Raw genomic sequence first — 144179 nt, 5'->3', positions numbered from 1 at the left:
TTGAAGGGCATCTAGGTTGTTTCCAGGTTTTGGCTATTACAAACAATGCTGCAATGAACATAGTTGAACAGATACTTTTGTCATTTGATGTGGCATCTCTTGGGTATATTCCCAATAGTGGTATTACTGGATCTTGGGGTAGGTTGATCCCAAATTTCCTGAGAAATCGCCATACTGATTTCCAAAGTGGTTGCACAAGTTTGCATTCCCACCAGCAATGAATGAGTGTGCCTCTTTCTCCACAACCTCTCCAGCAAAGGCTATCATTGGTGTTCTTGATTTTAGCCATTCTGACAGGTGTAAGATGGTATCTCAAAGTTGTTTTAATTTGCATTTCCCTTATCGCTAAGGAGGTTGAGCATGACCTTAGGTGTCTTTTGGCCATTTGAATTTCTTCTGTTGAGAATTCTCTGTTCAGATCAGTGCCCCATTTTTTTATTGGGTTCATTAGCATTTTAAAGTTTAGTTTCTTGAGTTCTTTATATATTTTGGTGATCAGACCTTTGTCTGTTGCAGGGTTGGTGAAGATCTTCTCCCAGTCAGTGGGTTGCCTTTTTGTCTTAGTGACAGTGTCCTTTGCTTTACAGAAGCTACTCAGTTTCAGGAGGTCCCATTTATTCAATGTTGCCCTTAATGTCTGTGCTGCTGGGGATATACGTAGGAAGTGATCTCCTGTACCCATATGTTGTAGAGTACTTCCAACTTTTTCTTCTATCAGGTTCAGTGTGTTCAGACTAATATTGAGGTCTTTAATCCATTTGGACTTGAGTTTTGTGCATGGTGATAGATATGGATCTATTTTCATTCTTCTACACGTTGACAACCAGTTCTGCCAGCACCATTTGTTGAAGATGCTCTCTTTTTTCCATTGAATACTTTTAGCTCCTTTATCAAAAATTAGGTGTTCATAAGTTTGTGGGTTAAAATCAGGGTCTTCTACTCGGTTCCATTGGTCGACTTCTCTGTTTTTATGCCAATACCAAACTGTTTTCAATACTGAGGCTCTGTAATAGAGTTTGAGGTCAGGGATGGTAATGCCTCCAGACGATCCTTTATTATATAAGATTGTTTTGGCTATCCTGGGTTTTTTGTTTCTCCATATAAAGTTGATTATTGTCCTCTCAAGATCTGTGAAGAATTTTGATGGGATTTTGATGGGGATTGCATTGAATCTATAAATTGCCCTTGGTAGAATTGCCATTTTTACTATGTTGATCCTCCCTATCCAAGAGCAAGGGAGATCCTTCCATTTTCTGGTATCCTCCTCAATTTCTTTCTTCATTGACTTAAAGTTCTTGTCAAATAGATCCTTTACTTCCTTGGTTAGGGTTACCCCAAGATATTTTATGCTATTTGTGGCTATCGTGAAGGGTGATGCTTCTCTGATTTCCATCTCTGCTTCCTTATCCTTTGTGTATAGGAGGGCAACTGATTTTTTGGAATTGATCTTGTATCCTGCAACGCTACTAAAGGTGTTTATCAGCTGAAGGAGTTCTTTGCTGGAGTTTTTGGGGTCGCTTATGTACACTATCATATCGTCTGCAAATAATGAAAGTTTAACTTCTTCCTTTCCGATTTGAATCCCTTTGATCCCCTTATGTTGTCTTATTGCTATTGCTAGAATTTCAAGCACTATATTAAAGAGGTATGGAGAGAGTGGACAACCTTGTCGTGTTCCTGATTTTAGTGGAATAGCTTTGAGTTTCTCTCCATTTAATTTGATGTTAGCTGACGGCTTGCTATAAATAGCTTTTATTATAGTTAGGAACGACCCTTGTATTCCTAATCTCTCTAAGACCTTTATCATAAAGGGATGTTGAATTTTGTCAAATGCTTTTTCAGCATCTAATGAAATGATCATATGGTTTTTTTCTTTCAGTTTATTTATATGATGGATTACATTGATAGATTTTCGTATGTTGAACCAGCCCTGCATCTCTGGGATGAAGCCTACTTGATCATAATGGATAATTTTTCTGATGTGTTCTTGGATTCGGTTTGCCAGTATTTTATTGAGTATTTTTGCGTCGATGTTCATGAGTGAGATTGGCCTGTAGTTCTCTTTCTTGGTTGTGTCTTTGTGTGGTTTTGGTTTCAGAGTAACTTCAGCTTCATAAAAGGAATTTGGCAATGACTTCTCTGTTTCAATATTGTGAAATACATTAAGGAGTATAGGTATTAGGTCTTCTTGGAAGTTCTGGTAGAATTCTGCATTGAAGCCATCTGGACCTGGGCTTTTTTTGTTGGGGAGGTTTTTTATAACAACTTCTAATTCTTCGCGACTAACAGGTCTATTTAGATTGTTCACCTGGTCCTGGTTTAACTTTGGTATATGGTACTTATCTAAAAAAGTGTCCATTTCTATAACATTTTCCAATTTTGTGGCATACAGATTTTTGTAGTAAGATCTAATGATTCTCTGAATTTCCTCTGAGTCTGTGGTTATGTCTCCCTTTTCGTTTCTGATTTTGTTAATTTGCGTATTCTCTCTCCGCCGTTTGATTAGTTTGGATAGGGGTTTATCAATCTTATTGATTTTCTCCATGAACCAGCTTTTTGTTTCATTGATTCTTTGGATTGTTTTCTGTGTTTCTATTTTGTTGATTTCAGCCCTCAATTTGATTATTTCCAGTCTTCTACTTCTCCTAGGTGAGTCTGCTTCTTTTTTTTCTAAAGCTTTCAGGTGGGCTATTAAGTCTCCAATGTGTGCTTTCTCCATTTTCTTTAAGTGGGCACTTAATGCTATGAATTTTCCTCTTAGCACTGCTTTCATAGTGTCCCATAGGTTTGAGTATGTTGAGTCTTCGTTTTCATTGAATTCAAGAAAGACTTTAATTTCTTTCTTTATTTCTTCCTTGATCCAGGTGAGGTTCAGTAGTTGACTGTCCAGTTTCCATGAGTTCATAGGCTTTCTGGGGATAGCATTGTTGTTGAATTCTAACTTTAATCCATGGTGATCTGATAAGACACAGGTGGTTACCGATATTTTTTTGTAACTGTGTAAGTTTGCTTTGTTACCGAGTATGTGGTCTATTTTCGAGAAGGTTCCATGAGCTGCAGAGAAGAAGGTATATTCTTTCCTATTTGGGTGGAATGTTCTATAGATGTCTGTTAAGTCCATTTGATTCATTACCTCCCTTAATCCTCTTATTTCTCTGTTAGGTTTCTGTTTGATTGACCTGTCCATTGGTGAGAGAGGAGTGTTGAAATCTCCTACTATTAGTGTGTGTGGTTTGATGACTGCCTTGAGTTTTAGTAACGTTTCTTTTACATAAGTGGGTGCTTTTATATTAGGGGCATATATATTCAGGATTGAGATTTCATCCTGGTGAATTGTTCCTGTTATGAGTAAAAAATGTCCATCTCCATCTCTTTTGATTGATTTTAGTTTGAAGTCAACTTTCTTAGAAATTAGTATGGCCACACCTGCTTGTTTCTTAGGTCCGTTTGCTTGATAAACCTTTTCCCAGTCCTTTACTCTGAGTAGATGTCTGTCTTTGTGGTTGAGGTGTGTTTCTTGTAAGCAGCAGAATGTTGGATCCTGTTTTCGTATCCAATCTCTTAGCCTGTGCCTCTTTATAGGTGAGTTGAGTCCATTGATATTAAGTGATATTAATGACCAGTGGTTGTTAACTCCGGTCATTTTTCCTTTCTTTCTTTCTTTCTTTTCTTTGGTAGTAGAGTTTGTGTGTTTCCCTTCTTCAAGTTGTGCTGGTGAAGGGTCTTTAGATGTCTGAGTTATTGTGGGCATTGTTGGACTCCTTGTTTTGTGATTTTCCTTCAATTACTTTCTGAAGGGCTGGATTTGTGGCTACGTATTGTTTAAATTTGTTTTTATCCTGGAAAACTTTGTTTTCTCCATTTATAGTGAACGAAAGCTTGGCTGGGTATAGTAGTCTGGGCTTGCATCCATGGTCTTGTAGTTTCTGCAGTATATCTATCCAGGACCTTCTGGCTTTCATGGTTTCCATAGAGAAATCAGGTGTAAGTCTGATAGGTTTACCTTTATAGGTAACTTGACCTTTTTCCTTTGCAGCTCTTAATATTCTTTCTTTATTCTGTATGTTTTGTGTTTTGATTATTATATGACGAGGAGATTTTTTTTTTGATCCAGTCGATTTGGTGTTCTGTATGCTTCTTGGACCTTCAAAGGAATATCTTTCTTAAGGTTGGGAAAGTTTTCTTCTATAATTTTATTAAATATATTTTCTGGACCATTGAGCTGTACTTCTTCTCCTTCTTCTATCCCTATTATTCTTAGGTTTGGTCTTTTTATTGTGTCCCAGATTTCCTGAATGTTTTGTGATGAGAATTTGTTGGTTATGCTGTTTTCTTTGATGAGAGTGTTTATTTTCTCTATGGTATCTTCAGTGTCTGAGATTCTTTCTTCTATCTCTTGTAATCTGTTGGTGGTACTTGTCTCTGTAGTTCCTGTTCGTTTATTCAAATTTTCCATCTCCATCCTTCCCTCGGTTTGTGTTTTCTTTATTACTTCCACTTCGTTCTTCAAGTCTTGAACCGTTTCCCTTACCTGTTTGATTACTTTTTCTTGTTTCTCTTGGTTTTCTTGGGTATCTTTGAGATATTTATTCATTTCCTCTACCTTTTTGTTTGTAATCTCTAATTGGTTGTGGCAGTTTTTCACTTCCTGTTTAAGGTCCTCTATTATTTTCATAAAATTCACTTTTGAGTCGAATTCTTCTAATTCTTCTGTATTAGGGTTTAGACTTCTCATTTCGGGATTCCTGGATCCTGGTGATGTCACGTTGCCTTTCAAGTTGTTGGGGGAATTCTTGCATTGGCGCCTGCCCATCTTTTCCTTCAAATGGAGCCAGGAGAGGCCTGATGTCTTGGACCAGTCTTTGCTGTGACTAACTCTCTAGGTGTATCTCCTCAGTGTAGGGGCAGGAACCGTTCCCTTCCAGGTGAACTCCTCAACACCAAAACATGGATGCGTGGTATTCCAATGACCCGCGTAAAGAAGGCCGAATGCAAGGGGTCGGGCGGGGTCCAGTCGAACACAGGCGACACTGCAGTACAAGCTGGAGGTGCCTGCGCTCCCTTTCGGGGGTTGCTGAGGCCTGCCCGCTGCTCTGGTTGGGTAGCCTTAGTGTAGGGGCGTTTGTGCTCTCTACCGGGACCGTCCGCCCCAGGATAGTACACACTCACCCGTCCCGATGAAACTTCTTGGCACCTACACAGGAACTCCTGGATGCCCCAATGAGTCAGGGACTAAGGGAAGTAGGGCGCAGGCAGAGCAGGTCCAGCAGATCACAGCAGAGACTGCAGCCCCAGCAGCAGGGGCCCGCTTTCCCTGGCGGGGACCTTGAGGCCTGCCCTCTGGTCAGGGACTCACTGCTCTGGGTTGGTAGCCTTAGTGAAATGGCAGGAAACTGTTCCAGAGCTAAGGACCTTGCAGACAAGGCAGGTTTGGGGGTGGGGGTGGGGGCGGGTGTGTAGGAGAGCAAGCCCTGCAGCAGGAGCTGGGGGAGGGGTGTTTGTGCTCTCTACCGGGACAGTCCGCCCCAGGATAGCACACACTCACCCGTCCCGATGAAACTTCTCGGCACCTACACAGGAACTCCTGGATGCCCCAATGAGCCAGGGACTAAGGGAAGTAGGGCGCAGGCAGAGCAGGTCCAGCAGATCACAGCAGAGACTGCAGCCCCAGCAGCAGGGGCCCGCTTTCCCTGGCGGGGACCTTGAGGCCTGCCCTCTGGTCAGGGACTCACTGCTCTGGGTTGGTAGCCTTAGTCTCACTTGGCATTCTTGGATGCCACTTGTGGCTTCTGGGGGTTTGCACTAAAATCCCAGTGGTCATTTGGGCCTGCTCCCTTTGAGGTCACTTGCTTGGGACTGGCTCCCACTGAGGTCATTGGCTTGGGCCTGCTATTGTGGAGGTTGCTGGTTTGGGCCTGTTCCTATGGAGGTCACTGCTCAGGCCTTTTGCTGTGGATGTTCCTGGCTTGGGCCTGCTCCTGCTGGTGTTCCTGACTTGAGTTTAGTGCCACAGAGGTGTCTGGCTCTGGCCTGCTCCCTTGGTGTTCACTCCCTTGTACTTGCTCCAGCAGAAGTCACTGGCTTGGACTTGTTACCATAGAGGTCTCTGGCTAGGGTCTGTCCCCACAGATGTCCCTGGCTAGGGGGCCTGTTACTGTTGAGGTCCCTGGATTAGGCCTTCTCCCTCTGCCCTCACTAATTTTTGACTAGCTGTCAATCTACCAATACTCAAACCAAATGGGCAATCCTGTCCTGAGACTGCATCTTCAGACTGCATCTGTTTCCACTAAACCTCAGAGTGCAACTTTCTCCACCAAATCTCAGACTCCCTGTGGAGTCAATTTAATGGTGGAAGAAGAGGCCTGAGGCTATAATCCTTCCTGGAGAAGTAACTCGGTGGCTATTGAGAAGCTGGACTGGCTTCAAACATGGGAATTCTCCAGCCTCAGCCTCATATGAGCTGAAATAACAGGCATGGGCTACATGCATTAACTGCTACTATCTGTGATGTCTTCCTGTGTTTCTTCCTGCTGAGGATACTCTTCTTGAAATGTGGTCTTATAGATCCATGCAGGTCTCAAACTTGCTATGTATTTGCATGGTCTTTAGCTGTCAATTATTCTGCCTTCAATCCCATGGGCTGAGCATAAAGAGCTATCAAAATATCTGCTTCTTTTCTCAAAAATATCATGGATATGTATTTGTGTACATTTCAACATGCCACTCAGTTATGCTCATTGATTAATCACTTCCCATGATGATTGTTTGATAACTTTCCTATGTTTCTTTGGGACCCAAAGATATATATTAGCAGTTACAAATATGTGCTGTAGATCATAGGGACTCAGAAGGATCTCTAGTAGCAACAAGGAAATATTCTTTTATCTTATTTTAAAGTGTTGGTATTTTGCTCCATGAAAGTCTATGCAAGCCATAATTGCAGCTCCTATAGAGGAGAGATGATGGCATCATATCCCAAAGAACTCCAATTTCACATGAATATGAGGTGCCATGTGGGTGTGGAAACTGAAAAGCAGGTTCCCCCAAAAGAGCAATTTGTGCTCATAAGTCCTGAGCCATGTCTCCAGGGTCAGAAACCACTTTGGAAAAATCCTATATAGAGTTTAAGACTGGGATTATAAGACATGGCTGATAAACACTGGATTCTTTCAAGATCTAACACCACTCAGTGAAACAAGAGCACAGAAAATTGAAACTATAGATTATTTTTCCAGCTTCGAAGTGAATTTTTCCCTGTACGTACTGGATAGCACAGAATAATGACTGCTCATCATCAGGATGGGAGAATTGGGAGAATCTATATTTGCCTGTTCTACCATCCTCCTTGGTAGCAGGAGCTTTTGTGGATTCATATTCAGGTGAGATTTAGGACTCACTATTGAGGCTGGAATGGGTTAAGCCTTTGAGACTTCTGAGATGGAACAGGCATAGTCACTCATAGAACTAATACTTTACCACATTTCATCTGTTGTAATCAGATAGATTAGGGGTAAGAATAAGTATAGAGGTATAAATTCATTGTTTCAAAGTTTCTTAAAAGGCAGAGAAGAGAGCTTTACATGAAAAAATTACATAGAGATTCCCAAAGTATTCTTGATGGAAACCAATAAGAGGCCTCCAAGAATGGCTTTGAAGTGTTTCTAGAAAGCCGTTCTTCTATTTAGTCAGTTTGGCTACTCATTCCTCAGCTACAAGCCTTCTTACTTATCTTCCCTTGTGTTCCCAACCTTATTGTGTATAGACATTCTTAAGTCAGCAACACTGAGGGTAAGTATTATGAAAATGGCCTGAGCTCTAATGAACTTTATTAAAAACCTCATGGCATCTTCATGCTGTTTTTCACCGTGAGAGGAAACAAGAAAACTGCCTATATAAGGGATATATTTATACTCAGATAGTACTTGTACCATTTTGGTTTTTCAGACATATGTAGTTATTCAAATTTTTGCTTTTTAATTTATGTGTATTGTTCATTTTTATGCATATATATCTATGTATCATGTGCATACAATATCCACGGAAGCTGGAAAAAGGTTTCAGATCCTTTGAAACAGGACATAGAGATGGCTGTAAGCTGCTGCTATTTGAGTGTTCAGAAGAGAAATCTGATGCTCCAGGAGAACAGCCCATTCTCCTAACAACTGAATCATCTCTAAGACACCTATTTAATGTGCATTTTTTGTGTGTAAGAGAGAGTATATGTGACATGTATGCAATTATCTAGGAGTCCCAAAGAGGATTATTTCCCCCTGGAGCTATACATATAGGCAGGTGTGAACTTCCAAAGCTTGGTGCTAGGAACTAAACTCAGTTCCTCTGCAGGAGTCATAAGTTCTCTTACCTACTAAGCTACATCCTCAGCATGTGTTTATACAGTTTTTGATGAATATTGTGAAATAGTTATTCTAAAAATATATGTTCTCAATTATCATTTCTCAAAGGCTCATCTGTTGAAGTAGTAGTCTCAAATACTTAAGAATCACAGAAGGAAGTCAGGACCACTAAGGTTTGATCCACCCACTGAGACAGTGTGCCTAAACTAATGGGAGCTCACCAAAGCCAGCTGGAATGGGACTGAATGAACATGGGATCAAACTGAACCCTTTGAATGTGGCTGACAATTGGGGCAGACTGAGACGCCAACGATAATGCCACTGGGATTTGTCTCTATGGCATGTTCTGACTTTTTGGGATCCTAGTCTATTTGGATGCATACCTTTCTAAGCCTGGTTGGAGGGGGGAGGGCCTTTGACTTTCCACAGGGCAGGGTACCCTGCCCTCTCTTAGGACTGGAGGGGGAGGGAGGAGGGTGAAAATTTTGATTCCTAGTATTAATAAAGTAATAATAATAATAATAAAGAATTTGATCCTATTCGAAGACATCTGTGTACTTTTTATTTTTGTTTATTTTATGATATTTTAATATTGAACCCAAGCCTGTGAATACTTGGTATAAAAGTTACCATTGAGATGTGCTCCAGTCCCTCACTGGGGCTTTATAGGTATATTTTCTGCATTAAACCTCAATCCTAAATACTGAATGCTTTGTTCAACGTAAATGTTGTGTTGCTGAATAATATAATCCATCTGTCACCATTCTTAGAGACATCTTTGAAACAACAGAGTTAAATGAAATGAATACAGGGAACAGTAATCCAATGCAACTAATGTCCTTACGATGGAAATTATTGATGGAGACACAGGGAAGTCGAGGTGAATATAAGGTTAGAAGACAACCATGTAGAAGCCAAGAAGACAAGTCTGATACAGTACTGTTGCTGAGATTCTCCGTAGGGATATATCCCACCAAATACCAGATCTTAGACTTCTAGTCGCTGGAATTTTCAGGGAGTAAATATCTATTCCTTTTAATATCACTAAGAAAATGATACCTTTTTCTGCCAATGGACATACAAACATGAAGAAAAATTTGAAAATCAAGAAAATTAAAAAAAAATAAATAGAAAATAAATAGCAATAGAGTACCTCAAACAACATATTTTAGAAATGGATGAGAAGTATAACAAAAAGTTTCAAGAAATGAGGACCAGCTGCATAGGGAAAATCTAGGTCAACAAGCAGAGACTACAGAAACAAACATAATCAATAGACTACAAGAGATAAAAAAAGAATCTCAAATTCTGAGTACACCGTAGAGAAAATAAACACACTGATCAAAGAAAACAGCAAAGCCAACAAATTCTCATCACAAAGCATTCAGGAAATATGGGACACAATAAAAAGACCAAACCTAAGAATAATAAGGATAGAAGAAGGAGAAGACTCACAGCTCAAAGGCCCAGAAAATATGTTTAACAAGATTATAGAAGAAAACTTTCCCAACATAAAGAAAGATGTTCCTTGGAATATTCAAGAAGCATACAGAACACCAAATAGACTGGATCAAAAAGAGACATCCCCTTGCCATTTACAAGAAACTCATCTCAACCACAAAGACAGGCATCTACTCAGAGTAAAGGGTTTGGAAAAGGCTTGTCAAGCAAATGGGCCTAAGAAACAAGCAGGTGTGGCCATACTAATTTCTAACAAAACTGACTTTAAACTAAAATCAATCAGAAGAGATCGAGATGGACATTTATTCTCATAACAGGAACAATTCATCAGGATGAAGTCTCAATTCTGAATATCTATGCCCCTAATAGAAAAGCACCCACCATTGTAAAAGAAATATTACCAGAACTCAAGGCAGACATCAAACCACACACACTAGTAGTAGAAGACTTCAACGCACCTCTCTCACCAATGGACAGGTCAATCAGACAGAAACCTAATAGAGAACTAAGAGAATTGTTGGAGGTAATGAATAAATGGACTTAACAGACATCTATAGAATACTCCACCCAAATAGGAAAGAATATACCTTCTTCTCTGCAGCTCATGGAAGATTCTCAAAAATTGACCACATACTTGGTAACAAAGTAAACCTCCACAGACACAAAAAAATATCAGTGTCCACCTGTGTCTTATCAGATCACCATGGATTAAAGTTAGAAGGCAACAACAATGCTACACTCAGAAAACTGACAAACTCATGGAAACGTAGCAGTCAACTACTGAACCAAACCTGGGTCAAGGAAGAAATTAAGAAAGAAATTACAGTCTTCCTTGAATTTAATGAAAATAAAGAGACAACATACTCAAACCTATGGAACACGATGAAAGCAGTGCTAAGAGGAAAGTTCATAGCACTAAGTGCCCACTTAAAGAAAACGGAGAAAGCATACAATGGGAACTTAACAGCATACCTGAAAGCTCTAGATAAAAAGAAGCAGACGCGCCCAAGAGGAGCAGAAGACTGGAAAAAAAATCAAACTGAGGGCGGAAATTAACAAAATAGAAACACAGAAAACAGTCCAAAGAATCAATGAAACAAAAAGTTGGTTCTTGGAGTAAATCAACAAGATCGACAAACCCCTATCCAAACTAATTAACGAACAGAGAGAGAACACACAAATAAATAAGATCAGAAATGAAAAGGGGGACATAACCACAGACACAGAGGAAATTCAGAGAATCATTAGATCTTACTACAAAAGTCTGTATGCCAAAAAAGTGGAAAATGCAAAAGAAATGGACATTTTTTTAGATAAGTACCATATACCAAAGTTAAACAAAGACCAGGTGAATAATCTAAATAGACCTGTTAGTTGTTAAGAATTAGAAGCTGTTATCAAAAATCTCCCTTCCAAAAAAAGCCCAAGAACAGATGGTTTCAATGCAGAATTCTTCCAGAACTTCCAAGAAGAGCTAATACCTCTAGTCCTTAAGGTATTCCACAATATAGAAACAGAAGAGTCATTGCCAAATTCCTTTTATGAAGCTACAGTCACCCTGACACCAAAACTTCACAAAGACTTACACAAAAAAGAGAATTACAGGCCAATCTCACTCATGAACATCGACACAAAAATTCTCAATAAAATACTAGCAAACCGAATCCAAGAACACATTAGAAAATTTTTTTATTAATTAATTTATTTAATTATTAAAGATTTCTGCCTCTTCCCCGCCACCACCTCCCATTCCCTCCCCCTCCCCCAATCAAGTCTTCCTTCCTCCTCAGCCCAAAGAGCAAGCAGGTTTCTCTGCCCTGTGGGCAGTCCAAGGACCACCCACCTCCATCCAGGTCTATTAAGGTGAGCATCCAAACTACCTGGGCTCCCACAAAGCCATTACGTGCAATAGGATCAAGAACCCATTGCCATTGTTCTTCAGTTCTCAGTAGTCCTCATGATCAAGTAGGCTTCAACCCAAAGATGCAGGGCTGGTTCAACATACGCAAATCTATCAATGTAATCCATCATATAAATAAACTGAAAGGAAAAAAAACCATATGATCATTTCATTAGATGCTGAAAAAGCATTCGACAAAATTCAACACCCCTTTATGATAAAGATCTTGGAGAGATTAGGGATACAATGGTTTTACCTAAATATAATAAAAGCTATTTACAGCAAACTGACAGCCAACATTAAATTAAATGGAGAAAAACTCAAAGCAATCCCACTAAAATCAGGAACACGACATGGCTGTCCACTATCTCCATACCTCTTCAATATGATGCTTGAAGTTCTAGAGATAGCAATAAGACAACATAAGGGGATCAAGGGGATTCGAATTGAAAAGAAAGAAGTTAAACTTTCGTTATTTGCAGATGATATGATAGTATACATCAGCTACCCCAAAAACTCTACCAAAGAACTCCTACAGCTGATAAACACCTTTGGTAATGTGGCAGGTTACAAAATCAACTCCAAAAAATCAGTTGCCTTCCTATACACTAAGGAAAAGGAAGCAGAGAGGGAAATCAGAGAAGCATCACATTTCATGATAGCCACAAATAGCATAAAATATCTTGGGGTAACTTTGACCAAGGAAGTGAAAGATCTATTTGACAAGAACTTTATGTCTTTGAAAAAAGAAATTGAAGAGGACACCAGAAAATGGAAGGATCTCCCTTGCTCATGGATTGGGAGGATCAACATGGTAAAAATGGCAATTCTACCAAAAGCAATCTATAGATTCAATGCAATCCCCATCAAAAGCCCATCAAAATTCTTCACAGATCTGGAGAAGACAATAATCAACTTTATATGGAAAAACAAAAAACCCAGGAAAACCAAAGCAATCTTATACAATAAAGGATCGTCCGGAGGCATTACCATCCCTGACTTCAAACTTTATTACAGAGCGAAGTATTGAAAACAGCTTGGTACTGTCATAAAAACAGAGAAGTCAACCAATGGAATCAAATAGATGACCTGGACTTTAATTCACAAACCTATGAACACCTGATTTTCGGTAAAGGAGCTAAAAGTATACAAGGGAAAAAAGAGAGCATCTTCAACAAATTGTGCTGGCAAAACTGGATGTCAATCTGTAGAAGAATGAAAATAGATCCGTATCTATCACCATGCACAAAACTAAGTCCAAATGGACTAAAGACCTCAATATCAGTCTGAACACACTGACACTGATAGAAGAGAAAGTAGGAAGTACTCTGCAACACATGGGCACAGGAGAACAATTCCTACGTATAACCCCAGCAGCACAGACATTAAGGGTATCATTGAATAAATGGGACCTCCTGAGACTGAGAAACTTCTGTAAAGCAAAGGACACTGTCACTAAGACAAAAAGGTAACCCACTGACTGGGAGGAGATCTTCACCAACCCTGCAACTGACAAAGGTCTGATCTCCAAAATATATAAAGAACTCAAGAAACTAGACTGTAAAAGGCTAATCAACCCAATTATAAAATGGGGTGCTGAGCTGAACAGAGAATTTTCAACAGAAGAAGTTCAAATGGCCAAAAGACACTTAAGGTCATGCTCAACTTCCTTAGAGATCAGGAAAATGCAAATCAAGACAACTTTAAGATACCATCTTACGCCTGTCAGACTGGCTAAAATCACAAAAACCAATGATGGCCTTTGCTGGAAAGGTTGTGTAGTAAGGGGTACACTCATCCATTGCTGGTGGGAATAAAAACTTTTGCAACCTCTTTGGAAAGCAGTGTGGCGGTTTCTCAGGAAACACGGGATCAATCTACCCCTGGACAAAGCAATACCACCCTTGGTAATATAACCAAGAGATGCCCTATCATACAACAAAAGTATATGCTCAACTATGTTCATAGCAGCATTGTTTGTAATAGCCAGAACCTGGAAACAACCTAGATGTCCTTCAATGGAAGAATGGATGAAGAAAGTATGGAATATATACATATTAGAGTACTACTCAGCAGTAAAAAACAATGACTTCTTGAATTTTGCATGCAAATGGACGGAAATAGAAAACACTATCCTGAGTGACGTAAGCCAGGCCCCAAAAGAGGAACATCGGATGTACTCACTCATATTTGTTTCTATCCATAAATAAAGGACATTGAGCCTATAATTCGTCATCCTAGAGAAACTAAATAAGAAGGTGAACCCAAAGAAAAACATATAGTCATCCTCCTGTATATTAACCTTCATCAGGCGATGAAAGGAGACAGAGACAGAGTCCAACATTGGAGCACCGGTCTCAAACCCCAAGGTCCAAATCAGGAGCAGAAGGAGAGAGAGCACGAGCAAGGAACTCAGGACCGTGAGGGGTGTACGCATACACTGAGACAATGTGGATATTCTATCGAGAACTCACCAAGGACAGCTGGCCTGGGTCTGAAAAAGCATGGAATAAAACCGGACTCACTGAACATAGCAGACAACGAGGAGTGCTGAGACGTCAAGAACAATGGCACTGGGTTTTGATCCTACTGCATGTACTGGCTTTGTGGGAGCCTAGGGTGTTTGGATGTGCACCTTACTAGACCTGGAAGTTAGTGGGAGGTCCTTGGACTTCCCACAGGGCAGGGAATCCTGACTGCTCTTTGGGCTGACAAGAGATGGGGAGTTGATTGGGGGAGGGGGAGCTATGATGGAGGAGTTACTTTCATTTAATAAAAAAACTGCCTTGGCCCATTTATAGGCCAGCCCTTAGGTGGGTGGAGTAAACAGACAGAATGCTGGGAGAAAGAAGCCGAGTCAAGGAGTCGCCATGATTCTCCCACTCCAGACAGATGCAGGTTAAGATCTATCCTTGTAAGCCAGCTCGTGGTACTACACAGAATATTAGAAATGGGTTAGATCAATATGTAAGAGCTAGCCAATAAGAGGCTGGAACTAATGGGCCAGGCAGTGATTAAAAGAATACAGTTTCCGTGTAATTATTTCGGGGCATAAGCTAGCCATGCGGGCGGCTGGGTGCTGGGGATGCAGCCCCGCCGCTCCTATTACAACAGAGCTAAAAGGGAGGGGGTGGGGGGAGACAGAAATCTTTAATAAATAAATAAATAAATAAATAATAATAATAATAATAAAGAAAATACGAGCATTTGTATTTGTACAATGTTTAAAGTTTTGTGTTTATGCATTGAGATTGTTAGGCATCTACATACCAGTATTGGCACAGGTGATAGGCTGATGAGATAGTTTGAATGTAAACGGCCTTCATAATATCATAGGAAGTATCAATATTATGAGACATGGCCTTGTTGGAGTAGGTGTGGTCTTTTTGGAGGAACTGTGTCACTGTGGGAGCTGTATTTGAGGTCTTTTTATTTCCACTTTTGCCCAGTATGATAGTTCTTTCCTTCTTGTAAAGATATAACCAGCACCATATCTGTACACATGCCACTATGCTCTCTGATATGATGGTAATGGATTGAACTTCTGAAACTATAAGTGAACTCCCCCAATTAAGTATTTTTCTTAGAAGAGATGCTGCAGTTATGGTGTCTCTTGGTAGCAATAGGAACCCTAACTAAGATAGCTAGTACTTCAGAACTATCAGAAGGTCTGTCCTAACCTTCTCCTCCTCCACGTGTTTCAGGGATCACTGGGGAATGGAAGAATCACTTCACAGTAGCCAGGCTAAAACCTTCAATAAACTGCTCTAGGAGAATATGGCAGATTTTCTTAAAGAGTTGTTCCTGTTGAAATAATATATAAAACTTTCCAGAACTTACAGGGATATTCCCTAGGTTTTGTTTTCTTTGTACTTTTGAGTGACTTAGGATTGTGGCATAAAACTTACTGTTTTATCTCAAATCTTTCAGTATCAAAGTAATTGCAGTCCACTTTCTAGGACTGCAGAGATTAACTGAGTCCAATTTTGAGGTGTTGCTTTGCTACTGAAAGCCCACATTTTGACCATTTCCCTAACAAAGGACAGATTAGTCCATAAACTACAATTGCTTGTTTAATCCCCTTTAGTTCATTCATATATGTGCGCCCATGTACATTTTTAACAACCTTAGGGTACTTGGGGCCAGATACTTTTCCTGATGTTATTACTGGAAAGGCAGGCAGAACTCTGGGGAAGCTATCCTGGAGATTTTTACATACCAATGAGGTTAAATTTTCCTGTTTACCTTTGTTCCTGGCCATCAAATTTGATAATTTCCTCAATCTTTTCAAATCTGTTTACCACTGACTTTTTAAATGTCTGTATCTCCTGCCCAGTGTTCTGCTCTCATGCCCTTATTGAGAATTCCAAGGTATGAAGTCTGTCCAGTAGAGATAATGTCCCATCCTTAGACATCATCTTTATAGCATACATATTACCTTCCTGGAGAGACATTCTATCATTCAATCTGTCATACTCATTTGACAGATTCCAATTAATACATTCAACAGTGTGAATTCTCTCAAATAATGTTTCAGCACCCACAGTTATTGATTGGGTTTTATGTGCCAAATCGGCTGTTATCTTCTCCAGAGTATTGAATCTTCCTTTAGATAAATTACGATCAGTCTGTACCATTTCCAAAAGTACCTTGGTTGACTGAGTTTTGTTAGTTAAATTGTTTGTATCCTTTTTCAGATATCCTACCTGTTTTTCAAGTTTGGTACCAGTCTGTATCATTTCTAAAAGTACCTCAGTTGACTGAGTTTTGTTAGTTAAATTGTTCATGTTCTTTTTCAGATATCCGACCTCTTTTGTTCATATCCTTTTTCAGATATTCAAACTCTTTGTCAAGTTTGATACCAGTCTATACCATTTCTACCCTTTCTAAAAGTACTTCAGTTGATTGGCTGAGTTTTGTTAAAGTGATTGTATTCAGATTTCTAACCTCTTTCTTGAGAAACGTGGTATCAGTCTGTTAAGACTGTGCCATTTCTAAAAATGCCTCATTCTTAGCTCTATTGTCCAACCATATTTTTAAGAAAAAATAATGAGATTCTGCAGGGGCTATGCTCCCCGGCTCCTGCCTCCCTCTTCCTATACCATCCCAGCTTGCACCCAGGAAATTCCCCTTCTTCCCCCCTTCTTCAGAGTCATAAGATTCCCCCAATTCAACCAGATTCGGCATTGGGACGGGTAGTGAGTGCAACCGGGCCAGAGTTCCTTTGTTTCAACAGCCTGCCTGCAGCAAGGTAGGCCTTTTGTCTGTGAGGTCCCTGGCCAGCAAGTGGACCTGATCCTGTACCAGAAGATCCATTGGGGAGCATTCGGAGGAAGAGATGAACACACGCCAATGCAAGAATTTCCCCAACAGCCGGGCGGTGGTGGTGCACGCCTTTAATCCCAGCACTCGGGAGGCAGAGGCAGGTGGATCGCTGTGAGTTCGAGGCCAGCCTGGTCTACAAGAGCTAGTTCCAGGACAGGCACCAAAGCTACAGAGAAACCCTGTCTCGAAAAACAAAACAAAACAAAACAAAAAAAGAATTTCCCCAACAATCTGAACAACATGAAAACTCCAGAACCCAGAGAACTTACTGTTATTCTTAAAACGTTCCCCGAGGTGGGCTGGCCGAGCCCGCCATGGGACAAGCGGCTACAATTTCCCACCAGCAGGAGGGCATGCGCCGCATGGCTGGTTGGTGGTGGGTAACAGACACATAAACACAAAAGATAGGCATAAAGCATTTTATTGAGGGAGAGAGGGAGAGAGAGAGAGAGAGAGAGAGATAAAGAGAAGAGATAGAGAGAGAAGAGAGAGAGACAGAGAGAACACGTGCGCATGCCAAGAAAGCAGAACAGGGAAGGGGCAAGATGGCAGCAGGCAGGTCAGAGGTAATGGGAGTGGGCGTGACTTGTCCCTTAAAGGGACAGGAAAGCACAACATTCCCAGGTCTTCCTTATAATAAAAAGCAAGAGACGAGACACCACAGCCCAAAGGAACTGGGGCGGCGAACTCTCAAGACTGCTTCTGACTGATTGTGGGTGTCGTCTTTGGGGGGTGGGCACGAGAGAAGGCTGGGTGCTGGTCGCATCCTGGCATGGCTGGTCTCTTTGCTTTTGACCGGTGTCTATGGCATGGAGATGTTTGGTATCTCTTATTCTGTTTAAGGTATTGGCAGAACAAAGAACATGGACTCTCATTAAGCCCTCTGTCCCGGCCACCTCCCGCAAGGGCCGAATGGTGGGGGGTCTGGCTTGACCAGAATCAGACTCCGCAGCACGCTAGTGCGTGAGCGGAGGGGTGAAAGAAGGTGCGAGGAGGCGGGTGGAGGAAGAGCCCGAAGGGGCTTTGGAGGATCGAGGGGGAGGAATAGGGTGGGAGGGTGATGGAGAAACTGAGTCGGAGGGACCTGCAGCGGGAAAAGCGAGGAGAAACTGAGTCGGAGGGACTCAGTGAGGCCCTTGTAGATCTGGAATGGGAGTTTCTTGGGGACCTAGAAAGAGAACGGTTAGGTGACCTGGAAGAAGGTTCACGCGGGGCTCCTGGAGACCTAGAAATGGAATGTTTAGAGACATTATGGGAAGATGTAGGTGAGTCCTTTCTGTGCCTAAAAGAAACTTTGGAGGAAAGAGCGATAGGTGAGGTGTCGCTCGACTGGGGAGAGTGGGAGGGGCTGGCCCCTCGAGGCCGGGGGGGGGGGTTGGAGGTTCATCCGCGAGGTCCATGGCAGGAGCAGAAGGTTCCTGAAGGGACGGCATTGCTCTGTCCCAGGGGGGAAGACGGGAACTGTTTTTGATGGCTTAGCACCCATGACTAGAACCATGAAAATATCCGCAGAAGGCACCCGAAGATGCCACGAACACAGCGGCTCTGGACACAGGCATCCGAGTGACCAGAGGGCAGTGTTATAGGCTAACTGACCCGATCCAAGCCTCTGATGGGAAATGGGGTCCCGGGTAGGAGGGGACAGTTAAGCCTGAAGGCTGCCTGTTGCAGCCGAGGCGCTCACACGGTAGCAAGCGCGTATGTAGAGAGGACAGAAAAAGATCAGAAAGAAGGGGGGAGAGCTGGAGGCTCTGAACCTCCAGGCACGGATAAAAGCAGGTCTAGCTGAGGGTGGAAGGCCGGGTGGGGTTAGCAACCGTACCCAGGACACGCTAGAGGAAGCTGGGAGCTCGACTGGCCTCCGGGTGAGAGGAGATGGTACACCAACCCAGGTAAACTCACGAATCAGCCGCTCATGGTTGGAGAGGGCAGCGTTGAGATAAGTGGAACACGTGGAATGGTTGCAGTTTGTCAGTTTTGACCTTGTCCCGGAGAGGCCCTGAGCTCCGGGAGGCACCAAAAATACCAGAGCCAAGGCTTCAGGTAAGGGTACTGGGATGAACAGGTCCCCGTGCAGGCAGCACCAAAATGTTGTTCTTTCTGTGGGGTTGGAAAGGAAACATGAGACACGCGGGGTCCCACGTGGGTAAACTTTAATGGGGGAGCATGACGACAGGTGAGGGATGGGGGTGAAGAGACAAAAGGGGGAAAAGGGGGCGGGTTAAGGCATCCCCCGTTTTTAAGGAGGGCTCCAGGTGCGTCTGGGAAAAAATGTCCTGCGCATGCATGGCTTTCCGTCGAGCTGGGGTTTGTAGTCCATTGGGAGGTGTATTCTCTGTGCATGTGTGGCCTTGTCTCCAAAAGGAACAACACTTACAACAGGAGTACCTGAACCTAAACACCCTAATCAAGAAGAAGCAGAAAAAATTGATTTTATGAAAGTGATAGAGTCCCTTAAACAGGAGATGAAAAACTCCCTTAAAGGAATGGATGAGAAGAATAACAAAAAGTTTGAAGAAATGAATAAATCCACAAATGATATCTTAGGAAACCAAGAAAATACAATCAAACAGATATTGGAAACAGTTCAAGACTTGAAAACTGAAATGGAGGCAATGAAGAAAACACAAACTGAAAGCTGACTGGATATGAAAAATCTAGGTAAATGGACAGAGACTACAGAAACAAGCATAATCAATAATATACAAGAGATAGAAGAAAGAATCTCAGATTCTGAAGACACCATAAAGAAAATAAACGCACTGATCAAAGAAAACAGCAAATCCAACAAATTCTCATCATAAAACATTCAGGAAATCTGGGAAACAATAAAAAGACCAAATCTAAGAATTATAGATGTCGATGAAGGAGAAGAATTACAGTTCAAAGGCCCAGAAAATATATTCAACAAAATTATAGAAGAAAACTTAACCAACCTAAAGAAAGATATTCCTATGAAGGTTCAAAAAGCATACAGAACACTGAATAGACTGGATCAAAAAAAGTATCCCCTCGCCATATAATAATCAAAACACAAAACATACAGAATAAACAAAGAATAATAAGAGTTGAAAAGGAAAAAAAAAGGTCAAGTAACTTATAAAGGTAAACTGATCAGACTTACACCTAATTTCTCTATGGAAACCATGAAAGCCAGAAGATCCTGGATAGAGGTTCTGCAGAAACTAAGAGACCATGGATGCAAGCCCAAACTACTATACCCAGCCAAGCTTTTGTTCACTATCAATGGAGAAAACAAAATATTCCAGGATTAAAACAAATTTAAACAATACATAGCCACAAATCCAGCCTTACAGAAAGTAATAAAAGGAAAATCACTATCCAAGGAGTCCAACAGTGCCCACAATCACTCAGACATCTAGCGACCCTTCACCAGCACAGCTCAAAGAAGGGAAACACACAAACTCTACTACCAAAAAAAAAATGGAGTTAACAACCACTGGTCATTAATATCACTTAATATCAATGATCTCAATTCACCTATAAAAAGGCACAGGCTAAGAGATTGGATATAAAAAACAGGTTCCAACATTCTGCTGTTTACAAGAAACACACCTCAACCACAAAGACAGACATCTACTCAAAGTAAAGGGTTGCGAAAAGGCTTATCAAGCAAATGGACCTAACAAACAAGCAGGTGTGGCCATACTAATTTCTAACAAAGTTGACTTCAAACTAAAATCAATCAGAAGAGATGGAGAGGGACATTTTCTACTCATAACAGGAACAATTCATCAGGATAAAGTCTCAGTCCTGAATATCTATGCCCCTAATTTAAAGCACCCACTTATGTAAAAGAAACATTACTAGAACTCAAGGCAGCCATCAAACCACACACACTAATAGTAGGAGACTTCAACATTCTTCTCTCACCAATGGACAGGTCAATCAGACAGAAACCTAACAGAGAAATAAAAGAATTAATAGAGGTAATGGATCAAATGAAATTAACAGACATCTTTAGAACATTCCACCCAAATAGGAAAGAATATACCTTCTTCTCTGCAGCTCATGGAAATTTCTCAAAAACTGACCACATACTTGGTAACAAAGCAAACTTACACAGTTACAAAAAAATATTAGTAACCACCTGTGTCTTATCGGATCACCATGGAATAAAGTTAGAATTTAACAATAATTCTACCCCCTAAAAGCCTCCAAACTCTTGGAAACTGAACAATCAACTACTGAACCACCACACCCCTGTGTCAGGGAAGAAATAAAGAAAGAAATTAAAGTCTTCCTTAAATTCAACGAAAATAAAGACACAACATACCCAAACCTATGGGACACTATGAAAGCAGTGTTAAGAGGAAAGTTCGTAGTTCTAAGTGCCCACATAAAGAAAACAGAGAAAGCCCACATTAGAGACTTAACAGCATGGCTGAAAGTTCTAGAAAAAAAGAAGCAGACTCACCCAGGAGGCTAGAAGATTGGAAATAAACTGTGGTCTGAAATCAACAAAATAGAAACACAGAAAACAATCCAAAGAATCAATGAAACAAAGAGCTGGTTCTTTGAGAAAGTAAACAAGATTGACAAACATTTATCCAAATTATTCTAAAGGCAGAGAGAGAACATGCAAATTAACAAGATCAGAAATGAAAAGGGGGACATAACAACAGACTGAGCAAATTCAGAAAATCATTAGGTCTTACTACAAAAGGTTATATGCCACAAAGTTGGTAATTGTAAAAGAAATGGACTTGTTTTTAGATAAGTACCATTTACCAAAATTAAATCAAGACCAGGTGAACAATTTATATAGATCTATAAGTTGTGAGGAAATAGAAGCTGTCATAAAAAACCTCCCAACCTAAAAAAGTCCAGGACCTGATGGTTTTAATGCAGAATTTTATCAGAACTTCCAAGAAGAGCTGAAACCTATGCTCCTTAATGTGTTTCACATGATAGAAACAGAAGAGTCATTGTCAAACTCTTTTTATGAAGCTATAGTCATCCTGATTCCAAAACCACACAAAGACCCAACCAAGAAAGAGAATTACAGACCAATCTCTCTCATGAACATCGATGCAAAATTTCTCAATAAAATTCTGGCAAACAGAATCCAAGAACACATTACAAATATTATCCATTCATGCTGTAGAAACAAGTCCCAGTGCCTTTATCAATAGCTTCTTAGTCAGCCCCCATTGTCAGCCACATTCAGAGAGTCCAGTTTGATCACATACTCATTCAGTCCCTTTAGAACAGGCACACTGTCTCAGTAGGTGGACCAACCTCTCGCGGTCCAGACTTTCTTGCTCATCTTCTCCCTCCTTCTGCTCTTCAACTGGACTTTGTGGAACCCTAGTCTATTTGGATGCAAAGCTTCCTAGTCCTGTATGTAAGGGGTGGGGAGGGCCTTGGCCTTCCCACAGGGCAGGGTTCCCTGCCCTCTCTTCAAGAGGGAGGAGGAGGAAGGAGGGTGAGTGGGGGAGCGGGAGGGGAACGGGAAGAGGGAAGGAAGTGTAAATTTTTGAATGGAAAAAAATAAAAAAAGGAAAAAAAAAGTACAAATATTATCCATTATGATCAAGTAGGCTTTATCCCAGAGATACAGGGTTGGTTCAACATACAAAAATTTATCAATGTAATCCATCATATAAATAAACTGAACAAAAACCCCATATGATCATTTCATTAGATGCAGAAAAATCATTTGACAAAATTCCACATCCTTTCATGATAAAGGTTTTGGAGAGGTTAGGGATACAAGATCATACATAAATATAATAAAAGCAATATATAGCAAGCCAACAGCTAATATCAAATTAAATGGAGAGAAACTCAAATTCAGGAACAAGACAAAGCTGTCCACTCTCACCATATTTCTTCAACATAGTTCTTGAAGTTCTAGAAAAAGCAATAAGACAACATCAGGAGATCAAGGGGATTCGAATCAGAAAGGAAGGAGTCAAACATTCATTATTTGCAGATGAGAAGATAGTGTACATTAGTGACCCCCCAAACCTCTACCAAAGAACTCCTAAAGCTGATAAATAACTTCAGTGAAGTGGTAGGCTACAAGATCAACTCAAAAAAAAATCAGTAGCCCTCCTATACACAAAGAATAGAGAAGCAGAGAAGGAATTCAGAGAAACTTCACCTTTTATGATAGCCACTAATAGCATAAAGTGTCTTGGGGGTAACTCTAACCAAGGAAGCAAAAGATCTATTTGACAAGAACTTTAAGGCATTGAAGAAAGAAATTGAAGAGAACACCAGAAAATGGAAAGACCTCTCGTACTCTTGGATGGGTGGGATCAACATAGTAAAAATGGCAATTCTACCAAAGGCAATCTATAAATTCAATGCAATCCCCATTAAAATCCCTATAAAATTCTTCAGAGACCTTGAGAGAACAATGAGCAACTTTATTTGCAAAAACATAAAACCCAGGATAACCAAAAAACAATCTTACACAATAAAGGAACTTCTGGAGGCATTACCATTCCTAACTTCAAATTCTATTACAAAGCTATAGTAATGAAAACAGCTTGTTACTGGCATAAAAACAGAGAAGTCGACCAATGGAATCGAATAGAAGACCCAGATTTTAACCCAAAAACCTATGAACACCTGATTTTTGACAAAGGAGCTAAAAGTATAAAATGAAAGAAAGAAAGTATCTTCAACAAATGGTGCTGGCAGAACTGGATGTCAACCTATAGAAGAATGACAGTAGATCCATATGTGTCACCATGCACAAAACTCGTCCAAACATATTAAAGATCTCAATATCAATCTGAACATACTGAACCTGATATAAGAGAAAGTGGGAAATAGTCTAAAACACATGGGCACAGGAGACCACTTCCTACGTATAACCCCAGTAGCACAGACAATAAGGGCAACATTAAGTAAATGGGACCTCCTGAAACTGAGAAGCTTCACAAATCAAAAGACACTGTCACTAAGACAAAAAAGCAGCCTACTGACTGGGATAAGATCTTCACTAACTCTGCAACAGACAAAGGTCTGATCTCCAAAATATATAAAGAACTCAAGAAACTAGACTTTAAAATGCTAATTAACCCAATTAAAAAATGGGGTACTGATCTGAAGAAAGAATTCTCACCTGAAGAAGTTCAAATGGCCAAAAGACACTTAAGGTCATGCTCAACCTCCTTAGCAATCAGGGAAATGTAAATCAAAACAACTTTGAGATACCGTCTTACACCTGTTAGAATGGCTAAAATCAAAAACACCAATGATAGCCTCTGCTGGAGAGGATGTGGAGTAATGGATGAGGGGAACACTCATCCATTGCTGGTGGGAATGCAGACTTGTACAACCACTTTGGAAACCAGTGTGGCGGTTTCTCAGGAAATTCGAGATCAACCTACCCCAGGATCCAGCAATACCACTCTTGGGAATATACCCAAGAGATGCCCTATCATTCTACAAAAGCATTTGTTCAACTATGTTCATAGCAGCATTATTTGTAATAGCCAGAACCTGGAAACAACTTAAATGCCTCTCAATGGAAGAATGGATAAAGAAAGTGTGGAATATATATGCATTAGAGTACTACTCAGCATTAAAAAACAATGATATCTTAAATTTTGCATGCAAATGGATGGAAATAGAGAACACTATCCTGAACAAGGTAACCCAGACCCAAAAAGATGAATATGGTATGTACTCACTCATAAGTGGATTCTAGTCATAAACAAAGGACATTGAGTCTATAGTTGATGATTCTAGAGAAGGTAATTAAAAAGGTGAACCCAAAGGGGAAAAATATGTAGTTATTCTCCTGGATATTGGAAGTATACAAGATTTCCAGGCAAAAATTGAGAGCTTGTGGGTGGGGGTGGGACGGGGATATGGGGATATGAGGAGAGAGAAGTGAGAAGTGGAGGATGGGGAGAGCTTGGGCGAATAGGATGGTTGGGATGTAGGAGGAGTGGATATGGGAGCAGGGAAGTATATATCTTAATTAAGGGAGCCATCTTAGGGTTGGCAAGAGACCTGACTCTAGAGGGGCTCCCAGGTGTCCAGGAAGATGTTCCCAGCTATTTCCTTGGGCTGCTAAGAGAGGGAACCTGAAATGGCCCTATCCTATAGCCATACTGATGAATATCTTGCATATCACCATAGAATCTTCATCTGGCAATGGATGGGGATAGAGACAGAGACCCACATTGGAGCACCGGACTGAGCTCCCAAGGCCCAAATGAGGAACAGAAGGACAGAGAACATGAGCAAGGAAGTCAGGACTGTGACGGTGGAGCTGATCTAATGGGAACTCACCAAGGCCAGCTGGATTGCGACTGATAGAGCATGTGATCAAACTGGACTCTCTGAACATGGCTGACAATGAGTGCTGACTGAGAAGCCAAGGACAATGGCACTGAGTTTTGATTCTATTCCATGAACTGGCTTTGTGGGAACCTCGTCTATTTGGATCCTCACCTTTCTAGACCTGAATGGAGGGAGGGTAGGTCCTTGGACTTCCCACAGAGCAGGGAACCCTGACTGCTCTTTGGACTGGAGAGGGAGGTGGAGGGGAAATGGGGGAAGAGGGATGGAAATGGGAGGAGGGGAGGAGGTGAAAATTTGTAATAATAATAATAAAAGAAAAGAAAAACAAATAATGAGGACAAGACTAATCGCCAGAATCAAAAATAGTGATATAGAAGGGACATCATATAAGTCTTGTAAACCTTGCACATGATGCAAGAGGCTACTGAAACTTTTGACTGTTAGGTTGTCTAACATATTGCCCTTTTAAATTAGCATATTAATCTATATTTAGGATATTAAATCTTACCTATGGTTTAATTAGCTGGGTTAGGTGCAATAACCATTTCCTGCCAGTAGGTGTCACATGCCACCTACAAAACTAACCCAGCTGGGCCTAGTGACACACCTGGGTCACGTGCCTGGTATAAATCTGATTTTAGTGTGAAATGCTGAAAGATACGCTTAAACCAAAAATATAATTATTATTAGAAATCACAGTGTGTGTACCACAGTGGGCCCTGATTGGTCGGCAGCCATAGGAGCACAGGGATAACAAGATAATAGCAGGTACCCAGGGAAGCCCATATCCCATCTGAATTTCCAAGCAATGTGTATGTGGTGGGACACAGACACTGGAGTTAGCATGTGGGAACTGGAAGCTGCTCTGAGGCAAGTAATCAGATGATATAAAGAACCGCAGCAGATCTGCAGCAATATAAGCTGCCACTTCATGAGAATTCTATATTCAAATGAACTGATGACTCCATGCATAGGCCATGGCCAGCTGAGGGAGGGCTCACACCTAGTCAGGCACACTTCAAGCTGGTAGTGGGCAGCAGAGCCTTGTGGGGGGGGGCTCTAAAACCAAATGTTCAGGTGCCAAATGATGGCATAAGTCACAAAACAATCCCACACCAGTTCAGAATTATGAATAATAAAAGGGTTATTTATTTACTGGGAAAACCTCAGATCACTGTCTTAGGCAACAGTCCTCTGCGCAAGCAGGAACAGAGTTTAGTAGCCAGAACTGGGAGCTGGAAACAAGAGAGCGGGCACACGGTTACTGCTGCTTTTAGTATAAGAGACCATGCCCAAATGGGCTGGTATCTTAAAGGCTATTGGCTAAAGGAGCAGAATATGCTCCCACAGCATGGGTATTTTTGTATTTGGTGCATAGGTATTCAGGATTGAACCTCATCATGATTGATTAGTCCTGTTGTGAGTATAAAGTGTCCTTCCCTGTCTCTTTTGAATGATTTTAGTTTGAAGTCTAATTTGTTAGATATTAGGATAGCTACGCCTGCTTGTTTTTTAGGTCCTTTTGATTGAAAAATCTTTTCCCAACCCTTTACTCTGAGGTAATATCTGGCTTTGAGGTTGAGGTGTGTTTCTTGTGTACAACAGAAGACTGAATCCTGCTTTCATATTCACTCTCTTAGCCTGTGTCTCCTTTTTTAGGTGAATTGAGTCCATTGATAGTAAGAGATATGAATGACCAGTGATTGAAAATTTCTGTTGTTTTTCAGCAGTTGTGTATGAGTTTCCCTTCTTAGTGTTTTATTGCTGTGAAGTTATCTGTTTCCTTGTTCTTGTGTGTGCAGTTAGCTTCCTTGGGTTGAAGTTTTCCTTCTAGTACTTTCTGTAGATCAGGATTTATGGTTGGGTATTATTTAAATCTAATTTTGTCTTGGAATATCTTGTTTCTTCTTTTCATGGTGATTGAAAGATTTGCTGGGTATAGTAGTCTGGGCTTGCATCTGTGACCTCTTAGTATCTGCACCACATCTGCCCAGGCTTTAATGTTTTCCATTGAGAAGACAGATATAATTCTGATAGGTCTACTTTGATTTACTTGACCATTTTCCTTGGAAGCTCTTAATATTCATTCTTTATTCTGCATGTACTGCATTTTAATTATTATATGGTGATAAGGCTTTTTGATCTAGTCTATTTGGTGCAATGTAAGCTTCTTGTACCTTCATAAGGATATTGTTCTTTTATCTTGGGAAAGTTTTATTTTATGATTTTTTGAATATATTTTCTGTGCCTTTGAGCTGTAGTTTAGAAAGATAGGGAGTTATTGCTTTCTAGGAAAAGTGGCATGGTGGTTAAATTTTAGGTTTCAAAAGACCTGTGTGGCATTCAGTTTTCTCTCTCTCTCTGCCAGTGGTTATGAACCAAGCTGTGAGTTCTCAGCTCTAATTACTGTATGCCACCAGAGACACAACATCTCTGAATATGTAGATCATATTAAATGTTTTCTTTGTAAGCCATTTTGTACTTGTTTTTTTAGCTCAGAAGTAGAAAAGTAACAGAGACAATAACCTATTTATAAAATCAGGTTAAGATACATAACAGACAATTAGTAAATTAATATTTGATATATTCATCTATCTGTCTTTTTGATTATTTACCTATCATCTATCTCTATCATCCACCTATCATCTATCTATCTATCTATCTATCATCTATCTATCATCTATCTATCTATCTATCTATCTATCTATCTATCTATCTATCATCTATCTAACCACTATCTCTCTGTGTCTTAATTAGAATTTTATTTCTGTGAAGTGACACCATGACCATAGTAACTCTTAACCACATTTAATTAGGACCAGCTTGCTTTTCAGAGGGTTAGTCCATTATGTTTGTGCTGGGAATCATGGTGGCATGCAAGCAGACATGGTGTTGGCAAGGTAGCTTTATTCCACATATGGAATGACAGATAGTAGGAAGAGAAATTGTTACAAGAATCTTGTCACTATGCCTCTATGCACAACCCCAGTGAAACACTTTCTCCAAAGAAGCAGCCCCAATAGTGCACTCCTTATGAACCAATGTGTGTTATTTTTATTCAAACCACCACATTACACTCCCTCACTTGCCCCCGTAAGCTTGTAGCCATAAAATAATGCAAAAGTCATTCAGTCCATTTTTTGAAAATTCCCATAATCTGTCAGTCTCAAGTCTGTTTAAAAGTCCAAAATCCAAAATCTCTTCTGAGACTCATGGCAATCTTTCTAATCCCCTGTAAAATCAAAACAAAAAAAAATATACCACATACTTAAAACATATAATAGCACATGAAGTATACTACCCTTCCAAAAGGTAAGAAAGGGAATATAGTGAGAAAATACAGGATTGAAATAAGACTGAAAACAAGCTTGGAAAGCTGTAAACACTGTATCTCCACGTCTGAGGTGAAAGAGATCTTCAAATGCTCTTTTAATACTGCAACATGTTTTTCTGTCTTTTGGACTGGTTGAACTTCTGTGACTCCAGCTTTGTTATCATCTTGGGATGGCCAAGACATTCCAGGATTTTCCTTCATAGCTTCACATATGTTTGCTATGGTTTTCAATTCAGGGTCATCCCTGACACATATCTTGTCTCTGAAACTTATCCCTGGTCTTAGAGGAAGATTTCATAAACCCATTCTTGCATCCTTAACCCTAAAGTCAAAACCCACACGTGGCCAAGCTGCCAAGTTCTGCTACCTATTTCAGTTGAAATATGACACTTTTGTTCAATTACATGTGCATCAGTCTTCTGTTTTCAACTGTTTCCTTCACTACCTAGGTTTGATTTTCCTGGAACTTTCTCTGTGAACCAGATTGACCTTGAATTCATAGATCCACCTGTCTCTGCCTCCCAGGTCCTGGGATTAAACATTGTACCACCATGCCTGGCCCTTTACTTTTCTTTAATACCTTTTACAAGTTTGAAGCTTGTCTGGGTGGGGTGTTTCTCTGAGGTCATGACTCCAATTATTCCAACTAGCATTAGACATTTTCCCAAGTGGTTTAACATACTTGGTGCCTGTTTTAATTAACACAATGTACAATTTACATTTTTACTGGCTCATCTCACTCCTTTTTATTCCTATCATCATTTGAATAAGACTGGCCACTAATAACCACACAATACAGTCAACACTGTTTTGAAATCTCCTCTGTTAAAGTTGTTAATTATCTTCAAGTTAGCCCCTTTAATTCTTCAATTTCGTCTCAGATAAATGTTTGGGCAGAAAACAGCTAAATTCTCTGCCAAAATATCACAAGAATGATTTCTAGGCAACATACAAATATACTTCTCTTAAACTTCCTGAGACAGAACCCCACAGTTCGTTTTACCTTCAGAAACAGTCTTCCCTGTGTCTACTGGTATCTCCCATTAATCCAGACTTAAACTATTCAAGTCTTTTTCTAGTTCAAAGTCCCATTGTCCACATTCCTACAAATGAAAAGATTGTCACTTAAATCAGTCTCTGGAACAAACTTCTGTATTAGTTAGGGTTTCAATACTGTGAAGAAATACCATGACAGCTTTTATGAACAGAATAATTTTATGAGTACTGCCTTACAGTTTCAGAGGTTTAGTCTATTATAATCAAGGCATGAAGCATTGTGACAGGTAAGCAGACATGGTACTGAAGAGGCAACCAAGAGTTCTACATAAGAATCATCAGGCAGTAGTAGGAGACAGTGCCATAGACATAAATTAGGCTTTGGAAACCCAAGAGTCTCATTCTAAGTAACATACTACCTTCTACAAAGCTGAATATAGTCCAACAAGAACACTTCTTGATCTTGGATTGGATCCACACTTTCCAATTCTGTCATGACCTATGAGCTTATGGGTGCAATTTTCATTCAAACCACCACACTATCTAACTACCCATTTTCTCATACATCCATCAATCTATCTCACACTCAGGAAACTGAAACAGGAAACACTACCTGTTTCACACTTCCTGCCTAATTAGTTCAACATCAAGGTATACCTGGCCTCACTCAAACATGTATCTAAGAAAGTTGTCATTAACCCAGAGTGGGTCACCACCTAGAATTATTGCTCTTTAAGGAAGTTAGCCTTGAGTAATGACATGTATCATTTTCCAAATCAAAAGGACTAGTATTCTATGATAAAATTTAAAGCTATAGTTTGACTTATTTAAAATATTTTAGAATTTAATATTTCTTACTGTTGTAAGTCTCTCCTGCATAAAATTTGTATTTAGATCACTTTAGCTCTCCCTCATTTCTCACCACTCTTACTACTCCTGTGTCACCCACCTCCTCCCAAATTCAGGATTCCCTGTTCTTAATTATTGTTACATGCGTATGATATAAGTATAAATATTAAATATTTATATGTTATACATATTATGTATATTATATATCAAACATACTGAATCTATTTAAAGTTGCTCACATATGCATAAATTTAGCAGTGACCACTTGGGATTAAATAACTTAAATGAATTATATCCTAATGTGGCACAAATAATATAAACCCACAGATATTGGGGTTTGGGAAAGCAAAGCAGCCAGCCACTGGCTCTTACCTCTACTTCAGACTGAAGTGGTGATCCTGCCTTCAGTTTCCTCTGAATGAGACCGAGCTGATGCTCCTTTCTCATTAGTGTTAAAAAAATTCAAGCTTAATAAAGCATTATGCAATCTGTTTCTGGGGGGTATTTTTCCATCTGTTTCTGTTTGGTCAGCATTTTATTTTGTAGTATGATTTGAACTTTTTATAACTGCCTGATCTGTAGAATTATTGGGTATACCTGTAATGTGCTTTATATAATAATAAGCAAAATTACACTTCATTTTCTTAGATACATATGCCAGACCATTATCTGTCTTTATTTGTGCAGGAATGCCCATGATGGCCATAACTTCCCAATAAATGTGTGATTATTCAATCAGCCTTTTCTGAGCTCAAGGCAGTTGCCCATTGAAACCCTGAATATGTGTCTATGTTGTGGTACACATTTTCATTTAGCAAATTCTGAAAAATGGAACACACCCATCTACAAGACTTCATTACTTACATTTACTCCCTGCAGGCAACAGTGTTTGGTTATAGAAAGAGCAAGTAGGACACCACTTTATAATCTCCTTAGCTTGTTGCCATGTAATAGGAAACTCTTTCTTCAAACTTTTGTTATTGACATGATTTTTTTGTGAAATTCAGAGGTCTGAAACACACTTCCAATCAATAATTGATCAATTTCTGCATTACCTTGTGCTAGAGGACCTGGCAAAGTTGTATGAGATCAGATACGTGTTATGTATATAGGACAAAGCCTATTACTGATTATGTCTTGCACCTGGATAAATACTGAAGTCAATTCCATATCATGTGGTATAAATTCAGTGGTTTCAGTATGCAAGACAACTCTTTCTGCATATTGTGAATGAGTAACTATATTGAGATATTCTTTAAAATCCTTCAGTACCATAAGAATAGCATATAATTCTGCCTTCTAAACAGAATTATAAAAGCTTTGTTCCACCTCACTTAATTCTTCTAATTTGTAACCTGCCTTCCCTGATTTATTTTTATCAACATAAAATGCATGGGGTCCAGTTATTGGTACATCATCTACAATTTGGTGAATAATCCACAAAGTTCTCTTTATAAGGTCAAGTCTATCATTTTTTGGGATAATTACTAGTAATTTCTCCCCAAAATAGCACAAGTTCTTTGCCAGGTTTCATTGTCTTCCCATAACTTTTTTTGTATTTCATCAGTAGAGAAAGGCACTGTGACCCGCAGCAACAGCCCGGGACAGGGAACTCAGAAGTTCCTCATCACCCCCATCCTTCCAGGGCTCCCTACAGGGACTCTACTCCCCCACATACTGCCTCTCTCTTCCTATCCCACCAAGTTTGTATCCAGAACCCTCCTCCCTTTTTCTCCCTTCCCTCTTTGGGCACATAATACCACCCAGCTCAGCCTGTCTGGGTGCTAGGGGCGAATCCTCAGGGCAAGCAGGCGGGCAGGAGTTCCTTGGTTACTCTGGCCTGCCTGCACCAAGCAAGGTAGGCGCTTTGTTTACAAACTACCCAACCAGCACGGAGAGCTAATCTTGGCACCAGGAGAGCCATCAGTGGGCACGGAGATCTGATATTGGTACCAGGAGAGACATCACTAGAGCACCAGGAGAACCATCACTGGGGAGTACCATCACTGGGAAGGTACAACAGTAGGCAAGGAGACCTGATCCTGTAAAAGAAGATCCATAGGAGAGCATTCTGAGGAAGAGATGGGCAGGCACCAATGCAAGAATTCACCCAACAATCTGAAAAATAATATGAAACCACCAGAACCCAGCAACCTCACAAGAGGAGGACATGAACACCTTAATCATGAAGAAGTAGAAAAAATTGACTTTATGAAAGTCAATACGCCCTTAAACAGTATGTAAAAAATGCTCTTATAGAAATGGATGAGAAGTATAACAGAAAGTTTAAAGAATTGAGTAAATCAGTGAATGATACCCTAGGAAACCAAGGAAAAACAATCAAACAGATAATGGAAACAGTTCAAGACTTGAAAACTAAAATGGAGGCAAAGAAGAAAACATAAACAGAAGGCTGGCTGGACATGGAAAATCTAGGTAAATGAATAGAGTCTACAGAAACAAGCATAACCAACAGAATACAAGAGATACAAGAAAGAATCTCAGATTCTGAAGATACCATAGAGAAAATAAACACGCTGATCAAAGAAAACAGCAAGGCCAACAAACTCTCATCACAAAACATTCAAGAAATATGGTACACAATAAAAAGACCAAACCAAAGAATAATAGGAGTAGAAGAAGGAGAAGAAGCACAGCTCAATGGTCCAGAAAATATATTTAATAAAATTATAGAAGAAAACTTTCCCAACCTAAAGAAAGATATACCTATGAAGGTTCAAGAAGCATACAGAACACCGAGTAGGCTGGATAAAAAAAAAAATCCCCTTGCCATATAATAATCAAAACACAAAGCATACAGAACAAAGACAGAATATTAAGAGCTGCAAAGGAAAAAGGCCAAGTTACTTATAAAGGTAAACCTATCAGACTTACACCTGACTTCTCTATGGAAACCATGAAAGCCAGAAGGTCCTGGATAAATGTACTGCAGAAACTAAGAGACTGTGGATGCAAGCCCAGACTACTATACCCAGCCAAGCTTTCGTTCACTATAAATGGAAAAAACAAAATTTTCCAGGATAAAAACAAATTTAAACAATACGTAGCCACAAAACCAGCCTTACAGAAAGTAATAGAAGGAAAATCACTAACCAAAGAGTCCAACAATGACCACAATAAATCAGACATCTAGAGATCCTTCACCAGCGCAACTCAAAGAAGGGAAACACACAAAATCTACTACTAAAAAAGTGACCGGAGTTAACAACCACTGGTCATTAATATCACTTAATGTCAATGGACTCAACTCACCTATAAAAAGGCACAGGCAAAGAGATTGGATATGAAAACAGGATCCAAAATTCTGCTGTTTACAAGAAACACACCTCAACCACAAAGACAGGCACCTACTCAGAGTAAAGGGTTGGGATAAGGCTTATCAAGTAAATGGACCTAAGAAACAAGCAGGTGTGGCCATACTAATTTCTAACAAAGTTGACTTCAAACTAAAATCAATCAGAAGAGATGGAGAGGGACATTTTCTACTCATAACAAGAACAATTCATCAGGATGAAGTCTCAATCCTGAATATCTATGCCCCTAATATAAAAGCTACCACGTACGTAAAAGAAACATTGCTAAAACTCAAGGCAGCAATCAAACCGCACACATTAATAGTAGGAGACTTTAACACTCCTCTCTTCCAATGGACAGGTCAATTAGACAGAAACCTAACAGAGAAATAACAGAATTAATGGAGGTAATGAATCAAATGGACTTAACAGACATCTATAGAATATTCCACCCAAATAGGAAAGAATAGACCTTCTTCTCTGCAGCTCATGGAACCTTCTCGAAATTGACCCCATACTCGGTAACAAAGCAAACATCCACAGTTACAAAAATATATTAGTAACCACCTGTATCTTATCAAATCACCATGGATTAAAGCTAGAATTCAACAACAATGCTACCCCCAGAAAGCCTACAAACTCATGGAAACTGAACAGTCAACTACTGAAACATACCTGGATTAAGGAAGAAATAAAGAAAGAAATTAAACTCTTCCTTGAATTCAATGAAAATAAAGAAACAACATACTCAAACTTATGGGACACTATGAAAGTAGTCCTGAGAGGAAAGTTCATAGCACTAAGTGCCCACTTAAAGAAAACAGAGAAAGCACACATTGGAGACTTAACAGCCCACCTGAAAGCTCTAGAAAAAAAAGAAGCAGACTCACCTAGAAGGAGTAGAAGACTGGAAATAATCAAACTGAGGGCTGAAATCAACAAAATAGAAACACAGAAAACAATCCCAAGAATCAATGAAACAAAAAGCTGGTTCCTGGAGAAAATCAACAAGATTGATAAACCCCTATCCAAACTAATCAAACGGAAGAGAAAGAATTTGCAAATTAATAAAATCAGAAATGAAAAGGAGGACATAACCGCAGACACAGAGGAAATTCAGAGAATCATTAGATCTTACTACAAAATCCTGTATGCCACAAAACTGGAAAATGTAAAAGAAATGGACACTTTTTAGATGAATACCATATACCAAAGTTAAACCAGGACCAGGTAAACAGCCTAAATAGACCTGTTAGTCACGAAGAATTAGAAGCTGTTATCAAAAACCTCCCTTCCAAAAAAAGTCCAGGACCAGATGGTTTCAATGCAAAATTCTACAGAACTTCCAAGAAGACCTAATACCTATACTCCTTAATGTATTTCACAATATAGAAACAGAAGAGTCATTGCCAAATTCCATTTATGAAGCTACAGTAACTCTGATACCAAAACCACACAAAGACTCAAGCAAGAAAGAGAATTACAGGCCAATCTCACTCATGAACATCGAAGCAAAAATCCTCAACAAAATACTGGCAAACCGAATCCAAGAAGACATTACAAAAATTATCCATTATGATCAAGTAGGCTTCATCCCAGAGATGCAGGGCTGGTTTAACATACACAAATCTATCAATGTAATCCATCATATAAATAAACTGAAAGAAAAAAACCATATGATCGTTTCATTAAATGCTGAAAAAGCATTTGACAAAATTCAACATCACTTTATGATCAAAGTCTTGGAGAGATTAGGGATACAAGGGTCATACCTAAATATAATTAAAGCTATTTAGAGAAAGCCAATAGCTAACACCAAATTTAACAGAAACTTAAAGCCATCCCACTAAAATCAGGAACACACCAAGGATGTCCACTCTCTCCATACCTCTTCAATATAGTTCTTGAAGTTTTAGCAATAGCAATAAGACAACATAAGGGGATAAATGGGATTCGAATTGGAAAGGAAGAAGTTAAATTTGCGTTATTTGCAGATGATATGATAGTATACATAAGCGACCCCAAAAACTCCACCAAAGAACTCCTACTGCTGATAAACACCTTTAGTAATGTGGCAGGATACAAGATCAACTCCAAAAAATCAGTCGCCCACTTATACACAAAGGATATGGAAGCAGAGAGGTAAATAAGAGAATCATCACCTTTCACGATAGCCACAAACAGCATAAAATATCTTGGGGTAACTCTAACCAAGGAAGTGAAAGATCTATTTGGCAAGAACTTTAAGGCATTGAAGAGAGAAATTGAAGAGGATACCAGAAAATAGAAGGATCTCCCTTGCTCTTGGATTGGAAGGATCAACATAGAAAAATGGCAATTCTACCAAAGGCAATCTATAGACTCAATGCAATCCCCATCAAGGTCCCATCAAAATTCTTCACAAATCTTGAGAGAACAATAATCAACTTTATATGGAAAACAAAAAACCCAGGATAGCCAAAACAATCTTATACAATAAAGGAACTTCTGGAGGCATTACCATCCCTGACTTCAAACTCTATTACAGAGCTACAGTAATGAAAACAGCGTGGTACTGGCATAAAAACAGAGAAGTCAACCAATGGAATCGTATAGAAGACCCAGATTTTAACCCACAAACCTATGAACACCTCATTTTCAATAAAGAAGCTAAAAGTATACAATGGAAGAAAGAAAGCATCTTCAACAAATGGTGCTGGTACAACTGGATGTCAACCTGAAGAAGAATGAAAATAGACCCATATCTATCACCATGCACAAACTCAAGTCCAAATGGACCAAAGACCTCAATATCAATCTGAAAACACTGAACCTGATAGAAGAGAAAATGGGAAGTTCCCTACAACATATGGGCACAGGAGATCGCTTCCTATGTATAACCCCAGCAGCACAGACATTAAGGGCAACATTGAATAAATGGGACCTCCTGAAACGGAGAAGCTTCTGTAAAGCGTAGGACATTGTCACTAAGACAAAATGGCAGCCTACTGACTGGGAGAAGATCTTCACCAACCCCGCAACAGACGAAGGCCTGATCTCCAAAATATATAAAGAACTCAAGAAACTAGACGTTAAAATGATAATTAACCCAATTAAAAAATGGGGCACTGAACTGAACAGAGAATTCTCAACAGAAGAAGTTCAAATGGCCAAAAGATTCTTAAGGTCATGCTCAACCTCCTTTGCGATCAGACAAATGCAAATCAAAACAACTTTGAGATATCATCTTACACCTGTCAGAATGGCTAAAATCAAAAACACCAAGGATAGCCTTTGCTGGAGAGGTTGTGGAGAAAGGGGTACCCTCATCCATTGCTGATGGGACTGCAAACTTTTGCAACCACTTTGGAAATCAGTGTGGTGGTTTCTCAGAAAAATTGGGATCAACCTACCCCAGGACCCAGCAATACCACTCTTGGGAATATACCCAAGAAATGCCCTATCATATGACAAAAGCATTTGTTCAATTATGTTCATAGTAGCATTATTTGTAATAGCCAGAACCTGGAAGCATCCTAGGTGTCCTTCAATGGAAGAATGGATGAAGAAAGTTTGGAATATATACACATTAGAGTACTACTCTGCGGTAAAAAACAATGACTTTTTGAATTTTGCATGCAAATGGATGGAAATAGAAAATACTATCCTGAGTGAGGTAACCCAGACCCAAAAAGAAGATCATGGGATGTTCTCACTCATAATTTGTTTCTAGCCATGGATAGGGGGCCACTGAGTCTATAATTTGTGATCCTAAAGAAGCTAAACAAGAGGGTAAACCCAAGGAAAAACATATAGTTATCCTCCTGGCTATGAGAAATAGACAAGATTGCCGGGCCAAATATTGGAATCTTGGGGGTAGGGTGGGATGGGGGTAAGGGGAGATGGAGAAAGAAAAGTGTGAAGGAGAGGATGAGGGGAACTGGGGGAAACGGGTTGATTAGGGATATAGGAAGGTTGGATAGGGGAGCAGGGAAACTCATATCTTAGTTAAGGGAGCCACCTAAGGGTTGGCAAGAGACTTGAACTTGGAGTGGCTACCAGATGCCCAGGGCAAAGTCCCCAGTTAGTTCTTTGGGCACCTGAGGATAGGGAACCTGAAATGAACCTATCCTATAGCCATACTGATGAATATCTTGCATACCACCATAGAACCTTCATCTAGCAATGGATGGAGATAGAGACAGAGACCCACACTGGAGCACCGGACTGAGCTCCCAAGGTCCTAATGAGGAGCAGAAGGAGAGAGAATATGAACAAGGAAGTCAGGACCATGAGGGGTGCACCCACCCACTGAGACAGTGTGGCCGATCTATTGGGAGCTCACCAAGGCCAGCTGGACTGTGACTGAAAAGCATGGTATAAAACTGGACTCTCTGAACATGGTGAACAATGAGAGCTGACGAGAGGCCAAGGACAATGGCACGGGGTTTTGATCCTACTTCATGTTCTGGCTTTGTGGGAGCCTAGACAGTTTGGAATTTTACCTTCCTAGACCTGGATGGAGGGGGGAGGACCTTGGACTTTCCACAGGGCAAGGAACCCTGACTGCCCCTGGGACTGGAGAGGGAGGAGAAGAGGAGTGGGGGGAGGGGGAGAGGGGCAGGAGGAGGGGGAGGGAAATGGGAGGTGGGGAGGAGGCGGAAATTTATTTCTTCAATAAAATCGAAAAAAAAAGAAAGTAAGATAGTATCATCGCTTTGCATTAAAATTTCTGCAGGAGAAATTGTGAAAGGCAATATGACTAGAATACAATTAATATTTGGATTCTCCCTATCCACGTGTGCCTTCTGTAATTTCTCCTCAACAATCATCAATTCCTTTTCTGCTTCAGCTGTTAATTCTCTGGGACTATTTAAGTCATTATCACCATCTAAAATTTTATTGAAACGAACTATTATGTTAGGTGTTATTCCAATAGTCGGTCATAGATTGGAGACGTTTCCCAACAATCTTTGAAATTCATTAATAGTCCACAACCGGTCTCTCCTAACTTGTGAGTGTTGTGTTGTAATCTTCTGCAAACCTATTTTGTAACCTAGGAAGTAAACATATTCTCCTTTTTAAATCTTTTCAGGAGAAATTTTTAATCCCTCTTTAGGCAAAACTTTCTTTACTTTTTCAAATATTTTTTTCTAAAGTATCTGTATTTGAATCGTATAATAAAATGTCATCCATGTACTGGTAGATTATAGACATAGGAAATTGGTTATGGATTATTACCAATGGCTGTCTGACAAAGTAGTGGCACAGGGTGGGACTATTGAGCATTTCCTGTGGGAGGATAGTCCAATGATATCTCCTAGTAGGCTGAGAATTATTATTAAGCAGGCACTGTGAAGGCAAACTTTTCTCTATCCTTTTCTTTTAAGTGTATAGTAAAGAAACAAGCCTTTAAATCAATAACTATGAGAAGCCATCCCTTTAGTAACAAAGAAGGCAGAGGAATTCCAGATTGTAGAGGGCCCATAGGTTGAATAACCTTGTTGATAGCTCTAAGATCTGTTACCATTCTTCATTTTTCAGATTTCTTTTTAACAACAAATGAAGAATTTCAATATGTCAAGCATCTACTTGCTCTTATACCAGCTGTTCTAAAGCCTGCAGCTTTCCCTTAGCTACAGGGCACTGTTTAACCCAGCCTGCAGATTTTCCTCGGCTAGAGGGCACTGTTTATCCTTATTGGTGTCTCAATTAACCATTTTAAAGGCAGGGCCATTAGTGCCTCTGAGGGTTTACCAGTTGTTTGTGTTCTAATACAGCCTGAATGGCTGGTGACCGTCATCTATAATTTCTTCTAATATTTCTTCAGAAACATAAGTTTCTGTGGCTGCAGGAATGTTAATCTGGGTATTCTATTGCTGCAATAGGTCAAGGCCCCAGAAATTTACTGCAATATTAGCTACACCTCTGTCTTCCTTTCTGTCCTTCTGGTTCTAAGCATTCAACCCATCTTGTACTTTGTTTTTCCTGAGATAGGGTTCTAATTCCTAGGAGCTGAACATCTGCCTCTTGAAGAGGCAAATTCAGATGCCATGTTTCTGGAGTAATGATACTTACATCCACACCTGTGTCTAGTAAGCCTTCAATAAAAATGTCATTTATACACATGCTTATCTTTAGTCTTTTGTCATTTATAGAAGTCTACCAGAATATACATTTCTTATGTCCTGCTAAAGTTTTTTATTCATCCTCCTCATTTATTCCATCATTCAGATCAGTATTGCTTTTTACAATAGACATTGAATTTTTGATTTTCCTAGTTTGACATGTTCTCCACAGTAACTGGAGATGATTAGACCACGTTTATAATGGGGTTCTGAAAGAGGCTCCTCATGGCATTTCCTGATTGTATCAGCTTGCCTTGTTTATCTTTCATTGACCTTCATTCATTGGTCCAATATTGGCTTTTGCCACACCTCCTACACATATGTGAAGGTTAATTCCCTGCCATTCCCAGAGGAGATATTATTCCTAGGAATCCCTTGTCTACAATCCATTCTCAAATGACACATTCTACCACAATTAAAACATTTGGTATTTTGAAGTCTTCTCTTTCCATTGGAAATTGCTTCTCCTACCCAAGCTTCAGTACCATAGTCAAGTGCCTTGACATTCATTATATGCAAGACCCATTCATCTATAGATGCTGATATGATCTTTAAAGGCCCAAGGATCCTTTTGTATTCTAAGTTGGCATTCTCATAAGCCAAAGATTCAATTATTATACATCTTGCTTCTGGGTCAGTTACCCCTATTTGTACAGCCCTAGTTAGTTTTCTAAAAGTCACTAAAAGGTTCTCTCTTACCCTGTTTAATCCTAGGAGATGATTCAAATAGATTTCCTAATTCCCGGATCCTGTCTCAAGGCTTTAAATTTGCTGTGCTACATAGGAAAAGGGTGTGTTATTTGTAAAGAGCTCAATCCTGAGGATCAGAGTAAAGTGTATTTGCCTAGAATTTGATCTAGACAAATCTCAAGTCCTTTTGCTTTTTCTTTTTGCTTCTAATTTTTACTTTCTTTCTTAAAATAGCACCTCCAAAACAATTGTAGTCCATTTTCTAGGACTGTTGAAATTAACTGAGTCCAGTCTTGTGGCATTGCTTTGTTACTGGAAGCCCACATTTTGACCATTTTCCTAACAAAGGATGAATGTAGTCTGAAAACTACAATTGCTTGTTTAATTTTCTTTAGATCAGTCATACTGATGGGTGTCCATTAATATTCTTTGACAATCATAGGGTATTTGGGGCCAGATATTTTTTCTGATGTTATCATCAGAAAGGCAGGCAGAGCTCTGGGGAAACTATCCCAGAGGTTTTTATGTACTGGTGAGGCTAAATTTTGTCTTTGTATCTTTTTTCCCTTGATATCAAATTCAATAAGATCCTCAATCTTTTCAATCTATTTACTACTGCCTTTTGTAAAGTCTGGATGTACTTTCCAGCATTCTGTTTAAAATTCTCATTGAGGATTTCTAGGTATAAATCTGTCCATTAGTGATAATGTCTCATCCTTGAACATAATCTTCATAGCATGCATATTCCCTTCCTGGTAAGACATTCTATCAGTCAGTCTGTCATACCTCTTTGACAGAGTCCAATTAATACATTCAACAGTATGAATACTCTCAAATAATGTTTCTATCACTGTCATTGATTGGATGGGATTATTTAACATTCCCTGTGGGAGAATCTTCTATTGATGTCTTTTAGCAGGCTGAGAATTATTATATGTAGGTACTATGAAAGCATTTTTCTGTCTTTTTCCTTTAATGGTATAGTGAGGAAACAATCCTTTAAATCAATAACTATAAAAGACCTTACTTTAGACAACAGAGAAGGCAAAGGAATGGCAGACTTTTGAGATCTCATTGGCTGAATCATCTCATTAACAGCTCTTAAATCTGTTACCATTTTCCATTTACTAGATTTATTTTCAACAACAAATACAGGAGAATTCTAAGAGCTGGTTGATTCTTTGATATATTGAGTATCTATTTGTTCCTATATTAGGTATTCTAAATCTTGCAGTTTCTATTTTGTGAAAGGCCATTCCGTAACCCATTCAGGTTTTTCTGTTATCCATTTTAAAAATAGAGCTGTTGGTGCCTTTGACATATCAGTAGCTTTTGTGGCATATTTGTGTACAACCTGAATGGTTGGTGACTGTTCTTTATACAACTTCTAATATTTTTTCCCAGAAACCTACATTAATCTATGGTTTGTTTCTAAGATTGGAGGGATGTTAATCTGAGTTTTTCTTTAACTAAAAGAAATCATGCTCCAACAAATTCATTGTTAATTTATCCACATTTAGTTTAAATATTTTTCTTTGTTCATCTGGTCCTATACATTTGACCCATTCCATGCTCTGCTTTACCTGAGAGGAAGTTCAAATACCTAAAAATTAAACATTTACATCCCAAAGAGGTCAATTTTGATATCAAATTTCTGATGAAATCATTGTTACATCTGCATGTGTGTCTACCAGACCTTCAATTACAACATTATTTATTCAGATTTTCAATTTTGGTCTTTGTTCATTTATAGAAGTTTGCCCAAATGCTCAATTTATGACTTTGCCTGAATTTTTTATTCACCCTTCTATAATTGTTCTTTTATCCAGAGCAGTATAGTTTCTTACAATAGGCATTAGGTTCTTTAAGTGCTCCTCTATTATTGCAGGAAATGATTGGATTAAATCTGGCATTGGGTCTTGTAAGAGGTTCTCACAGAGTTTTCCAATGCCAAAAAATTACCATGAATATTCCTCATTGACCCAATTTATTAGTCCCATCCCTGCCTTTCCCACACCTTCTGCATAATCCAGAAGGAAGGAGTATTTTTAATGAATTATTCTTAGAAAAAAAAATTTATAGGAATGCCATATCTATAATCCATTTTGATGTGATCTTGTGTGTTACAATAATAACTTTTGACATTTTGATTTTTCCTCAAACCTTTGGATATCACCTCTTCTATCCATGTATCATCATGCTCACAGGATTCTATGTTAATTTTATCTTGAATCTATTTTTCCAAAAGTGCTGACCTTGCCTTTAATGGTTTAATTACCATTTTTCATAGAGGGTTGACATTATCAAAAACCAGAATATCAATCATTTTTTGTCTAGCTTCTGAATTGTTATTTTTTTTTAACTGTTGAAGTGAATCTTTATAAGAAATCCATGATGGCTTCCTTTGGCCCTTGCATAACTTTAGTAAATAACTCAAATTTCTTTTCTAATTCTCCAATATTTTCTAAACATTCAAAGATGGTGCATGGCATAAATACAGAGTATGGCAATTATATACAGCCTGACTTTCTATAGTAACATAGTCTCCTTCTCCAAGAGCTTGATCTTGGAAGATTTCTCTACCTCTAGCTTTAGTCCATTGTTCAAGGATCTTAGCCTTTTCTTTGAACAAGGTACTCCTTTGTAATTGTGTATCAGTCTCTAAAACTCCACTAACTGAATCTTTCTAGTCATTAGGGATAATTCTATTTCAAATTAACCACGATTTTAACATTTGTTTCACAAAATAAATGCATATTTTCATTGTCATATGATACTATTTCTTCCTTGAATCTCTTTAAATCTAAAAATTGCACAGGATTGCAGTTAGCTGTAATAGAACCTTGCCATTTGGCAATTCCTACAAGTTTGCTGGATATATTAAGGTTGGATGTATGAAAACCTTACACTGTTTCCCTCTATTCTTATAATGCAATGCTGAAATTGGTTCTCCATTAAATTCTTCTGTGTGGGTTTGCATCTCTCTGTAATCTGTTTTATTAGATTTTTACAAGGCTTGTATCTTGGCAGTCAGGTTAATCAACTATTTTAGTGATAAGACAAAAATCATAATGCTGACAATGTTTAAATTGATATTACATAAATCTCATCCAAATTAGATATCCTCTCATTTAATCATTCCATTTTCATGCTTTACAGCATATAATTATAGAGACCTGAAGTTCTCCATTATAATGTTTTTCCCAGTATTTAATGTGGGAAAAACTATTTTAAACTAATCTTTGTCTTTAAGAATTTCCAATTGTTTTGTCAAATCTACTGACAATGTTAATAAAGATGTTAATTGCTGCTGCATGGAATAGTAAAAGCCTGACTGGATTCAATGGCAGCTACCTAGTTTACTAGCAGTATGAGAAGGGGGTTTAGTGAGAACCTGCAACCTACAAGACAGAGAGAAAGAGAAAAGAATAGAAAGCCTATCTGGGTGGGGCTGGGGATCCCCACATGTAGCCCTAACCTGTGTTGGTGACTGAAAAGTCTCATGAAAACTGCTTTTTCATGAATTTGTACCCAAATGATGGCTGTCAAATGTAGCATGAATAATATAAACCCAGAGCAAAAGTTGGGGTTCAACCTATAAACCAGAAATGCAAGGCAACCATGTTGCTAGAGAAGTTGCTCAAGGATGGGAGACCATAAACTAATTAAACTAAACCTCTCCTCCTAGCATTTTACATTGCCTCTAGTGCTGGGATTAAAGGTTGACTCCTTAGTACTGGGATTAAAAAAAAGTGAGGCACCACCACCTGGAATTGTTTTTGCATTTATCTTTTGTAGCCCATGATGGCCTTGAACTCATAGAGGTTCATCTGTCTCTGTCTCCCAAATCCTCGGATTAATAGTGTGTGTCACCATTACCTGACCTCTAGTGGCTTCAGCTTTGCCTCTGACCTTCAGGCAGAATTAATTTATTAAAATACAAATAATATACCACTATACCCTTCTTTTTATCCCAACCTTATCCTTGGAGCTGAAATCTTACAGTTTCCTTAGGCCAACAGGATTATTATGCCCTCTCCTGCCTTTTTTCCCTTTTTCCCATTTGAACTGCCTAAAATTCCTCATCTCCTCTTGATATTTGTGAGTTCTGTGGATCTATTCTTCAGTTCTTTTCCATAGATGATACCTCATCTCTGAACTTGTTCTTTTTTTTTTTTCTACAGAATCCTTTTGGGCCACTGCAAAAGTCCTGATACTAGGTGACTAGTCTCCCCATGGGGTTAGTAACCCCGACTTCAGCTGACTTTGTTGATGCCCCACTGATAGGTTTTGTCCTCATTCAGTCCTCTCTGAGTCTCAGAGATACCAAGAAATAAAGGCTGCTATGAGAGTTTTTAAAATTCTTTTCCTCAAACCATGTAAAAGTGTCTTCCACACTCTCTCATTCCCCCTTGAGATGCCTTTTAGAAAGCCTACAGCCTGGAATCTGACCTGAAAGGCCCTAAACTTGTTCAGAGTTGTCATCAAATTTCTTGCAGAGTGGCAACCAGGAGTTGGATGTTGCTTGGAGGGTAGAAAGCAAAGTGCTATGGGACAATGGTCTTGTATTCTGTAAAGTTTTCTCACTTGTACTCATTTATTAAAATTCTGACTGGCCAGTAGACAGGCAGGAAGTATAGGTGGGGTGATGAGAACAGGAGAATTCTGGGAAGAGGAAAGGCAAATTCTGCAGTCATTACCCAGACTAAGAGGAAGCAAGATGAGAATGCCTCACTAATAAAAGATACCAGGCCATGTGGCTAACATAGACAATAATAATGGGTTAATAATGATTAGTTAATAAGATAGCCCAAACTAATAGACCAACAGTTTATAATTAATGTAGGTCTCTGTGTGTTTCTTTGGTTCTGAATGACTGCAGGACTGGGCAAGACAGAAATCTGTCAACAAATGGTACCAATATGGACAACTACATCCACATAAAATCTGAGAGAGCTTGGGAAGTAATTCTAGACACAAAAGATCATAGTTTAGGACAGCTTCTTGGTAGCAACATTTTCTTGAATAGGCGAGTGTGTCTCATTTAAGAGAGGCTTTCTGACTCATATTTAGCCACAAAAACCTTGCAACCCATTTAAGAAGCCCTGCCAAAAAACACTTAAATGGTGTTTATGAATAGCCAACAACATGATTCTTGGTGGTGGCAGCACCACCAAGTTATGGCAATAAGCATGACTCCCACCATTAAATTTGCCATGAAGCTAGACTCTCAGAAAGCTAAGGGATGGAGTGCATTCATCCATCAAAGCCATGTCTTTAATCTGACCCATATTGGTTAGCAAATTAAAGACTCATGTGGTAAGAAAAGAGAGATATACAGTAAAGATAGATTTAGAAAAAAATCTAAACAGTTTACAGTGTGTTTTAAAATATATGTAGTCTTGGGAGAGAAAAGAAAAAGAATAAAGTCCTGAAAGAAAAGAAGAAAAAAGAAAGAAACAGAATAATTGTGATGGCACACACCTTTAATCCCAGCACTTGGGAGGCAGGGATTGGTGGATCTCTGTGAGTTACAGCACAGCCAAAGATAAACAGAGAAACCTTCTCTCAAAAAAACAAAAATTAAAAGTAAAATAAAAGAAATAGAGTTTAAAATAAAACCATGTAAAGATGGAAAATACACAGAGAATTTGGATATTGTAAGTTATATGATCATCTTTGAATTGTTGGACTGCTAAGGAAGGTGCAACAGCTGTCAAAAGACATACTATATAATTATAACTGCTGTTGGATTAATCCAACATATATATTTTGAAAATGCTTTGACTTCAAAATTTAAGTCAAAAGAAATGTTACTTTGGAGAAGAGGTTTTGTTTTTGTATTCACAGGAAATGAGAGGTTGTAGGTTCATTCAGGGTTAAGAAAAATCAGGTTGTTGAGGTAAGACTCCCTGAGAAATATCCAATAGGAGCAGATGGCCCAGATGATCCAATATTTCAGAGGATCTCTGTTGGAGTTTCCTTTGAATCTACATGCAGAGCATCCTCAAGACTGCTGATTGAGATAATCAGCCCTCACAGAATATTCTAGTCAAGGCTTGACTATAGTCCTAAACAAGATTATCAGTGGCCCAAATCAGCAGGAAGTAGCCTAGAATACTATGCCCACATTCCCCCAAAATGCATTATGGATGTTTATATTTAGATGTTTTATGTTTAGAATGTTGGCTACAAGTTGTCATGCATAATGGTCAGGAAAAAAGCTAAACAAAGAAGATTAGATTCAAAGTTTTTTTTTTTTTGAAAAGAGAAAAAGGGGAGTGCTGTGGGACAATGGTCTTGTACTGTGTAAAGTTTTCTTACTTGTACTGATTTAATAAAATGCTGATTGTCCAGTAACCAGGCAGGAAATATAGGCAGATGAAAAGAACAGGAGAATTCTGGGAAGAGGAAAGGCTCAGTATACAGTCATCACCCAGACCAAGAAGAAGCAAGATGAGAATGCCTCACTGATAAAAGGTACCAATCCACATGACTAACAGACAAGAATAATGGGTTAGTGTACAATGTAAGACTTAGTTCATAATAAAGCCTGAGCTAATAGGCTAATCAGTTTATAATTAATGTAGGCCTCTGAGTGTTTCTTTGGGACTGAATGGCTGTGGGACCAGGATGAACAAAAACCTATCAATAGCAAAGGAGTAGTAGCCCAGCAGAATGGAATATGTACACACTTAACTGTTGTCTATTTGTCACTGAGCTTCATCCTACAGCTTCATCTTTTCATAGTCATTGCTCAGAAATTTCATCTCTCTAAACCCTTTTTGCCTTCAGTTTACTAGATTCAGTTTTATAGGGTTTTAATTATAATGGCATTTGTAGTGGATTTCAATAAAGTATTCCCACATGACCTCCAAATGGAATATAATAAAGAATTCTTTATTTTGGAATAGACTCACAGATCAACAGACCTCTGAATGTGTGGGGAACAGGAACTTAATCCAGCAGCCAAGAAGGAGAAAGACTGTGCATATTTTTACATATGTAATAAGGCCATGCCCAAAGCAGTCCAACATCTCAAAAGGAATTGGCTGAAGGAATTCCCACAGTACCTCCCTTTTTTGTCTAAATAAGAGAGTTCCAAACCCAATGCAAAACTAAATACAAAAAGAACAGATATCAAGTATACAAATTAGAATTACAACTATCATAAACAATGTTAAACAAGAAATATATGCTAAATGTTTCAATAATTAATCTATGCTAAAATGTCTAGGCCTTGTATTAAGAATGGCATAGCTAATTCATGAGAGAAAAGAAACTACAACTATCTAGTCTTCAACCATCGAAGACCTGAGAAGGGAAACAATATTACTTGATAAACAGGAAGTCCAATCAAGCAATTTCCAATATGTGCAATAGATGGCAGATACAACTGGCTACCCAGACAATCACCCATGCATAGTATAAGCAAAAATGTTATAAAATCCTTGGGTGGTGACATTGTCGGCATTATTCAATGTTAAAATTTATTTATTTATTAATCAAATGAACTTACCTCTGTTATAAGAGTTCAGTAAATTGTTCTAGTTGTAATAATCTTTATTGGCCAGCAATTGTCACGGTTGTGGGTGCACATGGCACAGAGACACGACAGTCCTGCTCAGTTTTCATGGCAGTGCTCCATTCCACATTGTTGGCAACTTTAAATACTAAATTACGCTTAACAGATTGAGAGTGGTTAATTTGACTCCATGCATGGAGAGTGGTTTTGGTGGTCAGACCATCAGGGAACTCAGAGTTCATGACTAGCAAACACAAAGCATGGGTGGGTGGGCCTCAGCATTTGCTGGAGAGATTGCAGCCAGTAGGATGGACACAACAGGGATTGAGGTGGGAGAAAAGCATGCATAGGCTGGCAGGCAGAGGGAAGTCACCAAGTTGCTATCCAAAATATTTGCACCTACGTGTCAAAGATGTAACTCAGCTGTGGAGATTTTTCAAGTCATGGGTACCTGCTCGACCCCATGCGGTTGCTGCTCCACCCTGCTCCACAGAACAAAAGTCCTGGAACATGAATCAAATCCAGCAGCCAAGACAAAGAGACTGTTTTTATAGTACCCAAGGCCATGACCAAAGCAGTCCAGCATTTCAAAGGCCATTGGCTAAAGGAGTTCCCACAGCAGGCACTACACAGTTATTTTAAGCTACCACACTTCAATTAAAATATGTCTCTGTAGTTGGGTTATGGATTCCTCTCATCTAGACCCAACTATGCTTTTCTAAATATTTTCTTCAAAAACTCTGTCCCATATATATTTGACTATATGACAGAAAAAGGAGAGCAAAATAACGTAAGAGGGACAGACTATTTCTAAAAGGGACTATTACTAGTCATCTCATAATCTTTTTGTTTTGGTTTAACTAAAACTTTTGTTAAAGTATAAATCTCATCTCAAGATTTTTAAGACTATTGGGTAAAACTTGTGTACCTCAAGATTTTTAAGCATATTGGATGGGATTAAAAGTCTGTAATGTCTGTAACAAAATGGTTAACTTAAAATGTGGAACACCAAAGTTGGTAGTTAAAACTTTATACATGGGTAATCTCAAAGGAAGCATGTGATGGCTGCTTGTGACCTTCTTAGCTGCTGTGTCCCATCAACGGATCCAGCCATGTGTCTAATAGTCATCCTTGCTACAGCAAGAAAGATTTTGTCATATGAATTCACTCCCGTGTGGTTTAAAGCGGACCACGTACCATCAGCAAAACAAGGAAAAAGGAAAAAAAACACTACTTTTAAAAATGTATTGCATGTATCAACAGGCTGTATGACCTCTATAACTTTTCTGAAAATTTGAAACCATCCCAAAAGCTAAATTGTATTAGAAGATATTTTAAATTATGACACATTTTTATGTCCTAACACTTGTTGTTGAGTTCCTGGTATTGGGCCATGAACCAAGGCTCACAAATGATGCAGAATAATCTTTGAATAAGTTCACTATTGCTTAACACAACAACCTTTGACTGCTACATCATCTATTTTTCATGTCAGTAGCCATTTGACAATGGATTTTGTTGTTAATTATTTCTTTTCCCTGCACGTTAAATATACCTCCCAAGATTTGCTACAAACTGAACAGGAGGATAAAGCTGGAATTCTAACAGCATCCACAAAGAGTTCTTTGCCATGTCTGACTACCTTTGGTTTGAAGGAATACCTTTTCCTTCTTTAGGATATAAAAGAGAAATACTTGAAAATTGTGATAAGATTGTGATAAGAGATGAAGACACAGTCATACTGACTTACCCCAAATCAGGTAAGGACCACCGGTCAGAATGATAGTGAACTGTATGAGACAGCTTAGGACTTTGATCAACATTCATTTGGGTGATGAGTGGATTGCTCTATAATATCTGATATTTAAAATAGTTTGTGAGAATGGAGAGCTGTGTGAGAGTGCATTTTCACTCAAAGAAAGACCTCTAAACTGATTTGTATGGATAGAGGATCAGTTAAGCCATGAGGGCCACATCAGGGGATCCTAAAGCAAATCTGACATTGTTCTGTCTCTGTGTGGAAAAAAATCATAGAAGAAAGAGAAAGATGAAAGTAAATAAAAGGTATAGTATCAAGAGAAAAAAGGCTAGAACTTTGGGGACTTTGAAGCATGATTAATAAAAATCTCAGGGAGAGAAATTAGTGTTCAACCTGAAGACATAGGAAGCAAAACAGTCAACTCTTACCTTGACCCCAGTCCAAAAATGGCAATCCTGCCTCCAGTAATCTCAGAATGAGCTGTTTCCTCCATCTTATATTCCTCTCTAGGGCTGGGATTAAAGGCATTAACCACTGGGATTAAAGGCATGAACTGCCCAGTTTCTATGTCAAATTATTGTAGCTACTGGGATTAAAGGTGTATGTCACCACTACCTGGTCTGTAAGACTGACCATTATGGATGTTTTACTCTCTGATCTTCAGGCAAGCTTTATAAATAAAATATATTTATTAAAATATAAAATATAGAACAATGACCTCAAAATTGTGACAATATATAAAATTATCCTTTTTATTATACAGTCATTTAATTTTCATATATTTAATATACAATTCAGAGTACTTGCTACTTCTCACTGTTTTATTATTTATCGTTACCATTCTGCTTATATTATCTGATAAGACTTTTAAAAACTTGACTCTGAATGATTTATGTCTAATTATAATTTAATAGCAGTTTATTATACACCTAATCTAATTTTCCATCCTAAATAAAACATCTATATGAAAATCTAAATAGGCCCTTTATATATTCATTAACACAATATATAAAATCAAGGTGGTGTCTAGAATTCTGTATGCAGTGGCCTACTTTGTTGAGGCAGAGTTTATCAATTAACATCCAGTTCTCTTAAATTTTTTAAAGTATCCATATCCATTAGCTGGAATTAAAATGACATATTTATAAGATTAAATAGTTTTGCATATCATCCCGTAGCATCTATATTTTATCATGCTCCTGTTTGAAAATGCTTTCTTTTCTTTATTTTTTTGGTATTTTTTTTATTAAAAATTTCCACCTCCTCCCCTCTCCCCACTTACCTCACCTCCTCCCACTACACCTCCACCTCCCTCTCTAGTCCAAAGAGCAGTTAGGGTTCCCTGCCCTTTGGGAAGTCCAAGATCCTCCCGCTCCATCCAGGTCTAGGAAGGTGAGCATACAAACAGACTAGGCTCCCACAAAGCCAGTACATGCAGTAGAATCAAAACCCAGTGCCCTTGTCCTTGGCTTCTCAGTCAGCCTCCATGGTCAGCCACATTCAGAGTCCAGTTTGATCACATGCTCCATCAGTTCCGGTAAAACTGGCCTTGGTGAGCTTCCATTAGATCAGTCTTATTGTCTCAGTGGGTGGGCGCACCTTTTGAGGTCCTCATAACATAACAATATACACTGAGGAAATTCGGAGAATTATTAGGTCTTACTACAAAAGCCTATTTTCCACAAAGTTCGAAAATTTAAAAGAAATGGACTTTTTTTTAAAAAGATAAGTACTATATACCAAAATTAAATTAACCAGGTAAACAATTTAAATAGACCTATTAGTCGTGAGGAAACAGAAGCTGTCATAAAAAACCTCCCAATCAAAAAAAGCCCAGGACCAGATGGTTTTAATGCAGAATTTTATCAGAACTTCCAAGAAGAGCTGATACCTATACTCCTTAATGTGTTTCACATAATAGAATCAGAAGAGTCGTTGTCAAACTCTTTTTATAAAGCTACAGTCACCCTGATTCCAAAACCACACAAAGACCTAACCAAAAAAGAGAATTAGACCAATCTTACTCATGAACATTGATGCAAAAATTCTCAATAAAATTCTGGCAAACAGAATCCAAGGACACATTAAAAAATTATCCATTACAATCAAGTAGGCTTCATCCCAGAGGGGTAGGGCTGGTTCAATATATGAAAATTTATCAATTTAATCCATCATATAAATAAACTGAAAAAAAAACATATGATCATTTCATTAGATGCTGAAAAAGCATTTGACAAAATTCAACATCCTTTCATGATAAAGGTTTTGGAGAGGTTAGGGATACAAGGATCATACCTAAATATAATAAAAACAACATATAGCAAACCAACAGCTAATATCAAATTAAATGGAGAGAAACTCAAAGCCATTCCACTAAAATCAGGAACAAGACAAGGCTGTCCACTCTCTCCATATCTCCTCAACATAGTTCTTGAAGTTCTAGCAATACCAATAAGACAACATTTTCAATTTTTTAATAACAAATACAGGAGAATTTCAAGGGTTGATTGATGTTGAGCATTTAACTGCTGCTGTACCAGCTGTTCTAAGACCTTTAGTTTCTCTGTTGTTAAAGGACATCACTGAATCCAAGGAGGTTTGTCAGTTGACTGTTATAGAGATATGGTTTTTGGTACCTCTGAGAGATCAACAGATGTTATAACCTGTTTTTGTACAGCCTGACTGGTTGGTGATTGTGTTTTCTATTAATATTTTTGCCAGAAACATGAGTTGGTTTATAGTCTGTTTCTGAGATTGGAGAAATGTTAATCTGGGTATTCCATTGTTACAACAAATCATGACCCCATATGGCATCCATCTTCCTCTGTGTCCTTCTAGCTGTATATATTTAAGTTTTTTTTTTTTCGAGACAGGGTTTCTCTGTAGCTTTTTGGTTCCTGTCCTGGAACTAGCTCTTCTAGACCAGGCTGGCCTAGAACTCACAGAGATCTGCCTGCCTCTGCCTCCCGAGTGCTGGGATTAAAGACGTACGCCACCATCGCCTGGCTCTAGCTGTATATATTTAACCCATCTAAATGCTTTGTTTTATATGAGATAAGGTTTCAGTCCTTAAAAACTGAGCATCTACATCCTGAGAAGGCAAATTTGGATGCCATGATTCTGGTGTAATCATTGTCACATTTGCCCCTGTACCCAAAAGACATCATATACAGTTTCCTCATGCCATTTATTCATATCCTTAACTTTGATATTTGATCATTTATAGAAGTCTATCAAAATATTGGCTTTTTGGTTTCTCCTAGAATTTTGATTCGTCTTCCAAAGCTGTTCTATAATCCAGAGCAGTATTTTCTTTTAACAATAAGCACTGGAATCTATAATTTCTCTGTGGAGGAGCTTCTCCCACAGTGACTGGGAATGGCAGTACCATATTCAATTTTGGGACCTGTGAGAGATCCCCAGGGATTTCTTGATGGTAAAAGTTTGCCTTGTTTATCTCTTGTTGAGCTGCATTCATTGTTCCAGTGTTGACCTTTGCTATACATTCTGCATACTTCAGAAGCAAGGGGCTTCTTTTTGGATTAGAAGAAAGATTCTTTGTAGGAATTCCCTGTCTACAATCACTTTTTAAGTATCTCTGTTTGCCATAATTAAAACATTCAACATTTTGGTTTCTCTTTAAGCCTTTGGAAATCAACCCTCCTACCCAAACTTCATCAAAGTCAAGAGACTCAATATTGACTTTGTGTTTAATGCATTCCTTCATAAGTGCTGATCTAATCTTTAATACCCCAATTATATTTTTTTTGCATTGCGAATTTTCATTTTCAAAAACCAAAGCCTGATGATGGTGGCACATTCTTTTAATCCGAGCACTCAGGAGGCAGAGGTCAGTAGAGCTCTGTGAGTTCAAGGCCAGCCTGGACTGCAGAGCAATTTCCAGGACAGGCTCCAAATGTACAGAGAAACCTTATCTCAAAATCAAAAGTACAAATGTCAAAGATCAAATTATTTCCTGTCTGATTTCTCAGTCTGGTATCATTCTGTTTATGGTTTTAGTCAATCTTTGCAAATAATCAATAAAAGGTTCTTTTGAGCCTTGTATAGCTTTAGTATATGACTTAATTCTCTATTCTAATTCTTGAATCTTGTCCCATGCATTTAAGGCTGCTGTACAGCATGGGAACAAAGTGTGTTCATCAAATGTAACTTGACTATATCAGCATAATGGCCCTTGCAAAGTATTTGATCTTGGGGAATCTCAAAACCTTTAGTACTATTTTGCCATTCAAGGGTCTTAGCATCTTGCCTCAACCAGCTTTTCCATTCTAACTGGGAACCATATTCTAATACTGCTGTGAATTATTAATTCCAGTCACTTGGAATAATTTAGTTCTGAGAGGACTATGTATTCAATATCTGTCTCACAAACACTGAATACACACAGGAAACTATAACTTCCTTAATATTTTTTTAAATCCATCATATGTATACGTTTCCATTTACATTCTCCATAATCTTTGGGATAATTGTCATTTGCTGGCCTTTCATAAATGGTAACAGAACAAATTGTGTTTGGTGCGCAAACAACCTTATGCCGCTTGTCTCTAATCCCGTAAGTTAATGATAAGGCAACTTTTAACCACTCATCTCCAGTTCCATCAGTTGATGCTAACATAGTTCACCTCTTAATTCTTTCATCTGTGTTGGAGCTCTCTTAACAGTACTAATAAGTTTTTCTAAGGCTTGGAATTTACTACTAGTTGCCTTAAAGAGGGGTTAAATTTTAAACAGTGAGTTGTTCTAAAGCCTTCATAAGATCAGTCAGTTTCTAATTTTCTCCATTTGTAAATACCTCTAAAGTTTTTATCTTATCTGTCAAGTCTGTCTTATCTTCCTCAGTGACTATCTGTGCATATTATCTTCCAAAATCAGTGTCCTTTCTCCCAATTGCTCATAACCATTCTCCATGGTCTGGATTTGTTCATCCAATTTCTCATTACCATATTGCAAAGTACATATTATTTTAGTCAGTTTCTCATCAAACAATTTTTAATTATAATTTCCAGATTAATAACAATTGTAGATAAAAATATATTCGTCCTAGCAAGGTTATTTATCTCTTCTAGCATCACAGTGATAGTACAAATGAACATATTCCTAATTGCCTCTATAATGACATTTTCAGCTGGTGACAGTGCAAAGCTTTAAAATTTATAAACCTTTTATTTTCTTATTTTTTAATTTATTTATTATTCTATTGTCTAAATTTGTCAAGTAATTTAAAATTTTGGAGAACTGCCATAGTGTAATAATCTTGATTGACCAGCAGATATTGCTGATGTTCAGATTGCTAGTTCCTGTGAAGATTTTAGGATGTATTAATGATGTTTGGCCATCAGTTGCTGCAGTTGAGGCACCAGAGTACTTCAGGGGACATCCTATATAGTGCTTTGATTCAGGCTTTAGGACCTGACTGTTCTTTGGATGAAATTTCCACCCAGGCCACCCCTCAACCTGGTACCTGTGATTACTAGGCAGAATTTCAGGGATCCCAGAAGGGGGATGGGAAAAACCTACTTACATACATGTCCCACAGCAGTTGATTTAAACCAAACAAATTTGGTTAGAGACAGAAGCTTTACACCATAGTAGTTGTCCATTAGCATTTGATTGCATTGGATTTGGAGAATTATCAGCACAAAGAAAATATCCTAAGCAGCAGGACCAAAATCTATCCAGTGTCTGTATAAGCTGAGCAGTACTGATTTGGGAGGACACCCAACAACTACAAAGGCCTAGACCACACAAGTACTATGCGGCAATGTGTTCATGATAGCCTAGCACGGCACTTCCTTCAGAATGCAGCATGGAGACTGAGGTGAGGGAGGAGGACTTTGGTGGAGTAAGTGCTGCAGATGTCTCTGGGACCTAGCATGAACAATAATTGGGATTCTATAGCAACCGCTAACAATATTGCCCAACCTGCCAAGTGTGTGAGCCTCTGGCTTGGTGGAGGGCAATTTTGAGTGAGTCTGCCCTTCCACTAGCCAAGTAGGAATTTTAAAAAGTGGGTGTGGACACAGTTAAAACAAGTACAATCAGCCAGCTCCGATGGGGGGAAGGTACCATGGAACAGTACCTGGATGGCAGTTCAGTCACAGGCAGGGTTTGCCAAAACTGACGGGCAGTGGTGGAGTTGGGGGGAAAGCTTGTGGGGCAGTGCGACCCTTCAGGGGTGTTTAGGGTACAACCACATGGGAGCCAGGTATAACAGAAACTTTGGGGACGTTTTTACCATTTATTAAGTCAAACCCAAGGACTATGATTGCAGGACAAAAGGAGAACTTCAAGTCACATCTCCAGCCACTGTGCTATACTGCCAGGGAACCAACTCTCTACTGCTGCACTGTGACCCCTTTCCAAAGGGCCAAAGGGAACTCCAAACAGTAGCTCTGTTCGTTCACTCACCATCCCAAAGAGAGAGAACATGAACCTCACCCTCATTATTATCTGGCCACATACCCAGAAAAAATCATGCCCTCAGGGCTTCATGCCCCTGTTTCATTAGCTTATCAGACCAAATTCCCACAACACTAGACAATGTCAAGCAGAAGAATTACCATGAACCTTGGTCCAGATAGTGAAAAGGGTTTTAAAACCCAAGTAATGAAAAAGAGGAATCATGGGTTTTGTGGGAAGGGTGTTTGTTGGGTGGCAGAAGCATGGAACATTGCCTAATTATTAGGTTGCTGACATCAACAATACAGTAACATGGAAAAGTCAAGGGCAGTGAAATGCAGGATAAAGAAGAAAGCTAGAGAAATATCCATCGACAAATAAGCATTTAAAAATAATACAAGGGTGTGTGGTAAGTAGACACAAGGGGTCTTCTCTGCCTTAAAGAGAAGTAGCATTTATATACACACTGGAGAATGAATGCATCTAAACAGCATTATATTAAATGAAAGGAACCAGATTCAAGTACAGATTCCATGACTACATCCCTGTGAAATATCTGATAGTCAAGTTCATTGCACTAGAATGTAGAATGATGATAGCCTAGTACTGGAGAAGATGTTCAGTAGGCAGGCAGAGTTTACTGAGTATTGTCTCAGTTTTTCCAAGTCAAGCATTGGGATTGTGCTGGATGAGTATACTTTGCAATATGGGCATTGTGAAAACTTCAGGTCTATGTTCTTTGAAACAGTTGCACTGTACATTGTATGGTTGTATATTGTACTTGAGGCTTTTTCAAAAGTATTGTTGAAATGAGTGACCATCACTTTTCATTCTTGTTCAGGAACAAATTGGATGATTGAAATTGTTTGCTTGATTCAGACCAAAGGGAATCCCAAATGGATTCAATCTGTTCCCATTTGGGAACGCTCACCCTGGATAGAAAGTCAACATGGATATGAATTATCAATCAATAGGGAAGGACCACGCCTCATCAGCTCCCACCTTCCCATCCATCTTTTCCCCAAGTCTTTTTTCAGTTCCAAGGCCAAGGTCAGTGTTAAGTGTTTGAGAAAACTTTTACTGAATGCTCATTGAATGTATTTTACCAAGACAGGCCTTGGAGCTCTTGCTGAAATATACTCTGATTGTGTAAGTTGGGGGAGGGAAGCTGGGATTCTCATGCACTAAGTGATGTTGATGTCTCCCTTCCTCAGATTACATCAGAGTACCAGGACATCAATTACTGCATAGTGATCCTGTGAAGGTATATGAGAGAAAGTGGAAAATAAGCTAGCACATTCAGAAACTACATATGTAGGTCAAGCAGAGTTCAAACTCTAGTGTACAGTGGATATTACTCTTTTGTTGTCATCACAGTCACTAAGCTAATCCTGATTCTACACATAGCCCATGCTCTTTGGTGAATCACTCAAGGCAGACTCACAAGACCAATGGTCTCTTCAAGGAGTTTATTTAACAGTCTATATCTCATCTCATGCCTTGCCATTTTTATTTTTTTATATTTTTTATTGAAAAAATTTCCGCCTCCTCCCCGCCTCCGATTCCCCTCCCTCTCCCCCACTCCTCTCTTCCTCCTCCCACTTCTCTTGACCTTCCTCTCCAGTCCAAAGAGCAGTCAGGGTTTCCTGTCCTGTGGGAAGTCCAAGATTCTCCCCCCTCCATCCAGGTCTAGGAAGGCGAGCATCCAAACAGGCTAGGCTCCCACAAAGCCAGTACATGCAGTAGGATCAAAACCCAGTGCCATTGTCCTTGGCTTCTCATCAGCCCTCATTGTCTGCCATGTTCAGAGAGTCCAGTTTTATCCCATGCTTTTTCAGTTCCAATCAAGCTTGCCTTGGTGAACTCCCAATAGATCAGCCCCACTGTCTCAGTGGGTGGGTGCAACAATCACGGTCCTGACTTCCTTGCTCATGTTCTCCTTCCTTCTGCTCCTCATTTGGACCTTGGGAGCTCAGTCCAGTGCTCCAATGTGGGTTTCTATCCCCACCCATCACCAGATGAAGGTTCTATGGTAATATGCAAGATATTCATCAGTATGGCTATAGGATAGGGCCATTTCAGGTTCCCTTTCCTTAGCTGCCCAAGGAACTAGCTGGGAGCATCTTCCTGGACACCTGGGAGCCCCTCTAGAGTCAGGTCTCTTGCCAACCCTAAGATGGCTCCCTTAATTAAGAAATATACTTCCCTACTCCCATATCCACCCTTCCATTATCCCAACCATCCCAAGCTCTCCCCATCCTCCCCTTCTCACTTTTCTCTCCCCATTTCCCATTACCCCCATCCCACCCCACCCCCAAGTTCCCAATTTTTGTGCCTTGTCATTTTTAGATGCCCATTGAGATCAGTAGACACAGCTATTGACTGTGCAACTGATTGATGATCTCCAGAAGGGATCAGAGATATCTAGGTTCTAACTTATTACAGCTCCTTGTAAGTAAGAAAGGTTTTTAGAAGTTGCTCTATCATTGAACCTTAAAATATTTTATGCTTGAGCTACAAAGACAAACATAGAAAAACAAACTCTCTTGAAAATATCACAATGAATTGGGACCCTTTACCTATGTGCATGTGTCTTATATGAATTTAGCAAACTCTTGGCTGAAGAAATTAAAGCTTATAGAGATGAATTCTAGAATAATGTCACAAAGAGCAATGAGACAATTATACATTTCATCTTATTAAAATTATTTATTTTAATTAATTAATTTTATTTCGAGATTATAATGTAATTACATACATTATTTCCCCTTCCTCTTCCTCCCTCCAACATGACCCATATACCCTTTCTTTCTATCTTTCAAATTTATGGTCTTTTTTCATTAATTGTTGTTACATTTGTGTAAGTATATATATCTTCATATTACTAAATACTTAATTGCTACCTGCTCATTCTTACCATATTACTAGTATCTTTTCATAGCTGAGAATTTGGATAACCAATTTTTAAGCTTTTATAAATGGAAGTCTATTTCTCCCATTCTCAGCATTTCTTAGTTGACTCCAGGTCTTTGTGCAATGGCACACTGGCTTTGGATCATGATTACTTTGAAAGTTATATTTTGTAGTTATAGTTGCAGAAACCAAGTAGTTTGTCATTTTGCAGATAGATTTATCACAGTACTCATCAGTCTGTGTGCATAAAATGTTCTAACTGAATGGGTCGATAGTCTTTCATGACATTAACTTATTGATCTTTACAACAATTGCATCAGTCTTGGTTTGATGTGGTTGTTTTTGTTGGTTTTTTTAAAGCAATATTAGTGACCTCAGTCATTTAGCTGTTACATTTTTTAAATCCAATAGAATTATAAAAATCATTCAGACTATAGATATTTAAAATATTAAAATGTAGACTCATTTTTATATTTTGTCCAAATAAAAATAATAAATGTTTTAAAATTCTCATGAATATATTATTGATATTTCATATGTGTCAGTTAAAAGGTTTGAAATGACTATATTGACCTTCATTTATGTTTTTTCATTTAAGGTGATCTTTGTCATCAGAAATCCTAGAGATGTTCTTGTGTCTGGTTATTTTTTCTTGCATAAAACTAACTTTGTTAAGAATCCACAGTCATTTGGAGCTTATTTTGAATGGTTCCTCAAAGGAAATGGTGAGTGTTACGTTAAATATGGAAGCTGGGAGAGGCTTAGAGATATTTTATAAGACAAGGTAAGATATAGCTTAGTCAGGGCTTCAACTCTTTGCATAGTCAGGGATGATCTTGAAGCTCTGTTCCTCCTGCACCCACCTTGAGTTCTAGGCATACATGCACCTATTAACATGTTCTGTTTATATAATGCTGGTGCTCAAACCCACAAAACATCTATGTTATATAACTTGGCTACATCCATAGACATTAGTACATTCTATAGTCTTCTCTTGGTTCTACTATATCCCTCTACATACGACTAATGTATGGCTTCAAGACTCTTTACTATTTTGAACCTAATTGTCTTTCTGCTATCACATGCCACTGCAAACATGGCACAATAGTAGTTTCCCCCATGTCACACCATCCTGGAAACATTTGGTGTATATAGTTTTTCTAGGAGTTATCTAGATATGATCATTTGTGGTGGTTTGAATGAGAAATGTCCCACACAGATAATAGCATTTGAACACTTGTTTCCCAGTTGATGGCATTGTTTCAAAAGATTTATAAGGCACAGAGTTGCTAGCAGAAGTATAACATTGAGTGTGGACTTTGGAAGATTAAATTCTTTTTTCAGTTAAATTTATTCATTTATTTTAATCTTAACTGCAGTTCCCCTTCCTCTTCTTCTCCCACTCTTTCCCCAGCATCTCTGCCCATGTCATCCCCTAATCTACTCCTCTTCTGTTTCTGCTGAGAAAGGGTAAGGCCTCATCATGTATGTCAACAAAGCATGACATGTCAAGTTGAGATAAGACTAAGCTATTCCCCTTGTATTAAGGCTGAGCAAGTTAACACAGTATTGGGAATAAGGGACTGAAAGACACCCAAAGCATTAGGGACAGGTTCTGTTATCACCAGTTGGAGTCCCACAAGTACATCAAGATATACAATTGTCACGCATATGTAGAGGGCATAGGTTAGACCCCTTCAGGCTTCCTAGCTGTTATTTCATGTCAGTTCACAGCCTTTGAGGTCCTATTAGCCAAGGATAGTTTTTTCTTTAGGTTTCCTTATCATGACCTTGAACCACTGACTTAAACTATTCATCCTCCCTCTCTTCAAGAGGATTCCCTAAACTCTTCCCAGGGCTTTCCTGTGAATCTCAGTGTCTGTTTCCATCAGTCACTGGAGAAAGACTCCCTGTTGACAATTGGAACAGAAACCAATCTGATTACAGGATATGACCAGTTCAGGCTGCTTATCTATTATTGCTATGAGTCTTACCTTGGATCATCCTTGTAGATTCACGGGATTTTCCCTTGCGCCAGGTATCTACCTGATCCCAAACATGCTACCCATTAATACCTCTGTTTCATTGCTCTCCCCTCCATCCATGCACCCAACATAATTCCTCATGTTCTCATTCCCCAGTGTTCCTCAATCTACCTAGGAGATCTTCTATGTCCCCATGCCAGGGCCATCCATACATTCCAGTAGTCCTTTTTGGGTTCTCCCTGTGATGTAACCTTTCTTGGACTGTGGATTGCAGCTTGAGTACTCTTTATTTTGCAGCTAATATCCTCTTAGGAGTGAGTACATACAATGTTTTTTTTTTTCCCTGTGTCTGGGTTACCTCACTCAGTATCATATTTTTTCTAGTTTTGGCCTTCAAATTTTTTGATGTCATTTTTTACACAGCTGAATAATACTCCATTCTGTAAATGTACATTTTCTTTATTCATTATTTGATTGAGGGGCCTCTAGGTTGTTTCCATGCTCTGGTTATTGTGAAAAACACTGTAATGATCATAGTTGAGGAAGTGTCTTTGTGGAATGTTTGAGCTTCCTTAGGGTATATACCCAAGAGTGGTACAGATCCAGATCTTGAAGTAAATTGAATACCAATTTTCTGAGAAACTTCCATATTGATTTCCAAAGTGGCTGTACAAGCTTGTACTACTACCAGTAGTGGAGGAGTATTTTGTTTCACATAAAATGTTTAAATTCTTAAGTCACTTATATTGTCTTTCTATGGTTCCTGTTTGTAGTTGAGGAGATAACCTTGCCTGTCATATGCTGCCATTGCTTCCTTTCTACCATCACTTATTCTTAATCATCGAGAATCATAAACCAAAACTAAGTTTTCTCTGTCTTGTATAAGTTGTCTTTGTTCATGATGTTTTATCACAGCAACAAAACATAACAAGTGTGCTTGTCTTCCTATCATGATTCTGATTTGTGGATTTTCTTAGTCTTTTTCTCAGTGGCTTCCCAAACAATAACCTGACTTTCACCATTTTTTTAAAAGCCATCTTTCCAAATATTGTAAATCCTATTTTTTATTTGTCTCAAAATATTATCATAGGCAGAGATTCTTTACACTTTGCATTACTTTTATTGATATATAATAATTAGATATAATAAATGGATTCATTATGACATTTCAATAGATGCACACAGGTATTTCAGTCACATTAATAGCCCACTAAACTCTTCTGTCCCTTTCCCTCACTTGCTGCTCCTTATTCTCTTCCCAACTAGCTCTGCTTTCTACTTCAATGTCCCCTATTTTCATATGTAATTTTATGACCCTAGGTATTCTATTGGGTTTGCTCATTGGAGAATAGGGAAGAAGAAGTACCTTACCAGTAACTAGTTTACTGAAAATGTATCTCTGTTTTAACCAACAATAAATAGTTGCCAATAGTTCCTGTAAGAAGTGGTATCATACTCTATGCCCCCTAACTACTCTTTTTTAAACATCTTTTTTTCTTTATTTTATTCTTTTTTAATTAAAATTTCCACCTCCTCCCCGTTTCCCATTTCCTTCCCCCTCCTCCCACACATTGCCCCCTCCCCTATTCCCCTCCCCGTTTATAAAGCTTTGGGTAAGGGGTGGTGTCTTATAGCATTTACTCTCTCCTTGCTATAACATTGAAAGGTCCAGTTTTGTGTAGTCCTTGTGTAGTAATCACAGAAATTATAAATTAAAGAGTATTGTAAACATATCATGCCTAGGAAAAAATATTCCACATCATTTGCCCCATCTTTTGGCTTTTGCATCATTTCCATATTCTTCCTTCATGTTTCTTAAGCCTATATGGGGGTTTATATGTCTCATTTAGGGTGATCATTGAAAAGGCACATATTCTCAGCATTGTGACCACTTTTGACACTCCAAAACACTGCTCATTACCAGAAGAATCTTTTTGATAAAACTGACAAAAGTGATTTGTAAGTACAAGTGTAGCTATTTAGAAGACAGTTTGATACCCACATCATATCTGCTTAAGAGAAAAAAGTAATAGCTTCAACAGTACAAACTATTTCCTCCCCAGCATCAGAAATTGACCATGTTGACTGCACCAGATATGATCTCTTGTCGATCAGAAAATGATTAGTTATCCCAATACCACAATTGCCATTATTGCTCTAGTGAGCATATCTTGTAAGCATGGTTGAAGTATATATCACAGTGTCCACAGCTCAGTAACAATGTTGATGACAATATCCCACTATCAGACTGCATAATACTTTTTGGTACTATGAAAGATATTCATCAAAAGGTATATTCCCTACTTGCTTTCTTTATGTACTGTGGGAAGAATATGAGAAATTGGGTCTTACCAACTAGTTATTGGGGACAACTGACAACAGTGACAATTGCCTTTATAGTTTGGATCCTCAATTTCTAGGCAACAGCTCCTAGTGAAGTGTCCCAACACCAGCAATAAAGTTTTTATTTAATATCCTATGAACCCTCAGAGCTGTATTGTCTATCTATACAAGTACCATGACATAAACTTGTTAATATTCTTAATGAGCTTACAAACTACTGAGTTTCCGTATGTCATTTTCATCCATTCTTGTTTTGGCTAATTTTATACCTCATCTTCCCACTCTATCTTTGCATCAACCTATTCAATCTCATACTTTCTCCCTTCATAACCATACCATTGGTGTTCTGGAATTTCTCTTTACTCAAGGTCTCTTTTTTATTATGTCCCTTTTAATTGTCTAACTTTCAGCCTCCTTTCCTTTTTGTGCAGTTCAAGTTAAGCACACTAACAATTTGTCTATAATCCCAAAATGAGAGAGAATGTGAAGTGGTTTTCTATCTGTGCCTGAGTTACTACATTAAGTATATTTTCCAGTACCTTCTATTTTACTGAGAGTTTCCTAATTTCATCTTTATACCTGAATGAAATTTAACTGTGTACGCTTATCACAATTTTATTGTCTATTTATCAGTTGATGATCATCTAATCTGAACCTATTTCCTGACTATTGTGAATAGAGCTTCAGCAAGCACAGATGTTTGCATATTTTTACAGTCACATATACCCAATATTTGGTAGCATATATCTAACTAGTTTGAGTATTTGCCTAAGATTTGATATCTGGGTCATATGGAAGTTCTATTTTTAGCTTTACATTCTGCAGTGACTTCAATTATGGTTGTGTCATTTTCCACTCACCCCAGTGTTTGTCGTTCCACACATTTTCTACTTAGTGTTTAAAAAAACTAAACTTTATGAAGAAACTTGGAAATAAATCAAAACAATATCCACTGAAATTAAGACTTAGAGTCTACATAAGTTTATATACAGTTAGAATTTATATTTAAAAGGGAAACTGTGAAGCTTCACATTAAATGATCCACTTTTAATATTGCTTATATTTCACTCAGTTATATACCGCAAAACCAAAAATCTTCATGACAAATTAAAAACTATATAAACAGTAGCCTTATAGTCTCTTTCAATTTTTTAATGATTAACTGTACGTCTACCATTCTTATCCCTTTTTGTTTGGATTTACTTCTATTTGATCTGCACTTCAAACACTTGTTGTCATTTGATTTCTTTCTTTCATTCATTTTTTTCTTTTTTGGTTTATAAGACAAAAACTATGTAATTTGTTTTATTGGCAATGGTCATTTTGATAGGGAACAGATGAAATATCTATGTAGATTTATTTGTATTTCCCTGATGGCTAATGGATTGAATTCTTTTAAAATGCACAGGAGACATTTTCTTTTTAGTATAACTGTTGGATTTCACAGCGCAAGTTTTGTTCCATCTTTGTTTTAGTTTTCCTTAATGTTGAGGGGTTGCTTGTTTGTTTGTTTTTCTTCATAGATCATAGATACACAGTGCCCAGGAGCATTTAGCTTGCAAAGATTTTCTTCCATTTTGTAGGCTGATTCTTCACATGATTAATGATTTCCTTTGGTAATTAGAATCCGTTTGACTTCATGGTGTCCCTCTTGTTGATTATTTGGCTTATTTTCTTTTATTTATTTATTTATTTTTATTCTTTTTAATTAAAATTTCCACCTGCTCCCCGTTTCCCATTTCCCTCCCCCTCCTCCCACATATTGCCCCTCCCCCATCTCCACTCCTCTTCTCCTCCCCCCACTCCATTCCCCCTCCCTCTCGATACTGAAGAGCAGTCCAAATTCGCTGCACTGCAGGAAGACCAAGGTCCTCCTACTTCTAATACTATTTAGAAAGTCCTTAGCTGTGATTCCTCCTCAAAATGGAATTCCTACTTTTTCCTCTAACATTTTCAGAGTATCGGTTCTTATGTTGTAGTTCTTGATCCACTTGGGATTGGTGTGAATGTGTGTGTGTGTGTGTGTGTATTATGAGGGATTAAGACATAATTTAATTGTTTACAGGTAGTTATCCAGTTTTCAAATTGCTATTTTCTGAAGATTTTGTCTTTTTTCCAATGTATATTTCTGGCAGTTTATCAAAAAACAGGTGCCTGCAGTTGTGTGAAGTCATGTCTTGGTTTTCTATTCCATTAATCTACATATCTGTTTTTTATCAGTGCAGTACTGTTTTATTACTGGATGTCTGTAGTATTACTTGAAATAAATAAAGTACTGTATTTTTCTAAGATTGGTTTGATTATCTAGAGGGGGTAGTATTTCCATATGAATTTATTATTAAATTTATTCTTTGGAAATTTCAAAAGCCTGATTGGATCATCTAAGAATAAATGTAGAGTTTTGTATTACCAATGGAAATATAGTTGGAACATCAGTGGGACAAAGATGAAGACAATTGCTTCTTATCACCCAGAATTCTTCAGTATCCAGCACTTACGCAGGGAATAATGGTGGTGAAATGTGTGTCTTCCCCAACCAGTGATGCATCATTGATAGGCCACTATTATGCAGGTTCACGACAGCTTCAGTTTCTGTGAGATTGTGACTATACTTCCTCTGTCATGCACACAATTCAGCTTTCTCCAGCACTTCTCTTTATCTTTCTGAGCTCCTATGTTCTTTCTTAGAGGTAGTTGCATAATGTTACATTTAGGACTGCAATCCAAACATTCTATATGTATTTTAAGATTTTCTTTTATTTTTGTGGATAATGACACTAAAATCATGATTGGGATTGTGTTGAATCCCAATCCCAAGTGCATTGCTATTGGTAGGATGGTCATTTTCATACAGTAATTCTTCTAGTCTCTGACTATGGGGATATTTTCCATCTCCTAATATCTGTATCAGTTTCTGTCTTTCATGTGCTGAGATTTTCATTAAAGAGGGCTTCAAATCCTTGGTGTATTCATTACTTTTCTATTGCTGTGATAAAACAATAATAGCAAGGAAACTAATAAAAATGTGGTTTTGTTTGAGACTTATGGCTCTAGAGAGATAATTGATAATTGTGATCCTCACTATCAGAGGAAGCATGGCACCAGGGAAGCACGAATGATAGTGTGGAAGCAACTGGGTGCTAACACCTCAATCCACAAATAGGAAGCAAGAGGACCCCGATATAATCTCTAAGCTAAAAATGTTCACGGCTATGTGAATTTTTCTAGACATTCAAAGAACTTGAAAAAACTTGTTGAACTGTTCCATAAAAGAAGAAAAAGAAAGCACACCATCAAAGTACTTTTATGAAGTCCCGTCTTAATATGAAAATGAGATAAATATTCAACAAAATAAAAAGTACAGGCAATGATCCCCGGTTATCATAGATGTAATACTTCTCAAGAAGAACTCATTCTCACAAGTTCTCTGTAAACAGATACTCTGCTTTCATTTTCCAGGCACCCAGACCTGTATAATCAGATACAAATGATATTAATTCAAGACTATTTGGTCTACTAGCTCAGGTTTTTTGTTAACTAACTCTTACATCTTAAATTAAACCATTTCTGTTATTTTATATTTTATCACGAAGCTTTTGGGTTGTTACCTACTGCTTTTTGGGCAGCTACATGCCATTTTTCTTCTCCAGAATCTACATGGCATTTTCCTGACTCTACCTCCTTGTTCCCTGTATTCAGTTTAGTTTTCCCAAGTTTGAATATTCCAGACTGACCTAGGACAAAACAGCTTATTTATTATCCAGTGGTAATAAAACATATTCATAGCATATAGAATGGAATCTCACATCATCTTTCCTCTTAACTTGTACATGTATATGCTAACACTATATACATGTAAATGCATATGCACATTCACACACACAGACACACTTATATAAAAACAATGATTCACCACAATCAAGTTGACTTTATTTAAGAAAGACAGTGCAGGACTAGTTCAATATACAAATATCAATAATTATAAATTAAATAGCATGGATGGACCCCTACAGAGTTCAGTTCAGGTGCTAAAGCCAGAGAAGGAAATATTGCTAGGGGATCTGAAGGAAAAATTAAAGAGCTCATACGATTCTTCTTCAAAATGTCACTTTTAATGTTCTCTCTTCCTTGTCCTCTATTCTAAAACTTCTGTTCTGTCTTTAATTTTGTAGCTCTAATTCTCTAGCTCAATTCTAATTCCAATTCCAACTCTCTGATAACTTCCTCCTCTTCCTCTTCCTCCTCCTCTTCCTCCTCTCCTCTTTCTCGTCCTCCTCCTCTTTCTCGTCCTCCTCCTCTTTCTCGTCCTCCTCCTCTTTCTCGTCCTCCTCCTCTTTCTCGTCCTCCTCCTCTTTCTCCTCCTCCTCCTCTTTCTCCTCCTCCTCTCCCTCCTTCTCCTCCTACTCTTATCATTATTATTTCTTTTTCTTCCTCTTCTTTATTTTCTTATTTCTGCTAATTCCTGGGATTCTACTTCTCCAACTACTGCTCTGTATTCTCTTCCTGCTTCTCTTTGTTATTACTCAGATATAAAGATCCACAAAATCTAGCAGGCATACAGAGTGACCAGGTAACATATGTAAACAGACAAGGGCCATTTATAGCCCTTGGTTTATTAGGATTTTTGTCAAATATGAACAAACCCTAAGGGCCTTTTAGATGTGAAGTCAAATCTTTGCTCTAAATAGTTTATACAAAGAGAAGACCAAAATCTCTAAACTGTCAGGTCAGAGGCACAAGTGAAGGTTTGTCTTCCTCCACACTGTGGTTACATGGATGACTATTTTTCCTGAGAGTAAGACACAGGTAGTAAATCTCTTGAACTAAAATCATGAGTAAACTGAGGTGAATGTAAAATGAGGAGTTAGGAATCTTTTAATGCAAGATTAGTTTTAGCTCATCATTTTTCTTATCTATGTGACATAAAACCAAAACATAATTATTTTTTCTATGTATGTTAGCAGCTATGAATCAACAGCTTTGGGCATGTAGTAATTCTATGTCATTGGATATATGGGAAGGTCTTAAATGGAAAATTTTTACTTGGACCCTCAACACTGACCAAATGCCTACCAATAAAGATAATTTCAGGAAGATATTTCTCAATGTTTACATAAGAGAGAGGAGCAAAAACGTGGCAGTGGGAAACAGGCTTCTTGACTCTATGAGTGTCCTCACGGGTAGTTCAAATAGTGCTGAACCATGGGGAGGTAAATCCCAAATTTGTAACAGATAGGAGTAAGCTACATTGATAAATTTACACAAAAAACCAGCTATTTTATTCACAAGGCAATAATTACAACACTTCCTGCATGGTGGCTTAATCTTCCACCAGACCCCTTGCTCTTGATGGGTTGACCTCATGAAAAGATGATGAGTAATTATTATATCATGTTGTGGCTTGTAGCAAGATTGTTTTTAAGTATTTTGAAATATCATTGCCTGCTATAGAACTGAGTGTTTTTTGTAATATTATTTTTATTTATTCTTTGAGAATTTCCTATCATATACCCCAGTTCCACTCATATTCTAGTTCTTCCATATTTGCCTTCAACCATTGCAACATCCACAAAAAGAAAATTAAAGAATGAAAATGAAATTTTTTTTGAGACAGGAATTTTTTATGCAGCATTGGAGCTGTCCTGGCACTCACTCTATAGACCAGTGTGGCCTCAAATTCACAGAAATCTGACTGACTCTCCTGAGTGCTGGGATTAAAGACAAGTGCCACCACTACCCAGATTAAAAATAGTTTTTAAAAAAAGAGATGTTGAGTATTTTTCTTTACTAAATAAGATATCAGAATTTGAAAAAATCTCATGGATTTGTAGAACTAATGTAGAAAAATAATCATCTTGCCAAAACAATCTACAGATTAAATTTAATTTCCATAAAAATTCAAACAGTTCTTTATCTACATAACTGGAAAGAACAATACTCAACTTCGTATGGAAAAACAAAAATCCAGGATAACTTAAAATAGTCCTAGAAAAAATAGTGTCTGAAGTAACAACCATCCCTAATTTCAAGCACTACTCCAATGCTAAAGAAGTAAAAATGCCATGGTATTGGTATAAACACAGACAGGTGGATAAATGAATTTAAATTGAAGACCAAGACATAAATCCACACACAGACACTTGATTTTCAAAAAGAAAACAAAATTATATAATAGAAAAAGACAGGATCTGCAACAAACTTTGCTTGCAAACATCATATGTCCTCACTCATAAGAGGATATTAGCTGTAAAATAAAAGATAACTTTGTTACAATCCACAGACACAGAAGGAGTATGTAACATGGAAGTTTCAATGCAGTATCTTTTGCCAAAGAGTTTTACTTAAAATAGTCATTGAACTGAGCTGTTGGTCTGACTCAAAATCTCTTGCTTATGCTATATCGTCAATGATGGAAACTTACCCAGACTCCTCTCAGATATCCTACCTACTATTGCTCAGAGGCATGGAGATTCTGACTCTATAGTTTCACAGGATTGGAACTTTCACCTGTTACAGCAGTTCATAAGTAAGACAGGTAATTGGGTTGGCCAACTCAAGACTCTAGATCTGGCCTCAGTCATAGATGAGTTGTTTAGACCTGGTCATTTTTGTGCCTTTACCTTATGTCAGAGGTGCTGCTAAGGGGCAGGGCCAGCCCTGATAATTTTTAAAGATTTTTTTGTTTTATGTGTTTTGCTTACATATATGTGTATTTGTTGAATAAGTATATGGTGCCCTCAGAGGCTAGAAGAAGGCATTGTGAGTTGCCATATGGGTCCTAGAAATTGAATCCTGGTCCTTTCAAAGAGTTGTGAATTCTTTTAATTGCTAAGACTTCTCCTGTCCTTACCTGTTTACTTTTCTCAAATGTCATTTTAATTTAATTTTGGTAGTCTTTGTCAATACAGGAATTCATTCCTGTTTTAGTTTCTCTACTATAGGTGAGTGGTTTTTTTTTTTTTAAGATTTATTTACTAATTATGTATACAGCATTCTAATTACATGTGTCCCTACAGTCCAGAAGAGGGTACCAGATCTTATTACAGAGAGTTGTGACCACAATGTGGTTGCTGGGAACTGAACTCAGAACCTCTGGAAGAACAGTCAGTGCTCTTAACCTCTGAGCCATCTCTCCATCCCCTAGTTGAGTTTTTTAATGTAAACTGTAACATTTTTCTGAATTTCATTGGTGCTTCTCATTTTGTCTCTATTTTCATGTCTTACTGTATTAGCTTTGGTATTCATTCTTCATTTTGGTTAGTATATCTAAAGTTTTGTCAATATTGTTAACATTTTGAAGGAAACAACTCTGTTTCATTGAATCTATGCTTGTTTTTATGTCATTGTTGATGTTACTATATCACTAATTTCATTGATGCACATCTTTTGTTGCCAGCTATTGATTTTGGTGACAGATTTGTTCTTTTTCCCAAGCCCTAAAGTGAATCATTAATAAAATTATTAGATACCTCTTTGATTTCTTAATGTAGGTACATAGACCTTTAAATATTTCTCTTAGATATTTACATTGCATCTCACAGATTAAAGGATTTGAAATTTTAATATTTTTTTTTTTGATTTCTCGAGACAGGGTTTCTCCGTAGTTTTTGGTTCCTGTCCTGGAACTAGCTCTTGTAGACCAGGCTGGCCTCGAACTCACAGAAATCTGCCTGCCTCTGCCTCCCGAGTGCTGAGATTAAAGGCATGCGCCACCACCGCCGGTTGAGATTTTAATTTTTATTTTATTTTAGGAGTCTTTGTACTCTTGTTTCTTTTCTTTTTTTTTTTTTTGAAAAAAAAATTTCCGCCTCCTCCCAGCCTCCCATTTCACTCCCCCACCTCCCACTCCTCTCCCCCTCCCCCCAGCCTTTCCCCCTCCCTCTCCAGTCCGAAGAGCAGTCAGGGTTCCCTGCACTATGGAAAGTCCAAGGTCCTCCCCACTCCATCTAGGTCTAGGAAGGTGAGCATCCAAACTGCCTAGGTTCCCACAAAGCCAGAACATGAAGAAAGATAAAAACCCAGTGCAATTGTCCTTGGCTTCTCATCAGCCCTCATTGTCCGCCCTGTTCAGAGAGTCTGGTTTTATCCCATGCTTTTTCAGTTCCAGTCCAGCTGGCCTTGGTGATCTCCCAATAGATCAGTCCCTCTGTCTCAGTGGGTGGGGGCACCCCTCGCGGTCCTGACTTCCTTGCTCATGTTCTCCCTCCTTCTGCTCCTCATTGGGACCTTGGGAGCTCATTCCGGTGCTCCAATGTGAGTCTCTGTCTCTATCTCCATCCATTGCCAGATGAAGGTTCTATGGTAATATGCAAGATATTCATCAGTATGGCTATAGGATAGGGCAATTTCAGGTTCCCTATCCTCAGCTGCCCAAGGAACTAACTGGGGACATCCCCCTGGGCACCTGGGAGGCCCTCTAGGTTCAAGTCCCTTGCCAAGCCTAAGATGGCTCCCTTAATTAAGATATATGCTTCTTTGCTCCCATATCCATCCTTCATATATCCCTACCATCCCAATTCCCCAAAATCCACCCATCCTCCCCTTTTTACTTTTCTCTCCCCATCTCCCCTTACCCCTATCCCACCCCACCCCCAAGATCCCTTTCCTCCACAACCTCTCCAGCAAAGGCCATCATTGGTGTTTTTGATTTTAGCCATTCTGACAGGTGTAAGATGATATCTCAAAGTTGTTTTGATTTACATTTTCCTTATCGCTAAGGAGGTTGAGCATGACCTTAAGTGTCTTTTTGCCATTTAAACTTCTTCTGTTGAGAATTCTCTGTTCACTTCAGTGCCCCATTTTTAAAATGGGTTAATTAGCATTTTAAAGTCTAATTTCTTGAGTTCTTTATATATTTTGGAGATCAGACCTTTGTCTATTGCGGGGTTGGTGAAGATCTTCTCCCAGTCAGTGGGTTGCCTTTTTGTCTTAGTGACAGTGTCCTTTGCTTTACAGAAGCTACTCAGTTTCAGGAGGTCCCATTTATTCAATGATACCCTTAATGTCTGTGCTGCTGGGGTTATACATAGGAAGCGATCTCCTGTGCCCATATGTTGTAGGGTACTTCCCACTTTCTTTTCTATCAGGTTCAGTGTGTTCAGATTGATATTGAGGTCTTTGATCCATTTGGACTTGAGTTTTGTGCATGGTGATAGATATGGTTCTATTTTCATTCTTCTACAGGTTGACAACCAGTTCTGCCAGCACGATTTGTTGAAGATGCTCTCTTTCTTCCATTGTATACTTTTAGCTCCCTTATTGAAAATGAGGTGTTCATATGTTTGTGGGTTAAAATCCGGGTCTTCTATACGATTCCATTGGTCGACTTCTCTGTTTTTATGCCAATACCAAGCTGTTTTCCTTACTGTAGCTCTGTAATAGAGTTTGAAGTCAGGGATGGTAATGCCTCCAGAAGTTCCTTTATTGTATAAGATTGTTTTGGCTATCCTGGGATTTAGTTATTCCATATAAAGTTTATTATTATCCTCTCAAGATCTGTGAAGAATTTTGATGGAACCTTGATGGGGATCGCATTGAATCTATAAATTGCCCTTGGTAGAATTGCCATTTTTACTATGTTGATCCTCCCAATCCAAGAGCAAGGGAGATCCTTCTATTTTCTGATATCCTCTTCAATTTCTTTCTTCAGTGCCTTAAAGTTCTTGTCAAATAGATCTTTCACTTCCTTGGTTAGAGTTACCCCAAGATATTTTATGCTGTTTGTGACTATCATGAAAGGTGATACTTCTCTGATTTCCCTCTCTGCTTCCATATCCTTTGTGTATAGGAGGGCAACTGATTTTTTGGAGTTGATCTTGTATCCTGCACCACTACTAAAGGTGTTTATCAGCTGTAGGAGTTCTTTGCTGGAGTTTTTGGGGTCACTTATGTACACTATTATATCATCTGCAAATAACGAAAGTTTAACTTCTTCCTTTCCAATTCGAGTCCCCTTTATCCCCTTAAGTTGTCTTATTGCTATTGCTAAGACTTCAAGAACTATATTGAAGAGGTATGTAGGGAGTGGACAGCCTTGTCGTGTTCCTGATTTTAGTGGGTGGCTTTGAGTTTCTCTCCGTTTAATTTGATGTTCGCTGTCTGTTTGCTATAAATAGCTTTTATTATATTTAGGTATAAACCTTGTATCCCTAATCTCCAAGACTTTTATCAAAGGGATGTTGAATTTTGTCAAATGCTTTTTCAGCATCTAATGAAACGATCATATGGTTTTTTTCTTCCAGTTTATTTATATGATGGATTACATTGATAGATTTGCATATGTTGAACCGTCCCTGCATCTCTGGGATGAAGCCTACTTGATCATAATGGATAATTTTTGTAATGTGTTCTTGGATTCGGTTTGCCAGTATTTTATTGAGGATTTTTGCGTCGATGTTCAAGAGTGAGATTGGCCTGTAATTTTCTTTTTTGGTTGAGTCTTTTTGTGGTTTTGGTATCACGGTAACTGTAGCTTCATAAAAGGAATTTGGCAATGACTCTTCTGTTTCTATATTGTGAAATACATTAAGGAGTATAGATTAGGTCTTCTTCGAGGTTCTGGTAGAATTCCACATTGAAACCATCTGGTCCTGGGCTTTTTTGGTAGGGAGGTTTTTGATAACAGCTTCTAATTCTTCTCAACTAACAGGTCTATTTAAACTGTTCACCTGGTCCTGGTTTAACTTTGGTATGTGATATTTATCTAAAAAAGTGTAAATTTCTTTTGTATTTTCCAGTTCTGTGGCATACAGACTTTTGTAGTAAGATCTAATGATTCTCTGAATTTCCTCTGTGTCTGTGGTTATGTCTCCCTTTTCATTTCTGATCTTATTAATTTGCATAATCTCTCTCTGCCGTTTGATTAGCTTGGATAAGGGTTTATCAATCTTGTTGATTTTCTCCAGGAACCAGCTTTTTGTTTCATTGATTCTTTCAATTGTTTTCTGTGTTTCTATTTTGTTGATTTCAGCCCTCAGTTTGATTATTTCCAGTCTTCTACTCCTTCTAGGTGAGTCTGCTGCTTTTTTTCTAGAGCTTTCAGATGGGCTGTTAAGTCTCCAATGTGTGCTTTCTCTGTTTTCTTTAAGTGGGCAGCTAGTGCTATGAACTTTCCTCTTAGTACTGCTTTCATAGTGTCCCATAAATTTGAGTATGTTGTTTCTTTATTTTCATTTAATTCAAGGAAGACTTTAATTTCTTTCTTTATTTCTTCCTTGATCCAGGTGTGGTTCAGTAGTTGACTGTCCAGTTTCCATGAGTTTGTAGGATTTCTGGGGGTAGCATTGTTGTCGAATTCTAACTTTAATCCATGGTGATCCGATAAGACACATGTGGTTACTAATATTTTTTGTAACTGTGAAAGTTTGCTTTGTTACCGAGTATGTGGTCAATTCTCGAGAAGGTTCCATGAGCTGCAGAGAAGGTATATTCTTTCCAATTTGGGTGAAATGTTCTATAGATGTCTGTTAAGTCCATTTGATTCATTACCTCCATTAATTCTCTTATTTCTCTGTTAGGTTTCTGTCTGATTGACCTGTCCATTGGTGAGAGAGGAGCGTTGAAGTCTCCTACAATTAGTGTGTGCGGTTTGATGGCTGCCTTGAGTTTTAGTAATATTTCTTTTACATAAGCGGGTGCTCTTATATTAGGGGCATAGATATTCAGGATTGAGACTTCATCCTGATGAATTGTTCCTGTTATGAGTAGAAAATGGCCCTCTCCATCTCTTTAGATTGATTTTAGTTTGAAGTCAACTTTGTTAGAAATTAGTATGGCCATACCTGCTTGTTTCTTAGGTCTATTTGCTTGATAAGCCTTTTCCCAGCCCTTTACTCTGAGTAGGTGCCTGTCTTTGTGGTTGAGGTGTGTTTCTTGTAAACAGCAGAATGTTGGATCCTGTTTTCGTATCCAGTCTCTTAGCCTGTGCCTTTTTATAGGTGAGTTGAGTCCATTGACATTAAGTGATATTAATGACCAGTGGTTGTTAACTCCGGTCACTGTTTTGGTAGTAGAGTTTGTGTGTTTCCCTTCTTCGGGTTGTGCTTGTGAAGGGTCTCTAGATGTCTGAGTTATTTGGGGCAATGTTGGACTCCTTGGTTAGTGATTTTCCTTCTATTACTTTCTGTAAGGCTGGATTTGTGGCCATGTATTGTTTAAATTTGTTTTTATCCTGGAAAATTTTGTTTTCTCCATTTATAGTGAACGAAAGCTTGGCTGGGTATAAGAGTCTGGGCTTGCATCCACAGTCTCTTAGTTTCTGCAGTACTTTTATCCAGGACCTTTTGGCTTTCACGGTTTCCATAGAGAGGTCAGGTGTAAGTCGGATAGGTTTACCTTTATAAGTAACTTGGCCTTTTTCCTTTGCAGCTCTTAATATTCTGTCTTTATTCTGTATGCTTTGTGTTTTATTATATGGCGAGGGGATTTTTTTTTTTTTTTGATCCAGTCTATTCGGTGTTCTGTATGCTTCTTGAACCTTCATAGGTATATCTTTCTTTAGGTTGGGAAAGTTTTCTTCTATAATTTTTTAAATATATTTTCTGGACCGTTGAGCTGCGCTTCTTCTCCTTCTTCTACTCCTATTATCTTAGGTTTGGTCTTTTTATTGTGTCCCAGATTTCCTCAATGTTTTATGATGAGAGTTTTGGATTTGCTGTTTTCTTTGATCAGTGCGTTTATTTTCTCTATGGTATCTTCAGAATCTGAGATTCTTTCTTCTATCTCTTGTATTCTATTAGTTATGCTTGTTTCTGTAGTCTCTATTCATTTACCTAGATTTTCCATGTCCAGCCGGCCCTTTGTTTGTGTTTTCTTCCTTCCCTCCATTTCAGTTTTCAATTCTTGAACTGTTTCCATTATATGTTTGATTGTTTTTCCTTGGTTTCCTAGGGCATCATTCACTGATTTACTCAATTCTTCAAACTTTCTGTAATACTTCTCATCCATTTCTATAAGGGCATTTTTTACATGCTGTTTAAGTGCCTCTATCACTTTCATAGAGTCAATTTTTTTCTACTTCTTCTTGATTAAGGTGTTCATGTCCTCCTGTTGTAAGGTCGCTGGGTTCTGGTGGTTTCATGTTGTTTTTCAGATTGTTGGGTGAATTCTTGCATTGGTGCCTGCCCATTTCTTTCTCTGTATGCTCCCCTATCGATCTTCTTTTACAGGATCAGGTCTCCTTGCCCACTGATGTACCCTCCCATTAATGGCACTCCCCAGTGATGGCTCTCCTGGTGCCTAGATCAGATCTCTGTGCTGGTTGGGTAGCTCATAACCAAAGGCCTACCTTGCTTGCTGCAGGCAGGCTATTGAGACAAAGGAACTACCGCCTGCCCGCTAGCCCTCACAATTCGGTCCCAGCACCCCAACAGGCTGAGCTGGGTGATGTTATGTGCCGGAAGAGGGGAGGGAGGCAGAAGGGGGGGTTCTGGATGCAAACTGGGTTGAATAGGAAGAGAGAGGCAGTATCCGGGGAGTATAGCCCCTGTAGGAAGACCAGGAAGTATAGGGGGGATGAGGAACGTCTGAGTTCCATGTCCCGGGCTGCTGCCACAGGTCAGAAACTCACTCACCCCAGTGATGGCTCTCCTGGTGCCATGATCACATCTCCATGCTGATTGGGTAGCTCGTAAACAAAGGGCCTACTTTGCTTGCTGCAGGCAGACTATTGAGACAAAGGAACTACTGCCCGCCCACTTGCCCTCACGATTCGGTCCCAGTGCCCAAACAGGCTGAGCTGGGTGATGTTATCCTACTCTTGTTTCTTAAAGGACTCATTCATAAATATGTTGTGAGTTATTTAATCTTCATGAGTTTGTTTGTCTTCTAGAGTTTCTCTTGTTTATTTGTAGTTATTTAATTGTTGTCAGATAGAGGATAAATTATTTCAATTTCCCCATATTTACTATGACTTTCCTGGTATTCTAGTACTTGATCTATTTTAAAGAAAATTCCATATAATGCTGAGAACAATGTGTATTCATTCTTAAGAGTTTGCATAAAATATTTTTACTTGTACTTTAAGTCCATTTGACCCGTGAAGTCATTTAATTCTGCTTATTTTCTACTGGGATACAGGTTAATTAATGATAGTGAAAGTAATGACATCTGGTGATAGCCTGTTTCTTTACATCTAGTAGTATTTTCTGCACAGAACTGGGTGAACCTGTGTTTGAATTGTACAGTTATTTCCATGAATTGTTCCCTTAATCAAAAGGAAGTTATATAATTTCTCATTAGATTTGGTTTCAAGTCATTTTTGTCAGATTAGATAGGCAACACTTGCTTGTTTTGTAGCTCCATTACCTCAGAACACATTTTTTTCATCATTTCATTGTAGTGTTCCATCTGTCTTTTATGATGAAGTACAACAAAAATATACTCCTGCTTTTTTCCAACCTGCTAAACTGTGTTTTTGAAATTAGAAATTGACATTAATATTCAGTTGCTATGAACGATGTCTATTGATTTCTGTCATTTTGATGTCTTTTGTCAAGGACCTCAGGTTGTTTCTCCTTTACTTCTTTTTTACTTGTTGTTGTAGTTTACACTATGTAGTCTGTAACAGAACATACTTGCCAGAAACAATGTAGAGGAAGAAAGTGTTTGTCTGGCTTTCACGCTCAGGTCACAATCTATCTTTGGGAGAAGTCAGGGTCATATCTCCAGAAGGAACTGAAGTAGAAACCATTTTACAAATCCTCTTGTTAACTTCTATAGTGTCTCATGATCAGTTACTATTCTCATAAAACCCAGATTAATCTACCTGTGATCTGGGTCCTAACACACCATTCATCAACCAAGACAACTACTCAAACACTTGGTCAAAGACCAATCTGAAGGGGACAATACTTTAACTGACTTTCTCAAATAATTTTAGATTGTGTCAAGTTGACTAGTAGAACCAAATTATGCTTGTTGCAGTCTTATGAAAAGATCTACTTTTCTTTTCAGTTTAAAAGACTCCTACAAATGTATTTTGTAGAGCTACCTTGGTGGTCATAAATTCATTTTGCAAATGTTAGCATACAGAATTGTATTGCTCCTTCAGATATGACAAGTAACTTTGATGGATACAGAAGTTATTTGTCATATCTAAAGGAGCAATACAATTTTAAACTGAAAAGAAAAGTAGATCTTGACTGTTTATAGAACTTGAAATACAACTTTCCAGTCCCTCCCTCCTGATTTATAAAATCTCAGTTGAAAAATCTGTTATTATGACAGATTTCAGAACTTACTTTACATTTTACTTGTTGTTTCTATCTTTCCAGTTTCAACGTACTTTTTTGTTTAATTATAGTATTATTAGGCAGGAGAGGTTCCCATCTAGTCTTGTCTATGTAGTACCCTAAATTCTGCCTGTATATGAATTAGCATCTGTTTTTACACAAAGGAGCTTAGAGAGAAAAGGAGGTTTTTTCTTTTTCTTTTTTTTTCAAATCCAGGTTACAGTTTATTATACATGAGAAGTTTTGGTATGAAGTTAAAACAATATGTTTCAGTCAAGAGCAGAGAAACAATAACTATGTTATCTGTTGGTTTCTGGCCTAAAGCTTACTTTTCTTTCTTTATGCTTTTTTGGACTCCTATGAGTAGGGAATGAAACTGTTCACAATGTGCTCCATCCTTCTATATCATCAATGGCATATTAACAAAACTTTTTCACAACATGCCCACATACCAATGTAATATAGACAATTCCTCATTAAAATTCTCTTCCTAGGTGGTTATAGGTTGTGCTAATACTTAAAGTTATTGAACACAGCACTCTTTTCCTAACTTCTAGAAATGATTTCAAAAATGTTTTCTATGCATGTGAACATAGATTTCATCTTTTCATAGGGTGACAGATATCACTTCTATCTTCTTATTGTGTTATTTTGTTCTTATAGAACTGTACCATATCCTCCACCTTGAATTAACACTGTATTTTTCCCTTAAACACTTTCTTATTTATTATGGGCTGGTATTTATGTGTGTATGAGTGTCTATGTAGATACACACATCTCACAAAACTTTTGTGAGACCCTGAGAACAAGTTTGTGGAGTTGTCTATTTCTAATTTCTGTGGGTTACAGAAACTCTTTGATTATCAGGTTTATATGATAAGTACTTTTTTAAACCAATTGCTATCTCATAATGCCACCATTCCATTTTCTATCTTTAATACTTCATTTACAATGTATTTGTTGTGCAGATCATTTGTGCTAATTTCTACTTTTTCTTGTGTGATACAATTGTTTTTGTAGCTTTCTCTTAAAAACTATATCATTAGGGACTGGAGATATGCTTTAGTGATCAAAACATCACGTGATTCTTTTTAGAGTAGCAGAGTTTGTTTCCAGGTGATCACATAAAGTGGCTCACAATTTTTCATTACCTCAGCTTTAGAGGAACTGACACTTCCAATCTCTGCAGGCATTAAAAAGACTCATATGAAAACACATAAACATATACAAAAGTATAACAAATATTTTCAAAAATATTTCATTAACTACAAGTTTCTAGGGCCTTGCATATTCTCTGAATGTTCATGTATAACAACATTCTCTTTCTCTCTCCCTCCTCTCTTTCTTGCTCTCCGTTTCCATTCCCACTCCCTCTCCTTTTCCTATACAACATCCCTCTCTGTACCAGATGACTTATTCCTTTTACTCTGTTCATTGATTCACACCTTCATTTTATTTCACTTAACATATCATTATATTGATAGGTATCATTCTTTTTACACAATCAGAGAAGATACCATTCTTCTTATCTCTATCATTGAATTTTTTGTCCTCATAGCACACTTCACCAGACAGAATGTACTTACTTGTCTGTTTATTGAGCATTGTGCCCCACTAATACTCAGATCTTGTGGTCAAGATCTTTATTATTTGATAGAGCCACTATGTCTCATAACTTGATAAATATCAATTAAATGATAACAAAATAATAAAAATCCAGGATAAGTAGGATTGTATAAGCCTGCTATCACAACATTCACGTGATTGATTCAAGTGTATCAAAGCTAATATTGTCTATATACCAAGACTGAAGCAGCCTTAAAGACATACCATTTGAAATCCTTGCCTCCAAACAAACACATATCTTTTAAAATAATTTCCAAGCAGAACCACTATTAATTATAAGCAGCATATATGTCATTGGTTTATTTTTGGTGCTCTCACTAACATAGTTTTTGATTTTTGCTTGTTTTCAGAGAGGATCTGTTGTATTCCAGGTTGTCCCCAAATTAACTATGTACTTGAAAATGATATTGAACCTCTGGTCCTCTCCTATCTCTACCTCCTGAGTTTTGGTTTATTACAGACAAATTCTCCCACATTTGGGTTGGTTTTAACTTTTCTTTTAATGTATGTAGGCATATGTGATTATTATGGTGTAGATACAAATATGTGAATATGCCTGTTCTTGTGCCAGTGCTTGAGTGTGGAAGACAAAAATTATCAGGTGTTAAGCCTTAATTTCTACATTGTTTGAAACAAAATCTTTTTCTTCTTGTTCATCACTGTGTGCACCAGATTAACTGGTCTAAAGCTTCTGTGCATTCTCCTGTCTCCACCTCCCTTGTCCTAGTAGGAGAACTAGGGTCACACACAAAAAAAATCAATGTTTGAATGGTTTCTGTAGATACAAACTTAAGTCTTCACACCTACAAGATAAATGCTTTCCACTGAACCCAGCTTTTAGTTATTTTAAGTGACTTAATTCTGCCATGTAATGTTCAACTCACTTTATGTCTACATCTTCTCTGTTTTTCACCACCCCAACTTCCAATAAATACTAGATTCCTTGAATTCATGTACCCTAGTTCTCTGACCCGGACTAATGTTTTACCTTCTCTTCTGACCTGATTCAGTTATTTCTTCAGATAATGGTAAACAATACACAATGCAGGTGTTCAATGGATGTTGAGGTGGGGAGAGAGCACACTAGACCAGGAATTGTTGAGAACTCATCAAAGTAGCCCTAGGAATATGAATGAAACTTTGGTGTGAAAGCATAAGGTGATGCCTGGAAGGTCTCTACTTGTCTTATATTGTAAGTTTGGGTGTTGAGGATCTTTATTGAGAAGTGGTAGAACCTTAACTTTGGAAGCCAATGGGAGGTGATCTCCCTCAGAAAGGATTAAGAGCATTCATGACATGATGGTAATAAAAGGTCCAAGCCTGGTCATGCCAAGACCCCTCTGCATTACTGTATTGGTATAATTGTTTTTCCCAAACACATGCCTCTGTCATTTCATCCCACCAGGAGGATGTCTCCACATGGCATCAGAGGTAAAGCTGTAAGATTACTAATTACTAGATTACTAACTATTAGATTACTAATAAACTTAGTTCTGTGTGTGTGTGTATGTGTGTGAAATGTCATATTGAATACTGAAATAATGGCTTGAGTGTTTTTAATAAAGCTGTCTTCCCTTTTCAGAAAAATGAAGAATTTCAGGAACCTGTCACTTTTAATTATTTGTAATTAACAGTTTTCACCTCCCTTACATAGTGATATATGGATCATGGTTTGAACATACCCGTGACTGGTTGTCAATGAGAGAAAGGAAGAATTTCCTGCTAGTGAGCTATGAAGAAATGAAAAAGGTAACCATCATTCTTACAGCAACCACAAAGTCTCTCTAAAACTCACCCCATGGAGCACTTCACTTCAGTATCTCCATGTCAGTGTTAGTTTCATAAAGAATCACTAAAATTAAGATTGTTCCCTATCTCTTTTATTTATCTGAATTTGGTATTTTCTCTCCAGCCTACTTGTCCATCATCCACATCTTACTTACCCTACTTCACTCTGAGGTAGGGTGGGGTATCTCACACTTGCCCTATAAGTTTTTAATTCTGTCTATGCAACATATTTGATGCAGGTAGGTCAGACACCATCAAAGGATTTGTGACTGGCTTCATGCTAACATTTCTCTTTTAATAGCATGCAGAGTACTTTCCTGTAACAAATGTGCTGGAATTTAGGGGTGAAAGCTCTATGTAGCCACCAGCCCAGTAACTCCATGTCCAATGAGTTATAAAGGTGTTTTATTCAGCAACCGGGCATTGCTCTCAGTTTGTGGGTAGCAACCTACAGCCTCTGTTGTTTATGCATTCCTGTAATATTTCTTTGACCAACAACTCAATTATATGTAACACAATCTCAGTACTTTGGTGACATAAGATGTCCATTTGGGACACCATCTCCTCAATTATTAGGTTCTATTATCTACATTGCCTTCAGATGTACACAAGAGTGTGTATGTGTATGCTTTAAAATATTTCTACTAGATTAGGTGGTATATGTTCTCTCAAATGTCCCTAACTTTAATTGTCCCTCCCCATATTTTCTCCCTTGAGTCTCTCTCTTTCCCCCCTTCCCACTTGATTCTCCCATTACAGTCCTTACATAATCAAATATAACTTTCCCCTGTTTTAAAATTATTTTATAATTATTATTTGCTGAGGAGACCTTCTTTCCTGATTCAGTCTCCTTGTACGCTTCTTTTACTTTGATATGTATCTCCTTCTTTAGGTTAGAGAGTTTGTCTTCTATAAGTTGGTTGAAATATTTTCTGTGCTTTTGACTTGGGTTTTTCTTCTTCTGACTCCACTCCTATTATTAGACTTGGTATTTTTACAATGTTCCAGATATTCTGAATGTTTTGTTACAGGAGTTTTTTTAGATTTAAAATTTCCTTTGACAAATATATACATTTCTTCTATTTTATCCTCATTAACTGAGAATTACTCCTTAATCTCTTATATACTGGTCATGAAGCTCTGCACTATGGTTTCTGTTTGAGTTCCTAAAGTTTTCTTTGGTATATTTCCTGAAATTTGGTTTGTTGTTATTGATTCTATTTTCACTTTCAGATTTTAAACATTTTTATTCATTTCCTTCCACTTTTTATGTTTTCATAGATTCCCTTATGGGATTTATTCATTTTCTCTTTAAGTACCAGTATCATCTTTCTACATGCTCTTTTAATTTTTTCTTTGTCCAACCATTTTGGAATACTCAGGGCCTGCTGTGGTAGGGCCTTTGGGCTCTAGTGAAGGCATACTCTCCTAGATTTTATTGATTGCATTTTAAGATAACGTCTCTGTATCTGGGATTGGGAAATTTGTAACTCTAGGTGCTGATTTCTGATTCTGTCTTTGTAAGATTAATTCTAACTTCCTTATTTTCTAATGCCCTGTCTGGTAATTTGGAGAGTATGGTTACTGTGAGTTGCCAGGTAGTTAATTCTTCTGAGATCCTCATAAATGTGGACACTGGGGATTCCATATAAAATGTATTTCTGGATGGATATAGAAAGTTGACACTTAGAAATATGCATGGAATAGGCGGGGGCATACAGACATCCACAATAGGAAAAGGAGTAGAGTTTCATACTGGCACTATTTAGGTAGTCACCTGACAGTGAGTGAGAACAGACCACAGTACAAGGTTTGATATAAAGCTGTTGATGAGACTGAGGACTGGACTTGGAAGAATAAAGGGAGAGGCAAGATCTTAAGTTAGCTTACTTGTTTTCCTGGTTAGATTGGCCTGTCAGTTTGTAGAGAGTTTCTTATGAATTTTAGGGCTAGTACAAAGTAATGAGTAGTGAGAAGGAACTCTGAAGATTAAGATCTGTGTTTTCTCTTGAGACTGTGTCATTTGGGCTGAGGGAATCTATAGCAGGAGCTCTACACAGAGCTAAGAATAATACTAGAAGACTGGACTTGGAGGAACAAGTGGAGAGGTGAAGATCTTCATTTACCTTACCTGATTTCCTGCCCAGGTTGGCCTGTGGGTTTCCAGAAAATGTTTGATGGAGTTTATATATTGGATAAAGCAGTGAGTTGGGGAAGGAGTTGTTAGGAGTTTTCTGTGAGATAAACTAGAGATGTGGGTCATTAGTGCAGGTATTCTGCTGCAGAGCTAGGATAATATAGGATCATTAAACTCAAGGGAATGAGGGGGATGTGGAGATATATAGTTAAGTCACCTCTTCCCTGACAAAAGTGGCCTGTGCATTTCCAAGCATGGCCAGTTGAAGTTGTGTGAGAGTATAGTACAATTAATTGGAGGAGGGAGGTTAGAAGAATATCTATGGTATCCAGTCTAGATAGAGGAAGTTGCCATACATTTTCTGTGGGAACTCCAAACAGAGTCATAGAAAGAGAGTAAGCAGAATCAGAGAGAAGTCATGTAACCATTGCAGGAGACAGATACCAGACACTGGATGGAACCTTACTGGTAGAACACAATCACATGGCAATATACAGATTAGTAGAACTGAGTTAATTTAATATATAAGAGATAGGTAGCAATATGCTTAAGTGATTGGACAACTATTCTTTTACTTAATATTGTTTCTGTGTAGTTATTTGGGTCTGGGTGGCTAGGCATGAATGAACAACCTCTAACTACAGATTAGTGTACAAACATGGGTCTGACTACATCCACATAAAACCTGAGAAAGCTTGGGAAAGAATTCTAGACACAAAAGAACAGAGTTATACATGGTTTCTTGTAGCTGGTATTTTTTTTCAGATGAGCTCTGTTTACTGGAAGTGAACAGGGGTGCCATGGCTCTTTTAAGAAAAGGCTTACTGACTTAGCATAGTTTGTGCTGGCAGCATAAACTCTAGCTCTTTCAGGAAGTCTTGAACTTTAGTGGGGTTTGTGAGCCTCATGTTATAAACTGCTTAATGGAAAGACATAGACCTGCTACATACCTGAAACTGGGGCAGTGTACATGATTCGCAGAGGCAGTGAATATGCTTCCAATATGTTGGGCTAGGCAGAGTCAAAAGACAAAGGAGCCTTACTCATATCCTTACCACTTAGCATTTGAAGAAGCAGTACTAGTCAGAAATAATGACAGATATGCAATAAAGACAGATTCAGACAGAAATATACCTCTAAATGGCTCACAGTGTTGGATAAAAGCATGTAGGCTTGAAAGAGAGATGGAAAAGAGTATAGAGAGTTATAAAAAGAAGTAAATCATTCACAAAAATAAAAGAAAGTCTTTAAAGACACAGAGTATAGACAATCATAGATTAAAGGCATAAAGTAAAATAAGCCTTGTAAAGATGGAATATACTCAGGTAGTCTGAATTATGTGTATTATTGTGTTTTATTTGAAATTTTTGACTGCAGAGAGACATTTGATTCTAAAGACTGCTAAGCTAAATGAGCATATATATATTAAAGGTATCATGACTTTAAAATTTGGGTCTAAAGATGTGTTACTTTGGAAAAGTTCTGCTTTTTTTTCCATAGAGTATAAGAACATGTGGATTCCTTCCAGACAAATGTTGTTTGATGGACCAAGACCACCTGAAAGGTCTCTGTTGAATACTCCTCCCTCCAAAAAATACTTCACCCAACAAAAAGCAGGAAGAAGTTTGAAGAAAACTATGCTCAAATTCCCAAATATTGTTTATATATGATAGAAATGAATACTTTGCTTTAGTATGTATCTTGGTTTAATGATACAAATTATATATATATATACATATATATGTATATATGTACATGTATACATATGTATGTATGTATGCTCTTGATTAAAGTATTGTATTTGTGCAGCTCATTTGGGCAGTAGAGGTGAGGGTGCCTGAACTAGCCTTGTCCCATAGTCACACTGATGAATATCTTGAATATCACCATAGAACCTTCGTCCCGTGATTGATGGAGATAGAGACAGGGACCCACATTGGAGCACTGGATTGAGCTCCCAATCTCTAATGGAAGAGCAGAAGGAGGGAGAAGATGACCAAGGAAGTCAGGACTGTGAGGGGTTTGTCTACACATGGAGACAGTGTGACTGATCTAATGGGAGCTCACCAAGGCCAGCTAGACTGGAGCTGAACGAGCATGTGATCAAACCAGACTCTTTGAACGTGGCTGACAATGGGGGCTGACTGAGAAGCCAATGATAATGGCACTGGGATTTGATTCTACTGCATACACTGGCTTTTTGGGATCCTAGAAAATTTGGATTCACACTTTCCTAGGCCTGGATAGATGGGGGAGGACCTTGGACTTCACATAGGGTAGGCAGGGTACCATGCCCTCTCTTAGGACTGGAGGATGAGGTAGAAAAGTGAGTGGAGGAATGGGAGGAAAATGGGATGAGAGGAGGAAGTAAAAATTTTGAATGGAATTATTTATAAAGCAATAAAAATTTAAAAAAAAATTAAGAAATATAGGCTGAAAGATTGTCATCTATAATAGTCAAGCTTGTAGTCATGTTAGGTTTTCTAGATATACAGAAACATATTTCAGATGGATATTCTTCAAACCTTTCAAAGACTAACAGAATATGGCATTTATAATGTTTAAGAACTTAGGATTTTTCATATCAATGAGACACATGCGCTTCTGGCATAACCAATCTCTTCAAGAGGATGATGGGCATTGGAGAAATTCATTATGGAATTTGTCTTCACTGTGACAAGGCTAGCCATGTAGGTAAGAAACTGCTCTTACCTGGACTGGTTGATATTATGCTGTATGAACTGGACATGCAGAACACACTGAAAATGACTGTTAAAGTTGCCTAAAGAAGGTGAAACAGTCCTTCGGTGTTACTGACTAATGAAAGTGTCTACCAGACATTCTGTAGAACACAGAAGAAAGTGACTGACAAACTGACAATAGAGCCAAAAGAGTCTTTCAAATTTCCTGCTTCATGGAAAAGTCTGCAAAACACTAGGGCCTGTAGGCTAAAGATGATTGTCCCAATGTTACAGAAGAACCTTGGGTGACTGTAAAGGTGGTAAAATGTCTCTGTCAATTCTAGAGTTTTGGAAGTTGTACACAATGCACTTTCTGTTAACTTAAATAATATTATATACTTCTGGAGTCTTTGATAGAGTTGAAGAATAGCTATAATTATAGTATTCCTTAGTTTCGATAAAAGATAAAGTAGATATAAATATTGTAACTGTAATTCCCACTTGATACCTGTTTTTATATGTAATTTTATTTAGACAGAAAGGAGAGGTGAGGTGGCATTCCTCTCTGTATGCAGTGAATATGTTTTATTGCCACTGGTTAATAAAGAAGATGCTTTCAGCCAATGACTTACTAGAGTAAAGCCAGGTGGAAACTCTGAACAGAGATATATAGAGAAAATTGGCAGAGTCAGAGAGAAAACATGTAATCACTGCAGGACACAGATGCTGGATACCAGACAGAAACTTACCATTAGACTACAACCACATGGCAATACAAATTAATAGATTAATATAAATGGATTAATTTAAGATATAAGAGCTAGCTAGCAAAATGCTTAAGTGATTGGCCAAGCAGTGTTTTAATTAATACAGTTTCCATGTGGTTACTTTCAGTCTGGGTGGCCAAGAACAAATGAGTAGCTTCCACCTACATATCGTGGTGCAGACTTTTAGCTATAGCACTTAGAAAGCATATCCAGGCAAAAGATCTCTGACCTCTTTAAGCTTAAAGTCACCTTGGTCTCCATAGCAACTTCTATACCATTAGACAGGGCTCAATAGTGAGATCCCATCGCAAGAAGAAACACCCTAGTGCATTTAGTAGGTATATTGGCACAAACCTGTGAACACAACACTACAGAGATTGAAACAGGAGGATCAGATATTTAAGACATTCATCCACTACAAAGTAAGTTTGAGAACAACCTGTCTCTAATGTTAATCTCCTAGCTAATATTCCAGCCTCTGCCTTTTAGGGCCAGAGATCAGCCACATTGGAATATACTCAATATACAAATGTGTGACTCCTACACATTAAATATCCTCTTACTTTGCCCTTCTCAATGCTTTCACATATCATGGTGCCATTTCTTTCTTCATGCTCCCCATTTCACACTCCATCCATAATTCCCTTCTCTGTATCTATTCACTCAGCACTTTCTGTTTACTACCCTCATTTTTGTTTCTTCTTATTTTAGGACACAAGGAAAACCATAGAGAAGATTTGTGACTTCCTAGGAAAGAAATTAGAGACAGAAGAGCTGGATCAGGTCCTCAAGCACAGCTCCTTCCAAGCCATGAAAGAAAATAACATGTCCAATTTTAGTCTCCTCCAAGATGAGGTTACTAATGGTTTGAAACTCATGAGAAAAGGTAAAGAACTTTTCTATGTCAGAACACGTGGAGGGCTTGTTTCTCCAAAGAGATTCTAACAAAGAATAGGGAATGTTTCAGAAGTCATTGCTCCTTACATCCTATTTTCTCACAGACAATACTTGGGAATATTTCCATGGTGGTGATGTGGGCTTCAGGAACTCCAAAAACAAATAATTTGTTCTGGGAGAGCACCTTGGGATTGCAGATGGTTGTGTCCAAAACCAACAATAGAAAGCAAAGAAGTGGACCTGTTGCAATGAGGCTTTATAAGGTTTTCTGTACTTTGACTTTAACTCTAAAGAAAATGTCTAATGCATGGGATCAAGGAGATATCATGGATGATAATCATAGATATCACTTCCATTAATGACTTGAAAAGATAGTGAAACATGTCAAGATTGCTGACTCACAGAAAGCTGAGTATAGACCCCATAAAGATGAAGGAAATTATTCACCACTGCTACAGTACGATGGTATTTTCCAACCTAAATTTGAGTTGCTTCAGGATCAGGACTACTCAGTTTGTTCTGAATTGTCTCTTCTAGAATGACAATATCCATCTTCTCCATGTCTGTACTACCTCTCTACACTGGGATCAGATTATGGGTGTGGTTTCATTGCTATAAAATTTAGATGTAATTTTGCCAGAGTGAACCACACCTGTGTCTTATATACACCTCATTAACAAATAATTGGTGTGATGGGACTCGGGGTTGAAGAAGGAATGAGTGAGATGTCAGGTCTTTAAGGGTAAGTAAAGAACTTGGGTAGAGATGCAGGAAACAGAGAGTAATGGGTTCAATTTTCTTCTTCCAATAATTGCAATGCTTCAGCCTTAACCTTCAGTTCTCCTCCACAATAGAGAGTAAGGAATAGGTACTAGAATATAACAAGATCAGGAATATACATATAGATAAGTAATTTAAAGTTGTTAGAAAATAGCATTTAATCCAATACTCTTGTATCCTCACAAAATGATGTTTGAAGACAGAGTTAAGTACATATACATTTCACCTCAAGAATATGATCATGTATACACTAAGGACTGAGGCATCAGGGAGAATTCTCTGCTGTTGACAAATAAACTCAGATTCTCTGACCAAACTCTGTGGAGATGGAGGTGTCTATACTAGAACTTAAGGTCTTAACTAAAGAGAAAATTGCATATTCTTGTATTTCCTGCAATAAATCAGAATTTGTCTGAGGTAAAAGAGTATATTTACAGAAAAGACAGTAATGAAATGCTAAAAGAAGGAAACAGCATGTTTTATAGAGAAGCCTATGAAAGGTGACAAGCAAAAGTGTTGACAGAGACACACTGGAGTCGATGCAATACAATTTAGGACACAATTCCATGAGGACAATGGTCATTTCCTCTTTTCCAGGTACATTCTTCCAAGATGAGAATACAGTAGGATTATACTTCATTTTGTTCCAAAACTTAGTATAATTTATGTATCATATGCCTCAGATATGTGTGTGTGCACATGTGTGTATGCATGTATGTACTTGATCTGACTCTATAAGTCATTTGTAATTTAGTTATCATACAGATTATATATGATATCTATTTACACATAGTTTTTATTCTGGGGAATTATTTTCCTTGTACTAACACTTATAATAATTCATGATTCCCACTGGTAACTAGGTCATTGAAGAGGGAGACCAACTTCCTGACCCCACTCTTTTTTTTTTCTCACTTGACAATTTTTTTTATTCTTTTTTAATTAAAATTTCCAACTGCTCCCCGTTTCCCATTTCCCTCCCCTCCTCCCACACATTGCCCCCTCCCCCCACTCCCCTCCCCCATACCCACTCCTCTTCTCCTCCCCCCAGTCCATTCCCCCTCCCTCTCGATACTGAAGAGCAGTCCAAATTCCCTGCCCTACAGGAAGACCAAGGTCCTCCCACTTCCATCCAGGCCCAGGAAGGTGAGCATCCAAACAGGCTAAGCTCCCACAAAGCCAGTTCATGTATTAGGATCGAAACCTAGTGCCATTGTCCTTGGCTTCTCATCAGCCTTCATTGTCCGCCATGTTCAGAGAGTCCAGTTTCAACCCATGCTTATTCAGTCCCAGTCCAGCTGGCCTTGAAGAGCTCCCAATAGATCAGTTCCACTGTCACAGTGGGTGGGTGCACGCCTCGTGGTCCTGATTTCCTTGGTCATGTTCTCCCTCCTTCTGCTCCTCATTTGGACCTTAAGAGCTCAGACCATTGCTCCAAATTGGGTCTCTGTCTCTCTCTCGATCTATCGCCAGTTGAAAGTTCCTGTGCCATTCTCCTTGGCCTCTCGTCAGCTCTCATTGTCCGCCACATTCCGAGAGTCCGGTTTTATCCCATGTTTTTTCAGTAGCAGTCCAGCTGACCTTGGTGAGCTCCCAATAGATCGGCCCCACTGTCTCAGTGGTTGGGTGCACCCCTCATGGTCCTGACTTCCTTGTTCATGTTCTCTCTCCTTCTGCTCTTCATTATAACCTTGGGAGCTCAGTCCGGTGCTCCAGTGTGGGTCTCTGGCTCTATCTCCATCCATCGCTAGATGAAGGTTCTATGGCGATATGCAAGATATTCATCAGTATGATTATAGGATAGGTTCATTTCAGGTTCCCTATCCTCAGGTGCCCCAATGAACTAACTGGGGACATTGCCCTGGGCATCTGGTAGCCATTCCAAGTTCAAGTCTCTTGCCACCCCTTAGGTGGCTCCCTTACCTAAGGTATGAGTTTCCCTGCTCCCCTATCCAACCTTCCTTTATCCCCAATCACCCCGATTCCCCCAGTTCCCCTCATCCTCTCCTTCACACTTTTCTCTCCCCATCACCCCTCATCCCCATCCCACCCCACCCCCAAGATTCCAATTTTTTGCCCATCAGTCATGTCTATTTCCCATAGCTGGGAGGATATCTATATGTTTTTCCTTGGGTTTACCCTCTTGTTTAGCTTCTTTAGGATCACAAATTATAGACTCAGTGGCCCCTATCCATGGCTAGAAACCAATTATGAGTGAGTACATCCCATGTTCTTCTTTTTGGGTCTGGGTTACCTCACTAAGGATCGTATTTTCTATTTCCATCCATTTGCATGCAAAATTCGAGAAGTCATTGTTTTTTACCGCAGAGTAGTACTCTAATGTGTATATATTCCACAATTTCTTCATCCATTCTTCCATTGAAGGGCATCTAGGTTGCTTCCAGGTTCTGGCTATTACAAATAATGCTGCTATGAACATAGTTGGACAAATGCTTTTGTCATATGATAGGGCATCTCTTGGGTATATTCCCAAGAGTGGTATTGCTGGGTCCAGGGGTAGGTTGATCCCAATTTGTCTGAGAAACCGCCACACTGATTTCCAAAGTGGTTGCACAAGTTTGCAGTCCCACCAGCAATGGATGCGGGTACCCCTTTCTCCACAACCTCTCCAGCAAAGGCTATCCTTGGTGTTTTTGATTTTAGCCATTCTGACAGGTGTAAGATGATATCTCAAAGTTGTTTTGATTTGCATTTCTCTGATCGCTAAGGAGGTTGAGCATGACCTTAAGTATCTTTTGGCCATTTTAACTTCTTCTGTTGAGAATTCTCTGTTCAGTTCAGTGCCCCATTTTTTAATTGGGTTAATTATCCTTTTAAAGTCTAGTTTCTTGAGTTCTTTATATATTTTGGAGATCAGACCTTTGTCTGTTGCGGGGTTGGTGAAGATCTTCTCCCAGTCAGTAGGCTGCCTTTTTGTCTTAATGACAGTGTCCTTTGCTTGACAGAAGCTTCTCAGTTTCAGGAGGTCCCATTTATTCAATGTTGCCCTTACATTAAGGGCAACATTGAATAAATGGGACCCACTCTTTTTTATGAGTTAAAAATAGAGGATGCTGAGATGCATATATTTGGAAAAATTTTGAAAGAATAAAATGTCTGAGTTTTCTGTCCTGCCTGGTTCCCTCAGTCATTAGGTCCCAAATAAATCACACAGAGTTCTACATTAACTATAAACTTATTGGTCCATTAGCTCAGGCTGTGTATTAACTCTTATAATGTGTATTAGCCCATTATTCTTATCTGTGTTAACCACATGGCTCAGTACATTTTTCAGTGAGGCAGTCACATCTTGCTTCTTCTGTGGCAGGGCCAGGAATGCAGAGGAATGGGATTCCTTCTTCCTTCTTCTTTCTGTTCTCATTGACCTGTCTCTACTTCCTGTCTGGTTGTTCCGCCTATACTTCCTGCCTGGCTACTGGCCAATCAGTGTTTATTTAAAATATAATTGACAGAATATAGACATTTGTCCCACACCAATAAAATGCCTGAGAATGGAAGTTAAAGCACAAGTGATGTCATTCTGTCTTAAGACAACCTACTAGCTATTCTGAAAGTCAGGTCTGTGTCTGCAAATGTTTCCTAAGCTCATTTACATGCAGTACAAGATTGACCATTTCTTCCTGTCAAACAATACCCAGCACTAACAATGTGAACCTCTCTCTTCTCCTTCTAAATAAAAGTTATCCAGAATGTAATACAATATATATTGTATTGTATATACAATATATTGATTATATTTATCATAAGTATTCATATTTAAAGTACATAAATTACATTAACACTTATTTCTTAAACTCATTTTTCTTAGGTCTTTTATCACAGCAATAACAAAAGTCAATAAGCTAAGTTTCAATCACTTATCAGTAAATCATTTCATTAATACAGGCCCAGTACTAGTATTCAAAATAGATTGGAAAATGCATGTATATTTCTAATATACATGTATTGCTCAAAAGAAAAGACTAATAAAACTTTCATTTACTTATAAATAATAAATTTTCTTACTTTACTATGTAGTTTGATAACTATACTTAGATTGCTTCTTTTCAATAAAATAAGGGAGGGAGGAAGAGTGTGGTATACAGATTATAATTGCCTTGTATGTGTCTCTAATTAAATGTAACAAATTTGTCTATAGAGTGTCCTCATGTATACTGGAAATTCATGTGTATGGTGATACTTTAGATTTTACTGACATCCTTTTTCACTTAGGATAAAGGACAATAGTTGAAATCGTGTATATACACAAACCTCATATATATATGTATATTTGTTTATAAAATATATGTATATATATATATAAATATAAGTATTTATTTATATATATAAACAAAAAATAAATATCCCCCTTTTATAAAAATCTTCAATGATTCTATTTCCTTACAATTTTACCAGTAGGTTTTTAGTACTTACCATAAGAGCCAGTATTGAGGCTTAACATGTCAAATTTGTCCTCACAATTCTAAAATGCAGCAAATGAAATTGTTGTCTTATTATGAATTAGAAAATAAGGGCTTGCAGGGAATAAGGAGAATAAGGGACTCGTCATTGGATAAACAGGTGCTAACTGATAGCAAGAGCATTTATGTTTAGGAAAAAATTACACTGCTATTTTCCTTTTCAGGAAGCAGTAGTTTATAAAATCTTCATAATGAAAATAATAGTCACTGATTGTGAATAAATATCTGAAAGTGCCTTAAAATTATTTTCATATTGATGCACCTACCTGTTTTGTGTGAAAGGCCTATACAAAAAGCACACATATAGTTTAGCTTTTGTATGCAAATAAAAAAATTCAACCTAGGTGGAACAAAGAATATCTCAGTTAGTTCCACTGAATTCTAACTTCAGGACAGTTCATTGAGTCTGCAGGCATATGTTTCTGTATTCTCTCTGATGAGTATTTATGTTTGTTTTTTGCTTAGGAGTTTTTTGCACATGCATGAATACTAAAATGACTTTTATTTATTTTAAATACCAACCAGAGTTTCCTCTTCTTATCTCCTACTGTTCCCTCCCACATCTAACTTCTACCCCCCATCCACTCCTCCTCCACCACTTTCATTCAGAAGGGGTATGGCCTACTATGGGATTCAGCAAAGAAAGGTTTATCAAGTTGAGGCATGACCAAGATTCTCTCCATTGCATTACAGGGCAAGACATCCCACCATAGGAAATAGGTTCCAAAACATTTGGAAATAGATGCCTTCTTATTCAAATCCAAGGAGACAAAACTATTTCTCCCCTACAACTGCCCAAAAGGCACCATGAGAACTGAGCTAATGGCACACACTTCTGGAAACATTGTCTATTCACTAAATTAAGCTCTTGTCATTATCCAGCACTTTCTCTGTAACAGGAGTGAATGGGTATGGAGTACAGGAAGGATGTTAAAGTAGAATTGTAATTACAGGCCTAGTCAGGAGCTATTAGTGGGAAGTATTACTTATGAGTACCCATTTAGCATGATAGCAAATCTGTTTTACCATCTTTATTAGTCTGGTAATATTGAGAAGTGTGCTCATTTGTTTTATTACAAAACCACAGTACTATAAACCAAAAAATCTACCTTCTTTTTAAATTTACTTTTTTATTATTTTTTTTAAAAAGAAAACAAACTATCTTTTTACATTTTACATACCAATCTCAGTTCACACTACCTCTCCTCCTCATCCCCTCCACCTACCCACCCCACCACCCATCCACTCCTAAGAGAGTGTAAGGCATATTGTTTTGGGGAAGGTCCTCCATACTATATCTAGGCTGAGGAAGGTATTAATTCAAAGAGAATAGGTTCCAAATAAAGCCAATACAAGGAGCGGTGATAAATCCTGGTGCCAGTCATACAACTGTCACTTACATCCGGAGGGAAAAGTTTAGACCTGTGCTGTTTCTGTACCTGGCTGACTAGAGTTAGTGAGCTCCCATTAGCTCAGATAAATGGTTTCAGTTGGTGTTACCACCATGGTCTTGACCTCTTGTTCATATTCTCACTCCTTCCACTCTTCAACTGGACTTTGGGAGCCCAGTTTGATGCTCTGATGCAGGTCTCTACCTCTGTTTCCATCAGTTGATGGATGAAGGTTCTATGGTGACATTTAAGATATTCATCAGTCTTACTAAAGGGCAAGGTCAGTTCCTCAATTACTTAGGATCTTAGCTGGGGTCATCCTTGTGGATTCCTGGGAAATTTTCTAGTGTCAGGTTTCTTCCTACCTCCAGTAATGGCTCCCTCAATCAAAGTATCTCTTTCTTTGTTCTCATCTCTAGCCCTTTTCCATCTCGACTATCTCATTCCCTCAAGTTTTGCTCCTCCCTCTCCTTCTCCATATAGTTCATGATTTTAGAGAAGCTAAGTAACAAGGTGAACCTTAAATTTAGTTTTGATAATTTTTCCATTTAGATTCTAGAGACTCAAATTATTATAGAAAATGTTCAATTGTAAAATGAGACAAAATTATGATATTTCTTGCAAGTTAAATACTTTTACTTTGTCAAACTTACATTGACTTTCAGCTGGAAGCTCTCCAAAGAAACAAAATATATGTGGTTGATTTGTTTCTCTAATTATTCTGTCCTAGCATTGATGATGTTATTTAAATTGGAAGAATTAGAAACTAGGTTTATATACCTTGTACATTTTTCAAGATGATTTTCTTGTGGAACATTTTCAAGTGACCTTAAGAAAGTACCCTTTGGGCTGCTTGCTTCTGAAAAGTTATGAACCTTGATACATTATTTACTTATTCATTAAAAAATGCATGAGGATACTGTTGGCGTTCTAAATTCCTACATTAGATTGGTTCCTTTTTATATGGAATATAACAGGAAATAAAAGAATAGTTTTAAAAATAATTTCATTGTTTACCATTAGATACCTAATTCCCTAAATCATAATAGTTGTAAAGTCATGTTATTAAGCATTATACTATCCTTAGCTGGGAGAAATTCTCTACACTTATTTTAATTGTTCTTTAGTTTGTCTTTTCAGGAAACTAGAAAATACATGGTCTTACCTCTGGAGAGCTATTCAGAAGAGCTACCCTTTACCTGGGAGACTAATCTGGCTAGAAGAAATTAATCTGGTTTTAATCTTCAAGTAATAGTTTTTCACAAGCAATTTTTGTGAACGGCGTAATAACCAGGCTAGCTTAATATGAAACAGCAAATTTTAATGAAGGGATAGCTTACAACACCAGGGATCCAGCGATGAGCAGGAAATACAAAAAAGAGACCAGGCGGGGCTCATGTTCACCAGATTTATACATAAACATTAGCCCGAGGCGAACATGCCCCCTAATGGGCTGGGCTATCCCTACATCTCCCCCTTTTGTCTAAATAAGACAGAACTAAACCAAATACAACTATATACAATAGTAACAAATAATAAATATAACAAACAATATTGAACAAGAAACATATAACAAAAGTTTTGTTAAACATTCTATCTCAAGGAGTCTAAATAATGTAGAGAGTAACTACAATTATATAATCTTTAACTCCGTCAAAGATCTGAGAAGGGAATTAATATTACTTAACAAACGAGAGATATCCAAAATGTGTAACAAATGACAGAGACAACTGACTACCTGGGCAATCACCCAAAGTCTTGTTTGTAATGTTGAGTCAACCAACTTTGGCTAAGGCCTAACATAACTGACATATTATTAAAGGCAATGAACTTTTTTAGAACTATCCTACCCTGTCTTGACAAGATAAAATAATCTTGTTTTATCCACATATGGATATTTTATATCTTTGTCAGTAGTTGAAGTATGGACTTTTTTTAGCCCAAAGGCCAGTTCTGCCAAAAAGACAAGCTCCCAGTGGAGTGTCTTTGGTGCTCAACGTTCTCTAGGAGTAGAGTGGTGTCGCCAGGAGTGATTGTGTCTCGTCACAGAATTTTAGGTTAGATTAAAGGCCATTTTGTACAGCTCTTTAAAGAGGCTGAAGATTATACTATCTATATTAAATATAATCTCTATGTACCTAAAAATCCTGATTAACCTAAAAATAAATATGACAAACATATAATTTGGGTGCCACTCTGTAAACGGCATAATAACCAGGCTAGCTTAATATGAAACAGCAAATTTTAATGAAGGGATAGCTTACAACACCAGGGATCCAGCGATGAGCAGGAAATACAAAAAAGAGACCAGGGCTCACGCTCGCCAGATTTATACGTAAACATTAACCCGAGGCGAACACACCCCCTAATGGCCTGGGCTATCCCTACAAATTTTGATCATTATTATTCCATATTTAGATACTATAGAAATTCCAGTAAAGAGAGATGTTCATCTTGTTTAGCTACATTTTAGTTGACAGAAGTTTTATAAAGGCATTTTCACACTCAAGGCATGTTGGAGGAAATGTCTTCTGACAAACGTTACCAGTTTTATCCCTCATTATTTCACAGTGGATTTTTCCTAGACAGAGTGCTTGAGTAACTAATCATTTTCACTAGTGTTCTGAGAATACATTAATCTGAGGCACAAAGGAAAGAAGAACTAGGAAGAATCCCACTATTTGCAAGCCAAAACAAAGGCCAGGAAAGTTCTGGACAAATTATATTGTGAGACATGTAGCCACAAATACTATGAGTAAGTTCCTTTCAAACAAGAGTTAAGGCATTATACAAGCAGGGTTATCCTGACCCCTGAGACAACAGAGTTTGATAAGATTTTTAGAAAGATGGAATGATGAGAAATATATGTTTGTAAAATGCACAGGATTTTGACATATTTGGACGTAGAACATCATTGTGTACCTGCAAAGTCATGCTTATCTTAACTGAACTCATTCATTCAAGTGGGTAGTCATTGAATTTGCTGAGATTATGGTAGTCAGTATCCATTCTGGCTTATTAGGAGACACATGTACTGTGGGAAGCAATAAAGAAAACTGTACTAATGATCATAATAAAAATGAAGCTGAGAGTAGAAATGGATACTGATAAGTTCTCATCGTAAGAGATGACACTCTCATAGTCATATCAATTAATGATATATCATTTGAATGTGGTGTATCAATAATTACCATTTACTTATGAATTCTTTATATTTTCTTTTATAAATACTATTGACGATTTAAAATTAACATACAGAAAGTATTGAGATGGACTGGAGGGATAGCTCGGATGTTAAAAACACTGCCTATTCTTCCAGATGTCCTGAGTTCACTTCCTGGCAATCACATGGTGGCTCACTACATCTGTAATAAGATCTGGTGTCCTCTTTTGGCCTGTAGAAATACATGAATGCACAATGTTGTATACATAATTAACAAATAAATCTAATAAATGTATACAATATGATAAGGAAAAGGATGATTTCTATGGCCTATCTTTTTGGCTTCAAATATGGAAACATCACTATCATGCCTGTTAACATCTCAGGGATAAATTTTTCTTCATCAGCAAAATGGAACAATGCCAATACCTTTCTCACTTATTTTGGAATGCTTTAAAAAATTCCATACTGAGTATGTTCTCTATGTCTGATATGCTTTAGAAAATGAAGCTTTAAGCAATTTAAGAATTATTTTACCTTTCAAATATTTTAGATACATATTCCATGCATATATACAAAATGGAAATTAGTAGAGAATATCAAAGCATTACAACCATGAAATTAAATACAAAAACACCAGCTTCAGGGTTCTATATGGAAAGAAGAGAAGAAGGGATGATTACAATGGCATTAATATGGAAACAAAAAGGACAAGACATGATTACATGGAAGATACAAGCACTCTAGGTGAAGGAACACACAATATGGCGTGAACAGTTAGAAAATTTAGGATTACAATTAGAGACATATTGGAATGCAGTGATCAAAACCAAAGAACAGTAAAAAGGGCAGGGGATGAAATCATTTAGATCTTCATGCATCACAAAACACCATACTGACTAAAAACAGCATCTTACGACATTCACAGTTGGCACTTTATGGGTCTCCAGAATCTTATATAATTATCAGTATGACTGCCAAGTTGCTCACCTCTGTGTGCGTCTTTAGCTACAAAGGATCTGCTGCCTCCAATCTTTGCAGGAACCTACATTCATGTGCATCTAAACACATACAATTAAAATTAATTTTTAAAGATATTTTAAAAGTTGCTTGAATGTTTTGCAGAACTTTTATAAGTAAACACTGAAATGTAGAAAGAACAGTTGAACTCTATGGAAAATTGAGATAAGAAAATTCTGTTGGGTTGGATGTTGTGATAGAAGCAGATGTAGTACAAATCAGGAATAATAGACAAGTCAGAGCTAGTGCTGATACAGTTCGATTGTGTAGTTGACATGATGAGAGAGAAGGTGGGGCATTATTAACCCATAGGTATATGCCTGTTTTCATATTATTTCAAAATATATGAAGGGATAACCAGGGAGTCACTGGTAGTTCTATTTTATATACTGTTTGAGTATTGTCAAGCAGAAGGTAAGAGCATTTTAAGTTAAGGAGTGATAGTTTTAAGATCACCATTAAACCATCTTTGTGTCTGCTTCACATTTTCCAGGCACGACTGGAGACTGGAAGAACTACTTTACAGTAGCCCAGGCTGAAGCCTTTGATAAAGTGTTCCAGGAGAAGATGGTTGGCTTTCCACCAGGGCTGTTCCCATGGCAATAAGTTCTCAAAATTATTAAATCATGTATTTGGAAGTGTGAATGACTGGGTGTGAAAATAAAATAAATCCTGTTACTGAATTGTGTAGTATTTAAACATTTACTAGTAGTATTAGTAGTAATGGTAGTCGTTAGAGTTGCACTAGTTGTATTGTGTGTGTGTGTGTGTGTGTATACACATGTCTGTGTGTAGTACCTTCAGGGGCCAGAAAAGTGCATTGATTCTCATGGAGTTGCAGACACATGATGCTGTGAGCCACTTGCTTTGTGTCCTAGCAATTGAACTCAGTTTCTACACCAGGCTAGTTCAGTGCTCTTTACCTCTGAATCATCTCTGCAGCCCTGAATCTTAGAGTCTTGAATCATCAAATAATTCTTTGCTTCTTTTATTACTGGTTTGCTATACATTATCAGCTAATCCCAATTTGCTTTATGGAATTCCAGCTTTAAAACAATCCTTGTAATCATTTAAAACACATAAAAACACTGCAAGAAACTATATATTTTACTGTGTGTCATTTGGACAAAAGGAATAAATACTTGTATTTATAAATTTAGATATTTATAAACTGTATTTATAGAGAGCTTGAAACCTCATTCAAATATCTTATGGTGTAAGACTTTTTTAAATGTATCTTATATTATATATTATTTTATAGAATATATTGCTCATTATATTATACCTGAATTTTACTTTTTCTTCTTTTTTAGTGAATGCATAAAATCATGGGTTTCATTATGAAACTTTGGTATATGCACAACATTGTAATTATTCAGTATTGCTCTTCTGCTGCCCGGATCTGTGCTTTTTCTCCTGTTAGTACTTTCTATTCCCACACCGTTCCCCTCTGCTTGCACTTCAAGTAGTCACACTTATATTTAAATCTGAATATGCATATGGGAGAAAGATGAAATAATGTTTTTCTATTTTTATAGTTAAGGGGAAGTTTTTCCTGATAGACATGATGAAGAATACAGCCAGAGACATCTGGGAGAGTCCAGAGCAGGGAGAGAAAGTACAGACTGGTGGAAGAATTGACCAGGTCATGATTTGGGGGATCAAGAAAGGAGTACCAACAGAGAGGCAGTTGGAAGAGAGAGAATCACTAAGATTACCTAGGGATTCAAAAGATTGTCAGGGTTATATAGGAATCAAAAGTTGGGGAAAGGAAGCCTATGGTCAGGAGGTATTTAGAGTAGGAATTGGCTTAAGAAGAGCTGAAAGGAAATGGGACACTGGATATCTGTTTGGACTCTGTAACAGTTACTTTTCCAAAGAGCTTGAGGCCAGAATGCACTTTGGTATGCTAATAGGCAACACAGTTAGCTATTTTTTCTGAGTATCATTTGGCCTGACATACCAACTAATTTGTTAATAAGGGCCAGAGGAATCTCTTCTGTAACTGCTTTTTAGCTGAAATTAGGATGATGTTGTCAGTACCTGAGAAGGTTGGAATGTTGATCAATGATTAGGAGGAAGAAGAGGAGTGCTGGCTGTGTGCCATCTCTTTTGCTTTCTTTTCAGGTTCTCAGGTACCACCTAGGGCTAGCAAAGTGCAAACAGATTTGGAACTGTCTGAAAATTCTGGTTCATGCTGGAGGCTGAGGAAAGTTTGAATTTCCATCAGAATTATTTGGTTTGCATTAGTTTTCAGCAAGTCTTTGGCTTGCTGGTTTCAGTTTGGAGCAGTTTGCAGTCTTTAAGTGATTGGAAATCAAATGGTACAGAAATTGATTAGAGAAAGCAGGTAAAGTTAAGGAATAATGCGTGTCGGGAGCTGCCAATTACCGTCCAGCCATGGCCAAGTCCAAGAACCACACCACATACAACCAGTCCCGGAAATGGCACAGAAACGGCGTCAAGAAACCCCGGTCACAAAGATACGAATCTCTCAAGGGGTTTGACCCCAAGTTCCTGAGGAACATGTGCTTTGCCAAGAAGCACAACAAAAAAGGCCTGAAGAAGATGCAGGCAAATAATGCAAAGGCCATGAGTGCACGTGCGGAGGCCATCAAGGCCCTGGTGAAGCCCCAGGTGGTGAAGCCCAAGGTGCCAAAGGGCCCCAGCTGCAAACTCACCCATCTGACTTTAATGGCTCACCCCAAGCTTGGGAAGCAGATTAGAAGCTACATGGCCAGGGGTTGTAGGCTCCAAAAAACAAAGCCCAAGTTTCAAGCCAAGGCAGAGGCCTCAGCTGCAGCTCAGGCTCCCAAAGGTGCCCAGGCCCCTGTGAAGGCCCCATAAAAAAGGTCTCAGTCTGCCAATGTGAAGACAGATGGACTGGTGTGAACACTTACATAGTATTTGCAGATGATCAGGACCTTATGCTGTTTTTACAAATAAACTTGAGGCAAGTTCTGTTGAAAGAAAGAAGGAAAGAAAGAAAGAAAGAAAGAAAGAAAGAAAGAAAGAAAGAAAGAAAGAAAGAAAGAAAGAAAGAAAGAAAAAGAAATAATGGAAAATCATTTTCTTGGCTGCACCTTTCCAACTTCCATACCTCTTCTCCTGGTAGTTGCAATATGGTATTAGTCTGGAGACAAGGGATAGCAAAAAGAGAATGAAAGAGAGAGATGCCACCCTTAGGAATAGACAGTACATAGGGTAGGTGGGGAAGCTTAATCTGTTGATTGACAGGGGTACATATGTGGAATCTGTCCGACCAGTGACAGGTGAACCCAAATCATGACTCCTTGAAGTGTCCATGAATTTTTAAGCTAACAAAAAGAAATAAAATTTTGTATATATTAACACTGTCACATTGCTTATAATCTGTACTGAAATAGTCACTGTAGAGAAAACAGTTAATCGGAGACTGTAAATCATGTAGAGTAGACTCATGCCTTACAGTCATAGAAAAAGTTATTATTTGCTGTTAAGAGCACGAAAACATTTTCCTCTGTCCAAAAGGATGGATAGATAAAGATTGAAATGATATCCTTATAGCACACTCAGAAGAAAATTTGCATCTATATCTAGAAAACAACCAAATGATTTTAAATTTTTGAGCTTGTGACCAAGAAAATAGCAGTCAGTACTTTATCAGGACTAGAATAATAACTTATCAGAACTACATTGATTAATGTTAAAACAGTAATTGTGTCACATTTTCCTTTTCCATTCTTTGATTGAGGGGCATTTAGGTTGTTTCTAGGTTCTGGCTATCACAAATAATGCTGCTACAAACATAGTTGAACAGATGTCCTTGTAGTATGATTTAGCTTTTTTGGGGGAAGGTATAAGCCCAAGAGTGGTACTGCTGCGTCTGGAGGTAGGTTGATTCCCAATTTTCAGAGAAACTGCGTACTGATTTCCAGTATGGCTGTACAAGTTTGCATTCTCACCAGCAATGTTTGTAGAAGAACCAGTGGGCCTGCTTTTCATCCTGCCCTGCTCCTGCATGGCTAGCTTTACACCCGAAATAACAACACAATTGTATTCTTTTAAAACTGTTTGGTTCATTAGTTCTAGCCTCTTATTGGTTAATTCTCACATCCTGATTAACCCACTTCTAATAATCTGTGCAGCATCATGAGGTGGTGGCTTACCGGGAAAGATTCAGCATGTCTGACCTGGCGGCTGGCTTCATGGCGTCTGTGTCACTTCCCTTCTTCCCAGCATTCTGTTCTGTCTACTCCACCCACCTATATTCTGACCTATCAGGCCAAACATTTTTCTTTATTAATTAACCAATGAAACAACAGATAGATAGAAGACTCACCTATATCATTTCCTCTTTTTCTGTTTAAACAAAAAAGAAGGCTTTAACTTTAACATAGCAAAATTACATATAATAAAACAGTTATCAAGCAAGAATTACAATTACAATATTTAGATCTATTTTATCATTTATCATAACAATGGAAAACTATAATGATAACTATCTATCTATTCTTCAACTCCATCAAAGACTCCAGAAGGATACAATATTACCTAAGCAAACAAGAAATAAGCAACTTCCAAACTCTAGAAATGACAGAGACATCTTGCTGCCTGGACAGTCACCCAAAGTTCTTTTGTACCGTTGGGGCATCCATCTTCAGCCTACAGGCCCATAGTATCCAGCAGACATTTCCATGAAGCAGGAAAATTTCAAAGACAGTTGGGTCACTATCTGCTGTGTCCTGCAGAATGTCTCGCAGACTCTTTCATGAGTCAAGAATCCCAAAGGTTCATCTCACCTTTAGGCAAGTTCAGCAGTCGTCTCTCTGTGGGTTCTTTGTGTCCAGTTTATGCAATAGTCCAGGCAAGAGCAGTTTCTTGCCCAAATGGCTAACCAACTCCATAAGGAGCCTCTTCAATGCCCATCTTCCCCTTGAAGTAGATTGGTGCTGCCAGGAGCAGATGTGTCTAACTGTCATGAAAAGTCCTAAGCTATTAAAACATTAAATGCCGTGTTCTGCAGTCTTTGAAAGGTATGAAGAATGCCTATCTAACTGAAATTTATCTCTATATATCTAGAAAATCTAACATGACTTCAAGCTTGACTATTATCGATGATTATCCACTAACAACCTATATTTCCTAATTATACATTACATTTAAAAATGAACTACACAATCACAATACTTTAATCAATATTAGAAATACATATAATAAAATTGACCTTAAAATCCATACCAATGCAAATTATTCATATCTATAACATATCCCCCTTTAAATGTAAAAGAAAATTTATGAACAATATTTGGGAATATGGGCACAGTTATTTCTTTCCAAACTTCTTCCTGCTGTATAGGGGCGCTGTTAATTAGGTCTTTCATAGTATAACCTGTGTGCTAGGTTCCTCTCAGCAGTTGAGCAAAGTAATTTTTTGAGGGTGTTCACAGCAACCTTTCAGGAGGGCGTGGTCTATCATACCATATTGGGATAGAAGTAATCCACAGGGTCTCATCCTCTGTGAAAACAAAAGAAGAAACTCTTTCCAAAGCATGATATCCTTAGATCTAAGTTTTGAAATCAAGGTATTTTCAAAATATCTATCTTGGATTAGTTCAGCAGCATTTATAAACAAGTATCTTTTAGCAGCTATTGCTTCTTCCTCAGCATTCAAACAATTCAAAGAGAGCATAATAGCATATAGTATCAAGATTCTCTGTGTATTTTCCATCTTTGTGAGGCTTTATTTTAACCTCTATTTCATTTATTTTTACTTTTATTTTTTGAGACAGGTTCTCTGTATATCTTTGTCCTGGAATAACTCTGTAGACCAGGCTGTCCTTGAACTCTCAGAGATCCATCTGTCTCTGCCTCCTCAGTGCTGGGATTAAAGGTGTATGCTACCACACCTTGAATTCACAGAGATCTGTCTGTCTCTGCCTCCCAGGCATTGGGATTAAAGGCATGTGCTACCACACCTTGAAGTCACAGAGGTCAATCTACCTCTGCCCCTTGAAGTCTCAGAGGTCTATTTACCTCTGCCTCCCAAGTGTTGAGATTAAAGGTGTGTATGACCACACCCAACTTCTCTCTCTCTTTTTTTTTACTTTAAGAACTTTAGCCTACATATATTTTAACACACTATAAACCATTTAGAGTTTTTTTCTTTGAATCTCTCCTTACTGTATATATCTCTCTCTCTTTTTCTGACCACATGAGCCTTTAAATTATTGAGCAATATGGGTAGGATTAAAGCTGTGGCTTTTACGGCTGGATCCAGCCCATTCCTTAGCTTTCCAGCCTCATGGTGGAGGTACTGGCAGTAGACATTTTTATTGCCACAACTCTATGGTGTTTCAAGGTCCCTGCCAGCAAGCAAGCTGCATCATTTTGCTCACAGACCACACTCAGTCAGACTGCCTGCCTGAAAGAGTCAGAGTTTGCCCTGGCAGGAAGGCCCAGAAAGCCGGCATTTTAAGATGGCACAGCTTTTTTCCTGCTATGGCTGAAAACCAAAAAGCATGCATTCAGCTTTTCATCAACACCATTTAAGTGTTTTATGGCAGGACCTCTTAATGAGCTGCACAGTTTTGCAGCTAAAGCTGAGTCAGAAAGCCTCTTTTAGATGAGAATGCTTGCTTGCCTCTAGCAAGCAGAGCAGACACAAGAAATTGCTGCCACAAAGAAAACATGCTTTACTCTATTCTTTCCTAAGCTTTCTCAGGCTTTCTGTAGATTCAGTTATCCACATCTGGGTGCCATTTGTAGAAGGACTGGCAGGCCTGCTTTTCATCCCACCCTGCTACTGCATGGCTAGCTTTACACCCGAAATAATAACACACAAATTGTATTCTTTTAAACACTGCTTGGTCCATTTGTTCTAGCCTCTTATTAGCTAATTCTCACATCTTGATTAACCCATTTCTAATAATCTGTGCAGCATCATGAGGTGGTGGCTTACCGGGAAAGATTCAGCATGCCTGACCTGGTGGCTGACTCCATGGCATCTGTGTCACTTCCCTTCTTCCCAGCATTCTGTTCTGTCTACTCCACCCACCTATATTCTGACCTATCAGGCCAAGCAGTTTTCTTTATTAATTAACCAATGAAACAACAGATAGATAGAAGACCCACCTACATCATCAACCTATATGTTTTTAGGTGATACTATGCTGTTTTCCTCACTCTCACTCTATAATAGAGGTTGATGTCAGGAATGATGATGCCTCTGCAAGTTCCTTTATTGTATACAAGTGTTTTGGCTATGCTGGGTTTTTTGATTTTCCTTCTGAAGTTGAGCATTGTACTTTCAAGGTCTGTAAAGAATTGTGTTGATATTTTGATGGGGATTGCATTGAATCTATATATTACTTTTTGTAGGATTGCCATTTTTAGTAATTGATCCTATCTATCCAAAAGCATGAAAAATCTTTTCATTTTCTGGTATGTTCTTTAATTTTTTTCTTCAAAGATTTAAAGTTCTTCTTGAACATGTCTCTCAGTTCTTTGGGTAGAGCTACTCCAGCATATTTTATGTTATTGGTGGCTATTGTGAAGGGTGATGCTTCTCTGATTTCTTTCTCAGCTTCTTTATCATTTGTATATAGAAAGGTTACTCACTTTTTGAGTTGATCCTGTATCCTGCCTTATTCCTAAATGTATTTATCAGCTGTGGTAGTTGCCTGGTAGAGATTTTGGAGTCACATATGTATACTCTCATGTCATCTACAAATAGCAAAAGTTTGACTTCTTCCTTTCCAATTTGAATCCACTTGATCTCCTTTTGTTGCTTTATTTATCTAGCCAGAATGTTAATAACCTTGTGGAATATATATGGAGAAAGTGGACAACCTTGTCTTGTTCCTGAATTTAGTGGAATCATTTTGGGTTTTTCTTCATTTTATTTGATGGTAGCTGTTGGCTTGCTGTATATTGCTTTTATTATGTTTAGGTATGTTCCTTGTATCCCTGATTTCTCCAAGACCTTTATCTTGAAAGGGTGCTAGATTTTCTCAAATGTTTTCTCAGCATCTAATGAGATGATCATCTGTTTTTTTTCTTTCAGTTTATTTATATGGTGGATTACATTAATAGATTTTCAATGTTGAACCATTCCTGCATTCTTGGGATGAAGCCAAATTGATCATGGTGAATTATTTTTTGGAGTGTTCTTGAATTTAGTTTGCCATGATTTTATTGAGTATTTTTGCATATATATTCGTGAGTGAGATTGTTCTTTTTTTTTATTCTTTTTTAATTAAAATTTCCAACTGCTCCCCGTTTCCCATTTCCCTCCCCCTCCTCCCACATATTGCCCCCTCCCCCCACTCCCCTCCCCCATCCCCACTCCTCTTCTCCTCCCTCCAGTCCATTCCCCCTCCCTCTCGATACTGAAGAGCAGTCCAAATTCCCTGCCCTACAGGAAGACCAAGGTCCTCCCACTTCCATCCAGGCCCAGGAAGGTGAGCATCCAAACAGGCTAAGCTCCCACAAAGCCAGTTCATGTATTAGGATCGAAACCTAGTGCCATTGTCCTTGGCTTCTCATCAGCCTTCATTGTCCGCCATGTTCAGACAAGGAAGTCAGGACCATGAGGGGTGCACCCAACCACTGAGACAGTGGGGCCGATCTATTGGGAGCTCACCAAGGCCAGCTGGACTGCTACTGAAAAAACATGGGATAAAACCGGACTCTCTGAATGTGGCGGACAATGAGAGCTGATGAGAGGCCAAGGAGAATGGCACGGGAACTTTCATCTGGCGATGGATCGAGAGAGAGACAGAGACCCAATTTGGAGCAACGGTCTGAGCTCTTAAGGTCCAAATGAGGAGCAGAAGGAGGGAGAACATGAGCAAGGAAATCAGGACCACAAGGCGTGCACCCACCCACTGTGACAGTGGAACTGATCTATTGGGAGCTCTCCAAGGCCAGCTGGACTGGGACTGAATAAGCATGGGTTGAAACTGGACTCTCTGAACATGGCGGAGATTGTTCTATAATTCTCTTTCTTGATTTAGTCTTTGTGTCGTTTTAGTATCAGAGTAACTGTAGCCTCATAAAATGAGTTTGGCAATGCTACTTTTCTTTCTATTATGTGGAATGATGTGGGGGTCTTTTCTGTGTGCTGTGATTACCATTAATGAATAAAGAAACTGCCTTGGCTTGTTGATAGGGCAGAACATAGGTAGGCATGGAGGATGGTCTGAAGGCTGGGAGAAGGAATGTGGAGACGAGACTCTATGGAGTCACTGAAAGAGTCAGACATGCCGAATTAATGCTGATAAGCCACTGCCATGTGACAATATACAGATTAATAGAAATGGGTTAGATTAAAATGTTAGAGTTAGCCAATAAGAAGCTAGAGTTAATGGGCCAAACACTCACTGAGACAGTGGGGCTAATCTATTGGGAGCTCACCAAGGCAAGCTGGACTGGGACTGAAAAAGCATGGAATAAAACCAGACTCTCTGAACATGGCGGACAATGAGGGCTTATGAGAAGCCAAGGACAATGGCACTGGGTTTTGATCCTACTGCATGAACTGGCTTTGTGGGAGCCTAGTCTGTTTGGATGCTCATCTTCCTAGACCTGGATGGAGGGGGGAGGACCTTGGACTTCCCACAGGGTGGGGAATCCTGACTGCTCTTCGGACTGGAGAGGGAGGGGGAAAGGAGTGGGGGGAGGGGGAAAGGATTGAGGGAATGGGGAGAGGAGTGGGGGGAGAGGAAGGAAAATGGGAGGCTGGGAGGAGGCAGAAATTTTTTCAATAAAAATATATAGTTTCTCTGTGGTTATTTTGTTTCTGGGTGGCTGGGAAATAAAGCAGACCCTCCATTCTACAGTGGAACACTTTATGGAGTATAGGTATTAGCTCTTCTTTGAATTACTGGTAGAATTCTGCACTGAAACCATGTGGTCCTAGGCTTTTTGTTTGGGAAACTTTTGATGACAGTTTCTATTTCCTTGAAGACTATAGACCTATCTAAATTGTTCACCTAGTCTTTATTTAATTTTTGTTTATGGCAACTATACAGAAAATTGTCTTTTACATTTTTCAATTTAATAGAGTATAAGTTTTTATAGTATGACCTAATGATTCTCTGGATTTCCACTGTGTCTGTTGTTATGTCCCCTTTTTCATTTCTGATTTTGTTAATTTGGATGTTCCCTCTTTGTCTTCTGATTAGTTTAGGTATGGGTATGTCTATCTTTTTGATTTTCTAAAAGAATCAGCTCTTGTTTCATGGATTCTTTGTATTGTTCTCTTGGTTCTATTTTATTAATTTCATTCTGCTATTTGTTTATTTCCTTTCACCTACTCCTCCTGGGTGAGTCTGATTCTTTTTGCTCTAGAACTTTCAGGTGTGCTGTTAAGTCAATAGTGTGGGATTTCTCTACTTTCTTTATGTAGGCACTTAATGCTATGAACTTTCCTCTTAGCACTGCTTTCATAGTATTCCATAGATTTGTATACATTGTACCTTCATTTTCATTGGATTATATAAAGTATTTAATTTCTTTATTTTTTCCTTGACCCAGGGGTGGTTCAATAAAGCATGTTCAATTTCTGTGAGTTTGTAGACTTTCTGTGATTAGTGTTGTTTAATTATAACTTTAAACCACAGTTATCCAATAAGATACAGGGGGTTATTCCATTATTTTGTATTTGCTTAGGTTTCTTTTGTTACTGAGTATGTGGTCAACTTTAGAGAAGGTTCCATGAGGTGTTGAGAAGAAAGTATATTCTTTTGTGTTTTTTGGAATGTTCTGTAAATATCTGTTAAGTCCATTTGAGTCACGATATCTGTTAGTTTTCTCATTTCTATGCTTAGTTTATGTCTGGTTGAGCTGTCTATTCTGGTGAGTAGGATGTTGAAGTCTCTTACTGTTAGTGTGTGGGATTTGATGGACAATTCAAGCTTTAGCAGTGTGTCTTTTACATTTATGAGTACTGTTGTATTTGGGGCATAGATGTTCAGGATTGAGACTTCATATTGATGGGTTCTTCCTGTTATGAGTATAAACTGTCCTTCTCTTCTGATTGATTTTGGGTTGATTGGTCTACTTTGTTAGATATTAATTTAGCCACACCTGCTTATTTCTTAGGTCCATTTGAATGGAAAAATTTTCCCAACTCTTTACTCTGAGGTGATGTCTACCTTTAAGGTTTGGGTGTGTTATTTATATACAGCAGAAGGATGAATCCTTTCTTATCCATTCTCTCAGCCTTTGTCTTTTTATAGGTTGAGTCCATTGATATTAAGAGATATCAATGACCAGTTATTGTTAATTCCTGTTATTTTTCAATGGTAGTGTGTGTTTTTGCCTTCTTTGTGTTTTGCTGGTTTGAAGTTATTTGCTGCCTTGTTTTGTGGGTGCAGTTAGTTTTCTTGGATTTGAATTTTCTTTCTAGTACTTTCTATAGGGTTTATGGATAGGTATTGTTAAAATCTGGTTTTGTCGTGGAATGTATTGTTTTTTCCATCAATGGTGATTGAAAACATTGCTGGGTGTAGTAGTTTGGTCTCTATATCAGATCCTTGATCTCTTAGTGTCTGCAGAACATCTACCAGGACCTTCTGGCTTTAATGGTTTCCACTGAGAAGTTGGCTATAATTCTGATAGGTTTGCCTTTATTTGTTACTTGAATATTTTCCTTTGCAGCTCTTAATTTTTTTATTTTCTGTATGTTTTGTGTTTTGATTATTATATAGCAAGGGAAAGTTTTTTTTTGATATAGTCTATTTGTAAGCTTCTTTTAACTTCATATTGATTTTGGTTCTTTAGGTTGGGAAACTTTTCCTCTATGATTTTGTTTAATTAATTTTTGGTGCTTTAAGCTAGAGTTCTTCTCCTTCTTCTATCCTAGTTATTCTTAGCTTTGACTTTTTCATGGTGTCCCAGATTTTCTGGATGTTTGTGTTAAGAGTGTGTTGGATTTATTTTTTTTTTTTGAGCAATGAATCTATTTCCTTTGTAATGTCTTCAAAACATGACATAAATCTTTCTCTTCTATCTCTTATATTCTGTTGAATATGCTTGCCTCTGTAGTTCTCATTCATTTACCTAGATTTTTCTCACCCAGAATTCCCTCAGTTTGTGTTTCTTTATTGCATCTATTTCAGTCTTAAAGTCTTGAACTGGTTGTTTCACCTGTTTGATTGCTTTTTTTATTTTCTTGGGTTTTTTGAGAGATTTATTAATTTTTTCCAACTTTTTGTTTGTTTTATTCCTACAGTTCTTTAAGGGAATTTTTTATTTCCTCTCTAAAGAGTTCCATCATCTTCATAAAGTTATATTTAAGATCATTTTCTTTTACTTCTTTTGGGTTAAGATGTTCACATTTTCCTGTTATATGACTACTGTGTCTTGGTGTTACCATGTTTCTTTTAAACTTGTTGGATGAAATCTTGTATTGGTGCCTACCCCATCTCTTCCAATAAATCCCTCAAAAAAACACAAGAAAAACAAAACAAAAAACATCAAACAGGTGAAGGAAACAGTTCAAGACTTGAAGACTGAAATAGAGGTAATAAAGGAAACACAAACCAAGGAACTTCTGAATATGGAAAGTCTGGATAGGTATTTATTGATTTCTTCCAATTTTTTGTTGGTCTTCTCCTCCATTTCTTTAATGGAGTTTTTCATTTCCTTTTTAAAGGCCTCCATAATTTTCATAATTTTACATTTAAAGTCATTTTATTCTGCTTCTTCTAGGTTAAGATGATTAAGTCTTCTGTTGTGTGACCACTGAGTTCTGGTGTTACCAGGTTGATTTTTAGGTTGTTGGAGAAATTCTTGCATTGGTACCTACCTATCTCTTCCTTCAAATGTGGCTGTAGTCTCTTTGCTTTTTGGCCCAATCTTTCAGTGGCTGTCTAAGTGCTTTGACATTTTTCTTGGTCTGCTCTATACTGTTAATGTGTGTCTCAGAAAGTCTCCAAGGTCTCTATAAGCCTGTTTTCTTAGTCTTCTCTCCTGGTTTGCTTTCTTGGTGCTCTCAATCCCCTCAGTGTTGTAGCCCACTCTTGGTCCCCTCAGTATTATAGCAAGCTCTCAGCTCTTAGAAGGGGTGTGGCTAGTATCTTGAGGGGTCCAGTTGATGGGTTTGAGTTTTAGGGGAGCCTAGTCACAGTAACTCCCAGCTAGCTGACTTGAAAAACTGGAGGATTTGGGGGAGGGGCCCAAGGTTTTGTGCCACTGGGGAGAACCTAGAGAGTTGGGGCCTCCTGCTGTGTGGCTGTTCACACTACTTAGGTCCCCTCAGTATGGGGTCAAGCTGTGTTTTAGAGTTCCACTAAGGTTTCAGGAATGAAATGGTTTATTTTGTACACACTTCCACATTTTAGTTCATTCTTGAAGAAAACCAGGGCAGGAACTTAATGTGGGATTACCTTCTTATGGGAGAAGAAAGGGCAACATTAGATTTAGTTTTCTCCTTCTAGCTCTGTTCCTCTATACCTCTGCTATAGGCCCAAAGCAGTTCCTTTATTAAACAATGATATTCACAGCATAAGAAGGTAATCCCACATTAAGTTATGCTCATAGCAGCACGGTTTTTCACAGCCAGAACTTGGAAAGAATCTAAATGCCAAATACTTTTAAAAGTAGTCTGCAAGTCCAATAGTAGATGGCCAATGGAAAATGAGCTCAATGGCATCACTGGATTTTCTTATCTCAAAATATCATGTCAGAGTGTTTTCCATTTTTCATTGTTTCTTTGTTGTTTTGTCTTATTTTGTTTTGTCTTATCTTATTATTTTATTTTATTGTTTTATTTTCTTCTCTTACTTTATCCTATGGGTTCTTTGAGTATATATTATGGCTTCCAGTTCAGTGTTTTGATGGAATTCCAGAGCGTGATCCATCTGCCTTCTCTTGGGCTCTTTTCTTTCTGTTTATTTTGCTCAATTATTTTTTGTTTTAACCAAGTATATTTTTGTTTAATTGTTTCCTAGAAACATGTTTGTTTTCTAATGAGAGGCAAAGTGGGTCTGGATTCAGATGGGAAGGAAGGTGGGAAGGAACTTGGAGGATTAGGGGGGTGAGAAACCAAAATCACGACATATTGTGCAAGGGGAAAAATTCTAGTTCAATAAAAAAGAAAAATAAATTAGTGTCTAATTACAGTCTTTGTAAAAATCTTTCATTAAAGAAATTTCATTTAATTTCATCTGTGTGTTTGTGTTTTGATTGTATCATTATGTGCATGTGTTTATAGGTTTCTTGAGCATGAAAAGAGAGCATTGATTTCTTGGAGCTACTGTTACAGGTGGGTATGAATTATATTTAATGAGGGCTGTGTATTTTGCAAGGGCACTTTGCAAGAGCAGTATGTGGATTTGTCTGCTGAGACATCTCTCCACTTTCTACAATAGTTTGTTTATCAAACCATCCCTCTTTCTCCTAAGTTCTACTCCTATAACTCCCAGGATGCATCAGGATTCTCTAGTATTCTTCCTACAAGTGGTAGGTAGCACTGTTTTGTCTTCATCTGCAAACATGAATTGACAACTTACTCAATTTTCTCTCACTACTCCATTGCTGCCACAGTCCTACATTCACTAAGATATCAAAAAGAAGTCTCTGAGTTTATTTCAGTCTTACTCTATATTAGAGAAGAAAAGAACCTTTACACTCTGAACTAATGTTCAATAGCCAAGTCTTAAAAAATAAGTGTCTGAGTGGAGGATTATAAAAGAAAATGTAGAAAAAAGTAATATACATGACATTGGTGAATATAATTGGAAGTAACTTCTTAGAAAGTCACTACCTAATGCATACAAATATTATGTCCTTGTAAGTGGTTCTCTACAGCATTATATTTGTCAGTTAAAAATTATGAAATATGAGTTCAGGAAGATGTTCTCTCCCTTAACTTTTGAAGAGAATTTCTCTCTGGTCTTAATAAAATTATGTAGCTCTTAGGAAAAAAAGATGCAGCCCAGAAGACCTGCACTGGAGGCTAAGATGGAGAAGACCTCCACAGCCATCATGACCTTTCCCTTTGTGCTGTGGTAGACAGGGAGAAAAGTGACCCAGACACTACAGAACAACAGCATACTGAATGTCAAGAACTTAGCCTCATTAAATGTATCGGGAAGATTTCTTGCCAAGAAAGCCACAGTGAAGCTCCCTAAGGCAGGGAAGCCTAGGTATCCTAAGACACAATAGAATGCAGTAACTGAGCCCCTTGTTACACACAATAATGATTTGGCCATGCTCAGAGTGTGTATCAATGTCAACAGAGGGCAGAGAAGCTCCCAGCCAGATTGCACAGAGAATAATTTGGATGATGGTACAGATGGGAATGATATAGTTAGGTGCCCCTGATACCAGGAACCACTTCATCCTTCTTCTGGGAGCAGTGACTTTGAAAGCCAAAACCACAGTAATTGTTTTAGCCACCACAGTGGAAACAGCCACAGTGAATACAACTCCATATGTTGTTTGCTGCAGGATACAGGTGGCTGAGCTGGGATAGCCAATGAAGAGCAAGGAAGACAGGAAACAGAAGATGAGTGAGACAAGCAGGATGTAGCTAAGAGTGAGGTTATTGGCCTTCACAATTGGGGTGTCTTGGTGTTTCACAAAGACCTCAAGAATCAGAGCTGTGAATGCAGACAAACACAAGGCCATGCAGGACAGAGCCAACCCCAAGGGGTCAACAAAGGACAGAAAGATCACATCTTTTTGGAGGCAGGGGTTCTGCTCTGTGTTGGCATATTGGTCCTCTGGACACTTGACACACTGATCCACAGCTGATGCAGAAAGAAAAAGTATTGTTAGTACAATGTCAGCATTTCTTATTAACAGGCCACAGTGTATATATAATCTTTAAAGGGATATAATCATTGAGACAGATATACTATAAAATTTGTGCAAAAGGCTGTTTGATTTTTGAAAACACTTTCTTTTAGAAAATACAGTCTCCAACCAGCACGGAGATCTGATCTCGGTACCAGGAGAGCCATCATTGGGGTAAGTTTGTGACCCACGGCTACAGCCCGGGACAGGGAACTCAGAAGTTCCTCATCCCCCCATCCTTCCTGGGCTCGCTGCAGGGACTCTACTCCTTGCAGACTGCCTCTCTCTTCCTATCCCACCCAGCTTGCATCCAGAACCCTTCTTCCTTCTGCCACCTTCCCTCTTTGGGCATATAACACCACCTAGCTCAGCCTGTCTGGGCGCTGGGGGCAAATCCTCAGGGCAAACAGGTGGGCAGGAGTTCCTTTGTTTCACTGGCATGCCTGCACCAAGCAAGGTAGGTGCTTTGTTTACGAACTACCCAACCAGCACAGAGATCTGATCTCGGCACCAGGAGAGCCATCATTAGGCACGGAGAGCTAATCTTGGCACAAGGAGAGCTATCATTGGGCACGGAGATCTGATATTGGCACCAGGAGTGACATCATTGGAGCACCAGGAGAACCATCACTGGGAAGTACCATCACTGGGAAGGTACATCAGTACACAAGGAGACCTGATCCTGTAAAAGAAGATCCATAGGAGAGCATTCGGAGGAAGAGATGGGCAGGCACCAATGCAAGAATTCACCCAACAATCTGAAAAATAATATGAAACCACCAGAACCCAGCGACCTCACAACAGGAGGACATGAACACCTTAATCATGAAGAAGTAGAAAAAATTGACTTTATAAAAGTGATTGACGCCCTTAAACAGCATGTAAAAAATGCCCTTATAGAAATGGATGAGAAGTATAACAGAAAGTTTGAAGAATTGAGTAAATCCGTGAATGATACCCTAGGAAACCAAGGAAAAACAATCAAACAGATAATGGAAACAGTTCAAGTCTTGAAAACTGAAATGGAGGCAAAGAAGAAAACACAAACAGAAGGCTGGCTGGACATGGAAAATCTAGGTAAACGAATAGAGTCTACAGAAACAAGCATAACCAACAGAATACAAGAGATAGAAGAAAGAATCTCAGATTCTGAAGATACCATAGAGAAAATAAACACGCTGATCAAAGAAAACAGCAAGGCCAACAAACTCTCATCACAAAACATTCAGGAAATATATGACACAATAAAAAGACGAAACCTAAGAATAATAGTAATAGAAGAAGGAGAAGAAGCGCAGCTCAATGGTCCAGAAAATATATTTAATAAAATTATAGAAGAAAACTTTCCCAACCTAAAGAAAGATATACCTATGAAGGTTTAAGAAGCATACAGAACACCGAATAGGCTGGATCAAAAAATAAAAAAACATCCTATCGCCATATAATAATCAAAACACAAAGCATACAGAACAAAGACAGAATATTAAGAGCTGCAAAGGAAAAGGCCAAGTTACTTATAAAGGTAAACCTATCAGACTTACACCTGACTTCTCTATGGAAACCATGAAAGCCAGAAGGTCCTGGATAGATGTACTGCAGAAACTAAGAGACCATGGATGCAAGCCCAGACTACTATACCCAGCCAAGCTTTCATTCACTATAAATGGAGAAAACAAAATTTTCCAGGACAAAAACAAATTTAAACAATACGTAGCCACAAATCCAGCCTTACAGAAAGTAATAGAAGGAAAATCACTAACCAAGGAGTCCAACAATGACCACAATATCTCAGACATCTAGAGACCCTTCACCAGCGCAACTCAAAGAAGGGAAACACACAAAACTTACTACTAATAAATGACCGGAGTTAAGAACCACTGGTCATTAATATCACTTAATGTCAATGGACTCAACTCACCTATAAAAAGGCACAGGCTAAGAGATTGGATACGAAAACAGGATCCAACATTCTGCTGTGTACAAGAAACACACCTCAACCATAAAGACAGGCACCTACTCAGAGCAAAGGGTTGGGATAAGGCTTATCAAGTAAATGGACCTAAGAAACAAGCAGGTGTGGCCATACTAATTTCTAACAAAGTTGACTTCAAACTAAAATCAATCAGAAGAGATGGAGAGGGACATTTTCTACTCATAACAGGAACAATTCATCAGGATAAAGTCTCAATCCTGAATATCTATGCCCCTAATATAAAAGCACCTACGTACGTAAAAGAAACATTGCTAAAACTCAAGGCAGCCATCAAAACCGCACACATTAATAGTAGGAGACTTTAACACTCCTCTCTCACCAATGGACAGGTCAATTAGACAGAAACCTAACAGAGAAATGAGAGAATTAAAGGAGGTAATGAATCAAATGGACTTAACAGACATCTATAGAATATTCCACCCAAAGAGGAAAGAATATACCTTCTTCTCTGCAGCTCATGGAACCTTCTCGAAAAATGACCACATACTCGGAAATAAAGCAAACATCCACAGTTACAAAAAAATATCAGTAACCACCTGTATCTTATCAGATCACCATGGATTAAAGCTAGAATTAAACAACAATGCTACCCCCAGAAAACCTACAAACTCATGGAAACTGAACAGTCAACTACGGAACCATACCTGGATTAAAAAGAAATAAAGAAAGAAATTAAAGTCTTCCTTGAATTCAATGAAAATAAAGAAACAACATACTCAAACTTATGGGACACATTGAAAGCAGTCCTGAGAGGAAAGTTCATAGCACTAAGTGCCCACTTAAAGAAAACAGAGAAAGCACACATTGGAGACTTAACAGCCCACCTGAAAGCTCTAGAAAAAAAAAGAAGCAGACTCACCTAGAAGGAGTAGAAGACTGGAAATAATCAAACTGAGGGCTGAAATCAACAAAATAGAAACACAGAAAACAATTGAAAAAATCAATGAAACAAAAAGCTGGTTCCTGGAGAAAATCAACAAGATTGATAAACTCCTATCCAAACTAGTCAAATGGCAAAGAGAGAATTTGCTAATTAATAAAATCAGAAATGAAAGGGGGGACATAACCACAGACACAGAGGAAATTCAGAGAATCATTAGTTCTTACTACATAAGCCTGTATGCCACAAAACTGGAAAATGTTAAAGAAATGGACACTTTTTTAGATGAATACCATATACCAAAGTTAAACCAGGACCAGGTAAACAACGTAAATAGACCTGTTAGTCACGATGAATTAGAAGCTGTTATCAAAAACCTCCCTTCCAAAAAAAGTCCAGGACCAGATGGTTTCAATGCGGAATTCTATCAGAACTTCCAAGAAGACCTAATACCTATACTCCTTAATGTATTTCACAATATAGAAACAGAAGAGTCATTGCCAAATTTCTTTTATGAAGCTACAGTAAATCCGATACCAAAACCACACAAAGACTCAATCAAGAAAGAGAATTACAGGCCAATCTCACTCATGAATATCGACACAAAAATCCTCAACAAAATACTGGCAAACCGAATCCAAGAACACATTACAAAAATTATCCATTATGATCAAGTAGGCTTCATCCCAGAGATGCAGGGCTGGTTTAACATATGCAAATCTATCAATGTAATCCATCATATAAATAAACTGAAAGAAAAAACCATATGATCATTTCATTAGATGCTGAAAAAGCATTTGACAAAATTCAACATCCCTTTATGATAAAAGTCTTGGAGATATTAGGGATACAAGGGTCATACCTAAATATAATTAAAGCTATTTACAGAAAGCCGACAGCTAACATCAAATTAAACAGAGAGAAACTTAAAGCCATTGATCTAAAATCAGGAATAGGCCAAGGCTGTCCACTCCCTCCATACCTCTTCAATATAGTTCTTGAAGTCTTAGCAATAGCAATAAGACAACTTAAGGGGATAAAGGGGATTCGAATTGGAAAGGAAGAAGTTAAACTTGCGTTATTTGCAGATGATATGATACTGTACTTAAGCGACCCCAAAAACTCCACCAAAGAACTGCTACAGCTGATAAACACCTTTAGTAATGTGGCAGGATACAAGATCAACTCCAAAAAATCAGTTGCCCTCTTATACACAAAGGATATGGAAGCAGAGAGGGAAATAAGAGAATCATCACCTTTCACGATAGCCACAAACAGCATAAAATATCTTGGGGTAACTCTAACCAAGGAAGTGAAAGACCTATTTGACAAGAACTCTAAGGCATTGAAGAAAGAAATTGAAGAGGGTACCAGAAAATGGAAGGATCTCCCTTGCTCTTGGATTGGGAGGATCAACATATTAAAAATCGCAATTCTACCAAAGGCAATCTATAGATTCAATGCAATCCCCATCAAGGTCCCATCAAAATTCTTCACAGATCTTGAGAGGACAATAATCAACTTTATATGGAAAAACAAAAAACCCAGGATAGCCAAAACAATCTTATACAATAAAGGAACTTCTGGAGGCATTACCATCCCTGACTTCAAACTCTATTACAGAGCTACAGTAATGAAAACAGCGTGGTACTGGCATAAAAACAGAGAAGTTGACCAATGGAATCGTATAGAAGACCCGGATTTTAACCCACAAACCTATGAACACCTCATTTTCAATAAAGGAGCTAAAAGTATACAATGAAAGAAAGAAAGCGTCTTCAACAAATGGTGCTGGCACAACTGGATGTCAACCTGTAGAAGAATGAAAATAGACCCATATCTTTCACCATGCACAAACTCAAGTCCAAATGGATCAAAGACCTCAATATCAATCTGAACACACTAAACCTGATAGAAGAGAAAATGGGAAGTACCCTACAACATGTGGGCCCAGGAGATCGCTTCCTATGTATATCCCCAGCAGCACAGACATTAAGGGCAACATTGAATAAATGGGACCTCCTGAAACTGAGAAGCTTCTGTAAAGCAAAGGACACTGTCACTAAGACAAAAAGGCAGCCTACTGACTGGGAGAAGATCTTCACCAACCCCACAACAGACAAAGGTCTGATCTCCAAAATATATAAAGAACTCAAGAAACTAGACATTAAAATGATAATTAACCCAATTAAAAAATGGGGCACTGAACTGAACAGAGAATTCTCAACAGAAGAAGTTCAAATGGCCAAAAGACACTTAAGGTCATGCTCAACCTCCTTAGCAATCAGAGAAATGCAAATCAAAACAACTTTGAGATATCATCTTACACCTGTCAGAATGGCTAAAATCAAAAACACCAAGGATAGCCTTTGCTGGAGAGGTTGTGGAGAAAGGGGTACCCTCATCCATTGCTGATGGGACTGCAAACTTGTGCAATCACTTTGGAAATCTGTGTGGTGGTTTCTCAGAAAAATTGGGATCAACCTACCCCTGGACACAGCAATACCACTCTTGGGAATATACCCAAGAGATGCCCTATCATATGACAAAAGCATTTGTTCAACTATGTTCATAGTAGCATTATTTGTAATAGCCAGAACCTGGAAGCATCCTAGGTGTCCTTCAATGGAAGAATGGATGAAGAAAGTGTGGAATATATACACATTAGAGTACTACTCTGTGGTAAAAAACAATGACTTCTCGAATTTTGCATGCAAATGGATGGAAATAGAAAATACGATCCTGAGTGAGGTAACCCAGACCCAAAAAGAAGATCATGGGATGTACTCACTCATAATTGGTTTCTAGCCATGGATAGGGGTCCACTGAGTCTATAATTTGTGGTCCTAAAGAAGCTAAACAAGAGGGCAAACCCAAGGAAAAACATATAGTTATCCTCCTGGCTATGGGAAATAGACAAGATTGCCGGGCAAAAAATTGGAATGTTGGGGGTGGGGTGGGATGGGAGTAATGGGAGATGGAGAGAGAAAAGTGTGAAGGAGAGGATGTGGGGAACTTGGGGAAACGGGATGATTGGGGATATAGGAAGGTTGGATAGGGGAGCAGGGAAACTCATATCTTAGTTAAGGGACCCACCTAAGGGTTGGCAAGAGACTTGAACTTGGAGTGGCTACCTGGTGCCCAGGGCAATGTCCCCAGTTAGTTCCTTGGGCACCTGAGGATAGGGAACCTGAAATTAACCTATCCTATAGCCATACTGATGAATATCTTGCATATCACCATAGAACCTTCATCTAGCGATGGATGGAGATAGAGACAGAGACTCAAACTAGAGCACCGGACTGAGCTCCCAAGGTCCTAATGAGGAGCAGAAGGAGGGAGAACATGAACAACGAAGTCAGGACCACGAGGGGTGCACCCACCCACTGAGACAGTGGGGCCGATCTATTGGGAGCTCACCAAGGCCAGCTGGACTGTGACTGAAAAAGCATGGGATAAAACCGGACCCTCTGAACATGGTGGACAATGAGAGCTGACGAGAGGCCAAGGACAATGGCACTGGGTTTTGATCCTACTTCAGGTTCTGGCTTTGTGGGAGCCTAGACAGTTTGGATGTTCACCTTCCTAGACCTGGATGGAGCGGGGAGGACCTTGGACTTTCCACAGGGCAGGGAACCCTGACTGCTCCTGGGACTGGAGAGGGAGGAGAAGAGGAGTGGGGGGAGGGGGAGAGAGGCGGGAGGAAGCGGAGGGAAATGGGAGGCCGGGAGGAGGCGGAAAATTTTTTTTTCAATAAAAAAAAAAGAAAATACAGTCAGCAATGATTTTATGAGTCAAAGATATATGTGAAGGCACAGGTTATTTATAAGCACATAATTATTGATCGTATACTTGTAAAGACAAAATTAGAAAAGGAATAGGTTTTATTCTTGCTGTGACAGAACCACAGACCTTAGTAGGTCTCCAGATTGCAGCTCAGCTGATTCCATTATAGAAACACCATACCAGACTGTAAAACTAAGGACATTGACTACACCATTTGAAAAACTAAAATAAAGACCTAATGCATCATAGTCCTTGAAGTTCTGGGAAAGTCTCAAGATGTGGTAACCTTACTTTTGAGCTTCTGTAGATCTGCCTCTGACTGACCATTCTTGTTAACTGAAGTATCTTAGCCCAGAACATGGTTCTTGAGCTTAAAAGCTTACCTTGAGAAAGGCTCAGTGCTGTACTGGGGTCCTAAATACCCAGTGTAGCTGTTGACTAGCTTCTAAAGACATTATTTAGCTTAACTGCATGTTTAAATAGTCTTCTCTGGTGAATACTACACATCAGTGCAGCTCCTTTCCAGGCCCCTTCCGTGTCACAATGTGGACAGAGGATTTCTCTCTGCAATAATTACTTACCTGTCTTGTTGGAAACCTCCTTTTCTGGGCAAGAAACACAATCAAAACAGCAGGCTGCTATTCCCTCCTGATAAAATTTTCTGAACCCAGGATGACAATCAACACTGCACAGAGAGGAAGGCATCTGAAGAAAATCAGACAAATCAGGAGTTTGCCTACTCCTCAATACGCCACATTTGAATATATGAAAACAAATTGATAAAAAGTTGAGTGCTTCCAAACTACTAAAAATTCAGGAAGGCCTAGCAGTAGATGTTGTGTTACCACTGTAATGCATGAAGTGTATACCCCACCCACACATTTGCTGGTTATTTTTTGTCAGCTTGAAACAAAGCAGAGTTACAAGAGACAAAGTAAAACTTAATTGTGAAACTATCTCCATCTTACTGTCCTCTGATCACATTGGTGAAATGTTTTCTGAATTGCTCATTGATTCTATGAAGCACCAACACACCTGGTCCCATTTCTGAATTTGTGTTTGTAAGTTTTGATACATTTCTAACCTTTGCCTTTTTGTCCAGTTGTCTAATATAGTTTATACATTTCTTTGGCCTCTTGTGTTTATCTTAATATTCAGTTTGAAGGAGTTCTTCAAGTATCTTCCATAGTAATGATCTGGTAGCTATATATTCATGCACTTTATTTTCACCATTACAAGTTTTTCCATTTTCCTTAAGTCATGAAGGATACTTTTGCTGGGTATAGTAATTGAAGTTCAAGCAGTTTTGTCTCTAGCTGCTTGAAACATATCATTTATATTACTTTTTAAAAATCTTGTTTTGTTTTTCAAGACAGGGTTTCTCTGTATAGCTTTGTTGCCTGTCCTGGAACTAGTTCTTGTACACCAGGCTGTCCAAAAACTCACAGAGATCAACCTGTCTCTGTTTTCTGAGTGTTGAGCTTAAAGCCATGTGCCACCACCATTTTTAATGTGTCTATGAAGAAAGCTACTGTTATTTTTCCAAGATACATTCTGGGTTATTTTGTTTGTTGTTTTTCTGTGAAGGTATGCTAGATATTGCTAAAGACATTTTCTTATTTATTTATTTATTTATTTATTTATTTATTTTTATTCTTTTTTAATTAAAATTTCCACCTGCTCCCCGTTTCCCATTTCCCTCCCCTCCTCCCAAATATTGCCCCCTCCCCCCACTCCCCTCCCCCTATCCCCACTCCTCTTCTCCTCCCCCCACACCATTCCCCCTCCCTTTCGATACTGAAGAGCAGTCCAAATTCTCTGCCCTGCGGGAAGACGAAGGTCTTCTATCTACGTCCAGGAAGGTGAGCGTCTAATCAGGATAAGCTCCCACAAAGCCAGTTCATGTATTAGGATCAAAACCTAGTGCCATTGTCCTTGGCTTCTCATCTGCCTTCATTGTCCGCCATGCTCAGAGAGTCCAGAATCAACCCATGCTTATTCAGTCCCAGACCAGCTGGCCTTGGTGGGCTCCCAATAAATCAGTTCCACTGTCACAGTGGGTGGGTGCATCCCTCGTGGTCCTGATTTCCTTGCTCATGTTCTCCCTCCTTCTGCTCCTCATTTGGACCTTAAGAGCTCAGACCGTTGCTCCAAATTGAGACTCTGTCTCTACCTCGATCCATCGCCAGATGAAGGTTCTAAGGTGATATGCAAGATATTCATCAGTATAGGATAGGGTCATTTCAGGTTCCCTCTCCTTAGTTGCCCAAGGTACCAGCTGGGGACATATTCCTGGACACCTGCGAACCACTCAAGAGTCAAGTCTCTTGCCAACTCTAAGAAGTCTCCCTTAGATAGGATATATACTTCGCTGCTCCCGTATCCTCCCTTCCTATATCCCAACCATCCCAATCCCCCGAGCTCCTCCCATCCTCCCCTTCTCATGTTTCTCATCCCATTTCCCCTTTGCCCCATGCCACCTCACCCGCAAGTTCCCAGTGTTTGCCCTGCAATCTTGTCTACTTCCCCTCTCCATGCGGATGACTATATGATTTTCTTTGGGTTCACTTTCTTATTTAACTTCTCTAGGATCACAAATTATATGCTTAATGTCTTTTATTTATGGCTAGAAACCGATTATGAGTGAGTACATCCCATGTTCCTCTTTTTGGGTCTGGGATACCTCACTCAGGATAGTGTTTTCTATTTCCATCCATTTGCACGGAAAATTCGAGAAGTCATTGTTTTTTACTGCTGAGTAGTACTCTAATATGTATATATTCCACACTTTCTTCATCCATTCCTCCATTGAAGGGCATCTAGGTTGTTTCCAGGTTTTGGCTATTACAAACAATGCTGCTATGAACATAGTTGAACAGATACTTTTGTCATTTGATGTGGTATCTCTTGGGTATATTCCCAATAGTGGTATTACTGGATCTTGGGGTAGGTTGATCCCAAATTTCCTGAGAAATCGCCACACTGATTTCCAAAGTGTTGCACAAGTTTGCATTCCCACCAGCAATGGATGAGTGTGCCTCTTTCTCCACAACCTCGCCAGCAAAGGCTATCATTGGTGTTTTTGGTTTTAGCCATTCTGACAGGTGTAAGATGGTATCTCAAAGTTGTTTTAATTTGCATTTCCCTTATCGCTAAGGAGGTTGAGCATGACCTTAAGTGTCTTTTGGCCATTTGAATTTCTTCTGTTGAGAATTCTCTGTTTAGATCAGTGCCCCATTTTTTTATTGGGTTCATTAGCATTTTAACGTCTAGTTTCTTGAGTTCTTTATATATTTTGGAGATCAGACCTTTGTCTGTTGTGGGGTTGGTGAAGATCTTCTCCCAGTCAGTGGGTTGCCTTTTTGTCTTAGTGACAGTGTCCTTTGCTTTACAGAAGCTACTCAGTTTCAGGAGGTCCCATTTATTCAATGTTGTCCTTAATGTCTGTGCTGCTGGGGATAAACGTAGGAAGTGATCTCCTGTGCCCATGTGTTGTAGAGTACTTCCCACTTTTTCTTCTATCAGGTTCAGTGTGTTCAGACTAATATTGAGGTCTTTAATCCATTTGGACTTGAGTTTTGTGCATGGTGATAGATATGGATCTATTTTCATTCTTCTACACGTTGACAACCAGTTCTGCCAGCACCATTTGTTGAAGATGCTCTCTTTTTTCCATTGAATACTTTTAGCTCCTTTATCAAAAATTAGGTGTTCATAAGTTTGTGGGTTAAAATCAGGGTCTTCTACTCGGTTCCATTGATCGACTTCTCTTTTTTTTTTTTTTTTTACTTATTTATTTATTTTTATTCTTTTTTAATTAAAATTTCCACCTGCTCCCCATTTCCCATTTCCCTCCCCTCCTCCCAAATATTGCCCTCCCCCCACTTCCCTCCCCCTATCCCCACTCCTCTTCTCCTCCCCCCACTCCATTCCCCCTCCCTCTCGATACTGAAGAGCAGTCCAAATTCCCTGCCCTGCAGGAAGACCAAGGTCCTTCTATCTACGTCCAGAAAGGTGAGCGTCCAAACAGGCTAAGCTCCCACAAAGCCAGTTCATGTATTAGGATCGAAACCTAGTGCCATTGTCCTTGGCTTCTCATCAGTCTTCATTGACCGCCATGCTCAGAGAGTCCGGAATCAACCCATGCTTATTCAGTCCCAGACCAGCTGGCCTTGGTGGGCTCCCAATAAATCAGTTCCACTGTCACAGTGGGTGGGTGCATCCCTCGTGGTCCTGATTTTTGCTCATGTTCTCCCTCCTTCTGCTCCTCATTTGGACCTTAAGAGCTCAGACTGTTGCTCCAAATTGAGACTCTGTCTCTACCTCGATCCATCGCCAGATGAAGGTTCTAAGGTGATATGCAAGATATTCATCAGTATAGGATAGGGTCATTTCAGGTTCCCTCTCCTTAGTTGCCCAAGGTACCAGCTGGGGACATATTCCTGGACACCTGCGAACCCCTCAAGAGTCAAGTCTCTTGCCAACCCTAAGATGGCTCCCTTAGATAGGATATATACTTCGCTGCTCCCGTATCCATCCTTCCTATATCCCAACCATCCCAATCCTCCGAGCTCCTCCCATCCTCCCCTTCTCATATTTCTCATCCCATTTCCCCTTTGCCCCATGCCACCTCACCCGCAAGTTCCCAGTTTTTGCCCTGGAATCTTGTCTACTTCCCCCTCTCCATGCGGATGACTATATGATTTTCTTTGGGTTCACTTTCTTATTTAGCTTCTATAGGATCACACATTATATGCTTAATGTCTTTTATTTTATGGCTAGAAACCGACTTTAAAATGCTAATGAACCCAATAAAAAAATGGGGCACTGATCTGAACAGAGAATTCTCAACAGAAGAAATTCAAATGGCCAAAAGACACCTAAGGTCATGCTCAACCTCCTTAGCGATAAGGGAAATGCAAATTAAAACAACTTTGAGATACCATCTTACACCTGTCAGAATGGCTAAAATCAAGAACACCAATGATAGCCTTTGCTGGAGAGGTTGTGGAGAAAGAGGCACACTCATTCATTGCTGGTGGGAATGCAAACTTGTGCAACCACTTTGGAAATCAGTGTGGCGATTTCTCAGGAAATTTGGGATCAACCTACCCCAAGATCCAGTAATACCACTATTGGGAATATACCCAAGAGATGCCACATCAAATGACAAAAGTATCTGTTCAACTATGTTCATAGCAGCATTGTTTGTAATAGCCAAAACCTGGAAACAACCTAGATGCCCTTCAATGGAGGAATGGATGAAGAAAGTGTGGAATATATACATATTAGAGTACTACTCAGCAGTAAAAAACAATGACTTCTCGAATTTTGCGTGCAAATGGATGGAAATAGAAAACACTATCCTGAGTGAGGTATCCCAGACTCAAAAAGAGGAACATGGGATGTACTCACTCATAATCGGTTTCTAGCCATAAAATAAAAGACTTCTCTGTTTTTATGCCAATACCAAGCTGTTTTCAATACTGAGGCTCTGTAATAGAGTTTGAGGTCAGGGATGGTAATGCCTCCAGACGATCCTTTATTATATAAGATTGTTTTGGCTATCCTGGGTTTTTTGTTTCTCCATATAAAGTTGATTATTGTCCTCTCAAGATCTGTGAAGAATTTTGATGGGATTTTAATGGGGATTGCATTGAATCTATAAATTGCCCTTGGTAGAATTGCCATTTTTACTATGTTGATCCTCCCAATCCAAGAGCAAGGGAGATCCTTCCATTTTCTGGTATCCTCCTCAATTTCTTTCTTCATTGACTTAAAGTTCTTGTCAAATAGATCCTTTACTTCCTTGGTTAGAGTTACCCCAAGATATTTTATGCTATTTGTGGCTATCGTGAAGGGTGATGCTTCTCTGATTTCCATCTCTGCTTCCTTATCCTTTGTGTATAGGAGGGCAACTGATTTTTTGGAATTGATCTTGTATCCTGCAACGCTACTAAAGGTGTTTATCAGCTGAAGGAGTTCTTTGCTGGAGTTTTTGGGGTCGCTTATGTACACTATCATATCGTCTGCAAATAATGAAAGTTTAACTTCTTCCTTTCCAATTTGAATCCCTTTGATCCCCTTATGTTGTCTTATTGCTATTGCTAGAATTTCAAGCACTACATTAAAGAGGTATGGAGAGAGTGGACAACCTTGTCGTGTTCTTTTTTTTTTTAACATATTATACATTTTTATTTTATTTTTTCCTTTTTATTTATTTATTTATTTATTAAAGATTTCTGCCTCCTCCCCACCACCACCTCCCATTTCCTTCCCCCTCCCCCAATCAAGTCCCCCTCCCTCATCTGCCCTAAGAGCAATCCTGGTTCCCTGCCCTGTGGGAAGTCCAAAGACCATCCACCTCCATCCCAGTATATTAAGAGGAGTATCCAAACTGCCTAGGCTCCCACAAAGCCAGTATATGCAGTAGGATCAAAAACCCATTGCCATTGTTTTTGAGTTCTCAGTAGTCCTCATTGTCTGCTATGTTCAGCGAGTCCGGTTTTATCCCGTGCTTTTTCTGACCCAGGCCAGCTGGCGTTGGTGAGTTCCTGATAGAACATCCCCATTGTCTCAGTGTGTGGGTGCCCCCCTCGCGGACCTGAGTTCCTTGCTTGTGCTCTCTCTCCTTTTTATATGATCATCTAAATTATGAGTGCTGGGATTAAAGGCATGTGCTACCACCCAGCTGATTTTCTGGAACTTTATGACCATTATTCTTTCAAGACTTTGTTTGATATGTCACTGAAGTCCCTGCCACTTTAGCATTTGTCTCTGTGTTGTTATTTGCATATCTGGAGTATAGCACATGGTGGATTGTTTTTAGTCTTCCCTATCTTTATGACTGACGTTTTTATAATGTTTAAGTTATGACTGGTAGAAGCAGGCTTGTAATTTCATTGCTCTACTCTGATCTGGTGATACAATTCAGTAGTTAAACTCTCAGCCCACTTCTTCTGTTCTCTGAATATACTTTTCTCATCACTGTGAAAATAGAAAATTAACTGATGATTTAACTCTATTTGGATAACCTGAGATACCACTTCAGATTAAGTCTACAGACTTTCCTGAAGTTATAGCCTTTCAAATTTCAACACACAACATTGTAGTAGGCAAAGTAGTTCAAATACTGTAAAATGAGACACATCAGATTCTATACCTGTAATATTCCCAGGGACACATAATGGTATATTTTATTCACAAATTTCCTCAAAGAAAATTTTTTATGACTATGAGTACCTATCTGACCAAACAAGTAAACATTTTTTTTATTTCTTTGATTGTTTGAAGGAGTTAAAAAAGAATTAAGGTGCAAAGAAAGAAATGCTCTTCTAGTGAGGGACCCCTTTAGAAACTACGAATTAGGGTGGGAGAGGTGACTCAGCAATCAATAGTACCTGCTGTTCAATTCTCCATTCCTACACTTAAACTCAAACTTGTCTTCAATTCCTGGGAATCTTAATTCCTCTCCTGGTATCCTCAGCTACCTCATATTCATATGGAACATAGATATATACACACAAAATATCCATATACATAAAACATCTAAAAACAACATTGTGATTAATGAAATATCTAGGTGGACCATGAAAATGCTAATGTATTGTTAGAGATGTTGGCAATTTAGGACCTCCTGGTCAATGTACTTGAGTAAAATTGTACAATAAAAATAAATGTCTTGCATATTGTTCTTTGTTCCAAATCTTTCCTTACAAATAGCTTCAATCTTTTCAGCATCTGACTTAGAGGTTCAGCAGAAGAGAAGGAAAGCAAAGTAATCAGAATTGTACCAAAAGAATAACTGATAACTTGACTGGAAATATTACCAAAAATTGGTCACATCTAGTTTTATATTTGTTTACAAATCAGAGAGGTTCTGATATAATAAAAATGCATCATATACACACCTTAGATTTTCAAAGAATTACTAAAAATATATTTTTAAAAAGTGAAGAGAAGAAACTTGATCTAGAAGTCTAAAATTGTGTCTTTACATGACCATTCACCTAATTTTACTAAGCCACAGGGAAGCCAATGGCCCCACTTGACAGAGGTTACAGCTATTAGTGTATATAAGTAAAATTAGGTCAGACCCACCTGCCTAATTCCTGTGGTCCACTCTAACATGTCTTCAGATAAATGAAGCTGCTGACCATGTGGAAAATATGAGTTAAACTCTCCTATTTTCACTTTAAGTACAACACCATGGGGGAAACTCCAAATATGGTAAATGCTATATTCTGTCTACTGTTTTTCTTTCTGATTCATATTTATTGCATCTCCAACAGGATTAGTAAAGTGAGTTTTCTTCAGAAATGGGTGAACCTGAAAGATAGACAACATTCAATAGTCTGTATATTCATTCTTTAAGTCAGAAAAATCTGTTCTGATTTCATCTTAATGCAACTTTACTGAAGATGCCCAATGGAGAAGACTCAATGAAAGCGTGTGAATAAATAAAATCATTGTATTCCTAGAATTTTAGTTCTCTCAGATGAAATCATCAAACACAAGCACAGAAATACACATAAACATGAAACACAAATGTGTACCATACACACACACACTTCCACAAAGACACCCATACAGAGGCACATACATAATACAGTTAAAGACATTCATACACATAAATACCAACTAACACACATATACACACTAACACATACATATATACAAATATAAGCACTCAAACACACTGACACAGAAACACACATAGGCGCATATAGACACAAATACAAACACAACATAACAGAGACATACAGATACAATCATTCACAAAGAAAGATATGTACAGACAACAAATGTATGCTTTTATCCACAGGCACACACACACACACACACACAAGAGAGGGATACTCATACATGCACATTAACACATCTATAGATACACACATACATAGGCACAGAAACAAATACAGACACTCACAAAGACACAGTACACATAAACAGAAACATATACAAAGACATACATAATGTTAGATATATACACATACTCATACACACAGGCATACAGGTAGTATTTGAACTGAAATTCAGCACTATTTCCTATTATTACTTTCAGAGAATCAAGAGAATGAAGTCCTCAGAGCCAACAGTGGGGTCACATTCAAATGAGAATACTTATGTAAACCATCCCCTATAATGACCAGAATATATATGACAATTCAAGAAGAATGTCACAGCTTGGGATGGTAGCACAGTCCCTTAAACCCAGCAGTCAGGAGGCAAAGGTGGGTAGAACTCTTTCAAGGCCAACGTCAAATGTATAGTGTGTTTCAGGAGATCCAGAGCTACATAGTGAGACACTGTTTCCAAAACAAAATAAAAGAACAAGGTCTCATCTTGTAAAGATTTTATGAAAAAAAGGATTGATTCTGTTTGTGATGTTGGTACAGGTATGACAATGTTGAGGTCATTTTTAACAAAACCCCAATAGTCATTGAAAAATTCTGTTTTCAACTCCACTGCCTTTGTCTAAAGGTTTTTAAGCACATCTGGATTTACTCTGGCAGGAAAAAAATGTGTTCAGAAATTTGTATATGTTGGTGAAGATTTTCTTAGGCTTCTTGAATTGAGCTACTAGGTGAAAGACTCTTACGGAATATAATATTGATGACATCAAATACCATCCATTGGAAGATACTGCACCTCTGAGCAGTCAGAATCCAGTGCTCTCCCACTGTTGATTGGCTGATTTTCTGCTTGATGAAGAAGCATCTCATGGAGGGTATGGGCCATGGCATACACAGCATTATATACATCGTAACTGTCATCACTCAAGGCCATGTCAAACCTCTGTAGTATTAACAATCTCTAGTGAGGCGTTCAATGAGCAGTTCTCCAGTGTCTTACACCTAGATGTTGAGACATCACAGCTAAAGTACATCCACCCCAGTCTTGCCAAAAAATGTCTGTGTATTTTGAAGGGCTAAATATATGAATATAATTTTTAAAAGCAGAAATCTCAGCATGGTGGTGTGCAAAAGCAAGAGTCCCATGGAATGAGTCAAGGGTGAAGTCTCTCTTACTTGTAATGACATCCCACTGTGAAGTGGTGACCCATAGTTTCTGTATACCCTGCAATTTCCACATTATAAAACACACAGCTAGAGTATTATCTGTGTCACCATAAATGATAACAACATTTGTGGATGATGTCATGATTTGGTTGTTATACACTTCAGCTCTTGAGATGTATAAATGTGTGTTGCCTGGGATCATGATCACAAAGGCTAAGCAAACTCTTTTGGGTTCCATTTCTCCTCTCAGATCTGAGAGAAATTGATTGCCTTGGTCATCATCTGATATGGCCAGATCAATCCACTTCCAATTGAAGTGAAGGATCAAAGAGACCATGGCCAGGGGCAGAAATGTGTCCTTGGAAGCCATCTGATACAGATAGGGAAATTGTTCACTATCACTCAGGATAGGATTGAAAGGTCCATAGGTGAGCTGGAGGACATAAAACACAAGGAGCATCATGAGATAAAGAATTGTCAGAAATCTCAGTGGAAATCCTGTAGTGTGTAAAGCACAAGTTTGAAATGACATGAAGAGCAAGATTTCCATATTATTACAGTAAAACTATACTTCTAGGAACCTGCAAAACCACTTTTCTACAAATTGTTCAAGAAAAATCCCAATGACTTTTAAATTCCTATTCTCAACTATTTATCAAACAATTAATTGTGAATGTCACATTGAGTTCCTGATTAATTACCCTTGAACTACATGGATTTACATGTATGTGAAGTTCATTTCTTTCTTTGTAGTCATAGGCTGCTTCTTTTTTCCCAACTTTTCAGACCCTACATAATTACATAGAAACTATATTAAATGTAATACTCTTTGGCCAATAGCTTAAACATATCTAGCTAGCTCTTACATCTTAAATTAACCCATTCCTATTATTTTACATTTTACCTCAAGGTTTACTGGCAGGTTCCTGTGTGTCTGTCTCCTGAAGCAGCTACTTGACATCTCAATGACTCCACATATTCTCTCTCTACACCTCTGTTTAGATTTCCCACCTGGCTTTACTCTGTTAAGCCATTGACTGAAAGCAGCTTTATTCATTAGCCAATAAATGCAAGACATACAGAAGGACTCCCAAATCACCCTTATAAACTCCTTAGCATCGGGTTATGCCAACTAAAAAGAAAGATTCCAGATATTCCCACCCAAACAACTTCACCTGTGGATATTTGTAGAGCTGCACAAATGGTGTCAGGCTCACAGATGTTGCTAACATTGGTCCTGTAATCACTACTTGACATTTGGTCTCATCTTCACAGATGTAGTTAGAGAAAAGACTATGTCTTTTTGCAGCAAAATTTATGAAATTTTGAAATGTCTTTTTACCACCATAATTGTTAGTGAAGAAGTAAAATATTAGAGACATGTTTGGTAGAAGATATGGATTTCTGTTTATTTCTTCTACAGCAAAAACCAAGGGCAGAACAAATTGGTAATTTTGAAATGGTATTCTGAAAATAAGGTACAGGATTTATTATAGATAAGGCTCAATAGATGAATGCTTGTAGTTAGTACAAGAACTATCCTGCATTCAATGTCATTTTTAGATAAATCTCAACAAATTCCCCTGTGACGTAAAGTGGGAAAGACATGAGATGCATGGGAGCTTGAAAAAAATCTAAAAATTTCATGAGAGTGGATGTTATAAAAATGAGGAATGTGTTCTTTTCAACCTTAACAAGAGAATTTCACCTTGGCTCTAGGAGTACTGGATATACATTGATAAAAGATAAGTGTGTTTATCTGTATGTGCACTTCAGAATGCAATTCTCATAGAGGTCAGAAGGAGAATCTGGAACTTGCACAGTTGGAATTCTAAGTAGTTTTGAGGTGCCTGCCAACATGAGTGGTTAAAACTGAACTCAGGTTCTTTGACAGAACAGTAAATGTTCTTAAGTGCTGACCCACGTCTACAGTCCTAGTTTATTACTTCTTTATATATTCTAGATATGCTTCAGTCTAGTATAGTCAGTAGATAATTTTCCATCCATTTGTAATTTGTCTCTCACCTTGCTCATAATTTCTTTGAATACAAACAAAATTAATTTTATGCAACCACACTTGTTAATTTGTGTTCTTAATACCTGAGTTATTCGATGAATATTTCCTCAATGCTTTCTTTATCACTTTCATAGTTTTGGGACTTAAACCAAAATCTTTGATCCATTTGGACTTGATTTTGGAACAGGATGATGGTTTGACATACTTCGTTTCAACCTCTGGATGGCAGTTTTTGCACTAGAATTTGTTGAACAGGTTCTCTTCTCCATTGTACATATGGAGGAGAGATTGACTATTATTAAATTGTATTTTTGCCTGTGGTATATTTTGATAATGTTTCTCTCTTCTTCCAGTTTCTTCCAGGTCCTCTCCAACTCTCTTCCCACCTACCTTTATACGTTATATTCTTTTTCTCTATTCCTTTCTCTTAAAAAAGGAGAAAAAAGGCCAAAAGATCACAAGAATGAAAACCAAAATGAAGATCAAAAAACAAATAGATACCTAATAGAAGATAAAGTTGAAAGTAGCCTTGAACACATTGGCACAGGAGACCACTTCCTGACTATAACACCAGTAGCAGACACTGAGTTAGACAATTAATAAATGAAACCTCCTGAAACTAGGAAGCTTTTGTAAGGCAAAGGACTCAGTCAACAAGACAAAACAGCAATCTACAGAATGGGAAAAAATCTTCAGCAACCCCTCTTCTGACAGAGGGCTGATCTTCAAAATATAAAAGAACTCAAGCAATTAGATACCAAAATAGCAAATAATCTAATTACAAAATGGGGTACAGATTTAAACAGAGAACTCTCAACAAAGGAATCTCTAACAAACGAAAGACACATAAGTAACTACTCAACATCCTTAGCCATCAGGAGAATGCAAGTCAAAATGACTTTGATATTCCATCTTACCCTAATCAGAATGGCTAAACACTAATGGCAGATTATACTGAACAGGATGCAGAGTAAGGGGAACACTCCTTCATTGATGGTGGGAATGCAAACTTAGCCACTTTTGAAATCAGTATGGTGGTTATTCAAAAAATTGGGAATCAAACTACCTCACAACCAAGAAATATCACTGTTGAATATACTAATATTCAAAGGATACAGACCCATACCACAAGAACACTTGCTCAACTACATTCATAGCAGCATTATTTATAATAGCCAGAACTTGGAAACAATCTAGATGTCCTTCAACCAAAGAATGGATAAAGAAAAGTTGGTATATTTATATAATGGAGTACTAGTCAGTGATTTAAAAAATGACATTTTGAAATTTACAGGCAAATGGATGGAACTAAAAAAACATCCTGAGTGAGGTAACCCAGACATAGAAAGAAATCATAGTATTTACTCACTAATAAGTGGATATTAGCATAAAACAAAGGATAATCAGCCTACAGTCCACAACCCCATAGAAGACAGGAACACTAAGGAAGACATGCATGGATCCTTGGGAAGGGGAAGTAGAAAATATCTCCTTAGTAAATTGGCAGCATGCGCGTAAAGGGAATGTGTGGTAGGGGAGCAGGAAGGGAAGAAGGGGAGCAGGGAGGAGAACATGAGGAATTGGAAAGACTGAGTTGAATAAAGGATAGGGATGGAGAGCAAGAAAAGGGGTACGCTGAAAGAGGGAGCCACTATAGGGTTAGTGAGAAACCAGGTTCTAGGGAAACTCCCAGGAAACCACAATGATGACCCAAGCTAAGAATCTCAGCAATAGCGGGGAGGGCACCTAAAATGTCCTTTCCCTGTAATCAGATTGATGACTACCTTAATTGTCATCTTAGAACCTTCATCCAGTAACTGATGGAAACAGATGCAGAAATCCACAGCTAAGCACTGGGTTGAACTCCTGGAGTCTAGTCACAGAGAAGGAGGAGTGATATTACGAACAAAGGGGTCAAGACCATGATGGGGACACCCACAGAAACAGCTGACTTGAGCTCATTGACCCTGGATTGACAGCTGGGGAACAAGCATAAAACCAAACTAGGACCTCTGAATGTGGGTGACAGTTGTGTGACATGGGCACTCTGTTAGGACACCAACAGTGGAACCAGTATTTATCCCTAGTGCATGATCTGTCTCTTTGGAGCCTGTTCCCTTTGAGGGATACCCTGCTCAACCTAGCTACTGGGGAGAGGGGAGGGCCTTGGTTCTGCCTCAAGTGAAGTGGCAGACTTTGTTGACTACCCATGGGAAGCCTCATTTTCTCTGAGGAGTGGATGGTAGGTGGGGTGTGGTGGGGAGAAGATGTGAGGAGTGAGAAGATGTGAGGGAGAGTGAATTGAAAATGGTATGTAAAATTGGAAGATTTTACATACCATTCCCAGTGATTTCACTGGTCTCACTGCAACTTGATATACATGGCTCACTGGTATCCATGGGGTACCCACATTTTTCTGAAGATAAACAATGTGAATCTGGGAAGAGAGTATGAAGAGGAAGCTTTGGTAGGATGTAAAAACATGACATAAATAGAAATATAATAATAAATATGAAAATATAAAACAAATAGACAAAAGAAGCAAAATAACACGAAAGTCTACAAAAAAATCAGTCCATTTTTGCTGTCCAACTACTCCTGTTCATGGAATTGGTTCTGAAGTGCATCAAATACACTCAATGAGACTCCACTGGAGAAAACAGATTTTCCCTTTGCCAGCAAGTACCAGTTTCACAAAACTTCTTTAGGGGTGAGAGCTGCTGTCCACTTGCTCCTCTCAATCATGAAACATAATCTGAACCTGTACCATTTGAACATGAAGAGGCCTTGTGTGTGCTCACATAGTCTGGGTGAGCTTATATATGTATTAGTGCTGTTGTGCCTGAAAGGAACTGCTTCCTTGGAGTTATCCATCACTTCTGACTATCTATTCTCTTCTACATAGGTTTCTGAGCCTTGAGTTGAAGGAGTTGATAAAGCCATCTCACTGAGGACAATGTGATCCAAAGTTCCTCACTCTCTGCACACTGTCCAGTTGTGGATTTCTGTGTTAGTTCCCATTTACTACAAGAAGAATCTTTTCTGATGAGAGTTGAGTGATACACTGATCAATGAACATAGTAGTATGTCATTATGATTCCATTTATTGCTGTGTTCCTTATACAAAATAATAGTTCTAACTTTCTCTTATGTCTTAGTCTCAGGTTCTTGGAAACTCCAGCAATGTCAGATATGAGTTCCATTTCATGAAGTGGACTTTAAATCCAGTCAGTAAGTGGCTGGTTATACCCCTAATATTTATGTCATTATTGCACTTGTGTATCATGCAGGCAGACCACCACTGTAGATTGATGAGTTTATAGTTGGATTGGTGGATACTTTTCTTCTCTGGTAAAATGCAGAATACCTTCCAGTCCCAACAATGCAAGTCAGTGGTTGTGATGAAGGCTTTAGGTAAGCACCAGCTCAACTTCTCCATATTCATTGAACTATATAGGTGGTGTCTTCTTCAAAATAGCCTTACCAAAACCTTATGGAGAATAATCCATAGCCTTGGTAGTAGCCTATCATGTTTTGTTGTTTCTGTGAAACCCTTCTAGCCAATTATTCAATAAGATATGTTTCAATGAATATTTTCAGTTTTTCTCCATTTGATGTAATGCTGGGCATGGGTTTGTCATATGCAGCCTTCATCCCACTGGTATATTTTCCTACTATCCTCAGTGTGTTAGGGATGCTGTAGATTGTCAGATGCCTTTTCTGCATTTGTTGAAATGATCATGTGATTTCTGCCCTTGTCTATTAAAGTTGTCTATAACACTAACTGAGTTTTTATGTCAAACCACGTTTCCAACTCTGGGATGAGACCACCTAATACACAGTGAATGATCTTGCTGTTACATACTTGAATTTGGTTTGCATGTATTTTCTTGAGAATATTTGGTTTAGGTTCACCAGTGATATTTGTCTATAATTTCCTTTCCATTTTTTATGTCTTGATGATTCCTTATCTGGTTTTGGTTTCAGGGGCATATGGATTTTCTAAAATGTCATTGTTTGTATTACTTTCCTTTCTATTCATGAGAACTGTTTGAATAACATTCTTGTTGTGTTTTCATTATATATCTGGCTGAAAATTTACACCAAGATGTGGCAAACACTTTAAGAACATCTACCATAAGGACTGGGATTGAAAGAGTAATAAAAATACCTTTCAACAAAAACCTGCCAGACTAGCAGTAGTCCCTGCTGGACAAAAATGGATCTTCCAATAACTAACACTAATGCTATTAAGCTATTAAATTATTCCATTCAACAGAAATGGATGAGTTACCATTCAAATATAGTTATGAAGGCAGTGTAAGCTTGATGTCCAAACAAGATTAACACAAAACAAAATTTATATGAACATATATTAAAACACTCTTTTATCTTTTTAAGATAGGGACAGTTATGTCTCCTTAGCCATCCTGGAACTCACTATGTAGATAAGGCTGGTCTTGAACTCACCAGAGACTGCCTATGTCTGCTCCCAGACTGCTGGGATTATAGGCATGCTCCATCATGCCCATTTATTTAAATATTTTTAGTATACCTCTTCTAAAACAAATTAAAAACACATTATGCCAGTTGGTGGTGGCACCTGCCTTTAATCTCAGTACTCAGGAGGCAGAAGCAGGCAGATCTCTGAGTTTTAGGTCAGCCTGGACTACAGAGCAAGTTCAAGGACACTGAGAAACCCTGTCTTAAAAAACAAAACAAAAAGAACAGGTTAGATAAAATCATTCATGATGATCCTGTTGGCTTTTTTCCAGAGATGTAAGAATGGTTCAAGATAGGGAAATCTGTAAACATAATGTATCACTTAAATGACTTAAAAAAGGATTCACAATAATATCTTGTTAGATGCAAAAAATACTTTGGATAAAAATTCAACCTCTCTTTGAGACAAATTCCTCAAATAAGGACAAAATAAATGGATACTACATTGTACTGGGCAATTTTTATGAACTTGATCAAACACAGACATATCTTTGAATAGTGAATCTTTTGGGGAAACTGGTATCCACCAGTCTGGCTTTTAGGCATGTCTGACGAGACCTTTCACTGATTGCTGATTGACGTATGGAAGCCAAACATACTGTGGGTCATACAATCCCTGTGTGTTAGACCTGAGCAAGCAATGGAGAGCAAGCCAGTAGGCACTATTTCTCTGTGGTTCCTTTCTCTGCTCTTGCTTGAGTTTCTGACCTGTCTTCCTTCAGTAATGGACTGTGATAAGGACATGAAAGCAAAATGAGACATCTCCTCTACTAGCCCCTTTTATTCAGTGTTTTATAACAGCAATAGAGCAAACTAAAATATATAACAACACTGTAATATTATTTGTGAAAAGGAACCAACAATGTAATAAACAGAAAGAAACTGTAGCTATTTCTGCTAAAACCAGGAACAAGATAAGGGCATCCATGTCAACCATTTTGGGAGTAAGGGTGGGACAGAATGATTCAAGTAATCTTCACGTTTTATATATATTGGATTTTTCGAGACAGGGTTTCTCCGTAGCTTTTGGTTCCTGTCCTGGAACTAGCTCTTGTAGTCCAGGCTGGCCTCGAACTCACAGAGATCCGCCTGCCTCTGCCTCCCGAGTGCTGGGATTAAAGGCGTGCGCCACCACTGCCCGGCTATATTTTTTTTAAATTAGCATGGCTACCCCCCAGTGAGGAATGGCACAAACACTAGTGACCCTGCACCTGCACTAGGAGTCACACACTGATGGAAGTGACATCAGCAGACTCTGGAAGAGACTTGAATGCACCTTGTGACTACTGCAGTAATCTGGAGTTTCTTTTCAGAGGACATCACTGGATACCACACAATGGAACCTGTGGTGAGGAAGGCTAGCTACAATGGATCAAAGTAAAGAAAGCCCATTACACTCAGCTTTCAGCCTTGTAAATAGAGGTTAATTGGAAGAAAAAGTTAAATGTCTTATGACAAAAGTTAAATGTCTTATGATAGTGAGAAAACAGTGATTATTAAAAACCAAAATGCACTTTGGGTCAGTACTTGGTGATTAGGTTGGGAGAACAAAACAGAAGACTTGGTATTGCTTGGCTCATCCACACACCTATCATGAATTATTCAACATGACATTTACATGAAAATGCAAATGCACTTACTGCACATCCAAAATAGAGCCAAAATATTCTTTCTCCACCAGGCTCTCCACTGCAGCAAGGAAAAAGACACAACCTGTCACCACATCTCCATCCTTGTCTTCATTCTGCTTCATTCTCCAAAAGCACTTTGGGTGAGTGAAACTGGAAATGAGGAGAGAGGAGTTCAGGAGCCAGATGAAGAAACTCAAAGTGAACATTGGATCCTGCCTCCAAACTCCAAGTTGGTAGTATGGACTCTGGATGCAGATCAGTTTATCAAATGGATAGCCATGTGTACACACCTGCTTTTATGTCTGCTGCCAGCTGGAAAGGTCAACTGTGTGGCTGAGATGTTTTGCTCTACAGTTGGCTCCACTGCCCTGGAGAAATATCAAACAATCTCTGACCTTGGGCTCTGTATTTGAGGTCCCCACTGAGGTTAAAAACAACAACAACAAAAAAAAAAAAACAAAACAAAAAAAACATGAGTTGGAAAATACACATGAGGACATTTCAGCCTCAATTCCATGATATAAATTATTTGAAAAGGAAAAAACTCTTGAGACAAAGAAAAGGCAGCTCATCCACAGAAGTGACAATCATACAGGTGGTAAGGAAATCCCATAAGGGTTGGGGCAGAGTTCTGATCTTGTCTTTACAGGAAAATACACATCTTCAGAAAGCTAAGAGACCCTAGATTTTTGATTGCCTAAAGAGGAAATGATAACTATTCAGACAGGATCACTGAACAAAGTGAAATATAATTTATGAGGACAGATCATCTTCAGGCTAAAATTTCATATATACATTCTCCATACATATATATAAATATATAATGCCCAATAGAAATATAAACTCACTTAAAAAGCAAAACTGGCTTTGGAGTTGGACAATGGCTATTCTTCTCTAAATTCAAGAATGTTGTTAAAAAAATTTAGTTTCTGTCTCATGTCAGGAAACATTTTATATGGGAGAGAAATAAGAAAAATCTTAAGAAAAAATTATTTTTTCTCTATACCTATTTTGTCTATATCATATAGTTTGTTGGATATATGTTTATATGAATAATGTTTAGTTTTCCACAATGAACAATAGATTTTCCTGCAGTAATCTTTGAAGTTTCCAGGAAGAAGATGGGGCCCCACAACAACTCCTCTGCCACAAGGCTGGCCACAGCAGGTCTTTGAAATTTTACAAAAGATTTTCTCATGTATCTTTGATGACTCTAAATCCAGCATTCCACAGGTGACATTGCCAAGTTCTGCTGTCAGCTTGGGATAGAATTTTGACACACCGAATCACATTTGCAGTGTATTTTGTCTTCCTAGGAACAAAAAATTTTTAGGCCTTCTATTTCACAAGCAACATGGTTTGCTAGCAGCATTTTCTTGGATGGGGTCTGTTTGCTAGAAGTAAACAAAGGCATGGTTCCTTTAAGAGAGATTTTCCTGACTCAGTGTTACCAGTAAAGCTGCACTGTTTTGAAATACCAGATTTCTATGACACTCTGTCAGTGTGACCTCTGGCTCTTTCACAAGATGGAGTATTTGAATGGCATTTGTGGGCCTCTGGGTTTGTATGCCCACTTGGGGTCAGGAGGAAAGTAGCTGAGACCATACCCACAGCTCAGTGCTCCCTGCCTGGATAGAAGGCAGGATCAGGTCTACTAGGCATGCACAATCAGGAAAGCATGATGGATTCCTGCTGCCATACACAGAGATATTTCCAGGCTGCACAGTGCTCTGCATGTCACATTTAGCTATTACTCAGATTAAAAGGGTTTATGTACTGCACTCTCATTCTCAGAGTTAAATTGTTGAGTTCAACTCCAACCTGGCAACCCCAGAGCTGACAGTAATGATGCCTCCACCATTTTAAAAGTGGAGAGAGATGGAACTTGCCATTTTAAAAGCACTTCAAGACAATAAAGAATTTCAGATAACTCAATAAGGACAGATTCAGACATAAAAGAGTTCTAAATGGGTCACAGTGTTGGAGAAATGTACATAGGCTTGGGAAAGAGAAGAAAAAGAGTATAGAGAGTTGGAGAAAAAGTAAATCATTAAAAAAGATAAACTCTTTACAGAGACAGAGTACAGATAGCCATAGAATAAAAGGAGTAAAATTAAGAATCATCTACGTATATGGAATATACACAGAGTTTGGATTATGTATGTTATTGCACTTTCTTTGAATTTTTGACTATGAAGGAACTAAGTATAGAGAGACATTTCATTGTATATTATAAAGGTATTTTGACTTCAGAATTTGGGTCTAAGAATATGTTGCTTTGGAAAAGAGGATCTTCTTTTGTTTCCACAGAGGATGAGACCCTATTGATTCATTCCAGACTAATATGGTTTGATAAAACATGACCCCCCAAGAGGTCACTGCGAATATCCTCAAAAAATTACTTCACCTAATAAATATCAGGAAGAAGTTTGGACAGAATTATGCCCATTTTCTAAAATATTATCTATAAATGTTTCTTTCCATTTAAAGTGGAATATGCTATAGAGATTTGCATTGATATGAATCTTGGTTTATTGATACAAATTTAAGGTCAATTTTTTATATGTATATGCATTTCTTATCTTGATTAAGTTATTGTGTTTGTATAGCTCATTTAAAAATGTAATGTATAGATACTCATGTATAATAGTCAAGCTTGTAGTCATGTTAGTTAGATTTTATAGATTTACAGAGATATATTTCAGATGGATAGGCATTCTTCAAACCTTTCAAAGACTACAGAATATGGCATTTAAAATGTTTTAAGAATTTAGAACTGATCATGACAATGAGACACATCTGCTCCTAGCAGCACCAGTTACTTACTTCAAAAGAAAGATGGGCATCAAAAAGGTTCCTTCTGGAGTTTGCTAGCCATTTGGGCAAGAAACTGTTCTTGCCTGGACTGCTTAACTAGACATAAAGGACCCACAGAGAAATGAATGCTGAACTTGCCTAAAGGTGAGATGGTCCTTCACGATTCCTGCTACATGAAAGAGTCAGCAAGACATTCTCCAGGACACAGAACAAAGTGACTGACAAACTGCCAATATATGTGGAACTGTCTTTGAAATTTCCTGATTCATGGAAATGTCTACTGGATACTATGGGCCAGTAGGCTGAATATGGATGCCGCAAAAGTACAGAAGAAATTTGGGTGACTGTCCAGACAATGAGGTGTCTCTGTCATTTTTAGAGTTTTGGAAGTTTATTACAATGTACTTCCTGTTTACTTGTGTAATATTATATCCTCTGGAGTCTTTAATGGAGTTGAAGAATAGATAGTAACAATATAGTTTTCCTTAGTTATGATAAAAGATAAAATAGATATAACTGTAATTCTTGCTTGATAACTGTTTTCTCTTATGCAATTTTACTATGTTAATGTTAAAACCTTCCTTTTTATTTACACAGAAAAGGGGAGGTGATGTGGAAGTCTCCACTGTGTGCTGTGGTTACCATTAATGAATAAAGGAACTGATTTGGACCTAAAGCAAGGCAGAACTTAGGTAGACAGGGAAATCTAGGCTGAATGCTGGGAGAAAGAAGGGTGAAGTCAGAGAGATGCCATAGAGCTGCTGCCAAAGATAGATATGCTGAAACTTTCCTGATAGGCCATGACCTCGTGGTGATATACAGATTAATAGAAATGGGTTAAATTAATGTGTAAGAGTAAGCCAATAAGAAACTAGAGCTAATGGGTCAAGCAATGATTTAATTAATATAGTTTCTGGGTGATTATTGCTGGTCTAAGCTAGCCAGATGGCCAGAAACCAACAAATGGTGCCCTCCTCTAATATTTTCCTTTATTCAGGAAAGATCAAACCTCTCTTTATCTCTTTTAGCACAGCCTTGTCCCTTTGGCAGGTTTATATTTGCTAGATGTCAGAGATTTCAAAAGTGTTGTGTGTGTGAATCTTTCATTACAAAATAATGGGCTTCCTTAGAGTGTTTTCTTTTTCCACTCTTTCTCCCTTCCCACACACTCTCTCAGTTTTTGAAACAGGATTTTTTTGTGTAGCCCTCAATG

At 38.3% G+C, this 144179-nt stretch overlaps 2 protein-coding genes and 1 pseudogene across 3 annotated transcripts; 2 read left to right on the top strand and 1 right to left on the bottom strand.

Annotated features, from left to right (window-relative positions):
* The first annotated feature begins 49745 nt into the window (after positions 1-49745).
* On the top strand, positions 49746-100137 carry LOC130870004 (sulfotransferase 2A1-like). Of its 2 annotated transcripts, XM_057762562.1 has the most exons (6): positions 49746-49907; positions 57171-57379; positions 59841-59967; positions 82081-82175; positions 88511-88685; positions 100025-100137. In XM_057762562.1, the coding sequence occupies exons 1-6, from the start codon at positions 49778-49780 to the stop codon at positions 100135-100137; spliced, it is 849 nt and encodes a 282-aa protein (XP_057618545.1). In that variant the 5' UTR covers positions 49746-49777. The 2 variants fall into 2 exon arrangements, with proteins under 2 accessions (XP_057618545.1, XP_057618546.1); XM_057762563.1 differs by lacking the exons at positions 82081-82175; positions 88511-88685.
* Positions 100138-101931: 1794 nt separating this feature from the next.
* On the top strand, positions 101932-102378 carry LOC130870529 (60S ribosomal protein L29-like). The gene has a single exon (XM_057763321.1). It carries the CDS (start codon positions 101932-101934, stop codon positions 102376-102378), a length of 447 nt encoding a protein of 148 aa, XP_057619304.1.
* Positions 102379-114349: 11971 nt separating this feature from the next.
* LOC130866401 (vomeronasal type-2 receptor 116-like) lies at positions 114350-140355 on the bottom strand (annotated as a pseudogene).
* Between the last annotated feature and the right edge of the window lie 3824 nt (positions 140356-144179).

This window comes from Chionomys nivalis, chromosome 2, assembly GCF_950005125.1.
Source record: "Chionomys nivalis chromosome 2, mChiNiv1.1, whole genome shotgun sequence".
Classification (NCBI taxonomy): Eukaryota; Metazoa; Chordata; class Mammalia; order Rodentia; family Cricetidae; genus Chionomys; species Chionomys nivalis.
Note: the sequence above shows the minus strand (reverse complement) of the source record. Positions and strands in the feature narration are given on the sequence as shown.

Excerpts from the sequence above, each read along its gene's own strand:
- LOC130870004 (XM_057762562.1), top strand. The coding sequence starts at position 49,778 with ATGTCTGACTACCTTTGGTTTGAAGGAATACCTTTTCCTTCTTTAGGA. Across the intron at positions 49,908-57,170 it reads ACTGACTTACCCCAAATCAG|GAACAAATTGGATGATTGAA; the intron begins GTAAGGACCACC and ends ATTCTTGTTCAG. Across the intron at positions 57,380-59,840 it reads TTTTCAGTTCCAAGGCCAAG|GTGATCTTTGTCATCAGAAA; the intron begins GTCAGTGTTAAG and ends TTTTCATTTAAG.
- LOC130870529 (XM_057763321.1), top strand. The coding sequence starts at position 101,932 with ATGGCCAAGTCCAAGAACCACACCACATACAACCAGTCCCGGAAATGG.